This window comes from Tursiops truncatus, chromosome 2 (assembly GCF_011762595.2).
Source record: "Tursiops truncatus isolate mTurTru1 chromosome 2, mTurTru1.mat.Y, whole genome shotgun sequence".
Classification (NCBI taxonomy): Eukaryota; Metazoa; Chordata; class Mammalia; order Artiodactyla; family Delphinidae; genus Tursiops; species Tursiops truncatus.
This window is the reverse complement of record NC_047035.1, coordinates 138,864,740-138,991,388: the sequence shown is the minus strand read 5'-3', so window position 1 is coordinate 138,991,388 and position 126,649 is coordinate 138,864,740. Positions and strand designations below refer to the sequence as shown.

The following is a 126,649-nucleotide window of genomic DNA, read 5'->3' as shown; positions in this document are numbered from 1 at the left end:
GAGGTCACAACTGGGTCTTGAACAATGGGTAGGACTTGGGTAGGGAGAGAGGCAGGTGGAGAGCATTCTGAATGTGGGAACTGCATAAGCAAAGGCCTGGCAGTGGGACTTCCCAGTGTGCTTCAGGAATGGTGTGCAAGGGCAGGGTGATGTGGAGAGCAGGAGCTCACCTTGGCTGGGGCCAGGCTGAGAAGTTGTATTTTACTGCCAAGGCAATGGGAAGCCAAATGGACTTTTCAGCAGAAGTGTGACATTAAAAAAAAAAAAAATCAGGGGCTTTCCTGGTGGTGCAGTGGTTGAGAGTCCACCTGCCGATGCAGGGGACGTGGGTTCGTGCCCCGGTCTGGGAGGATCCCGCGTGCCGTGGAGCGGCTGGGCCCGTGAGCTGTGGCCGCTGAGCCTGTGCGTCCGGAGCCTGTGTTCCGCAACGGGAGAGGCCACAACAGTGAGAGGCCCGCGTACAGCAAAAAAAGAATCCGCCTACCAATGCAGGGGACATAGGTTCGAGCCCTGGTCTGGGAAGATCCCACATGCCACGGAGCAACTAAGCCTGTGCACCACAGCTACTGAGCCCGCGAGCCACAATTACTGAAGCCTGCGCACCTAGAGCCCGTGCTCCGCAACAAGAGAAGCCACTGCAATGAGAAGCCCACGCACCGCAACGAAGAGTAGCCCCTGCTCGCTGCAACTAGAGAAAGCCTGCGCGCAACAACAAAGACCCAACGCAGCCAAAAATAATAAATAGATAAATAAATTTATTTTAAAAAATTAACTTTATTACACAAATTACATAACTAATATGTTCTCTTTATAAGCAATGGAAACCTGACAGATAAAGCTGGAGTCCCTGTAACCCCTCTCCAAAGGTCATGTGTCCTTCCAGACTTGGTCCCTGTGCACTCACATAAACATATGTATCCTTAGAAAACACATAGTATAAATGAGGTAACATTATGGCAATTTGCCTGTAACTTGCTTTTTTTTCATTCAACAGCGTATCTGAGATCATTCCATGTCAGGATGTGTTTAGCTGACTCATAGTTGGTCTTAGTTGATTTAAATGTTCATCCATTTAAATCATAGTGGATAATTTTAACTGGAAAAAAAATTAAATGGCAGGAGGTACAAATAAACCTTCAATAATGAAATTACATCACTTTCTCCTCAGAACTTACTTTTTTAAATATTGGAGAAGATATGCCCAAGTTATTACTCTAACGTTATGATGAAGTAATAATTGACATTGAATAAGGTTGGTCAGGGCAACTGTTTTTAGTTTATTCTAGCTGCTGTGAATGAGGAGGGGACATATTTAATCTGTCCATCACACAAAAAGAAGGTGGAACCAATCAATAATGGCCTTGATTTCAAACAGGAAAGAAGCAATTAGTTATGCAATATTTCATGATCTGAAAGGGTTTAAACCAAAGTTAAAAAAATAATAATCCTTTCTCCTAAGGGGAGGGAGACTTAGAAAACAGTCAATCCCACACTTTTTACGATGAAAATAATGGCAAATCATTATTTGTCCAAGGCTGCACAGTACTATAAAGATCTTGACATATTGTACTGTCAGGAAATTTATATATATTTAATTGACAGTTGTAAACAAGATTCATCAGTTTTCATGTATATTTCTTTTTTAAAAAAATTTATTAATTTATTTGGCTGTGCTGGGTCTTAGTTGCAGCATGTGGGATCTAGTTCCCTGACCAGGGTTGAAACCTGGGCCCCCTGCATTGGGAGCATGGAGTTTTAACCACTAGAGCACCAGGGAAGTCCCTCATGTATACTTCTTCATCTGGATTCTGAAGTGTCAGATTGCTGTGCTGTTGATACTGACTGTTCCAACTCACCCCTTTTCACTGCAGTATAATATTCCACGGAGTGCTCACACCATAGTCCCTTATTGATGTACCTTTAGCATGGTTTTAGTTTTTGCCAAAGAGTGCTGCCTTGTGCACAGGCAGCTAGATATGGAGTGGTGAAATGGCCTTGTGATTCCCAGGAAGGTTCTGAATATCCAGAATCATTCCTCCTCTCCCCCCACCCCCTACTCATTAGAGCAAGCCTGGAGGGATTTCCTGTGAAAGGATTTGGTGAATTATGAGAATTCACTGTCAGCAGAGCTCTGCATACTATCCTTTCTTCTCCAGGATAGCTTGGCCTCCTTCTGTCTTAGTTTGGGCTAGCCCTGGCGCCCAGGCCTCAGGCTGACTGTGGGATGGCAGAGCCTAAGTTCTGGGAGGTGAGGCCCTGGAGCTGGTTTGCTGTGGCCCCTGGCTCTTCACTGGGCCCCTCAGCCAGGCTCCGGGAGCACAGGGGCACACTGTCACCAGCCCCACTCACTTAGCACAGGGAGACAGTATGGCTTAATGGTTAGGAGGCTGGGCTATGGAATCAGACAGATCTGGGTTTAGAGTCCCAGCTTCATCCCTTCCAAGCTCTCAGAACTTGGGCAATTTAACCTCAGTTTTCTCATCTATGAAGTGGGGATCCTGATTTCCAGGGCAATTGTTGGGACAAAGTAAGATAATGCATGTTGTAGAGCTTGGAATAGAGGCTATAAGTCTTGCTTATAGTAAGTTCAGGGGCAGCAGAATGGAGTGGGTAAAGGACTAGATTGGATTGTGGGGAAGAGGGCCGACATCTTTAGCCTTGGCCCTACAAGATGATTCCTTCCTTCCTCACTCTAGCACCGGGCCTCAGGCATCCTGCCCTACCCTCTCCTCCATCTTCAGCCCTTCTTCTCCGGGACCCAGCATGGGGAGTCCTCCTCAGCAGGGCACTCCAGCTCCTGGCCTGTGGCAGGGGTCACCAGAGCTGCAGTGCAGAGGCAATGGAAGAGCTCCAGGTGCCTGGAGCTGGAGCTTGGAGCCGCAGCCGACTGGCCCAACCAAGGCTAGGAAGTGGAGGATCTGAACCAGCTTCTCCTGGTGGGCTGGGTCCTGGCTCAGGTGCTTTTCCAGCTTATCTCTGGCCCTGGGACCCTCAGGCATTCCTCCCTGTGTGCTCAAACCAGCCCCAGGTGCTGCACAAACAAGCTAGGTCTGGGCCCAGGCCGCAGGGGCTTCCACTTGAGCAGTCTCCACTTCTCTTTCATCTGACTCGCCTGGTAGAAGGAGGGGTATTTATGGCTGTGTGCTGTTAGATAAGGTGATTAACTTCTGAGCCTCAGCCTGATAGTGACACCAGGTTTACCCCCTCCTTCCCGTGATAGGAGGAGGTGGAAGCTAGATCAGGGAAACATGGTCAGTAGAATATTCACCAGTGTGGCAGACACCTCTGGTTGCCCACACAGCATCTGTTACAGCCTCTATTCTTCTTTCTCCCTTAATAACAGGGCTCTGTATTATAATGGGTGGTGATATGCCCAGCTGAAAAACTATATTTCCCAGCCTCTCTTGCAGATGGAATGGCCAAGGAGATTTATTAGAATATTGTTTGGGGCTTCTAGGAAAGCTCTTTAAAGCAGAGAGGTACACTCCTGTGGCTCTACTCCCTTATATTGTCATCCTGGAAAATGTGATGGCTGGTGCTTCAGCAACCATTTTGTGACCCTCAGGCAATCTCAAGGACAGAAGTCACACCTAAGGCTGGTGGAGCAGAAGGAAGCCTGAGGCACTGATAACAACATAGAAGTGCCGTACTGGCCCAGAAAAGTCTAACTCTAAATTTCTTTAATGTGAGAGATAATAAATTACCATCTTGTTTAAGTCATTGTCAGTTTGGGTGTGTGCTTTGAGCAGCCAAACATAATTCTTGTTCACATAGTAAAGAAGTTCAGGGCTCCCCTGGTGGCGCAGTGGTTAAGAATCCGTCTGCCAATGCAGGGGACATGGGTTTGAGCCCTGGTCCAGGAAGATCCCAACTGCTGCTGAGTAACTAAGCCCGTGCACCGCAACTACTGAGCCTGCACTCTAGAGCCCGTGAGCCACAACTACTTAGCCTGCGTGCCACAACTACTGAAGCCCATGCGGCTAGAACCCATTAATTAAATAAATAAATTTTTTTTTTAAGTTATTAAAAAAAATTCCTAGATTATCCTTGTTGACAAATGGGGCCATGTGAGCTTAAGTTACGTGAATTCATAACAGATTCAATGTTCCCACAGTTGAATGGGTGGATGTTCACCTAGAAGAAGGTCTCTAGTGATGTGCCACCAACTCTATTCCCAGCCTCGTCATGGGCAGCATTATGATCTTTTTAATTAATTAATTTTAATTTATTTTATTTATTTATTTTTGGCTGTGTTGGGTCTTCATTGCTGTGCGCAGGCTTTTCTGTAGTTGCGGCCAGCGGGGGCTACCTTCATTGAGGTGCACAGGCTTCCCATTGCGGTGGCTTCTCTTGTTGCGGAGCACGGGCTCTAGGTGCGCAGGCTTCAGTAGTTGTGGCTCATGGGCTCTAAAGTGCAGGCTCAGTAGTTGTGGCGCACAGGCTTAGCTGCTCTGCGGCATGTGGGATCTTCCTGGACCAGGGCTCGAACCCATGTCCTCTGCATTGGCAGGCGGATTCTTAACAACTGCGCCACCAGGGAAGCCCCAGCATTATGATCTTGAATGAAGATATGAACTGATCTAATTGGGGATAAGATCCAAACCCAAGAAGTTAACTGGGTAACAGCCAGGATCTAAAGAGATTATGGCAGGCTGGAACAACTGATCGGATCTCATTACTAATAAGGTAGAATCAACAGAGCCCTATGTACCTCCCCTCTAAGTTGAGGGTTAGGAGACATCATGTAACCAGCAGCAGCTGTGGAAAGGGCATGGTAGTCGTTGCCTTCTAGGCACCAAGGGCATGAAAATCAAATGTGATCCCATTCACGTTTGCAAGAAAACGGGATCTTCAATCAAGGAGGCAGTGGTCTCTTATTGCCTATGCGGGGTAAGTGGTCAAATCTGGGGGCCACAGTTTATGAGGGCAGGGGATAAACCCTAGCTCAGGAGAGGGAGGTTAGTGAGGGGCTTGAAGCCAGGTCACCAGAGAAATAGCTGAAGGACTTGGGAATGTTTCATCCAAAAAGGAAAAGACATAGGGGATGTGAGAGTTGTCCCCAGATGCCTGGAGGGGATACTCCAGGGAGAGTCTGAAGGCCTTTCTAAGATCACAGGGGCTGTCCTGTGAGGGGGTGAGTGGCCTGTACATGGATGTGGTCGAGAAGAAGCCAGCTGAGTACGTGCAGGAGCTGGAGGGGATAGCTGCTGTCGCCTCTGCCAACACTGACAAGTACCATAAGACAGGCGTTTGGACCTGATGATCCCTGAGGTACTTTCAGAGCTGAGGCCAAGAATCAGAGAGAGGACAGGAGCTGCCCCCTGGGGAGTCTCAGGGCGAGGGGGCCGCAGGAGACCTTGGCTTCAGGACATCTTGGGCGGGGGGAGGGCAGAATAAGGCCTCACATGTGCTTCAGTGCTCATGACACTCCCACCCCTGTTCTTCTGTGTGCCGGCAGCTCGGGCTCAGCTGGGCCTACTCTCAGGGCCGGAACCACAGGGCCACGTGACCTTTGGCTCAGCTTGCCGGTGTGGCACCAGTCAGCTTGGCACTACGAGGCAGGCAGTGTCCACATCAGTATTCCTATTATACAAGTGAAGAAACGGGGACCTCCATCCCATCAGCCCCTGATCGACTTCCCAGGGCCTTGCCCCAGACCACCAGTCAGATGGGAAGGGCAGAGGCCCAGGCTGGGGTCAGAATGTGCTCCCTGAGCCCCGGCCCTGCGAGGAGCTGCGGAGGGCATGGCCTCTGTTCAGCCTGCTCTGGGTGGCTTAGCGCAGGCCTCACCTGTGTTTGTTTACCCCCAGCCCTGCTCCAGGAAGTTCTCCACCCGCTCTTTCTTCCTGGGCAGGTGGTGCAGGGCCCTTGGGAACAGGCCCAAGGACGTGGAGCCAACTTAAGGGCTGGCCTCTGCCCCGTAGGTTTTCTTTCCCTTCCTTCCCCTTGGGTCCCTGCCAGGCCCTGGGGGTGGTCAGGCTGTGGGAACATGGGAGGAAAGGGGGCTGCATGCAGGGGCCGTGTGGTATTCTCATTACCAGCCAGCAGCGAGGGCCAGCCTAGCCTCCCCCTTGGCCACTGTGGCTGCCTTCACACCTCCCGTCTGCCTGTTGACACAAGGCCGCCTCCCCCAGGGCAGAAGGTGTCGACTTGGGAACGAGGGTGTGCAGGGGCCTCCAAAACAGGCGGCAGCAGGTCCTCTCAGAATCCCTGGAAAGCCCTTCTGGGGTGGGGGTGGGAGGCTGCAGGTCCCCATCCTGGGAGGCCCAAGGAAAAGGCAGAGCCTGTGTCCCTGGAACGGGGAGCGGGGTGCAGGGGGGCCTGCATGGGCCCCTCGCTCCGGGAGCCCTGAGTCAGCCTGCCCGGATACTCCCCTCCCCTGGCCCCAGGGGCTGGTGCGTGACTCTGGGCACAGCCAGGGAAGCCCGATGACCAGGCCCTGCCAGGCAGGCACCATCAGTGTCACCAGAGGCTGACAGCCACCAGGCAAGGTCACAGAGCAGCCCCTGGAGCTGAATTCACCCTGACCGGGCCTCAGTCTACTGGTCTCCGAGCATTTCCACACCACACAGCACCCAGCGCTGTGCCTGCAGCAGCCTGTTCAGTGCTCAAACCCCAGGCCTGACAGCCTGACAGCCGGGCCCAGAGAGGCCACTTCCTTTGCTTTAGGTCCCCCAGAACCAGAATTCAAACCCACAAAGGCCATGCACCCCATGTTCCGAACCAGGGGGCTGAGGCTCCAGGGAGGGAGGAGTCTCTGCTGCCCTCTGGGAGCTGAGAGTTGGAGGAGGAAAAAGACAAATTGGCTCTGAGTCTGTGGGGCCCTGGTGTGCGGGGCGCCCATGGACGACAGAGCGGAGCCACCTGGCCAGGTGATCAGTGCGGGTCCCAGGAGGAAGGGAGGGACTTGAAATTGTGGATTTTCTCCATGTGGAGGTGGGGCATTTCTGGCCGGGGGGAAAGGTGTGAGCCCAGGTCTGGAAGCAGGAAGCCCAGGGCTAATTTGGGTGATGCCAAGTGGTCTGGAGCCCTGGGTTGCAGGTGGGGAGGGTGGGAGGGGTGTGGACAAGCAAGTGGGAGCCGGGTGGGGTTGGAAAGTCCTGCTGAATGAGGAGTTTGGACTCTTAGGGAGGCAATGAGACCCATAGAAATTCTGAGGAGGGAGAGGGGTTGGGAGGTAAAGAGGAGGCAGGAAACCAGCCAGGAGACTGCGGTCACATCATGGCAAGGGCTGACTAGACTGGGGCACGGGCAGGGGCGCTGGGAGTGGGCAGAGGATCCGATAGGAGGGAACGTGGGAAAAAGTGGGAAGGACATGGCCACTAGTGGCTGGGGCCACAGGCATCTGGAGAGCTGCCCAGCAGGCCGGGGGCATGGAGGTGGACTCGACCTTCTTCCTCCAACAAGAAGGCTGAGCCAAGGAGGCTGGTGTGGAAGGGCCTGCAGAGGCCCCAGGGCTGCCTGGCCCTTCTCCTTGGGCGACAAGGTGCAGTAGAGGTGGCTCAGGCCTAGGACCATCCGTGCCTGGGCTCAGTCCCCATCTGAGCCTCAGTCTCCTCATCTATGAAATGGGTGTCCTTGCCAGGAGGATTAGATGCAGCATCAGGTGTTCAGCATGTGGGACTTCCCTGCTGGGGAGGAGTGACCATCTGTGGTCCTGCAGCTCTAGGGAGGGACAAAGGAGGAGAATGAGTGGTGCTCACTCCTGCAGCCTCTGCGAGGGAAGACCCAGCCTCCCCATCCTGATCTCCAAAAGCTATAAGGGGGCTTGGGTCCGCCAGCTCTACTACTGGAATGCAAACAAGGGAGGGAAGGGGGCTGCAAAGTCTTTTCCTTCCTCCCTCCCTTCCTTCCTTTTCTTTCTTTTTTAATTTATAAAAGCAATGCATAATCATTACAAAGAAGTGAGAAAATACAGACAATCAAAAAGAAGGGAATTTTAAAGCCCCCTCTTCCATCCACCCGGAGAGAACCAGGTTAACACGTTGGTCCATATCTCTGCATCCTAACCTTTTCTGAGCATCCCTACAAGTACAGAGTATGGAGACAGAGGCATTGAGGGAGCATGTTGAGTTCTTTTTCCCATTTTCTGAAGCTTCTGGTAATATATATTCTCTTTTTTATAACAGCTTTATTGAGATATACTTCACATACCTAATAATTCACCTGTTTGAAGTGTACAGTTCAATATTTTTTATATGTTACATTTAAAATTCCTTTAAATTGTGGTAAAATATATATAACATAAAATTTGCCATCTAAACCATTGTTAAATGTGCAATTCAGTGGCATTAATTACATTTGCAATGTTGTGCAACCATCACCATTTCTATTTCCAAAACTTTTTCATCATCTCAAGTAGAAACTTCGTACCCATTAAACAAAAACTCCCCTTTAACCCCAGCCCCCAGCCCCTGGTAGCTTCTCATCTGCATCCTGTCTCTATGAATTTGCCTATTTTAGGTACCTCTCATATAAGTCTAATCATACAGTATTTATCCTTTGGTGTCTGGCTTATTTCATGTCATCAAGGTTCATTCACAGTGTAGAATGTGCCCAAACTTCATTCCTTCTTATGGTTGAATAATATTCCATTGTACATTTATACCACATTTTGTTTATCCATTCATCAGTTGATAGACATCTGGGTTGTTTCCACTTTTTAGCTATTATGAATAATGTTGCTATGAATGTTGGCGGACAAATATTTGTTCTAGCCCCTGCTTTCAATTCTTTGGATATATAAAGAGCATGTTGTTTTGTGACCTTTTCTTACTAATGTATGAATAACTTTTCCATATCAGTAGCTGTATTTATTTCTGTAATGAGATTTTTTAAGGCGTGCCTAGTACTCCATGGTGTGGCAGTTACAGTTTAGGTAACAAATTCTCTAGCATATACTGAGATGCCTTAAAGTTTTCCACATAGGTGTATCCTTATACCTATATTTTTAAAGTTATTATTATTTTTTTACATGTATTTATTTTATTTATCTTATTTTTGGCTGCATTGGGTCTTTGCTGCTGCGCTGGGCTTTTCTCCGGTTGGGGTGAGCAGGGGCCACTCCTGTTACGGTGTGCGGGCCTCTCACTGCTATGGCCTCTCCTGCTGCGAAGCACAGGCTCTAGGTGCATGGACTTCAATAGTTGTGGCACGTGGGCTCAGTAGCTGTGGCTCATGAGCTCTAGAGCGCAGGCTCAGTAGCTGTGGCTCATGGGCTTAGTTGCTCCGCGGCATGTGGGATCCTCCCAGACCGGAGCTCGAACCTGTGTCCCCTGCATTCCCAACCACTGCGCCACCAGGGAAGCCCCTTAAAAGTTATTTTTAAACTGCACGTGTCACATATGAATGCAAACTCCTTGTAAAAATTTTAGACATTACAGATATGATTAAAGTCTCCCTTTATCACACCTCAGAACCCAGCCCTTCTTCCACTCCCACACCAAATAAGTCCTGGTACATTATCACAGACTTGGCGAGTATGCATTTACGCACATACATACAGTAGAGCCTCACAAAATGCATGGTATCATTTGATGCCTTTCTGTGTAGAGGTTGGTTTTTAGATTTTTGTTTTCTTTTGCTTTTCCTTATATCAGTCAAGTCATACTGAAGGGATTTTTCTGCAGTTTGCTTCTGTCACTCAACAGTACGTCTTCACTTGCACCTTTAATTTTTTCTTATCAGGATGAATTCCCCATCAGGGAACCCGCTGGGCAAAGGGCATGCTGTGGCTGTTCTGAAGCCTCAGGCCAGCCTTGGGGCGCCTTGGGGGTGGGTTGTTGAGGCCAACCTTGTTGTGAGCAACAGCGGCACATGTCAGCACTCCCAGGGGCCTCAGCCAGCCTGGCCACCTGTGCCGGGCGCTGACTTTGCACTCCCAGGGCCTGGGGCGGTGCGTAATCTCCAAGGGTGAAGGAAACTTCCTCGGCTCAGCCAAGGGCTGGATCTTGGATTTCTCTTGGTGGGGAAACCTCTAGAACCAAGGACTGAGTTCATCCTATCCTTAGTCTTTGGCACATAATCAGTACTGACCATCTAAGACCCTTCTTCTGTTTGATTTATTATCTGGTCAACTTAAGCTCTATCTTTGCCCCTAACATGTTCTCCGCTCTGTCCAGGGATGTCACTGTCCCCCAGCCTCTGGCAAAGGATCCTATGCCCAGAGGCTGTTCACTCTCCCAGGTCCTGCCTAGGCATTCCAGCTCAGTCCTAGACCCACTCTGCTTCTTATTGGGTCTGAAGACAGATACCTCGGGGGAGGGGAGGCAGAGGTGTGCTCTTTCCCCTGACCTTGGGAAGGATGACCTGGAGCCGGCTGAGAGCTTGAGCCACCCAGTGACTTGGCAGGAGCCTCATCATTGTCCTGGCACCTCACCGTTCTGCTGTGCAGTCAGCCAGGGCAGGGGTGGGGTTAGAAGGAGCCTGAAACCTGTGCGTCCTTCCTGGAGGGAGCTCCATCCTGTGCTTTCAGGAGGTGCTGGTGTTGGATGCGCCCCAAGTTGGCAGCTGAGCTGGGCCTGCAAACCCCCACTGGGGAGCTGGTGAGCCTAGAGTTTCGGTCAATTTGTGGTCTGATTGTTTTCAACCTCTGCTTCCAGAGGTGTGTAGGGAAGGTAGGGAGACCTGAGCCCTGTTTGGCCCCTGCCCTCCTGAGCCCATCCCCCTCTCCTCATTCCTCTAGGCTCCATCTTGCTCTGCCTTTCTCCATACAGGTGTATGTTTTTCCCAGTGGACAGATGAGCAAATTGGGGTCCAGAGAGGGCAAGTGGCCTGTCTGGGGTCACACGGCCCATCACACTGGCACTAAGCCGGCTTCACCTATTTCTTAAGCCAGCCCCAGCATCTCTGCCACACCTGCTTAGCTCCCAGAGCCCACCACCCCCAACCCGCACTGGCCCTGGCCCCAGAAAAAAAGGGCCTCTGACCGGTTGGCAGGAGGTCTGCCCAGCTCAGATCCCAAGATCCTAGATGGTTGGGTAGCGCCCTCTGCTGTCTGTAGCTGGGATCGCAAGGACACTGGACACCCAGGGGCAGCCCTCTGGCCTGAGACCGTACCTTGCAATCAAGGCATGCAGTCTCCCAGGACAGCTCAGCAGGCAGTTGGGAGTCCCTGCTCCATTTTACAGCCATAGAAACTGAGGAGCCGTGTGACAAGTTTCCCTACATTCACATGTCTACATCTTTGCTCTGGGCTGGTTCAACTACTTAACCCCTTTATGCCTCAGTTTCCCCATGTTTCACTGTAAGGCTTAGACCCTCCTCCACTTACCCAGATGAAGTGAAGGAGCATAAATGTGACACCCCTAAGGAGAAAGGCACAATCTACTTACCCCGCATTCTCAGCCCAGCTCCCAGAACAGGGGAGATTCTGGCACTTCCTCTGGAGCCTTTCCCGGAATCTGACAAATCTCTCTCCTTTCCTCCCACCCCCTCCCTCCTCGTCACCCCTCTGCCTCCTGTGACTTCCACTGGCTGCGCATCCAGCTGATCCATGACCAAGCTAATCAGATTATCATGGGTCCAGAATAATCTATTCCATATGGCTTGCCAACTCAGTGGCTCCAGGAGCTAAAGGTGTGAGGAGAGGGGCTGATCTCAGTTGGAAGGGGCTTCCTGGGAGCTTCCGGGGCCTTAGCTGGGAGGCTGATGGGGAAGGAGGGAGGTGGAGGAGAAGTTGGGAGCCTTCCTGCCGGGCCCTCTGACTGCTCTGGGCTCCAGGTGGCTGCTGCCCCCTCTCCAGCACAAGCACGGCCTCATCTATCCACGACCCAGTGGGGCTTAGGCTCCATGGTGGGGGCCTGGGCACTCCCCGTGCCTTTTCCACTCTCTGGATTGGGGGGTGCTCCCTATAGGGCATTGCTTCTCAAAAGTGGCCAAGCTTCATAATTCTTGGGAGATTTTACTTTTCATACCCAGAATCTCCTCCAGGGATTCTGGTTCAAGCAGCTCCAGCGTGGGTCCGGAAACGTTTTTCTTTTTACATCTCAACAGGTCCCAGTGACTTGTAGTGAGGTTTCATGGAGGCTTGGGGACTATGGGGCGTCGTCCCCACCTCGGCACCCTCACTCTCCAGGCGGCCCTCCAGGAGGAAAGGAGCCAATCAAGTCCTCCAGAGGAGACAGGGGAGCTGGTGGTAGGACAGAACACTGGCTTTGGTCCCAGACAGAGCCACATGGATCCCAGCTCTGCCCCTACTAGCCATGTGACGTAGGACCGCCGCTCTGCTCCTCTGTGTCTTTAACTACAAAGCAAGGCAATGACACCCACATCACATCAGCACAGTAGGTATTACTCATGGCACAGAAGCAGAGGCTGGGGCCCAGAGATGGAGAGTGAGTTACCCAAGTGACACAAGTGGTACATGGCAGGGCAGGGGTTCTATTCTAAGCCACACTGGCCACACCCCAGAGGGGTGTCCTAGGCTGTCTAAAGGTGGGGACTTCATGAATAACAATCGCTCCCCTGAAAGGGCTTGCCTCTCAGGCTGGTGCCGAGGTGTGGCGGGAAGATCCCTGGCAATAGGAAACACCCAAATTAGGAGCTTCCCAGGAGGTGCGCCTGCTGATGCCAAACAGGCTGGCGGTAGCAGAGAGCTGCTTCCTTCTCCTGGGGCCTCTGGCTCCCAAGGGGATAGGGATTAGGGGCTGCAAGGGCAGTACTGACATTGCACCTTTGATTAGCACTCCTATGTCAGAGGGCCTGGCCGGGAAAATGAGGGCGCTGAGGCTGGGAGGTGGGAGGGGGAGAGCGCCCAGGACCCAGGCTTGGCCTGAGGAAGCCGGCTGGTTCCTAGCGGGAAGGCTGAGATGGGGGCCCCAGCCTGAGAGGGTGCTGCCCTGTCCTGCCTGCCCCCACCCTGGCCAAGGACCCTGACTGAACTCTCACCTCCGCTTGGTGGGGCTGCCCCAAGGCCTCATTTCCCAGCCTTACACGTTGGCAGGCGATGGCAGGCTCGGGCCAGGGGAGCAAGAGCCACTGGCTCCGGCACTTGTCAAAACACAGGCCCCAGAGGTGTGAAGTCCTCACCCCAGCAGGAGGGCGGTGTGGGCCGTGCTGCCCGGAGAACTCATTAACTGGGGCAGCTCCCTAATGAAGCCACCGGAGAGGCTGGCGATAAGGAGATCAAAGGTGAGAGAGGCATGGGGGCGAGGGAAGAGGGAGGCTGGCTGACGGGAGGGGGTAGAGCCCAGGATCTAGGTTGGGGGTCCCCCCTTTGCCCCCACTTGGCTTCATCAGGCCCACTGACCACAGCCCTTGCACACTCTGGGCCCCAAGACTCAGAGGCAACAGGAAAGGGAGGGACTCCCACGTGGCACATCCAATTTGTCAGCCTTAGGGCTGGAGACTGAAGGACTGGGGTTGGGGGTGGAACCCTCCCATCTGCCCTGTCTCTCATGCCATTTTTGTGAGTTCTTTGCCTCCACAGACACACCTGGGTCTTTTTAACCCTCTCTCATGGCGTTTCTCTCCTGTTCCAGATCTCTCAGTGGCTCCCATGTAAGTGAGCGATGAATGTTAACTGTTTGGTCCCAGATCTGAGCATCCTCAGGGGCCAGAGCTGTGTTTTCACGATAAACAGTCTGCCTTCCACACATATGGCCTCTTGTGTAAAGAATGTCTAGTTGATTTTGTACTTAATAAAATAAAACTTCACTTCAGAGCATTGCTGCCCACAAACCAGGAATGGTGGTTTCCTCTGGACCGGGAATTGGAGGCCTCAGACGGAGAATAGGAAAGAGATTTGTTATACCCTCTGTACTTGTTCAACTTTTAATCACGTGCGTGTATTATATTTTCAAATGTATAACAATATAACAAAAGGGTGGCTGATTGTCTAGGAGTTTTTGGTCATTCTGAGTTTTCTCAATTATTAGCTACAAAGTGGAAATCAGAATCATGTGGGAAGTGGAGGAATTTTTTGACATTCAGAGGTTGGCAACAGAATGCCCAGAGCCCTCTGAGATCCCACCCCTCCTGCCTGTCCAGCTTTTAGGCTGCAGCTCCCGCTGCTTGGGTGCACAACCAATTCTCACCATTTGTTAGCTCTGGTCCAGTGGATCGGGACCATCACTGGGCTCTAATGCCAGGTTCTTGGCTTGGATGTGGAACCCCAGGAAGGCATCCATCGGCCAGGGTCCAGAAGGGGCAGACCCTGCTGACCGCTGCAGGCCTAGGCCAGGCTCTCACAGGGTCCCATGGCATGTGCCCATGGAGTGGGCTCCTCCCCTTTTCCCCAATGGTGGGTTGGCATTGCCTGTCCTGGATGTGACCATGGGCATAAGCATCTGGGGCTGCTGGGACAGACTGCAGGGTAGAGGGTATAGAGGGTGTTAGAAAAGGCCAAGGGCAGTAGAAGAAAAAAGAGACAAGGGGAGGGGGGAGGTGGTGAGCAGAGATGCCCAGGAAGAAGGTACCAAGCCACTTGGCTTTCTTTGCTACAAACCAGCTCAGCCATCAATCTCACAGAACTGGAAGCCATGGGGGATGCAAAACAGTAGACCGCCGGCACTGAAAGAGACCCTAGATACCACTTCTTCTTCTTTTTAATTTTTTTTTTTACCACTTCTTTTGAAGACATGATACCAGACACCAGGTACTTCACAGTCTAGCTGGAGAGCAGACATCCATGCATGAAATGGCTATTTTGACAATGTGCAAACTCAAACCTGAGGGGTCAGGCAGGCAATATAGTAGATTCTCTGAGATTTCCCATGTGGACAATCATGTCCATAAATAGAGTTTTATTTCTTCCTTTCCAATCTGTAAGCCTTTTATTTCTCTTTCCTTACTGCACAAGCTAGATGCACCACCCCGCCCCCCGGCAACGTTGAAGAGGCATGGGGTAGGAGCAGACATCCTCACCTTGTTTTCAGTATTAGCGGGAAATCTTTCAGTCTTTCACTATTTAGTATGCTGTTAGCTGTAGCTTCTTTGTAGATGCTTTTCATCAGACTGAGAAAGCTCTCCTTTAGTCTGAGTTTGCTGAGAATTCTTGTCATGAAGGGGTGCTGATTTTTTTTTCTTGGCTTCTCTGTGGTTTGTGGGATCTTAGTTCCCTGACCAGGGATTGAACACAGCAGTGAGAGAGCCCAGTCCTAACCACTGGACCACCAGGGAATTCCCCTGAATTTTGTTAAATGCTTTTTTTCTGTGTCATTTGCACTCACATTTCATTGGTAAGGCCCGTTATACCTGCCCCAAGGTGGCAGAATACCAGCTAGGGGCAAGTGGTGGCAGCTGTGGCAACAGGCCGAGCCCTTAATCCTGCCAGGCTGAAAGTGGCCTGGAGGGCAGCAGGCTTCCTCTCCCTCCACTCAGACGGTCCAGCAACCTGCCCAGATTCAGCCAGCTTGTTGGATTTACCTAGGGTAGCCTTGTCCCTCCCACTCACCACCACCAGGGAAGGGTGCACCCAGGACCAACCTGCCTCAGAGGAGGAACGGATTACTCTGGCCTCTGGCAGGAATCAGGGCCCCACTCCTGGTCACTATACGAGTCCACAGACCTGGCTGCACTATGCCCTGAGGCTCCCATCATTCAAACTGGAAACGAAGATTCAAGAAAACTTAAGAATTTGCATAAGGTCCCCAACAGGTGAAGGCAGACCCAAACCTAAGTACTGAACCTCCAGTTCCCGGACCTCGCTTCCTTTAACCTACTGAGCTGGCCCAACACCCTGGACAGCGCCGGCACTGGCGCAGGCAGGAGGCCCGAGTGTCTGGGTCAGGTGCCCATGCGAGCACCCAGGAGGGGCCAACCTGGCGCAGCCAACGGGCAGGCACCTTCGCCCCCCACCCCGTTGGTTCAAAGGGTCAAGCCCCGCCCCCACCAGGCCCCGAGCCCGCTTTGAAGTGCTGATGCGGCCTGGAAGGGGCCACTTCACACCTCGGGCTCAGGATAAAGCGGTCACTGGCCGCCGGCCCCCAGACGCGCCGGCGCTGCCATGGCCCAGTCCCTGTGCCCGCCGCTCTCTGAGTCCTGGATCCTCTCCGCGGGCTGGGGCCCAGCTCGGCCGCCGCCGGCCTCCAACAGGGACTGTGGCTGCTCGCCCGCCTCGTCCCCGGACTCCTGGGGCAGCGCCCCGGCCAGCAGCCCCGTGTCTAGCCCCGGGAGGCCCGTCACCAGCGCCGCCCTCCGCGCTCCGACTGCGGGGAGGCGCGGCGCCCGCAGCAGCCGCCTAGGCAGCGGGCAGCGGCAGAGCGCCAGCGAGCGCGAGAAGCTGCGCATGCGCACGCTCGCCCGCGCCCTGCACGAGCTGCGCCGCTTTCTGCCGCCGTCCGTGGCGCCCGCCGGCCAGAGCCTGACGAAGATCGAGACGCTGCGCCTGGCCATCCGCTACATCGGCCACCTGTCGGCCGTGCTGGGCCTCAGCGAGGAGAGCCTGCAGCGCCGGCGCCGGCGGCACAGCGACGCGGCGCTCCCTCGAGGCTGCCCGCTGTGCCCCGACGGCGGCCCCGCGCAGACGCAGACGCAGATGCAGAGTCAGGCACAGGCGTGCGGCCCAGACCTGGGCTCAGCCGCCAGCGCCGTGGTGTCCTGGGGGTCCCCGCCCGCCTACCCCGGAGCCCTAGCGGCGCCCGAGCCGCATGATCCGCCGGTGCTTTACAACGAGACGGCGTGCCCGGAAGGGCCGGCGATGGAGCCAGGCCCCTCATCTCCGGTTAGTACTTCCTTCCCGCGCGGAGCTCCCTCCGGGCGCGGCGCAGTAGTGGATGGCGCTACCTACTGTCTCGCGCCCCGCGGCGCGCACTGCGGGGACCAGCCCCCGTGCGGCTTCCCCACTGACGGCCCGGCCTCGCCTGCTCGCCCTCCGGAGCAACAGAGTTGGTGTGCCCGGGGCGCTCGAGCGGCGAGGGGAGGGAGAGTACACGCAGGGGGCGGGGTCCCGCTCCCCGCCAGAGGCGCCCTGAAAGTGGAGCTCGCGAGGCGGACGCCCACGCTCGGTGTCCAACGCTGAGGGTCTCGCTGTTCCCTCTCTCCTCAAGCTCTTTCCCGGCGACGTACTGGCCCTGCTGGAGACCTGGATGCCCCTCTCGCCCCTGGAGTGGCCGCCGGCCTGAGTAGTTGAAGTGACGGCGGACATCTGGCGCCCCGTTCTGTGAGCACCGACGCCTTTTTGGCCTCTGCGCCTTCGAAGAGGTCCCACTCTAGACTCCCTTTCCTGGAAGAGGGCACTGGCGATACTGGCATGGGCATTGCTGAAAGGGAGAGCCTGTCCCCACCCAGGACGGACTTCCCCAACCCCTCCCGTGATGGAGGGACCCAGAGGGTAGACACTTTGAGGCAGGCAGGAGGCTCTGCCTAGTACGTGTTTATTTATTTGTGAATAAATTTTGTGCTGGTGTCACTTGGCAAGTTCTTCTTTCTCTACAGGGGCACAAAGCTCCCTTCTTCTCCTCCAAAGGACGTAGGAGAGTTGGGAGGGTTTCTTGCAGTCTTCAGCCCCCAAAGCCCACAGGCTCAGACCCCTTCCTCCTTTTCCCCAGCCCTGGCTTAGCACCTCCTGTTCCAGATGGGTTAGCCTGAGGGGGGAGGAGATTCTACGGAGAAAGTGGCAGCAAGCGGAGTCTGTCCATCTTTTCTTTGAATCTGGTGGGGAGCTGAATAAAACCAAGTATCTCTGTAGAAAATGCATTTCCATTAGTGCGTACTTACTGTGCACCAGGTCCTTTACACATTTCATACCTAAGTAATCATTTTGCAGAAGGATAAGCCAAGGGTCAGCACTCAAGCCTAGGTATGACTTCAGAATCTGGGCTCTCAGCTCTGGTAGGGTTTTGCCAGCTCCATTCATTCTGGGGTCTGAGGGGACACCAGCTCCAAGTGCTCATTGCATGTGTCCCAAGTCCTTATTCCCCTTGTGCTGGAGCGTTAGGCCTGGACCCTGGGATTTTCCCATTCTCCCAAACCAGAGAAACTCTGGTTTCTCTCCTGTGTGGTTTAGAGACATGAAATAATATCAGTGGTCAGCCCCCAGTTTAAGTAACTGTGACCTCCCAGAGGCCTGGCTAGGGTGAGATGAGAGGTCCATTGGTTGCATCCAAATCCACAGAGCTGACCTGGAACCAGGCTTGGATTCGGGTTAGGGAAGTGCTGTGTGGGGAAGGGGGAGCCTTGAGCCCTGAAGGAGCCTGGCCTCAGTCAGGGGGTCTGGTGAGCAGTCAAGCCTGGGGGGTGGTGAGGGGGGTTAAGGGGGTGTAGCCTCTCTGTCCGAGGGTTCCTCAGCCATCTATGGATACTCAGTTCTTCCCCTCTGCCCTGCTCAAGCATCTTTGAAATACTGGCCTTGGCATTTTTTATAAGAGCTTTATTGAGATATAATTTATGTACCATGAAATTCACTCTTAAAGTACATAATTCAATGGCTTTGGTATATTCATACAGTTCTGTAACCATCACCACTGTCTAATTTTGGGTCATTTTCATCACCCCCCAAAAGAGACCCTGTAACCATTAACAGTGACTCCCCATGATTCCGTTCCCCCACTCCCCACCCCAGCCAGCTCATCTGCTTTCTATCCCTATAGGTTTGCCTGTTCTGGACATTTAGTATGAATGGAGTCATATAACATGAGGCCTTTTGCATCTTGCTTCTTTCACTTAGCATCATATTTTCTCATGTACCGGTACTTTGTTTCTTTTTATTGCTCAATGCTATTCCATTGTATGGATATACCACAGTTTATTTATCCATTGATATTGATAGGTTTGTTTTGAAACCACTTTGGAGATCATTTCCAGTGCTCTGGCCCAGGCCAGGAGGGGCAGTGATTCAGAGTGGGGTGGGGGGCTTACTGTGTATAATTCAGAAGCCCAGGCACACCCTGGCCAGCGTTTGGCTGCAGAGAGTGCGATCCAAAAGCAGAGGCCCTGCAGGGGGGCGGGACCTCACACCTTCGCTGATCCGCCCCCTTTCCCGCACCTCCACCCCCAACGCGCTCTCCCCTCCCACAGCCCTAAGGAGCAGAACGGGAAGTCTTTTCCAGGACCCAGCCCAGTTTAGAAAATCTATTTACATGGCAAAGGCCCCGTGGTTTAGGACGGGGAATTAAAGTTATTAGCAAGTCTTTTCACAGATAAGTGGGGCTCATCGGCCAGCCCCCTCCCCTGCGGAGAGCCTCCCCTCGCTCTCCGAGCCCAGGAGCGGCCCACTGTTTATTAGCACCTGGGTGTGAATTTTCATTAGCACGTCCCTGTTAATAAGAGAGGTCTGGAGATGGGAAAGGGGCGCCTCCCACCACTCCCACGCCCCCACCCCCTTCCTGGGCTGGCCGCACTCACACCCAGCGGGAGGAGGACCAAGCAGCGTCCAGGTAGGTGAGCCCTAGGCGAGTGCTCGCTCTCAGTTCTCTGCTAACCTGTGAGCTAACCCCAGTTAGCAGGGCCATCTTGAGGATGGGCAGTTAGGGAAGGAAGAGGCTGACTAACGCGCCCGTGTGGGTATTCAGGGGCAGCGCTGGGACTGGGACGCGGGTGTGACTCTAGGGCCTGCCTGTGTGCTTCCCCGATGGTGCACTGCCTTTGCGACAGCTGAGCAAGGACAGAGGGTGCTGGGTGGCGCCTCACCTCACCTGGGGCTGGTCCAGAGCGGTCTGGGCACCGTCCTGCTAGAAGTGGGAGGAGGGGGAGGATGGCATCAGAGGCCTGGCCTGCAGATCCGCCGGCACGCTGGTCGCCGCCAGCCAACAGTGCTGCCCTGCTTTTCGCCTTCGAAGCCCAAGGGGTCAGACATATATGGAGCAGCAATTTCAAGTCATTTTAGCCTCAGAGCCACAGGTGAGGCGGGCAGGTGGTGCTTATACCTATTTTACAGATCAGGACGCTGGAGCACAGAAAAAGGTCAAGGAATTTTTCACAAAGCTAGTGCGCGGCTATTGGGGTGGGGACAACGGTGGGTGGTAGTCGACAAATCCGGTCTTTGCCTTAGCCTGGCAGACGAGTGTGTGAGCATGTTGGGGGTGTGAAATAAAGCTCCTAAAGCACATGGGCCTCCAGTGCCGTTGCCAGCAGGGACCTGCCACTCCCTGCTGACCACACGTGTTGCTCCCGCCGAGACAGCTGTACTGTGTAGATGCTGATGCTGGACGGGCCAGTGTTTTAAGGAGGGGCAGCTAAGCTGATTGGTCGACATGCAAAACATTTATTCAAGGACACGCCACTTGGGTCATCATATGAACCCAGGGGCGGAGGGAAGGGCTGGTGGTCATGAGTTGTCTGTATCGGCAGATGGCGGACTGTCCTGGTAGCAGGGCTGGAGAGCTAGGCTCAGCCGTGAGTGGGCAGGTGGTGCACCTGGAGGAGGGCCGTACGTTGACCATGCGTTGCTAAATAAACGGGTCCGTCTGAGGGGCACATGGATGCCCCAGGATTCTGAAACACCCCCTACCTGGAGAACCAGGCTGGCACAGGGCTGGGGAGGGAAGCGAGCCCTAACTGCAAAGCCCCTGTTTATCCCAGGGTGAGGCCAGGGCCACTTTGTCCATTCCCCAGCTCTCCCCCACGGGCAGACCCTGCATTTGCACAACGCTGAGGGTAAGTGCCTCCTCAACTTTGTACCCCAGGCACTCATTTGCCTCACCCTGGTCCCAACACTCCCCTGAGAAGACCCAAGCTTCTTGGTGCTGCTCCTAAGGGGCCCTTTCTCCCAGTGGGCAAGGACCTCTTTGGGGGCCACTGGCACAGCCCCAGTGGTGCACCAGCGCTAGTGCCCTGGATCCCCAGCCTAGTGCCACCTGGGCCTCTTCTGCCCATCTTCTGGCACTTTGCCAGCCCTGGTCCTTCCTCCCTCTGTGGGCCCCAGCACCTAAGGCTCCCTGTGAATGCCCCAGCCCTCCTCGCTTCCCCCACGCACACTAGGAAATGAGGAGGTGGCCTGGTGTTGGCTGCATGTGACTTTGGAAAGGGTGGGCAGGGCACCTCCGTTGTCTCGGCCTGTTCAGCATCCCTCCTGCCTTCGTCCCTTGCGGCCTGTCATTTTCTTTTCTCCAGACAGCTCCCCCTTCCTTAGTTTGGGTGGCCATGACCTCCATGCCCCTCCAGGGATGGGCATGTGCGCAGGCTGGTGAGGTCGTCATGGTGAGTGGTTCAGAGATGTGACCACATGCAGGCAGGTGAGGAACAGGCTCAGGACTTTGCTGGAACCATCGAGAAAGGGACACTCACTGTGGGTGCTGTTGGTGGCCGTGGTGCCGCTCAAGCAGAGGGCCTACCTGGAAAGGGAGTCAAAACTGAGAGGCAGGGCTTCCCTGGTGGGTGGCGCAGTGGTTGAGAGTCCGCCTGCCGATTCAGAGGACACGGGTTCGTGCCCCGGTCCGGGAAGATCACACATGCTGCAGAGTGGCTGGGCCCGTGAGCCATGGCCGCTGAGCCTGCGCGTCCGGAGCCTGTGCTCCGCAACGGGAGAGGCCACAACAGTGAGAGGCCCGCGTACCGCAAAAAAAACCCACAAAAAAACAAAAAAAAATGAGAGGCAGAGAAGGATTCCTGCTCTTATCCAACACCGGGGTCCAGCCACATGGAAAGCATTACGCCTGGACTTTTACACTACATGAGCCAACAAATTCCCCTTGTTGCTTAAGTTAGTTTGAGGTGGGTTTCTGACACTTGCTGTTGAAAAAGTCCATCAGGATTTGATACAGGCTGTTCCAAGCTGTGTAACCTGAGTGTCAATTTCCCTCTCATGTAAAATGGGGGTAATGATATCTATATTTCACAAGGCTTATATGAAAAATACACAGACCACGGTAGATGCCCCGTAAATGTTAGTTCCCCGTCACATTTAGGTGGCCTGTAAGGCCAAGACTATCATCCTAAGTTTTCCTTCCTCATCTCAGAGAGAGCTGCCACCATGGCTACTGTGGAAAAGGATTGTTGTAGAAAGTTGTTTTTGCTGCTGTGTTTTCATTCCCATCCTGGGGAGGGCAAGGGGCAGTGTCTCAGGCGGGGAAGTCTTCATCCAGGGGACATTCAGCTATAGTCGGTATCAGCACCATGAGGGCGGTGTCGTGCCAACAAAGAGTGTGTGTGACCCAGGGGAGAAGGTGGATGGGGACACAAAAGCAGCTGCGGTCACAAAACAATGTAAGCGTTTGGCCTTGGTGGGCCGTCTTGGGAGAGGGCCGGCGGCACTAACCACTTGCAGTTCTCAAAGATACCACACGGTGTCCTCGGAGAGGCAGATGTAGGCCTTGAGCTGCAGGGGACTCCTCCACCCAGTTTTCCTGGGAAGGACAGTTTCTAGAAAAGAAAAAGGCACTTCTCCGCCCTCTTCCTGTGCCCCCAGGGCCCCCAGCCTCCTCTAGGGTTCCCAGACCTGAAGGCAAGAGGCAGTAGTGGCACAGTTCCTGCCTGCCTCCTCACCTGCCCCTACTTTGCCTCTCATACCTGTGTGACCTCAGGCAGTCACTCAACCTCTCTGAGCCTCAGCCTCTCCAAACTGATTCCATAAGGTTATGAGACAGCAAAGAGAGGGAAAAGAAGTAGGTGGAGAGAAAAGGAGGCCACACAGTAGCTGGGGTGGACTGGGCATCTTGCTCATTTGAACAAAGTGTCTCCTGGTCCTATGAGGCAAGTGGTCCTCACAAGGCCTGGGACTCTGGCTGACATCATCGCCTGGGCCCTGCTGGGGGTCTGGACTGGGTGGGAATGAAGGTTACACACCACAGCAGCTTTGGAGTCTGGAGACAATATCGCTGTTTATTTAGGTGACACATCTGCCCGCCTGAGGATTCCGACAAGTGGCTTAGTGGTTGAAGGCCCCCCAGACTGGGCCTCTCCCCTTGCTGGCTCTGCAGAGGTCCCAGACTGCAAGGCTAGGCCCCTTAGGCCTACTGAGCTGCAGCCCTTTGTCACTGTGTCTCTTGACCTCACAGCATTCCAGGGCAAAGCCTGCCTGCTGCCAACCTTTTCAGAGAGCCCAGGGCAGCAGCCCTGTCACTTGTTGAGGTTCTCTCTTTGGAGAAGCGAGGAATACCTCCGAAGCCGGGTCCAGTACTCCTCTTCTTTCACCTTGTTCTTCACCAGCTTCTGAAACCTGTGGGCCACACAGTTGATGAGAGGAACCTGCTTTGTGCTACGTTCCCCCCAACCCCGCCCCGGGGGCTCCTAGGTCCCCAGGGCAGACCCTGACCACCCTGGGCTGATATAAGAAACTCTCCAAATGACACATCTGCTTCCTGTCTGTGTTCTCAGGACTCAGCCTGCTGCACAGAAGGCACTCGAAACAGCTTTACTGAAGGAACAATATAGGTCTAGCATCCTAAACTAGGAAATGTACAGTGATACGAGGCATGGTGAATTTACAAACTAAAAGTCTGTTTGCAGGACCAACGTTAAATACATCCGAATGCCAATAGTTACATTTAACAAACATTCCTTGAGCATCTACTAGCCACCGGCACTGGTGGACGTGTTGGAAAGATCAAAGTGACTAAAACAGCCGCCCCTCCCCCCAGTTTAGTAAGAGGGACGAGAGGAAAAGAACATTTGTAATAGGAGGCATTTAAGAGCTATAGAGGTAAAGTGCAGAGAGCAGCACTCCCTGCTTGGGGAGTGCTCTCAGAAGTTAAGATTTTTGGGTTGAGTTTTTTAAAAAAAAATAATAGGTTTTTAAAAAATAACAAATAAATGCATAGTCAGTGTGGAAGAATCAGAGAAGCCCAGGGTCCCCCTCATTCTGCACGTCGAGCTGGCCACAGCAAGCAGGCAGGAGGAGGCCTTCATTCTGGGGAGAGGATGCAGGCTGCTGCCAGCTTTCTGCCTCTGGTTCCTGAGTGAGCGACGTTTTAAAAAATGTTTAAAAGCTTAGGGCAAACGGGAGAAGGGACCCTTTTGTGGGGAAAGACAGGGACTGCAGTTTTTTGCGGCTCTGCCTATGGGACAGTCACATGGAGATGTCTGGTACACAGTGCATTAAAGCATTTTTTTTCTTTAACTTAAAGAAGTAACCTATGCTTTGCTTTTAAAAAAAAAATCAAGGATACAAGTGAGTATACAATTAAATCTCCTTCTCACCTCAGATCCTTATTTTCTGTTCCCAAAGCAACTATAATTAACAACTCCTTATAAATCCTTGAATACTGTTCATACACACAAGTACAGACATGCACATAATCTTTTTTAAAATTTAAATGGATGTGTGCAACACACTGTTGTGCTGTCTGCCTTTTTCACTGAAAATGTATCCTAGCAGTTGCTTCCAGGAGGCACTCAGATCTGCCTCATTCTCTTTCCCTATTGATGACGCTCGGAGATTCCAGTATGCAGTGTGTGTGTGTATATATGGGTGTTGCGGGGGGAGCGGATGGGCAGGGGGCAGGCAGAGGCTATGCAGGTTAGAAACTCAGGCCTTGGCCCCTCACTGCTTGTGTGCAAACCCAGCTACTTCACTTATAAGGTGCTGACCCTGGACGGGCAATTTGACCTCTGTCTTCCTCGCTGTACTGTGGGGATGATAATAATCATAGTAAGAAACAAGATATGCCACAAAGTACTTAGCATAGTACCTGGCACACAGTAGGTGCTCAGTACAGGTTAATTGTTTTTCATTTTTTTAAATTGAAGGATAGTTGATTTACAATGTTGTGTTAATGACTGCTGTACAGCAAAGTGAATCAGTTATACATATATATATATATATACATTCTTTTTTTAAATATTCTTTTCCATTATGGTTTATCACAGGATATTTTTAAAAAATATTTATTTATTTAGGCTGCCCCGGGTCTTAATTGCATAACGCTGACTTCTTAGTTGCAACATGCATGTGGGATCTAGTTCCTGCAGGAATCGAACCTGGGCCCCGTGCATTGGAAGTGTGGAGTCTTACCCACTGGACCGCCAGGGAAGTCCCTATCATAGGATACTGAATATAGGTCTCTGTGCTATATAGTAGGACCTTGCTGTTTATCCATTCTATATATAAAAGCTTACATCTGCTCACCCCAACCTCCCACTCCATCCCTCCCTCAACCCACTCTCCCTTGGCAACCACCAATCTGTTCTCTATGTCCATGATTCTGTTTCTGTTTCATAGGTAGGTTCATTTGTGTCATATTTTAGGTTCCACATATAAGTGATATCATATGGTATTTGTCTTTCTCTTTCTGACTTACTTCACTTAGTATGATAATCTCTAGTTGCATCCACGTTGCTGCAAATGGCATTATTTTGTTCTTTTTTATGACTGAGTAGTATTTCATTGTATATAGGTACCACATCTTCTTTATCCATTCATCTATCGATGGACATTTAGGTGGTTTCCATGTCTTGGCTATTGTGAATAGTGCTGCTATGAACATGGGGGTGCATGTATCATTTTGAATTATAGTTTTGTCCAGATATATGCCCAGGAGTGGGACTGCTGGATCATATGGTAATTCTATTTTTAGTTTTCTGAGGAACCTCCAGACTGTTGGCTGCACCAATTTACATTCTCACCAACAGTGTAGGAGAGTTCCAGTAAAAGTTAATTATAATAATACTATTGCTGCTGCTAAGTAAGTGGAAGTAAAATTGCTGGGCAGAGGGGTCAGGACAACATGGAATCAGTGAGCGACCAGCCAGGAGGCAGAGCATAGATGGAACTAGGGCAAGTTTTAAAAGGAGGACTGGAAATAAAGTCATTAATCTGTTCAAAGAAGATGTGGGTGACTTTTAAAATATAATGTTGGAGTGTAGAAGGGCTTCCTCTATGATCTAGTAATAAATAATGGCTAACCTTTACTGAATGTGCCAGGCAATGTCCTATGAGGAGATAGGACTGTCACTGTTTTACATATGAGGACACTGAGGTCTGACCTGTCACACAGCTAGAGGCTCTCGTCTACCCCTCATCGCATTGCACCCTGCATTTGAGGCTCTTTACAACCGCCCCTCAGCAAAGCCTAAGGGAGAAGATGGAAAAATACCAAACTTCTGTTTGGCTAAACAAGCAACCAAAATTACTCCTATCCAAAGACAATGCAGGAAAAATTATTCACAACATATTAAGAAAGAACTCTTAAAATCAAAAGAAAATGAACTCACTCCTAAGAAAAAGACCCAGGTGGGGTCACAGAAGGAGAGAGACATACAATAGATGTAGCACATAGATGCTCAACCTTGTTAATTTCCAAATTAAAATAGTAATGAGCTATCAATTTTTATCCCTCATTTCTTGGCCAGTATGGGGAAGGGGTGAGTGTGCAGAGTGAATCCACCGTCTCTGGAGGGCTGGTGGGTACAACTATCCCAGTTCAAACATGCCTACCCCGTAACTCTGAAAGTCCACCTCTAATTTACCCTACAGAAATACTAGGAAAAACTCACAAAAATGACTGGTTGAGGATATTGTCTGGGGAAGTGGGGCCAGAGTAACTCCCATGGTGAGTCTGCAGTGGGCTGGGGTACAGATGGGAAAAGAGGACACAGGAGTGGTGTGAGGACTGATTGCTGGGAGCCGTGCTCTGGGGGGAGGAGAAGTAAGGCGGCTGCAGAACTGGGAAGGCGCTCGCTTGTTTTCTAACATGGGAATGTGGTCGGGACACATGCCTGTGATTAGGACAGTGGAGGGGAAGAGGTCACCAACCAGATGGACAATAAGGTCTGGGTGTCCTAGGGGAGGAGATGGCCTTGGGTATGAGCAGGATGCCTCTTTCTCTGCATCAGGAGGGAGACAGGGGGTGGGGGTGACCCAGGAGACCCGGGTGAGAGGGCAGCCAAGGAACTGGCATGCTGTGGGAAGTGGGAGGTGAGGTTATCCACCAACAGCCAGGGCAGGGGTGGTGGTAGCCGCCTGCCACGTGGTACCAGCACATCTGCAGTGTGCTTCCCCTTGGTAGTCAGTGCTCAGCGGTGAGGAGGGACAGGGGAGGCTGCCTGTTCATGTGAGGCTGGGCGCTGACTGTCAGGTGCCCCCTGGGGAAAGCCCTCTCTGGAGACTGAGACAACCTCCCTCCACCATCAGCAAGGAAAGGGTTTTCCTTCCCATGATGGCACAACAAATGTGACTGCTGTCTATTGTTTTGAAGCAATGTGTGTGCATACATTTCCAAAAAGATGGACTGTCCATCTGCAAAGTGGGAGAGGAGACGGAACATCTGTAAGGCCTCCCACAAAACCTCTGAATTCCAGTAGCCTGATGGCATGTGCACATTTGGGATCTATGAGTCTATAAGTAATTTTCCAGGGATTCGTCCCCTTGTTTCTCAAGAAAGGCAAAGGAAGGTTAGGATAGGCCCACAGTTTCCCTCCCAGGGATAGTAAAAACGGGGGTGGGGTGGGGTGGGAGGGGATTCCTCCTCCACCCTCAAGGGAAATGTCACCTGGTGTCCATACAGGGCCTGCCGACCCCCTCGCCAAGGGGGCGTGTGCCCTGTGGAGCTGGGACTGTTGGGTCAGCCCAGAAGCCCACTTTCTGCTTGGCCACAGGGAACAAAGGGGGCAGGGGGGAGAGAGAGACAGAGAGAGGCATTTTGTTTCTGTCAGCTTCCTGTGTCCTGAAATTTCTGTCTTGTGATCAGAAGTCTGACCCAGCTGAGATGGCAGATACTACAACAGGGAGCGGAGCCAGATGGAAATGGTGCCCTGGAGGCCCAGGCTGGATGGGAGCAGAAGCCAGGCCTGCGGAGGGGGTGGGGTGGGGGGCACATTGGGTGCTATCTGGGCTCCTTTCAAAGTCCTAAAGGCAGGCTTCTTCACACTGGCTATTTATAAAAGTCCCAAGTGCAGGTTTTGCAAAAACAATTTGTACAGACTATCGGGAGTTTGAAACTCTGAATCCATTGCCTTAAAGTTTCACCTAGTTTTAGGGCCAATGGAAACTGTTTCAGACAAAAGGAGTAAATAGAGAGAGAAAAAAAAGATAAGATTAAAATCCTCTGACATATATGGTTATGTGTGAGAAACGATAGTAAAATGTAAATGACAGAATCTAGGTTGTGGGTATGTGGATGTTTACTGACTTTTTTCAAAGCTGCTGTATATTTAACATAATAAAATGTTGGAGGCGGGGTATTCTTTGGAAGAGCCCCAGGTGTCAGACCTCAGAGCGAGCAGAACAGGAAGAGCCTTCTTTAAATCAGTGTTTCCTAATTATCTCTGGGACCCAATTCAGAAAATGGGTTGCCGTGAGGAATATGATTTGAATACTGTGATCAGGCCGAAGTAAATGTCCCCTCAAGCTAGGCCTGCCCCAACCGCACAGTGCAGCCCCTCCCGGCTCCTGCTGTGGGTCCCCGTGGGTCCCCGGAGCCAGGGAGCACTTTCTTGAGCTCTTCCCCTCCCCAAGCTCCCACTGCCCGTTTAGCCCCAGCCTTGTCCCTGGCCCCCAGCGCCCCACCTGGTCAGCCCTGCTGACTCCAGCCCTCCTCCCTGCAGAAGGTTCCCTGGGAGGCAGTCCCCTCCACCCGACCCGGCCTCTGGGGTCCCTCCCGGGGAGGGGTTGGGGTGTGGGACCTAGGAGCTAAGCTGTGTTGACAGGGAAGAGAGACAGTTGGGAAGGGGGAACTGGAGGGGTCCCTCCCAATTCCCACTGGGGGCCAGGATAGGTCTCTGGGGTTCCAGAGACTGGAGGAGGTCAGGGCAGAAGGGACTGTCTTCTCATGAGAGCAGACCCAACCATAGTGGGGTGGGGAAGGGTATTATAGACACCTTTCCCACGGAAATTACATAGACATTAAAAACCACTGTGACAAGGAAGTTTTTCTTAAAATTAAAAAGTCATTAAGTTGTATTCTGGAGTGACATAAAGCCAGATTAAAAAAGTGAACACGATCTCAACTTAGTAAAAATGCTAAGGATAAAACCTTAAGGATATGTACTAACACGTGAATGGCAGTGCTGGGATTTGGGGTGATGGGTTGTGGGTTATTTAAATTTTCTTCTTTGTATTGTCCTGTTTCCCAAATTTTACAAGTGTATATATATATATATATATATATATATATATATATATATATATATATATTTATATCTCAGAAATAATAACATTTTTTACAGTGGGGAATTGCTCTGTTATGGTAGTAGTTCTACATGTGAAGCAACCTTATTGGGCTAATAGCAGAGTTCAGCAGGTGTCTGAGTGGTAACGTCCACCTGGCACCCTGGTTGAGGGCGGGAAATGTCAGTTAGGGGCTGAAGTGTCCTGAGTTGCTTGGGCCCTCGGCTGCCAGCCAGGAGGTAAGCTGCCCAGAGCTGGAGCTGCTGGCCTGTGATCCATTCCCACAAGGAGGGCAGCCAGTTGGCTTTTGGGTGAAGTGGAGAGGCTCACCCTTCCTAGGCCAGTAAAAGGAGGGGGTTCCACAGAAAGGACAGAAATGGTAACACGCTCATTAAATAAGTTCTCTGGTATAAGCCTCATCAAACAAGAGTACCAGAATAAGCCTCAAATAAGCCTCATCAAAGCCTCAAATAAGCCTCATCAAACAAGAGTACCAGAAAACTCCACACCATGACCTCCAACCCAGGAGAATGGCCCCACTACAGCCATGACCAAGCCTCACACTCTTGACTTTTTTTTAAAACCAGTATTTGAAATTTTCCAAAATCATGCACATGTTTGATAGAAAAGCCGCAAAGAGGAAAAATACAAAGAAAAGAATCACACATGCTTCATTACCCAAATATAGCTACTGTTACTAGTGGTGTGTACATTTCTAGTGTTCTTTTACTCAAAATCAGGATTCTACTGTAAATAATATAATCTCTCTCCAGCTTTTATTTAGAAAAATTTCAAACCTATAGAAAAGTTGCAAGTAGCACAACGAGCCTTCACCTAGACTCACCAGTTAGCATTTCCTCTCCCTCTCTTTCTCCCTCTCTATATTTTCCTGAGTTTCAGCAGTTGTTAACATTTTCTCTTTCTTTCTGTCTCTCTCTACAAATGTTTTCTTAGACCACTTGAAAGTAAGTTGTAGACATCATAATACTTGACCCTTAAATTCTTCAGCTGCATCTCTTAAGGACAAGTCAAATCATCAAGGGTCAAAATAAGAAACTTCCAGGTGAGGGATAGCTGAGCATTCTTGGTAAATCTTTAATCAGGGGAAATGTCAACTGACCCCTTCTTCACTGTCCTCCTCCCCCAAGTCCCATGGACCATATTCCCCTCCTGGTGGGTGGGCATGCTTCCCCCCATGAGGTACTGGAAGCCGCCTGAGCAACACGCCACAACCCAGGGAGGAACTGAATGCGGCGGTAAATGTAGTCACGGAGGAGAGCTGTGGTGCCCCCTCGTGGTGATATGTACAATCCTCCCAGGCATGAACTTGAACTCAGAGGGGACCCATCACCATTTTTGTACCTACCATTTACTGAGCGACCACCCTGTGCCTAGCACTTTACGTGCATTTTCTCACTGAATACCTACAAAGCCTGGAGAACAGGTATCATCAAAATGTCCAGAACACAGTCTGGCACGTAGTAGGTGCTCAATAAATATTTTTGAATGACTAAGGAAACTGAGGCCTTGAGAGGCTAAGTAACTCACCCAACGTCTCCCCCAGTTAGTAAGTGATAGAGTCATAACTCAAATCTGGGACTTCCCTGGTGGTGCAGTGGATAAGACTCCGCGCTCCTGATGCAGGGGGCCCAGGTTCAATCCCTGGTCAGGGAACTAGATCCCATGTGCATGCTGCAACTAAGAGTTCACATGCCAGAACTAAGGAGCCAGTGAGCCACAACTAAGGAGCCAGCGAGCTGCAACTAAGGAGCCCACCTGCTGCAACTAAGACCCAGCGCAACCAAAAGAACCCTCAAATCTGAGTATCTTAGCCATTTCACTTCGTTCCTCGACGGACACTGAGACCCTGTCAGGGAAAGCCCACCAAAGCGCCCCAGCTCTGTAGTGGCAGGTGGTGTGAGAGTCCAGGGCTCCACTGACAACCCTCTTCCACCTGACAGGTATGGTCAGATCATGGCAGAAATTGTCAATAAGAATTTGAAAACCCCTAGAAGTTTGTTGTGGATGGATTACAAGAGACCCCTGCTTCCCCAGAATGTACTGAGTACCATTAATGATGCTTTTATAGGAGGAAGGAACACAAGCAGAGTCCCTGTGAGGCTGGGGTTTACAGAAAGGGGAAGAGAAAAGATGTATCACATAATCGTTTACCTGGATGACGGAGAGAGGAAAGGGGTCTTAGACTAGGGGCTGGCAAACATCTTCTATAAAGGGCCAAACAGTAAATGATTTAGGCTTTATGGGTCATAGGGTCTCTGTTGCAGCTGTTCAACTCTGCTGTTGAAGCACTTACATAAGTAGATGAGACATAAAGCAGTGGGCATGATGTGTTCCAGTGAAACTTTATTTACAAAAACAGGCAGTGGGCCAAATTTGGCTGTAGTTTTCCAGCCCCTGTCTTAGACGACTGTGTCTGATAATCCAAATATACTTAAAAAAAAATTGAGAAAGCAAAAAGAAAAGACAGTCTTGACAGAAGAAAACACCAACTTGCAGCCCTTCTTTTCTTACCAGCCTGAATTCATTACTCCTTTTCTACCAGTCTGAATGGGATTTGAATGCCGAAAGGATCTTACCATCAAGCAAACCACTATTCCTTAGTCCAGAGACAACCCCAGGTGCAGGGAGGAGATAGAGACCCAGAACTCTACCTCTTTTGGAAGAAATTCTCGCATCTTTCCTCCAAGGGCAACACCTGGGGGAAAGTTGTGTCATCCAACACATTAGCTTGAGGAATGGTGCAATTTCTTGAGATTTGTTCCAGGAGTGGGTAGGCCTCGAAATTAAAATAGAAAATAGAATTTGGGATGTCTTTGGCTTGGCTGGCAGATCCAATTTCATCTGGATGGTCTCCTGGGACGAAACAGGAACATCGTGTTCTGTTATAGTGATCCCTTTCTCTGTGGCCTTGTAGTCTGGGCGGGCATGAGGGGCCACTCTCTGCTTACAAAGCCGGGGTCACTGGGGTTGAGCTGTGAGGGGCTCACTTGATCTGGAGGAACAGGGGCCCAGAGAGGAGACCTTGTCCGGCATTTTATCTAAGTGCCAAGTGAGGACTCAGCGGTGGTGTCCTGCTGGCCTGTGGTGGATGGGATGAGGCGTGGGGAGGAGACTGGGTGGGGTCACCCTATGCTTTCTAAGAGGACTGAGAAATTCAGGGAAACGGTCAGCAGGCCACAGGTCTGGGCAGCAGCCCTCACGATCCCCCTTCCGTACCTCGGAGCAGGAAACACGCGTGGTATAAAGACACGACAAATACTGGCTTCCAGGGGACCGCCAGGTGGTAGGACCTTGGGGGAGCAAAGGCGCAGACAATCTGCGGCTTGGCCACATCCATGAGGTGCACAGAGCCATTGCTGGAAAAGGTCAGCACCTGGGAAGCAAAGAGATGGTGAATGGGGACTTCTCCACTCTGTCACTCACCTCCGTGTGAAATAAGAACAGCTAGAAATAAAAAACAAACAGGGAATTTTTTCACTCTTGGCACCCAGCCTCTGGCTCCAGCCATACCATTCAGGGGACAGCAGCAATGTGCGTGTTTGCTCCTATGGAGCCTCCAGCAACAGCCGGCTGGCCCCAGGGCTGTGTCTGTTCCTGGCCCGTCCTTCCCCCTCGGCCCTGCTTCTCTTGCTACTTCCCCCTCCATGCGGCCAGGATTCAGTTCTGCATCTGTGCCATACCCTTTCCTCCCACCTCCTCGGGGACCGTTCAAGCCAACGGCCGCTCCTGCCCTGGGTTGGACCTGAGACCTCTCTCCTGCTTGGGCTCTTTCCTCTCTGTAGGTGAACATACTAAACTCACCGCCATCTTTTTAACATCTTTTTTTTTTTGCGGTACGCGGGCCTCTCACTGTTGCGGCCTCTCCCGTTGCGGAGCACAGGCTCCGGATGCGCAGGCTCAGCGGCCATGGCTCACAGGACCAGCCCCTCCGCGGCATGTGGGATCCTCCCGGAACGGGGCACGAACCCGCGTCCCCTGCATCGGCAGGCGGACTCTCAACCACTGCGCCACCAGGGAAGCCCCTCACCACCATCTTTAAAACCCCCCTTGACCCTACATCCTCTCCCCGCTGCCACACACTCAGACGTCTGAGAGAGCCTCTCCTCGCCCTCCCTGCACCCCGACCTCCCCTGCTGTCCCCCTTGCCATGGACACTGGTCTCCACAAAGTACTCGGTTTCTCTTCAGCACAGGACACTGTGCTCTTGCTTTCTTCCAGTCCTTCTCCCTGAGCCGCCAGGAGCCCCCTCCTGGTTTTCCTGGGGCGCCCCTGTCCATCACTTCGTGAGCTCATTTTCCCCGTCCCGGAAGACTTACAGTGTAAGTGATGGTAGTGCCCCTGGGAGCCTCTTCTATACGCACCCACTCGCAATGGCCAGCCGTGCTGCTCCCCACGGCTTTAACTACCGCTAACCGGTTGCTGAGCACAGAATCTACTCTTTCAACCCTGGACTCTCTCAGAGCCTCCTCTGGGGGTCCTGTAGGCCCCTCACTCCCGGCAGGGCCACACAGGGAATCACAGACTTTCCCTCCAGGCCTGTGTTTCCTTCAGTGGCCCTGTAGGGATTAGAGAATCAGCTCCACAAGCCGGGAGCAGCCTCAGTGCCTCCCTGTCCTCTGGCTGCAGCCCAGGCAGCCCTGAGCTGTGGGCCCGTCTCCTCACTAACACCGCTCCACTCGCCGCCCTTCCCTGGACACAGTTGGAGCTCCCTGGCTCCAACTCCCCTCTAAGCTTCAAGCTGCATCCCAGACAAGGGCCCCTGTGCCCCCAGCCCCCAGCCTCTTCCCTCTCCACACCCCACAGGAGTCTGATCCTGCAGCTCCTTGAACTTCCTGCCGGCCTGGGACACAGTGTTCTCTCGCCTCCATGGTGCTGCCCTCTTGGTGCCCGTGGCTCAGCTCACTGTCCATCACTTCCTCCCCACCGGCCTCTGCAGGTTGAGTTAGGAGGCCCCTCTCTCCGTTGCACAGTATCCTTTGCATGATATATCACAGCCTTTTACAGGTTCTAGGGCAGCTGCTTGGGGGCTTGCCTGTCTTCCCAACTCAACTGTGAGCTCCACGAGGGCAGGTGCTTTCTCCTTCATGTCTGTGCCCAAAGCTAGTCTAGTGCCCAGCACACGATAGGACTTCAACAAATATTGGATTGGCCAGAAAGTTCGTTCAGGTTTTCCCTAAGGATGGGGCAAAAACCCGAATGAACTTTTTGGCCAGCCCAGTATTTTTGGAAGGAATAACGAATACATTCACTAAAGAGGAATGAGGGGCCTGAGGAACCTACCATGCCGGGTAAGGCTTGGACTGGGGCCACTGCACAGATGGCTTCATCCAGGTGCTTCACAGGCCTATAGGAAACAAGACACACAGACATCCAGACTTGAAGACTTTTCAAGTTTTGCTATCCTCTCCTAGGCATATATCCTGGAGAAATTCTTGTCTATAAGCATCAGGAGGTATGTCAGAGATGTTCACAGTAGTGAAAACTGGGAACAATCTAAATAAATCACTGGTAGGAGAATGCTTAAGTAATTGTGTTACATTATACAATGGGATACAATATAGCAACGAAAATAAAAGCTGGAGCTACATACAACATGTATGGCTCTCATGAACCATATCACAAAGCAAGTTACAGAATAAATAGCATTGAAAAACAAGTTGGAGAATATACATAATATGATTCCACTTACAGGCCCCCTAAAATATGCACAGCTAAACAATATATTGCTTGGAGATACAGTCATATGGATGTGGTTAGTTCTTAAAGGAAAACAAAGAAATGATGAATTTAGGAAAACATAAATAAATAAGTAAATTTAAAAAAAAAGAAAAAAGGGACTTCCCTGGTGGCCCAGTGGTTAAGAATCCGCCTGCCAGTGCAGGGGACACGGGTTCAATCCCTGGTCCAGGAAGATCCCACATGCTGCGGAGCAACTAAGTCCGTGCACCACAACTACTGAGCCTGCGCTCTAGAGCCCGTGAGCCACAACTACTGAGCCCACGTGCCACAACTCCTGAGCCCACACGCCTAGAGCCTGTGTTCTGCAACAAGGGAAGCCACCGCAATGAGGAATGCGCGCACAGCAACAAAGAGTAGCCCCCGCTCACCGCGACTAGAGAAAGCCTGTGCACAGCAATGAAGACCCAGTATAGCCAAAATAAATAAAGTAAAAAAAAAAAACCAAAAAACAAGCAATGTGGTAGATTGAAAAAAAAAAGTAGACATAATATTTGGCAGTAACTCCCACTAAAATGGTGGAGTCTATTTTTCTGCTGCTTAAATGTGGGTGTGGCCAGGTGACATGCTTTGTCCAGTGTCAGAGGCTTGGAAAGCATCAGTGAACCTCGCTGGCAGGTGGGAGCCCTCAGGCTACCAGGTGACGGAGCCTGAGATGGCCTGCAGGAGAGGCCGAAAGGAAGAGTGCCCCGGCCAACAGCTGCCAACTGCCTGGTACGTGAGTGAGGCCGGCTTAGACTTCCAGCCCCTAACCGAGCTGCCAGCTGCCCGAAGGCACCTGTGAGAGCCAAGGCGAGACCAGCCCATAGTGCTGACCTACTGCATCAGAGACTAAACGCTGACTGTTTTCTTAAGCCATTAAGTTGTGGAGTGGTTTGTTATACGTAGCAATAGATAATTAAAAGGTGGTTAACTTGGAGGAGGAGAGAGAAGGATGTGACCAGGGAGAAGCACACAGAGAGCCTTAACTGAATTGGTGATGATCTATTTCTTAAGCTCGGTGATGGGTACAGTGGAGTTCTCACCCTCCCCCATACGTATGCTAAATACACCCCCTCACACATATTGTACAGATCATTTGCCTGCATAAAACAGTTCACAATTTAAAAGAGAGAGAGAGACCCTTGGAGAAACTGATAAAAAACTTTTGGCAGAAATGACCCTCTTCCTGGTCATGTGGGATATGAAAGATGTCATTTGTGCCATCATACAATTTATATATATATACACCCACATGTAAAAGACATTGGTGAGCTTGAGAAGCTCACTGGGAAAGTGATGACTAGAGAGAAAGTGGACTCTAGGCTGAGAGATTGTCAGTTTTTTACCATTAAATGGCATCATCTGTCTGGCAGATCATGTACCCACCCTGCCCTCAAGCCACTGACCTCTCCACCAGCACACTGAGGGTGGGTCCTTGGGTCCCCGTGGCTGCCACCAGTTGGAGAGAAGCATCTGTACACAATACCACACATTTCATTTGGGATTTCACTGGCCCCTCGGGATACATGTTCTGTCCTTCGTGGACTAAGAAGTATTTCAGGAAGTGAATGCTTTGGCAGAAACATCTTTCAGGAAGAGCGATGACCCCAAGAGAGAGTCCTGGAGAAAGTAACGGCACAAGCAGGTCAGAAAAGGGGGAAGAGGGAGGCAGCCATGGGCGCAGGGTCTGTGACCAGCAAGAGTGTGAGGGACGTGAGGGCAAAACCAAGCAATGAGCATCCCCCGAGGGTGAAGGCAAGAAACCCCAATGTCCAAGGGGAGCCCCCTTCAGGGGGACCCCTTCTAAGTATTTGGGGGAACCAGACCCATGGAGGGGGGCAGGGTCAGCACTGGAGCGGAGGGAAGGAAGCTACAACGCAGCCAGGTACTGACTCTAGCCATCAAATGTGTATCAGAGGGACGGCGGTATTAGGCAGCGGTGGGGCTCACCTTTGGCTAGGTCCCACAGTGTGAGCACACCATCCTCGCAGGCCAGCACCAGGTAGGAGCAGCAGCAGCTGAGCTGAGACACCGCAATGGGTGCAGCACAGGGCCACACGCCCTCGGGATCTAGTGGGGAGGACACCACTCACCAGGCTGCCCCCGGACCCCGCCCCACCCATCACCTCCACCTGGACAACATGAGACCCAGACTAGTCTGCCTGTCTGGACTCACCATCTCTCTCCTCTCTGTGCAATGCTGTCTCCTTCCTCAGGATAATATATATAACAACGAGTTACACCATTATTATACTACAGCTGACATTGAGTACTTACTAGGTGCTAAACAGCGTGGTAGGCACTTTAATGCATCATTTCATTTAATTCTCACAAGGATCCTATGAGGTGGGTCCTGTTAGTACCCCTGTCTTACAGATGAGGAGACTGAAGCAGAGAAGTAAGTGACTTGCCCAAGGTCATATAAGCCTGGTCAGTACAAAAGTTGAGATGAGAAGCCAGGTTGCCTGGGAGAGGGATGGAAGGAAAGAAATTCTTCCCTTGTGAGTTTTTTTTTGTTTTTTGTTTTTTTGTGTGGTACGCGGGCCTCTCACTGTTGTGGCCTCTCCCGTTGTGGAGCACAGGCTCCGGATGTGCAGGCTCAGCGGCCATGGCTCACGGGCCCAGCCGCTCCGCGGCATGTGGGATCTTCCCGGACCGGGGCACGAACCTGTGTCCCCTGCATCGGCAGGCGGACTCTCAACCACTGCACCACCAGGGAAGCCCCCTTGTGAGTTTTTAAACTTTACTTCTGAGATATAACTCTGAAGTACAACATAGTGTTGTAGTTCAAGGAATTCTCACAAAAGTGAACTTGCTCATGTAACTGCTTCCATGAGTTTGTAAAAAACAAACCACCACCACCCATATTTCCTAAGTGCCTTTCGATTTCAAAGAGCTTTCACATACAGAAACTCTGAACTTTGCTATTCACAACAAATGCATGCAGTGGATAACAATGGTGTAATTGAGTAGTTTTCTGTTTTGGATGAGAAAATGGGATTGGGGTGTGAAGTGACTGGCCTGAGACTACACAGTTCGCAGATAGTTGTGCTGGGACGGGCCCTCTGGTGCCAAGCCCACCTTCTTTTTACCTTCGTTGTCTAAGGAGCCCTGTGGACCTGATGGGGCTCTGTCCCTATGGACCTGTCATCTTTAAGAAACATGACAGTTCAGAGACAGAGCCTTGGGGTCACATGACAGCTGCCAAGCCACCCACTCTGCCTGCACAGCTCTGGTCCCCTAAAGCCACGCTGCTGTGTCAGTCACGTGCTCTCAGCTAAGCTGAAGAAGGACATGTTCTCAGAGCCCTGAGCTTAGGCCACTCCCATCTCGGCAGTAAAGTACCAACTTTATCCTTCAGCGTTCGGTTAAGTGAATAGAGGAAGAAGTTGTGACTTCCAGTCCAGTGTACGCCAATGACACAGGCTACCCCTGGGAAAGAAGAGAGGAAATGAGCATTACATAAGGAGTGTGGGTGGCCTTTGGTTTGTGTGAAGGGATTTGCCCAAGAGGAAGTCAGTTTGAAATGGTTCATTCTAATGGGCAGCACCCAACTGAAGGGTGAGCTTCCAGATGAGGGTCTGGGCACCCCCCAGGAGGGCTGTTCCTAGGGCCAAGTCGCCTTCCTGTGCAGGGAGTGCAGGGAGGATGGTCACAACTGTCCCTCAGCTGCTTTCACATCTCCTAGATAATTCATGTCCACTTGGCTGTCAGTGTTTTAAATAACATTTTCTACAAAAGGAATTCATATCCAGAAGCAGCCTGGCAGGACGTGTGTGCACACTGTCCTCTGTGGCAGCTCACTCCCTGAAGACAGTGCCAGCCTCCATATCAGGGAATCTGGGCTCAGGGGTCACAGGTCCAACCAGAAACCATTAAGCTGCAGCTGGCAGCCGACTTTCCACCTCATTCCCTCCCAGCAGGCAGGGTGTGCTGTGCAGAACTTCTCTAGGAGGGCTTGCCAAGCATTCCCCCAAGCTGACAACCTGCTTCACGTTCATTTACCTGGGGGGCTCTTAACTTCCACTGGCATTGCAATTATGCAGCTAGGAAGGAGGAAGTGGAACGTGGCCATACTGGGAAAGAAAGAGACACTGGTCAGAGCCATGGCAGACTCCTTGGCAAGGAGAAATGCTGGCAGAGTCTTGGTAGTAAGACCAGAAATGGGTAGTTCAGATGGACCTTCCCAGGAGTTCAGGGCCATGAGGCAAATCACATTCTATGTGCTGGTCCTGGTGAGGGCAGGGTAGGTAGAGCGGCGGAAGTTATTCCCAGGCCGGGAACAGCACCCAGCGTGGGCAGATCCCTTCCCCAAGGGATCTTGGGGAAGATCCCTTAATGCCAGACTTGGGTGAAGTGCATAAATGCTCCTATCCTGGGAGCAGTACAACCAGTGGTGTGCTGATAAGTTGGCACTCTTAAAAAAAACCAAAAAAACCCTGATTTCCTGATTTATAGGGTTCGTAGCTTTTTGTGGTATAAATATTCCCACTATGGACAGTTACCAGTGGTTTAATGACTGGCTTGCAAAATTCCTAAATACCTTGCTGGGCAGCACAGCACTGAACCTTACTGGGTTCCAGTTCAGGCCTCAGGTAGTTTCTGTTAGGGCCTAGTCCTGGGACTTTGTGTGAAGTGAGAAAATTCAAGGCCCACTTGACGGCAAGATGAGAGGTTTCACTTCCCACGTGAAGCAAGGACATCCCTGAGACCCACAGTAGCTGTGAGGAGAGCTGGTTCCTGAACCTGCTCCACCAGATACTTCAAGGACTTGGGCTCAGTTTTTACAATCACTGAGGCCTACCTGCTGACCGAGATTAGAAAGTAACATTTTAATAACTACACATTAACGTATTACATTTAGAAAGACTGGATGCAAATATTAAAATATTAATAGTGGTGACTTTTATTTCCCTCTTGAGGATCATCTGTGCTGTCTAGATAATCAGGAAAACAATTTTTTTTAAGGAGACGCTATCATACAAAAAATTATAAAATAGGGAGTTCCCTGGTGGTCCAGTGGTTAGGATTCGGTGCCTTCACTGCCGTGGCCCGGGTTCAATACCTGGTCAAGGAACTGACATCCTGCCAGCCACGTGGTGTGGCCAAAAAAAAAAAAATTCTAAAATAAACTCTACTTCTCATCTCCATAGATGTCTATGCCTTCTTTAAAATCTGTTATCAGCCTTTGTTTGAGCTATATTTAAACAATCTCCATACAACTTTTTTCTAAGGAATTTTTTCTTTTTTAAAAAAATTTAATTAACGTATTTATGGCTGCGTTGGGTCTTCGTTGCTGTGCGCGGGCTTTCTCTAGTTGCGGTGAGCGGGGGTTGTTCTTCATTGTGGTGTGCAGGCTTCTCATTGCGGTGGCTTCTCTTGTTGCGGAGCATGGGCTCCACGTGTGTGAGCTCTCTAGTTGTGGCGCACGGGCTTAGTTGCTCCGCAGCATGTGGGGTCCTCCCGGCCGGCCCAGGGCTCGAACCCGTGTCCCCTGCATTGGCAGGCAGATTCTCAACTGCTGCACCACCAGGGAAGTCCCTCCATACAACTTTTCAAAAGACACTCAGAAAAGTCCCCCAAACCATTGAGAGCTTTGGGACCTTGAATTAATTCAGGTCCTTGGGCTGATTCCTGCGTGCGCCCAGGGAGGAGAAGCTCCCAGGGCGGAGGCATTCTAGCTGGGCCCCTCCATGGCTCACCTGAGCAGCTCCTCCTCCCACTCCCCATCCAGGTACTTCCTGAAGGTGTCGTTGAAGATTGCCGCCTGCCGCTCCCACTGACTGTCCTTGATGAAGTGATTCTGCCCAGAGCCCAGCCCACAGCAATCCTCTATCTTTGCAAAGACTTCCAGGGGGCTTTTAAATGTGGTACCTAGGTTGAAAATATTCCAGAATTGGTCAAACCATCTGACTTCCTCCTTCCTGATTTCCCCCTTCTCCTCCATGCTTCCCAATTTCCTGCAGAATCCCTCGTCCTCAGAAATCTGTTCTTGCTTTGCCCAGGTGTTCAGTCCTCTTCCCAGCCTCTCCTACTCCACCAGCTCACGGAGCACAGGCAAAGGGCAGCTGCTCTCCTCCTCCCACTTCTCCATCTCCATCCCGCCGCCATTTCCTGTTTCCAGACTACAGAATCTCCAGAGGCCAAGGACATGTTCACGAGTCACTAGAGGCCTTAGATCACTGTTGCCGTCTCCCAGCTCAGCAAGGCCCCAAATCTGCCGTTACTTGTGCTATTCAGCTGCTGCTGAGGACCTACATTCGACAGTCCCAGCGTCTTCCTGTGCTTACATTTATCCAACTACCTTCCTTTAAAAAAATATCCTTTCTCTGCCAATCACTTTTCTTATCACTCTCCTTCCCAGTGACCTTGCATTTCCTTCTTTTTCATCTGCTCCTAAATTCACAGTAAAAATAAGTGATTTATTTTCTGGGTTCACAGCCCAACTTTCAGAACTTCTGAAAGTGCCCAGGTCCCTCAAGTTGCCCAGGAGGTCTCACTGTGCCCCAGGTCTCCTTCCCCAGAGGCAACCATTGTTATCAGTTTCTTGCATCAATTTCTAGAAAGAGGCCCCTTCGAGATGGCAATGTATTATTATATTATATAATATATACAGTATTATATTATATTTTTAATATGTATTTCATGTACATTTGTATATATTTTATAAACAAATGATAGCATATATCAACTAGCAGTTCTCAGAATGTGGTCCCAGATCAGCAGGAATCTGGCAGGGTTAGAAATGAAGGTTCTCAAGCCCCACCCCAGACCTACTGAAACAGAAACTCGGTGGGTGGGGCCCAGCAATTTGGGTTTTAACAAGTCCTCCAAGTGAGTCTGATCCAGCTAAAGTTTGAGAATTGCTGTCATACACTAGAACCCTTGCATTTTGACTTAACAAAATGTCTTGGGAGATCTCTTCATTTTAGTACTATAGATCTTCTTCGTTGTTCGTTGCTTATTTTCATTTAGTAAACCTTTTTCTCGTTGTGAAATATAACACATTCAGAAAAGAGCATAAAAATATGTCTTAATAAATTATTATAAAGCAAACATCTGTCTCTACTGAGGTCAAGAAACAGATTATCCCCCCTCCCTAAAAGCTTTCCAAGGGCCCTTCTCCAGTCATAACCCCCTGGGAAGAGCGGCAACCATTGTCTTGGCTTTTATGTAATCAGTTCATGACATTTATTTTACTTTTGCTACCTAAATATGCATCTAAACACTACAGCTTTGTTTTGCCTGCTTTTGAGCTGTACACAATGGAATTACACAGTGTTAACTCTATATGTGCCCTCTTTTGCTTAATATTGTTTGTGAGATTTATCCATTTTGCTGTGTATAGCTGTAGTTTGTTCATTTTCATTGCTGTATAATATTCCATTGAGTGAACTAAAGTTTATTTATCTGTTCTTTTATTGATGGCTATTTCGGTTGTTTCATGGTTTGGGGCTATTGGAAATCATGTCATTATTATCATTCTTGTACATGCCTCCTTGTGCACATTTACTTGCAGGCCTATCAGGTATACACCTAGAAGTAGGGTGACCAACTTATTCTGGTTTGTGCAGGAGTTTCCCAGTTTTAGCACCAAAGGCCTCACATCCCGGGAAACCCCTTAGTCCCAGGCAAATTAATATTCTTGGTCGCCCTACCTAGGAGCGTAAATGCTGGGTCATAGGATATAACTTATCTTCAACATTACCAGATAATGCTAAACTGTTTTCCAAGGTGGTTGTACTGACTTTCATTGCTAACTGTAATCTATGGGAGGTCTGATTATTCCACATCCTTACCAACTTGGTATGATCAATCTCTTTTAATTTTAGCCATCCTGGTGGGTGTGGAGTGGTATCTCATTATGGTTTTAATTTGCATTTCCCTGATAACTAATTATGTTGAGCACCTTCGTATATGTTTGTTGGCCATTTGAATAATCTCCTGCCTGTTTTATGCTGAATGATCTGTCTTTTTCCTAACAATTTGTAGGAATTCTTTATATAGTCTGGATGTGGACCATTCATAAGTTTTAAGTGTTTTGCAAATATCTTCTCTCCCAATACATGATTTGTTCTTTCATGCTCTTAATGATGTCTTTGGATGATTATAAGTCCTCAGTTTTAATGTAATCAAACTTATAAACTTTTATTATATATAAGTATTTGAGTTTTGTTTAAAAAGTCTTTCCTTACCCAGAGGTCATAAAGATATTGACTTATTTTCTAAAAGTTTTATTGCTTTGTCTTTCATATTTACTTCTGTGATTCATCTGGAATTTCATTTTGTATATCATGTGAGGCAGGGGTCAATATTCACTTTTGTTTCCATATGGACAACCAGCGTCATTTACTGAAATGACCATTCACTACTCTGTAGCACCACCTCCGTCAGGTATCAAGTGTCCATTTATGCTTAAGTTTGTCCTGGCCTCTCTATCCTGTTTTATTAATCTATTTTTCTATCTACTATTTCTATCTATTTATATTTCTGTATTTTATATATATTTCTATTATTCACTCATCTCTTTTTCTACCTTGTCTTAATTACTGTGGCTTTATAATAAATCTTGATGGAGCAAATCATATCACCATGTTCTTTTATAAGAGTGAATTGGCTACCCTTGGTGTTTTGCATTTCTCTCTTTGTTTTTAATGGTTGTAAAGTGTTCTGAGTGTACCAGATTTATCTAACCAGTCTTTTGCCTCTATAAATAGCACTGCAGTGAACATTCTTGTAGGTATATCTTTGAATATATGTGTGTAGGTATATAGGTATATCTTTGAATATGTGAATATTGAGAGGATAGACTCTATGTCCCGTGTCTACAGTGGACTTCCCCCCTGCTCCTCTTAACCAGCTCCCACTTATTCTTCAAAACCTTCCCAAATGTCCCTTCTTCTGATAAAGCCTCTGCCTATTCCCTGGGCGGAGTTAGTTACTCCTTCCTCTATGTTTTCATGGCCCTGGATGTTCCCCATTGTTGCACTTATCATATCCTACTATGGTGGTTTCCTCCTATTCTCCCTTGGTACACTAGCAGCTTTTAGAGCACCGGAGATGTGTCTTACTCATCTTTGTGCTTGGTGCAGTATCGGCACTGATGAATGAACTAACACAGGAATGTAGGAATGAATGAACTCCACTAGCACTTGGGAAAGATGTCTCTTTCCTGATATCCCAATTCTGTTAGTTAACTGTATCCTTGTAACATTTATATTTTTAATCTTTAGGTCTCAGAGCTTATGAATTAAAAAATTAGATATTGCTGCCAATAAATGGAAAAGATAGGAAATGTGGAGAAAGGCAGAGAATGAAAAAACTAATAAAGCAATGGCAAAAGGAAAGAAAGTATTCATTGAGTTATACCTACCTGCAACTGGTTTGGGTGGTTTGATTTTCATTATGTAAACTGGAACACTCAATTTAGCATCTCCTCTAAAATAAATGTTTATATCCTACAATAAAGAAAAGGCACAGCTAGTAAGCCAACAAAGGAGATAAAACTGTATCATTAAAAACACTCATTTCAAAAGAAGGCAGAAAAAGAGGAATAAGGAAGAAAAACAGGTGGGACAAATAGAAAGTAAATAGCAAAGTGGTAGATTTAAACCTAAACATATCAATAATCACATTAATATAAATGGCCTAAACACCCCAATTAAAAGGTAGAGATTGACAGATTGTATAAAAAGGCAAGACCCAACGATATGCTGTCAAAAAGAAACTCATTTTAAATATAAAGACACGAATAAAAAAAAAGACACCAATATATTAAAAGTATAGAAAAAAGATACATCTTGTAAACTGATCAAAAGAAAGCTGGGGTGGCTGTATTAATATCTGACATAATAGATTTCAGAGCAAAGAATATTACCAGTGATCAAAGAGTCATTGAATAATGATAAAACGGTCAATTCTCAAGGGGACATAAAATTCTAAATGTTTAGGCACCTAATAGCAGAGCTTCAAAATACAGGAAGCAAAAATTCTTAGGTGTGAAAGCAGAAATAAATAAATCTACAATCTCACAGATTTCAACACTCTTCTCTCAATAATTGATAGAATAAGTAGACAGAAAATCAGTAAGAATGCAGAAAGGAAAGCAGTGAGGATATAGAAGACTTGAATAACTTGGACCAACAACAACAAGAATACACATGCTTTTCAAGTGCACATAGAACACTTACCAGGATAAACCATATTCTGGGCATAAAACAAGTCTTAATAAATTTGAAAGGTTTCAAATTATATGAAGTATGTTCTCTGATCACAATGGAATTAAGTTAGAAACCAATAAAAGGAAAAGAAAGATGTCTGGAACATCTCAAGTATTTGGACACTAAATAACATGCTTCTAAATAATCCACTGGTCAAAAAAGATATAAAAAAGCAAATTAGGAAGTATTTTGAAGTATTTTCAAAAATGAGAATATAACATATCAAAATTTAAAGGAAGCAGCTAAAGCAGTACTTAGATATAAGTTTGTAGCACTAAATGCCTGTGTCATTCTTCAAAGTTCATAAGGTCTTGGTGTAGGCAAGGACATAGGAATGATAAAGGTCGTACATATGAATGATAAGGTCAGGAAACAAATGGGAAAAGAAGGATTACTCAAAAATATTTGTGTGGCAATTGCTATTTTAAAAGAATAGATAAAAGTTGATCTCTTCCTTGCTCCATTCACAAAAGAAACTCCCATGTGTATAAAAGAGTGAAATGTCCAAAAAAAAAAAAAAAACTATGAAGAGTATTAGAAGAAAACACAGGAGAATTTATTTATAACCTTGAGATAGAGAAAGCCTTCTTAAGTGCAATGGCTGTAAAGAAAAGATTAAAAATTCTGATTATATCAAAATCTAAAACTTCTTTATAACAAAAAGGCACATAAGCAAAGTAAAAAGGGAATCAACAGAGTGCAAGAAAACATATAATAGGCAAAGAATTCACAGGCAATTCACAGAAGATAAAACCTCAATAGCCAATAAAAATATGAGATTAATGAAAATTAACATGAGATGCCATTTTGTTCCATCAGTTTGCACACACAAAAAATTAATATCAAATTTATCGAGGCTGTGGAGAATTACTGATTAAATGTAAATTGTCATGCCATTTTTGGAGGACAATTTAACAGTATCTACATTAAATTAAAAACGCATATATCCTGCAGAAGCACTCGGGTATACAAAGAAGAATTTACAAAGATTTTCATTGCATTATATAAAAGCCACCCTCAATGGACAAACAGCCAAATAAACTATGGTACATCCTTAATAGGAATAGTACACAGGATGTCAAAAGAACAAGGTAGGTTTATCGGACATTGCAAAAGTTTGCCAATAAGTTGATTAGTATAAAAATGCAAATTTGTAAGAAAATATATATAGTATGATGCCACTTATATAGAAGAAAATTCCCATAAAATGAAACTATATTTTTCTAAATAAACTGATACCAGAATAAAAATATACACTAAAGTCCTAGAAAACACACACCAAGATAATAATGGTGATAACCTCTGGAGAGGGCTGCTCTATCTGAATTACTTGGCTTTTTCCAGAGTGATGTGTTCACATATTATTTGTATAATTTGAAACATAATGTAATTTTAGAAGGGAAAAAGGAAAGGACTCTAGAAAGAGACTTCCATTTGGAAGTTCACCACTGCCCTTCTGATAGGCCAGAATCCCAAGAGCTAAGCCTCTGGAAAGTATGGTATGCTCTCTGCCTCAGAGGGAGAGCCAGGAAGCTCCAGGGAAGCCACTCTGTTCTCTACGGTATCCCAATACAAAGACAACCTCCAACACCAAAAAAAAAATCCCTCAGTTTGGTGGATTGGGCTGTTACTTTGGCAGGGGCAAATTGGATTTCATGAGGCCTGAAGTGTATATGATTTCGGGGTCTTTGTAAGAAAGAGAACACAAAAGTTTGAACACAAAGTGCCCATGACCACCCTAATACCACTCAATCTGGGGGAAATTGTGACAGAGGGGAAGTTTGAGTGAGAAGAGATGGTGGTCTTAAGTGATTACGGTTAAAACATGTTACTTTTTCCAATTTTACAAAAGTATGTGGTCATGTGAACATACTGCTAGGGCCCCTCCTATGGCCTTGGAAGGGGCCATACAAGTGAGGGGCCCTGAAATTTAACCTCCTTTACCTTCAGGGAAACCCATCTCTGAACAAATGACTTGGGTCAATTATCCTCAAGGATAGGGGGCCATCTTCAAGGGAATGAGGCACAAGATTAAGTCACAGAGATTCTGAAAATAGTGCCCTGGTAGAACATTTTATTAGTATATTTGATATTTAAGGTAAATTTCAAATCAAAATAAAAATTCTAACACGTAACTTAAATCTCTTTGGAGATTTTCTTTAAAGTTTCTTACCATTTCTAAATTATCTGCAGTCATGGGATCAAGAGTGTTCTGAGGAGAAAAATGAGAAATTAATTCACAATAGGTTTGCTATATGTTTTCCTTCTTCCTTCAATCCTTTGAGATGCTCTTTCTTCCCCCCAATTATTTTCGTGAGATGTGAACTCATCCTGTAGACATGGAGGACCAATATTTGTGTGGTCTTCTGGCCTGCGGATTTTAACACATGATACTTGTCCTCTAGGATCTTAAAATGTATTTGGGGAAACAAGAAATCATTAGTGACGTTAAGAGGAAATATGAGTAGAGGGGAGGAGATCAATTAGGAGACTTACAAAAATCTAAGTTGAAGCGAATATGTCTGATTGGCAAAATATATCAGTGATGTTGACAATTATATTTAAGTAACTCTAAATACAATTCATAGGACACGAATTACCACTGTAACTGGCATTCGTTGATTGCTTCTCAGTGTACAGAAACAGTGAATTATGGCGAGAAACCACCCCCATTCCAAGGTGCTTCTCCCACTTGGATAATAAATTAATCCCTCAAAAAATGTATCTGTTGGGCACCAATAGGATACCATGGGGTTGGATGATAAAAAGAAGCAGAAGCTATGGTCTTAACAACCTAGAAATTTATCATCTAGTTAGGAGAAAAGGACTTCCATGTACAACCAGATAGTATGTGAGAAGTGTCAAAGAGAGGTATAGAGAATAAATTCTGTAAGAGTTTAGAGGAGGAAGGTCTCTGGGCCAGTAACTCTCCCAGGGATACAAAATCACACCCTGCTATGAAGACATTCACTGGAGAGAAAAGGCATTTATTCACAGCCACTCAATGAGCTCGGCATCACTGAGTCTCAATCTTGGTCTTCTATATTAATAATTTCACTAATTCTTTAGCACCTAATACAGTATGTTTTAAAGGCATGCTCAATGAATATTTGTTGTTGTTGATTAAAAAAATAAGTGCACATCAGATAGATGAGAAAATTTTGTATTAGGGACTTCCCTTGTGGCACAGTGGTTAAGAATCCGCCTGCCAATGCAGGGGACACGGGTTCGAGCCCTGGTCTGGGAAGATCCTACATGCTGCGGAGCAACTAAGCCTGTGCACCACAACTACTGAGCCTGCACTCTAGAGCCCGCAAACCACAACTACTGAGCCCGCGTGCTGCAACTACTGAAGCCCATGCGCCTAGAGCCCATGCTCCACAACAAGAAAAGCCACCGCAATGAGAAACCCGTGCACTGCAACTAAGAGTAGAGCCCACTTGCCACAACTAGAGAAAGCCCATGCGCAGCAATGAAGACCCAATGCAGCCAAAATGGAAAAAAAGAAAATTACATCTTAAAATAATATTTACTGAAAAACTATATTTTAAAGAGATGGCATGAAGCCCAGGGATCACATATAATTAAACTGAAATGGTAGAGTTCCTACCTTCTAAGAATAAATGAAGAATGCATGTATTCCTATATAGTGAGTCTCCTACACACAAACGAGTTACATTCTGAAAGCATGTTCGTAAGTCCAATTTGTTCGTTAAGTCCAACAAAGTTAGCCTAGGTACCCAACTAACACAATTGGCTATATAGTAATGCACTGTATAGGTTTATAACACTTTTCACACAACTAATACATAAAAAAGAAACACAAAAAATAAAGAAAACATTTTTAATCTTACAGTACAGTACCTTGAAAAGTACAGTAGTACTGGCTACATCTCCTCTGCTTTTACTCTTGCTTCTGGACATTCTGGGCTTGAAATAAAGATACTGTACTACTGTATACAGTACTGTACAGTAAAGTACACAAAAGCACAAACACTTGTAGAGGATGCACGCATGTGACAATGTACACCAGACATGTGAAGGCACGTTTGCATCTTTGAAAGTTCAAAACTTGAAGGTTCGTATGTAGGGGACTTACTGTATATTTAGAATAACGCTTTTATACCATAATCTGGGGAATTTAGTGGAATGGGAGACATGAAAGGATTATTTCAACCCAGGAGGGAAAAAAATATATCTATTAGAGTCAAAAAAAAAAGACACACTTCCAGAGAAATGCCTGGGAGTGCTCTTGGTGGAGAGGCAACACCTAGATGAGAGAGATACCGGATTCCAACACCTCTGCTTTTTTTTCCCAAATATATATATATATATATATATATATATATATATGTATATAGAAGTAAAATTGCGTTACAATGTTGTGTTAGTTTCTGCTGTACAATGAAGTGAATCAGCTATATGCATATCTATATCCCCTCCCTCTTGGACCTCCCTCTCTCCCCCCTCCCCACCATCCCACCCATTTAAATCTACAAACAATAAATGCTGGAAAGGGTATGGAGAAAAGGGAACCCTCTTGCACTGTTGGTGGGAATGTAAATTGATGCAGCCACTGTGGAGAACAGTAAGGAGGTTCCTTAAAAAACTAAAAATAGAACTACCATACGACCCAGCATTCCCACTATTGGGCATATACCCTGAGAAAACCATAATTCAAAAGGACACATGCACCCCAATGTTCATTGCAGCACTATTTACAATAGCCAGGACATGGAACCAACCTAAATGTCCAACGATAGATGAATGGATAAAGAAGATGTGGTACATATATACAATGACACCTCTGCTTTTTAACATCTTATTTTAACCACAGCAAATTGATTTGAGAGACATGGGCCAGTGTGCATCTTGTCCTCTCTTATGGCCTCTAGAAGGCCTCCTTCATCTTGAAATTGCAAGGAGGAGTTAGGCTAGATGTGGGTCAAGGGTAGGGAGAAACATATCAGTTGAAAACAGGGATGTTGCCTACCAGTTGCAGCTGTCTGACTTTTTTCTTTGGATTTATGGTGAGTTGGGGGTGCTCCACTTCCTTGAGCCAAGACTCCTTAGGCAATTTATACACATCCAGCCAAATATCCCCAGCTCCTGCATTAGGAAACCAAGGAACCATTGAGCAACTGCAAGCAGGCAACAAGTTTCCCCTGAGAAACGGCCCGTCTTCACAGAACCTCTGTGAAGGTTGGCACAGAGACCAGCAGGCACCCTCAGAACAGCAACTTTGACAAACAGAAGGAGATGTAGTTCTGCAATGGTTATTGCCAGTCCTCACTCACGGAGAGCTGCAGAGCTCCTCTCCTCAGGCCACTGCCTCTAAAGGAAACGGGCCTCTCACTCACAGCACTGAGGTAACAGTTTTTAACCAAACTGTCTGTGCTGCCTGGTCTCTGTGTTTTCTAGCTTCCAATGGTAAATTCCACTGATGTTTTGTCTCACAGCTATTCCCGTCTGGGGAGGAAAATGGCATATATAGAATCAATAACTGAGAGGGGTATGGCTGAGAAAGGGTTAGAATTGTGAGAGATGCCCCAGAGAATTCTTCTGACCAATATTTGAGGAGATGACAACCCATGGGGTGGTTGTGAGACTATCTCATCAAAGAAACATGCTCAGCTTCTATACTGAACTCCTGCCAACCTGGGAAAAGTTACTTTCCTATGATGGGATTCTGGCTAAATGTTTCCTTAAAAAAGTAATCTATATAGACACGTTGATTTCAGACTTCCGGCCTCCAGAGCTGTGAGAGACAAAATACCTGTTATTTTAGGCCACCCAGTTTGTGGTACTTTGTTACGGCAGCCCTAGGAAAATACTACAGATAGTATATAAGTTTCTTGTGATGCATAAAGCATTATAAAATATGTGTCTTTCTCTAGCACCTGACATATGAGAGGCCTGGGGCAAGAATATACATGGAGGCCCATACTGCATGTCTAAATATTTAAAAATTAAAAATCAAGCTAACAATCATTTGAATAAAATATGTTCTATCACCACAGGAATAAATGCAAGAGGCAAGATCCAACACTGAATGCTAAAAATGGTGGGCAAAACTTTAAGGAGACAATAGTCTCCTTAGAGACTAAAGTTTAGAGACTAAACTTTAATGCTGGGCATAGTCTCAAAGTATCTCCCCCCAATTTTTTATCAATCACTGTGGAGATTTCAACATGTCTCAAAATTCTTTGATCCTCCTACAACCAGGAAATGGTGTTTACATCCTCTCCCCTTGAGTGTGGTCTGGACTTAGAGTATGGAAAGGGAAAAACAGTAGCTCAACTGTGGAGGAAACTGGCAGATCACTTTAACTAAATGATCAAGGTTAACATCAGCAGTAGTGCTATCACATACACCCCTGATATAATACAACAAAAAGTTCCTTTGTGGGACTTTACCCCAAATCCTTAACCCTGGTTGAATCATGAGAAAAAATTCAGACAAACTGAAATTCAGGGACATTGCACAAAATATCTGACTGGTACTCTTCAAAAGTGTCAAGGTCATGAAAAACAAGGCAAGGTCAAGACATCACAAATAGGTATAGATAATATGACGATGACTAAATGCAATATGATATCCTGGATTGCACCTTGGAGCAAAAAAATTAGAAGAAAAACTGGCAAAACGTGAAAAAAAAACTGTAGTTAATAGTATTATACCAATGTTATTTGCTTAATTTTGACAACTGTACCATGGTTTTGTTAAATTTTGGCATTAGAGAAACTGGGTGAAGGGTATAAGGGAACTCTGTCCTATCTTTGCAACTCTTCTGTAAATTATTTCTAAATAAAATGTTTGGGACTTCACTGGTGGTGCAGTGGGTAAGACTCCGTGCTCCCAATGCAGGAGGCCCAGGTTCGATGACTGGTCAGGGAATTAGATCCCGCATGCTGCAACTAAGAGTCCACATGCCACAACTAAGAAACCCACATTCCGCAACAAAGATCCCGCATGCTGCAAGTAAGACCCCCACCCCCCGCATAGCCTAAATAAATAAATAAATGAAGTTTAAAAGGTTTTGGAGAAAAGTGATTATCTGGAAGAGATTGCAAATCTGAATCTTCTTAAGAGCCTTTGGTTAATCTTACCTTGTAGGAGGAAGGCTGCAAAGTCCCCTCCTTCAGAAATCTCCATCTTTATACAGGTGGTTTGCTTGCTGGTATCATCCTGAAAGGAAGAGAGATACTGAGAGAGGAAGTTCAGCCTGATGACAGAAGAGAATGTATTTCAGGGCTTTTTGTAGTTCACACCAGGGAAATAAATCCTTTTAAAACTTGAGGCATAAAAAGATGCCTCAAACTGCTTCAAACTTTCCATTTTTGCACAGGAATTAGACAAGATTGTAAGTAAAGAAGTGGAACTCAGCTTTCTGTCTAAAGGGTTTGGGACTTATTTCCTGGTTTCTTAAGTACTCCTGATGATTTGTAGTGATTTCATACTATCTGATCTCCTTGTCAGGTTTGCAAACCCTACAGACCTATGCCACCACTCAGGTATTCAAAATGAGCTGAAACATGTTCTACATGACACTGAAAACTCTGGTAAGTTGCTTGAAAAAAGGCTCTGTCTAGGCTACTGTAGTGTCATAGTCTGATTGGGCTGCTAAAACAAAATACCATAGACTGGGTGGCTCATAAACAATTAACATTTATTTCTCATAGTCCTGGAGGTTGGGAATCCAAGATTTCCAAGGATTTCTGGCAGTTTCAGTGTCTGGTAAGACCTAGCTTCCTGGCTCATAGACCACCTGCCACCTGTGGCTATGTCCTCATGTGGTGGAAGGGTTGAGGGAGCTCTCTTGGTCTTATAAGGGCCCTAATCCCATTTATGAGGACTCTGCCCTCATGACCTAATCACCTCCCACATTGGGGATTAGGATTTCAACATGAATTTTAGGGAGACACAAACATTCAGTCCATATTAAGTAGAGACTGAATGTAACCCTACAATGAAACCTGCTCAAACTTTGGGCCAGGTGAAAAAGACTCAATGTGTACGGTTGTGCTATACCTTTAAGGAGCTCTAAGACTAGCAACATAAGGTGGCTAGACAAATTAGGCTGGTGAGTCCCCTAAATTATTTAAGGAGAATGAGTTTTAAACATTTTTAATTTTGTTTTTCTTTCATTTTATTTTTATTTCATTTATTTATTTGGCTGCACCAGGTCTTAGTTGTGACATGCAGGATCTTTAGTTGTGGCATATGGAATCTTTAGTTGCTGCATGTGAACTCTTAGTTGTGGCATGTGGGATCTAGTTCCCTGACCAGGGATTGAACCCGGGCCCCCTGCATTGGGAGCACGGAGTCTCAGCCACTGGACCACCAGGGAAGTCCCTCACTTTCTTTCTTAAAAAATTGGAGTATATTTGACGTACAATATAGTTATTAACAATTTTAAAAGTTTATGCTCCATCTATAGTTATTATAAAATACTGGCTATATTTCCCATATTTTACAATATATCCTTGTAGCTTATTTTATATGTAATAGCTTGTACCTCTTAATCCCATACCCCTATATTGCTCCTCCCCACTTCCCTCTCCCCACTGGTAAGCGTTAGTTTGTTCTCTATAATTGTGAGTCTGCTTCTTTTTTGTTATATTTACTGGTTTGTTATATTTTTTAGATTCCACATATTAGTGATATCAAACAGTATTTGTATTTCTCTGTCTGACTTTTTTCACTTAGCATAATACCCTCCAAGTCCATCCATGTTGCTGCAAATGGCAAAATATCATTCTTTTTATGGCTTAGTAGTATTCCTGCGTGTATGTGTGTGTGTGTGTGTGTGTGTGTGTGTGTGTCTTCTTTATCCATTCACCTGTTGATGGACTCGTAGGTTGCTTCTATATCTTGGCAATTGTGAATAATGCTGCTAAGAACATTGGGATGCATGTATCTTTCCGAATTAGGGTTTTTGGGGTTTTTTCCATTATATACCCAGGAGTGGAATTGCTGGGTCATACAGTAGTTCTATTTTTAGTTTTATGAGAAACCTCCACACTGTTTTCCACATTCACTCCACTAATTTACATTCCAACCAACAGTGTATGAGGGTTCTCTTTTCTTTACACTCTCACCAACATTTGTTGTTTGTGTTCTTTTTTTGTTTTTAAGGGCTTTTGTTTTTCGGGGTTTTTTTAATATTTATTTATTTTGGATGTGCTGGGTCTTAGTTGCGGCACACAGGATTTTCGTTGTGGCATGTTTAGTTGCAGCATGTGGACTTCTTAGTTGCGGCATGCATGCAGGATCTAGTTCCCCAACAAGGGACTGAACTCAGGCCCCCTGCATTGGGAGCGCAGAGTCTTACTCACTGGACCACCAGGGAAGTCCCTGTGTTCTTTTTGATAATAGTCATTCTGAAAGGTGTGAGGTGATATCTTTGTGTGGTTTTGATTTGCATTTCTCCGATGATTAGTGACGTTAAGCATCTTTTCATGTGCTTGTTGGCCATCTGCATTTCCTCTTTGGAAAAATGTCTATTCAATTGTTCTGCCCATTTTAAAATCAGGTTGTTTGTCTTTTTGATGTTGAGTTGTATGAGCTATTTATATATTTTGGAAATTAATCCCTTGGTTGCATCATTTGCAAATATTTTCTCCCATTCTTTTCATTTTGTTTATGGTTTCCTTTACTGTGCAAAAGCCTTTAAGTTTAATTAGGTCCCATTTGTTTATTTTTGCTTTTATTTCCATTACCTCAGCAGACAGATCCAAAACAAATATTGCTGCGATTTATGTCAAAGAGTGTTCTGCCTATGTTTTCCTCTAGGAGTTTTATAATATCCGGTCTTACATTTAGGTCTTTAATCCATTTTGAGTTTATTTTTTTATATTGAAGAATGTTCTAATTTCATTAGAACATTAAAGAATTTTTTATATTAAAGAATGTTCTAATTTCATTCCTTTATATGTAGCTGTCCAGTTTTCCCAGCACCACTTACTGAAGATACTGTCTTTCCTCCATTATACAATCTTGCCTCCTTTATCATAGATTAATTGAGCATACATGCATGGGTTATTTCTGGGTTTTCTATCCTGTTCCACTAATCTATGTGTCTGTTTTTGTGCCAATACCTACTATTTTGATTACTGTAGCTTTGTAGTATGGTCTAAAGTCAGGAATTGTGATTCCTCCAGCTCTGTTCTTTCTCTAAATTGCTTTGACTATCCAGGGTCTTTTGTATTTCCATACAAATTTTAAAATTATTTGTTCTAGTTCTGTGAAAAATGCCATTGGTATTTTGATAGGGATTGCATTGAATCTGTAGACTGCCTTGGGTAATATGGTCATTTAAAAATATTTTTTTTTTTTTTTTTTTTTTGTGGTACGCGGGCCTCTCACTGTTGTGGCCTCTCCCGTTGCGGAGCACAGGCTCCGGACGTGCAGGCTCAGTGGCCATGGCTCACAGGCCCAGCCTCTCCACGGCATGTGGGATCTTCCCCGACCGGGGCACGAACCCGTGTCCCCTGCATCGGCAGGCGGACTCTCAACAACTGCGCCACCAGGGAAGCCCCTAAAAATATTTTTATTTATGTATTTTAATATCAATTTGTAGGTTACAGAAATTTCAAATGTACATGAAGACAAAAAATAGTATAATGAACCCTATGTATCCATTACTCAACTTCACCAGTTATCAATAAATGACAAATCTTGTTTTATTGTCTCCCAACTTCATTAAATATTTCTATTTAATTAATCCTAGTTCCTTAATACCACCTACTATCCAGTCTGTTTTCAAATTTCCTCAATCTAATAAATACCTCTCCACAACTGGTTTGTTCAAATCAGAATTCATGTGTAGCTGATTCACTTTGCTGTACACCTGAAACTAACACAACATTGTAAATCAACTATACTCCAATAAAAATCTTTTTCAAAAAGTCACTATCAAAACTGAGAAATCAGGATTCAAATGAAGTCCATGTATTGTATTGAGTTGGCCAAAAAGTTCATTCGGGTTTATTGTAACGTCTTATGAAAAACCTAAATGAACTTTTTGGCCAACCCAATATTTCGTTAATTTATCTCTTAAGTCACTTTTTTTTTTTTCTTAAGTCACTTTTAATTTATAACTGTTACCCTATTTGTTTTTCTTTTCACCATTTTTTAATTGAATAAACCAGTTCATTTGTCCTGTGGAATTTTTCACTTTCTGGATTGGACTGATTGCATCCCATGGCATTGTTTACATGTATTTCCTGTAAACCAGCAACCAGTTCTAGAGGTTTGATTAGATTTAGGCTCAATTAAAACAAAAGGCCAGAATACTCCACAGGTGTTTGGTGTCTCCCTCCGGCATCATATGAGGAGGCTCATAATAGCTAGCTGTTCTTTCTTTTGCTTTTTTTTTTTTTTTTTTTTTTTGCTGTACGCGGGCCTCTCACTGTTGTGGCCTCTCCCGTTGCAGAGCAACAGGCTCCGGATGCGAAGGCTCAGCGGCCATGGCTCACGGGCCCAGCCGCTCTGCGGCATGTGGGATCTTCCCGGACCGGGGCACGAACCCGTGTCTCCTGCATCGGCAGGCGGACTCTCAACCACTGCGCCACCAGGGAAGCCCTGTTCTTTCTTTTAATAATGTTCATGGTGATCATTGACAAGAGATGTCATCCTGGCTCATCAATTATAAAGTCCCTCATCAGCACTGATGGTCGTTACCTAGACCATTACTCTGCAAAATGGCTACAAAACTGATATCCCCCAATTCTATCATTCCTTATGCATTTGTTAGAATTCTTCTATAAAGAAAATCTTTCCATTTTTCCATCATCAACTATTTGATTACCCTGAAATACAGCCTATATGGGAAAGTCAATATAAATGCTGATGCTCTCCCTAATCAGTTTTCAGAATACTGAGTTTGTACCCTAGCAACTTCCAGAGGTAATAATGAAGTCCTTAAAAAAATATGTAATGACTTAACTTTTTTTTAACACTTTTGGTGTGTTCTAATCCACCAACACTACTTTTTTTTTAATGTCCCTGTCAAGTTTGGATATCACAGTTTTGCTGGTCTCCTAAAATCAGTTGATGAGTATTCCCTGTATTTTTTTAGAGAGATTTCTTTTTACATAAAATTTAAAAACAGTTGGGGCTTCCCTGGTGGCGCAGTGGTTGAGAGTCCGCCTGCCGATGCAGGGGACACGGGTTCGTGCCCCGGTCCGGGCATGCCGCGGAGCTGCTGGGCCCATGAGGCATGGCCGCTGAGCCTGCGCGTCCGGAGCCTGTGCTCCGCAACAGGAGAGGCCACAACGGTGACAGGCCCGCGTACCGCAAAAAAAAAAAAATAATAATAAATAAAAATAAAATAAAATAAAATAAAAACAGTTAAAGGGACTTCCCTGGTGGCACAGTGGTTAAGAACCCATCTGCCAATGCAGGGGACACGGGTTCGACCCCTGGTCCGGGAAGATCCCACATGTCGTGGAGCAACTAAGCCCATGCGCCACAATTACTGAGCCTGCCCTTTAGAGCCCACGAGCCACAACTACTGAAGCCTGCATGCCACAACTACTGAAACCCACGCGCCTAGAGCCCGTGCTCTGCAACAAGAGAAGCCACCGCAATGAGAAGCCCGCGCATTGCAACAAAGAGTAGCTCCCACTTGCCGCAACTAGAGAAAGCCTGCATGCAGCAACAAAGACCCAACACAGCCAAAAATTAATAAATAAAATAAATAAATTTTAAGAAAAGAATAAAGTACTTTGTTAAATAAAATAAATAAAAACAGTTAAAGGCACAGATATTAAATGTACAACTTGATGGGTTTGGACATATGTATACATCCATGTAACTAACACACAGTCAAGGTATAAGTTCCTTAGTGCCCTGTTTCAGTCAATTACACCTCTATAGGCAACCAACGTTCTGCTCTTCCTCACCAACATAGCTTGGTTTCAACTGTTCCTAAATTTCATGTAACTGGAATCATACAGGGCCTATAACATCGGCAGCCTCTGCACCCTTTCTCCTTCAACAACATCACACTCCACGGTCTATCTCCTACACGGCAAAGGCACTTCCTGGGTTTTTCTTTATGGCAGTCTGTTGTCCAAGTACCTCTTCGTGTCCTTACTGGTGGTGAAACCTTATCTGTTGTTCACAGGAACAATCTGACTGTTCCCCAAACCTTTGTTGCCATAATCTCCTTGTCCCCACCAGCAGGCGCAACTCCTTGCACGGGCGGTGCAGGTGTGGGCAGTGTGGAGGGCTGTGGGCTGCTGGGTCTCCACCTCCTTGCTCAGGCTTGTGGTCATGGTGACTGGGGCCGGCTGTGACAGCTGTGGTTCCTCCTGGGGTGTGAGGGCCACTAGGCAGGGCGGCGGTGGGGTTTCTCGGAGCTCTCTGGGGTCCGCTCTCTGCCGCTGATACTGATAGAACTCTAATAGCATCTTTTTAAAAATTAATTAATTAAATTTTGGCTGTGTTGGGTCTTCCTTGCTGCACGTGGGCTTTCTCTAGTTGCAGTGAGCGGGGGCTACTCTTTGTTGGTGTGCATGGGCTTCTTATTGCAGTGGCTTCTCTTGTTGAGGAGCATGGGCTCTAGGCGCGTGGGCTTCAGTAGTTGTGGCATGCAGGCTCAGTAGTGTGGCACACAGGCTTAGTTGCTCCACGGCATGTGGGATCTTCCTGGACCAGGGCTCAAACCCGTGTACCCTGCGTTGGCAGACGGATTCTTAACCACTGTGCCACCAGGGAAGTCCCTAATAGCATCTTTTGATGAGCATAAGTTTTAAATTTTTTAGCAGCTTTATTAGGGATGTGATAACATAATAAACTGCATGTTTGAAGTATACAGTTTGATTAGTTTAGACATGTATATCCCTTGAAACCAGCACCACAATCAAGAAAGTGGACATATCCACCACTGCCAAAAGTTTCCTCCTGCCCCTTTGTAAGCTTTCCCTCCACCCCTCTCCCAACTCACCCCAGGCAAAAACTGGTGTTTCCTGTCACTAGATTAGTTTGTATTTTCTAGAATTTTACATAAATGCAATTGTACAGTATGTATGTATTCTTTTTTGTTTCTCTTCTTTCACTCAGCCTATTTATTCTGAGATGTAGCCATGTTGTTACTTGCACCCTTTTTACTGCTGAGCAGTATGTACCATGATTTGCTTATCCATTCACCTGTTGATGGGTGTTGAGTGATTTCTGGTTTCTGCCTATTACAAAGAAAGCTGCTGTGAACATTCACGTCTTTGTATGGAGATATGCTTTCATCTCTCCTAGGTAAATGTCTAGGAGTGGAACGGCCACATCATATGCTAGGTGTATGTTTAACTTTTTAAAAAAACTGCCAAAGTGGTTGTGACACTATGCTTTACCACCAGCAGTGAATGAGAGTTCCAGCTCTTCCATAGCTCTGCCAACACTTGGTATGGTCAGTCTTTTCAGTTTTAGGCATTCTAATACACATGCAGTGGTATCTCATGACTTTAATTTGCATTTCCCTAATGACTAATGATGGTGAACATCTTATTTACCCTCTCTCTATATTCTTTAGTAAACTGTCCTTTTTTCCCCAAGACATTTGCTCATTTTAAAAAACTGGGTTGTTTTCTTACTTTTGAGTTTTGAGAGTTCTTCATATGTTCTGGATACAAGTCCTTTATCAGATATGTGACTTGCAATTATTTGCTCCCAGTCTATGACTTGCCTTTTTATTCTTTTAACAATGTCTTTTGCAAAACAGAGGTTTTAGGGGTTTTTTAAAAAAATAAATTTATTATTTATTTTTGGCTGCGTGGGGTCTTTGTTGCTGTGTGGGGGCTTTCTCTAGTTGCGGTGAGTGTGGGCTACTCTTCGTTGAGGTGCGCAGGCTTCTCATTGAGGTGGATTCTCGTTGTGGAGCACAGGCTCTAGGCGTGGGACTTCAGTAGTTGCAGCACACAGGCTCAGTAGATGTGGTGCACCGGCTTAGTTGCTCCACGGCATGTGGGATCTTCCCGGACCAGGGATTGAACCTGTGTCCCCTGCATTGGCAGGTGGGTTCTTAACCACTGTGCCACCAGGGAAGCCCAGAAGGTTTTAGTTTTGATGAAGTCTAATCTATCAATTTTTTTCTTGTATGGAATGTGGTTTTCGTGTTGTAGTTAAAAAATCTTTGCCTAACTCAAGGTCACAAAGACTTCCTCCTATGTTTTCTTCTAGAGGTTTTATAGTTTTAGATTTTTCATATAGATATATGACCATTTTGAGTTAATTTTTGTATATGTCATGAGGAATTAAAAGTATCTAATTTCGATGAAGTCCAATTTCAGTTTTTTCTTTTATGGATAGTGCCTTTTATGTCCTAAGAAATCTTTGCCTGCCCCAAGGTTGCAAAACACATTTCCTGTGTTTTCTTCAAAAAGGATAATGTTTTTAGCCTTTACATTTAGGTCTATAATCCATCTCAAATTAATTTTTATATATGATGTGAGGTAGGGTTGAGGTTCATTTTCCCCCATTTGTTTATCTAGCATTCCAGCATCATTTGTTGAAAATACTTTTTTTTTTTTTGCGGTACGTGGGCCTCTCACTGTTGTGGCCTCTCCCATTGTGGAGCACAGGCTCCCGACGCACAGGCTCAGCGGCCATGGCTCACGGGCCCAGCCGCTCTGCGGCATGTGGGATCCTCCCAGACCGGGGCACGAACCCGCGTCCCCTGCATCGGCCCGCAGACTCTCAACCACTGCGCCACCAGGAAAGCCCTGAAAATACTTTCTTTTTCCCACTGAATTGCTTTGGTGCCCATCAATAGTATTTTTTATAAAACAAACTACAACTAAAAATATACTCTGAGCAATACCGCCTCTTCTTTGGATTCATTAATTAAAAAAAAAAGGACACTTTCTAAGAACCTATAGTATGCAGGCAATGTACTAGGAACAAGAAATATATGGTGAATAAGCCATGTCCTCTGCCCTCAAGGAACTTACATCCAGGAGAAGAAGCAGTCATATAAACAAATAAGTGTGGAGGGTAGAGAAAACACTGTGATAGAAATTCTTTCCTATATGGTGGTGGCACAGAGGAGGGAGGGATCAACTTCTCTTGGGTATATCAGGGAAAGCATCTCAGAGGAGGGGATATTTGAGCTGGTCTTGAAGAATGAGAGAAATTTAAGAGGTACACACAGTAGGTAGGGAGACAAGGAGAGCCTTCTATGCAAAGGGAACAGCATGGACAAGGGAACAGGATGTGAAGCAGCCTGGAAATTTTAGGGAGTTGTAAGCAGTTATTAGACATGTTGGTCTGGTGCTCAATCTGGACCGGAGTTCCTTAGTCATTTTCTTCTCTTGACAACCAGGAAAATGAATCCAAGGCATTCAGTATGTACCCTCTGATGGTGAGGGATCTTTTAATTGGATATTTTGGAGGAGGCTCTCTGGCCAGGGAGGTCTCTATTTCTTTCTACTCTAGGATGGCTGTCATTGCCTCCATGTTAAAAGTAAACTTGATTTGCTACGGCTTTTGGCCCAGCTACAGATGAAAGAACATGAGCTTACCGCTTCATTGATGGCTTTGATGAGGTAAAGACCATCCTTATAAAAATAAAATAGTCTAATGATACCTGAAACAGAAAAATAAGTAAGAGTGAAAGACAGGCAGGTGAACCGAAGAAAAGTTGAAATTTTATATTTGACTTTCTGAGATATCATGATAAACTCATGCATTATTAGGCTTCCTGCCCGGCCCCTCCACTGCCCGTGATCATCTTGGACTCCTTGCCTTCTTCCACCCCTCACTTGAAATGTTCAAGTTATTCTCCCTCTTGGGTCGTCTCGGTCTACACTGGCCCTACCCTCTTCTTCTAGAATCCTCTTGTAAGCACTTCGGCCACACCAATCCACTCGTGATTTCTATTCACCTGTTTTAGCACATCATCCCATAGTATTTCACATTGTTATCCAACTGCTTCCTGTGAGTGTTTTTTATTCCTCGAGTGAGTTCACAGATTCTCTGAGGGAAAGGATCACATCTTACTCTTCTATGTGCCTCATTTCTCACAGCCCAACAAGCTCCTCATGCAGTTAATTTTGTTGATACAATAAGTAATTTTGTCATTCTCATTCTCATTTAACCTAAGGGCTCTAGTTGTGGTCATCATCCACCATGACTTCTTGCCTCTTTCTTTAGGTGCCTCCCAGACACTCATAACCTGCCCCTACAGCCATAATAATGACCTTGCAGAGGTATCTGGATCACTGTGGGTGACAGTCTAACTCAACCCAATAAACATTCATGGGATATCTGCTCCATGACCACAAATGTGCTAGGGACAACCAAGGCAGTCTCTGCCCTCAAATTCATCACATTGAGAATCACACAGACAGGAAACTAACTAGATATAATGCAGTGTGATAAATGCAGTCCTATTTTTACACCAAACTCCTCCTGAGTATCAACATTCCCACTCCGGGTGCCTCAAAGATGTGCATGCTCAAATGGAATTTCTCAACTCACAGACCCCTGAAATCTTATTCTCCTAAAATTGCTTATCAAGTAATGACATCATCATCCACCTCATTACCTAAGGAGGAAAGGAGTAATTTTTCTTCACTTACCCTCACATATCGCCCTACTCCCTGACCCCATACATATATTCCATCACTCACCAAGTTTTTCTACTATATTTTCCTTTTTTTAAGCTTTTTATTTTGAACTAATTTTAGACTTAGAGAAAAACTGCAAAAATAGTACAGAGTTCCCTTATAATCCCTCACCTCATTTCCCCTAATGTTAACATCTTACAGAACTACAGTACAATTTTCTTTTCATTTTAACAGCCCCTGCCTTGGTTCAGGCCTTCATAATTTCTCTCCTAAATGAATGCACTAGCTCTTCCTGGTCTCTCTACCTCTCCATTTGACTTTTGCAAACTCCTATCAGGGTGCTCTTCCTAAAATGCCAGTTGGGTCAGGTCACTCTCCTGCAGACACGTATCTTCCAGGACACTGTCCATAGTTCTCTATACTATGGTCCCCATGTCTGGGTCATCCTCAGGCTGAGGAAGAAAAGCAAGCCTGGCTTAAATGAGCAGCAGGATTGCTGAGTGCTGGAAAGGATGTGGACTCTGGGCCCACACTGCCTGGTTCAAATCCTGCCTGTGCCACTTACTTTCTGCATTACCTCTAGTAGGTTATTTAACCTCCATGCCTCAGTTGCCTCTTCTGAAAAACAAGAATAATAAACTGTATTTACCTACTAAGGCTGTTGTGACGGTGAAATGGGCCAACATGTGTGAAATGTTAGAATAGTGCCTGGCACGCCATACTGTCCTGCAGATGTTAGTTAATACTACATGACCAGGGAGAACTCTCCAGGTCTGGCCCCTCCCATGCCTGGAAAGGAGATTAAGTTGAACAGTCTACAGGTACCTATAAATTAGGCTAAAAAGGAAGATGAAGAACGGGTACCCATTTCATCCACAGAAGCAATAAGTATTTCACTCCCCAAATCTGTGGCCCAGATGTAAGTGACATCAACCTTAAGTTTCTCCCAAACATATATTCGTTTAGCATTGTACAGATTATAGATGGAGAATCCTTTGGTTCCTCCAATAAACACATAGTCTTGGGAAATAGCCATACAATTCGGCATTTTGTTGAGCTGGGAAAAGAAAAACATAGAAAAAAGGAATGATTTTTCAGTTATCACCATCTGCAAGTAATATGAGCTAACTTTTCAAAGAGGGAAGCAGGTCCCTCCTAGTTATAGTATCATGTCCAAACACAGTGCCCATCTAAATATCTTGCCCAAACATCAAGAAAGTCATAGCATTCTACTCTTAGGGGAAAGGAGCCAGAGAAAACAAAGAAGTTGAGAATAAATGCTCATTCACAACACTAAGCGTGACCACAGGCCCTGTGGTGAGTGGACCAGTGGCCCCATTCCCTGTACTTTATTCAACTAGAACACTGGTAAGAACTATAACTGACACACTGGCAGATTTTCAACCGTCAAGCAAGGGAGTGATTAATACACTCTGAAAGATTTTTACATAACAATAGGATGTAAAAGATACATCTGTATAATCTTCAATTAACCAGAATACCCATTTCCCCAGGCAATTACTAGATCTATTTTAATCAACACCAGCATGCCTATAATCTTTCAAAAATGCACTGTCCTATTGAATGAAGGTTCCTGGTAGTAATTCCTTCCCTGGATCAGGTGTTATCATTTATTAACACTCAGTTCAGAAACAAGGCCGCCTTGTCAGCTGCTCCATACCTTGCTTTCTAGAAGTGGAGGGTAGATGGTGGGCTGGATGCGGCTGAGCTCAGCTTTCCTCGATGCATCCCTCTCCTCAATAATTTCCCACGAGTGGTCAAACAGAAAGTTCACTAGCTTGTTGATCATTCGATAAGGCTGAGGTAGGGAATCCTGCTCTTGATCTGGACCCTTGAAGACCCAATCCTCTTCATCATCCTTAGACCAGTCCTTCTCTGTAGGGGACGGCACCTCCAGTGTCCCCTTTCGTGTTAAAGTGGGCAGCTTCAGCTTCTGGGCTCGACTTCCTTTGGGAGATGTCATCACAGAAGGTGGTGCTGGAAACATCTATGAAATTCTGAAAAACTGATCTAGGAAGTAAGCCAAGGTACTCTGCAAAAAAGGGGAAGTTATCATAAGACAGCTCATCATCCTCCTTAGCGTATTAGCCTATGGGAACTATTTATTCTAGAGATTGGCATCTGCGTTATTGCCACATTTCTAAGATATGGTCTTCATATTAATAAGGGTGTTAGCAGAGACAGGTATTGACTATTCACATCTTCCAGACCAGCTCAAGATGATGTGCCCTATGACAAAAGGAAAGGAATTTGGCACCCTGTTGCCTTTCTTCACCTCCTGATAAGAGAGTGGCTGTCTTTCTGTCCCAAATAGAATACACCCTTTCTCCTACAACTTGTGCCTTCTCATGGCTCTTCCATCTCTGCAAATGGTTGTGCTGAAGCTAGCTGGGTAGGGAGCAACAACTTCTCCAGTTCCTTTTCCCTCCCCTCCAATCATATGCAGCTCAAGCACTATCCAATCCTTGCTGTCCAATTTGTTCCTTCCTCTCTACTCCCCCTGCTCCCATCCAGGAGCTCTGTAGGCACAGTGCCCAGAGCCTATGAGATTTTTCAAGGGCCTGCAGAAATGTTTGAGACTTGAAAAAATACTGACTAAAAAAAACCCCCCACAAAATCAAAATAATTAAATATTTACAAAAATATTTATAACTTATCAACTCCACTCTGTGTGTGCATAATGTTTAAGTCTATAAGAAAAGAACAAGCAACCTATACTTTATAAAACTCAAAACTGTACAAATTATAAAAAGATTTTCAAATGTTACAGTTTAAAAGAGGCATTTAATGTGGAATATGGGGTACATTTTAAGATGCTTAGTAGGTAGTGGCATAGGGTCTTACACTGTCAGAGTACCCTGGGGCCATGGAAGTCTTATAAAGGCCCTGCTCCCATCATCTTTTCTCACCTGCTAGAGTACATTTGTGATGTTCCCAGTGCAAAGTGAGGAGAGACTATCTGGGTCTGAGTGTGAAAAGAAAGAATCACCTGAAATCATCAGTGGGAACAGTAAGCTGAGCTCACACAGGGCCAGGAATAATGCCTGTTTCCATCAGTGAGAACGGAAAACCTCATAATTCACAAATATTGGGTTAGAGTACTCCGAAGAGCATAGCCAAGTAGTGGGAAAAATTCACCCTAGAATAAATGCTGCTCTAGTATTGCCCACCAAATCTTAGAAGTCAGAAGATCAAACTTACTACGTAACTTAACTACATACCAGAACAAACTCAAGAATATTTATAGGAATACAAATATGAAACTAAGCCCCCCTAAAACCAAGTTCCCTTACTGAGTTTGTGATTAATCTATGCAAAACTTTATTCCCTTGCTTGTCTCCTCTGACCTCAATCCCTTTCTTGTCCTCTCTGACCTCAATCTTGTGCTAATTGGACACTAATAAACCAGAACAGATGACTAAGATTGCAGTTGTTGACAACATCATAAATATACTAAAATTGCTGTTATAGGTATCATCGTTAACATATAAACTCAGCTTGTTTCTCTAGGGCAAGATGAACTCACAGACCCCCGAGCCATGGACCACCTGGCCAGAGAATCATAAACCAGAGTCATCCTGACTCCCGAAACCCTGATTAAGAAATGTCACAAGATGATGATTAAACCCAGTTTCCTTGTTCTTCCCCTTTAAAATATCCCTATCTCAAAGACCACTCCCTTGCTTGGTGCCCTGCAATAAACCCTTACTTTGCTGCAAACACCCGCTGTCAGAGTTTGACTTTCTGCGCTGCAGGCACATAAGCCCTTGCTCAGTTACAAAAATATGCAGCATCCAATGAAGTAAAATTCACAATGTCTAACATCCAATTAAAAAAATTACCTCAAATGCAGAAAGGCAAGAAGACACAAGCCATAATAAAAACTCAATCAATTGAAGCTGACTCATAATCAACACAGAACATTAGAAATAGCAGATATATAATTCTAGTATATATCTAGATTAGTATATTCCACATGTTCAAAAATCAAGAGGAAATGCTGAACATGTTACGTAGAGATGTGGAAGATGTTTAAAAAAAAAACCCAAACTGAACTTTTAAGGATGAAGACTATTGATATAATGTCTGCAATGAAAATATACACTGGATTAGATTAATAACAAGATTTCAGAGCAAAACAGATTAGATGGGCAAAAATAAAGAACAGTGAATTTGAAAACATAGCAATAGAAACAAAATGAAAGAAAGAGAAAAATTTTTTGAAAAAAAATGAAGACAGTGAGGTGTAGGATAACTTGAAGTAGCCTAGTATAAGTGTGATTGAAATCCCAAAGGAGGGAAGAGACCAAAAAAAGCTGTAGAAATAATGAACAAAAATTTTCAAATTTTGATGAAAACTAAGAAGAAAAACCCTAGCAAATTAAAAATGAAGAAATTTATACCAAGGCACATCATGATCAAACTGCTCAAAACTAGTGATAAAGACAAAATCTGAAATGCAGCCAGAGATAGAAAGGCATGCATAGAGGAACAAAGTAAAGGACAAGAGATTTCCTGAAGGAAACAGCAGAAGTGAGAAGACAGTGAAGCAACATCTTAAATGTACTGACAACAAAAAATTTGTCAATTAAGAATTCCAGACCAAAAAGCATATCTTTCAATAAATGAAGGTGAAGGAATTCCCTGGTGGTTCAGTGGTTAGGACTCTGTTCTTTCACTGCCAAGGGCCTGGGTTCAATCCCTGGTTGGGGAACTAAGATCCTGCAAGCTGCGAGGGCAAACAAACAAACAAACACAAATAAATAAATAAATGAAGGTGAAATAAAGAATATTTAGACATACAAAAACTGAAAGAATTCATCAGCAGCAGACCAGCATTATAAGAAATAATGTTAAAGGAAGGCCTTCAGGCAGAAGAAAAATGGCATCAGAGAGAAATGCGAATCTACACAAAGGAATGAAAAGCACTGGATGATAGCTATGTAGGTAAACATAAAAGACTTTCTCTTACTATTTAAATTCCTTTAAAAGATATCTAAAATGTTTAAACAAAAATAATAATGTGGGCTTCCCTGGTACCCAACAACAGCAGGATACAAATTATTTTTTAAGTACACAACATTTATCAAGAAAAATCATATTCTGGGCCATAAACAAGTCTTAATAAATTTATAAGTCATACAAATTATGTTCTCTGATCATACAGAAATTATTTTAGAAATCAATAACAGATATTTAGAGGTATACAAAACCTCAAAATATTAGGAAATATTTCTTAATAACTTATCAATCACTACTACATACCTATTACAATGGCTCAAATTTTTAAAAAAATATTGACAGTATGAAATACTTGTGAAGATGCAGAGCAATTGGACTCTCATACATGGATGGCTGTTAGGAATGCAAAGTGATACCATCACTCTGGAAAAGGGTTTGGCAGTGTCTTATAAAGTTGAACATATATTAATCATATGACCCAGGAATACCACCCCTGAGTATCTACTCTAAGAGTATGAAAACTTGTGGGCACAAAAAAGCCTGTACACAAAGTGTTTATAGCAGTTCTATTTATAATTACCCCAAATGGGAAACAATCCAAATGTCCTTCACCAGGTGAATAGACAAACCAACTGTGTTATATCCACATAATGGAATACTACTCAGTAATAAAAAGGGGAGAACTACTGATACACACAAAAACATGGATGAATCTCAAAGGCATTTTGCTGAATAAAAGAAACCAGTCTAAAAATTTATGTGCAGTGATTCCATTTATAAGGCATTCTTGAAAATCAAAATGAGTAATGGAGAACACATCAGTGGTTGGCAGGAGTTATAAGTGGAGGGATGATGTTATTTAATGTTATTTAGAAAGGACAGCATGAGGGAATTTTTTTGGGTAGTGTGGGACTGTTTTATCCATACTGGAAAGAACTATGTAAAGCTGTCTTTATTTATAATCGACAATATGATTATCTATAGAGACAACCTGATGTAATCTTTTAAAAAAAATCTACTAGAACTAATAAATGAAGTTAGCAAGGTTGCAGGATAAAAGTTCAATATACAAAAACCTCCTATATTTCTACACACTGACAACAAGCAATAAAAAATTGAAATTAAAAATGCTATTTATTATACTATTTATAATAGTATAAAAATATGAAATACTTAAGGTTAAATCTGACAAAAGATGTACAAGGCCTGTACCCTGAAAGCTGTAAAATACCACTAAGAGAAGACCTAAATAAATGGAGAGAGAGAGAGACCTTACTCATGGGTTGGAAGATTCAACTTTTTTAGGATGTCAATTCTCCCCAAATTGATTTATAAAATCAAAGCAATCCCTATGATAATCCCAGTTGGCATTTTTTTTTAGAAATTAAGAAGCTGATGTTATACTTCATATGAAAATGCAAAGTACCTAGAATAGCCAAGATAACTTAGAAAAAGAAAGAATTAGAGGACCATCACTACCTACTTCAAGACTTATAAAGCCAGAGTAATCAAGACAGTGTGGTATTGGCTTCAAAAAAGACAACAAATAACAAGTGTTGGTGAGGATGTAGAGAAAAGGGAACCCTCATGCACTGTTGGTGGGAATGTAAATTGGTGAAGTCACTACAGAAAATAGTATGGAAGTTCCTCAAAAAATTAAAAATAGAACTACCATATGATCCAGTAATTCCACTTCTGGATATTTTCCCAAAGAAAACAAAACAAAACAAAAACTATTTTGAAAAGATATATGCACCCTATGTTCATTGCAGCATTATTCACAATAGCCAAGATACAGAAGCAACCTAAGTCCCCACCAATAGATGAATGGATAAAGAAGTTGTGATATACACAATGGAATATTAGTCAGCCATAAAAAAGAATAAAACCTTGCCATTTGCAACAACAGGTATGGACCTAGAGGGTACTATACTAAGTGAAGTAAGTCAGACAGAGAAAGACAAATACTGTGTGATTTCACTTATATGTGGAATCTAAAAAACGAGACAAGTGAACAAACAAAACAAAAAAAAAAAAACAAAAAAAGAGTCATAGATACAGAGAACAAACAGGTGGTTGCCAGAAGGGATGGGGGTGGGAGGATAAGTGAAATAGGTGAGGGAAATGAAGAGGTACAAAAAAAAAAAGACAAATAGATCAATGAAACTGAATAGAGAATGCAGAATTAGACCCACACAGATATGGACAGTTTATTTTTGACAAAGGTGCAAAGATAATTCAGTGGAAAAGGGATAATCCTTTCAATAAATAATGCTGCCTCAGTTAGATATCCATATGGGAAAAAAAGAACTCCAATCCATACCTTGCACTATATACAAAAATTAATTCAAAGTAGATCACAGGCCTAAATATAAAACTTAAAACTATAAAACTTCTAGAAGAGAACTCAGGAGAAAACCTTTGCAATCTTCAGTTAGACAAAGATTCCTTAGATATGACATTAAAGCACAATCTATAAGAACAAATTGATAATTTGAACCTTTCAAAAATAAACTTATGCTCTTCAAAAGACACTTAAGAGAATAAAAGGTAGCCCAAAGACTGGGAGAAAATATTTGTAGGTCATATATATGATAAAGTGCTTGAGTTCAGAATATTTTGAAAACTCTTAAAACTCAGTAATAAGAAAATGATGCAATTTTTAAAAATGGAAAAAAGATTTGCATTGACACTTAACCAAAGAAGATACACATAAGGCAAACAGGCATATTAAAAGATGTTCAACATGGTTAATCGTCATAGAAATGCAAATTGTAATTACACATGTATTAGAAAGCCTGAAGTTAGAAAGATAGACCATACCAAGTGTTGTCGAGGATGAGGAGAAGCTGGAACTCTTCCGCCTGCTGCTGGGAAAGTAAAATAGTACAGTGTAGAAAACAGTTAGCAATTTCTTAGAAAGTTAAGTTTACACCTACCACAGTCATTCTACTCCTAGGTGTGATATAAGGGAACTGAAATCATATGTCCATACATAGACTTGTAAATGAACATTCATTACAGCTCTACTTGTAGGAGCTCCAAACTGGAAACAACCCAAATGTTTATCATAGGTGAATAGATAAACTCCTATATATTCACATCCCATATTCAGCGGGAACACGAAATAGTAGAGTCACTTTGGAAGACAGCTTGGCAGTTTCTTACAAAGCTGAATATACACTTAACATGATTCAGCAATCCCATTCCTACATATTTATGCAAGAAAAATTAAAACATGTTTCATATGAAAATCTGTGCTTAAATATTTATAGCAGCTTTATAATTGTCTCAAACTGGAAACAACACAAATGTATTTCAGTGGATAAAGAGATAACAAAGTATGGTACATCCATCCAATGGAATACCACTCAGCAATAAAAATGTACAAACTACTGACATACACAACATAGATGAAACTCAAATGCATTAATGCTAAGTGAAAGAAATCAGAAAATGCTACATACTAAATGATTCAATTTATGATACAGTGGAAAAGGCAGAATTGTAGGTATAGAAAACAAACTATATAAATCTGTGTTTAGGAGCACCCTGTGCTCATCTCTATCATCTAACGCATCACTGTGTTGTACTTTCCCATTTTTCTGTGTCCCTCATTAATCTATTGCCCTAGGCCTAGAGCTTAGCACTGTGGTTGGTACAGTGCTAGCACTGAAATTCTTATTGCTTGCAGTATTGCCCTGCTCTGGGACATGAATTAAGAGAATACTTCTGGTTCTCTTCCAGGCACTCCCCTCTGCAAAGGATGAGTAATTCGTGGGGTAAAGAGGCTATCCCCACCCAAAGCCTAAACTGCCCCTCTTCTGGAGTCTAGACCATGTTCAGGGTACCTGTACTCCTGGAATTTACTGCCCAAACGATGCCAGGTTCTGCATGAGCCTCTTTCCCAGCTTTCTCTGGAGGGCAGAGAAATGGGTGCTAATATGGGCACCCCTAGACCTGAAAGGTGGACAAGGCATGGCGCTTTGCAGGATAATGGGCAGAACTTGCATGTGGCTTGGAGTATCCACACTATGTATGCAAGGCCCCTCTCAGTGATGTAAGTGGGAGCCAGAAGTGGGGTGGAAAGGGCTGGGAAAGGACTGGAGATCAGCTCTCCCCGCAGTACCATATTCTAGCCATGTTTCCAGGTATTCCAAGGAGTCCAAGAATCCTGAATGTTAAACTGGACTTCTTGATCATTATGACGGTACATTTGTCCAGGAAGGAGAAAAGAACGTAGCTTATTCAACAATTTGTTACCTTGATTTAAACATTTAAACATGGTTTGTGGGTCTCTATTTGTACTGTTACCCAGGGCCTGCAAATGTTAGGTGCAGGCCTGACCACGGGAATAAAGATTACAAAAATAGATGACCTTACTTTGTGACTATAGGTTGTACATTTTATAAAATTACTGCTATGGAATGAGTGGGGCTTCATGTCTTCAGCCCTCACAGAAGGAACGTTCAGTGGTGCAATTGCATTTTAATCTCTTTTTGCCCCAACTTTGTTCGCGTTAACCCTTTTAGAATTTCCTCAAGTAGCAATCTTCTTTCAGTGTTAATAATCCTAACAGAAAATTCTCTCACTTTACCCAGCTCTCCTGCTAAAATACACTCCATGAATTGGCTTATTTCTGCTCTAACCATTTCCTTCCCCAGATCTGGAGCTGGTGCTGCTAATGGAAACGGAGGCACAGAGCTGGTAAACGATTAGGCTTCTCAGTTCCCAAGCAAAAGTTCAGAGGAATCTCCATTCGGGATTCCGCTGGGGGTCCCTGGGTACCCGAGATCCGAGGGGAGGCGCGGGGCGTCCCGGGGAAGCCGACGCTGAGGAGACGGGCTCCCTCAGATCGCCCTCTAGGAGATCCTAGAGATAGAGGAGAGTCCTGGGACAAGTGAGGAGCCGCTGCACCCGAGGGCAAAAGCCGAAGTTTCGCTCACCTGGGCCGGCAGCTTGACGTTGCCTTAGTAACCACAACTTCCGGCCCCAAACCGGAAGCCCGAGAAGTTGCTCTTCGGAAAGTGCACCCGCCCCCACGGGGGTGGGGAGACTTGGGTCCTCTGGGTGGCAGAGACTGACAGTTCCGTGGGGACTCGTCAGCAGCCCTTGAGGACTCGCAAAAGAACCCGGTGCCACTCTTGTCCTTGGGCTGGGTGCCATGGACGCCTTCATCCGCTTCACCAACCAGACCCAGGGCCGGGACCGACTCTTCAGGTGAGTCCGGTGCCCGCGGCCTCTAGCCCTTCCCCGTCCCTCAACCCGGTACAAGGTTCCCTGTTCTCCGGCATCCGGAGAAGGAAGTAGCAGCCCAGTGGACGAAAGCAGGAAGGACGCTGCCGGCTCCCGGAGGGAGTGTGGTCCGGAGCCCCTCCTCACCCTAAATTCAGTGGGGCTGGGCCGAACGCACCGCGTCCGGTCCCGAGCCTCGTGCCCCAAAGTCCCGCAGCCGCTTCGGGGGCGCTGGCAGTTAAACCAGCAGTTAAACCAGCCGACGAACCCTCCTCTCCTAACCTGAGAAAGACTGGGTTTTCTCCGCCCAACATTCTTCCGAGGAATTATTTAAGAGAAACTCTGGGTTGACATTTATGACCAGTGAAGCCAACACTTGTATTTATCTTCCGTTCTTGTCCCGTATATCTCATTGAGATAGCGCATGTGAAATAGTTTTGTGAACTGTAAAATAGTGTGGAGAGCCTCAGAAAGAACTACTGCACCTCTAAGGTACACGAAAATATTAAAGAGATTGCGGCTTTAATACTAATTCATGATGTTTCTTTTAGGAATTTGGTTGAGTCTTGCTCAATAATAAGAAATTAGTCACAGTTACAGTTTTATTTAACAGCTTTTCCTTCTTCTGGGTGTACAAGTGCTAATACACACAGATCAGTAGTAGCCCCAATAATTATGAGACTTTTGGAAGCGGACTTAATGCCAGACGTTGTTCTCAGTGTGTTACAACTATTAACCCATTTAACCCTCAACACAACCCTATTAGGTTAAATTCTCTGAATCATCCCCATTTATGTGAAACGGGGAAACTGAAGTAGAAGGTTAATAGGGACTAAGTGACTGAACCGAGCGATTTAGAACTACACAGTTGAGCCTCCCTGGTGGCGCAGTGGTTGAGAGTCCAACTGGCGATGCAGGGGACACGGGTTCGTGCCCCAGTCCGGGAAGATTCCACATGCTGTGGAGCGGCTGGGCCCGTGAGCCATGGCTGCTGAGCCTGTGCGTCTGGAGTCTGTGCTCCGCAGCGGGAGAGGCCACAACAGTGAGAGGCCCGCGTACTGCAAAAGCAAACAAACAAAAAACAGTTGACTCGGGGCCCACTTCTTTAACTACCAAGCCATACTATCTTTCTAATTAATTTGATAGATTTTCAAAATGGTTGCATTATGTACAAACGTCATTAAAATAGAAGCCTACAAATCCAATGTACTTAGAATGTACCCTGCAAATTTTATCAGTGAGGTTGGTTAATAAATAATTGTTTAGGGGAATTCCCTGGCGTTCCAGTAGTTAGGACTCTGCACTTCCACTGCAGAGGGCACGGGTTCGATCCCTGGTCAGGGAACTAGGATCCCACATGCTGTGGCAAAAAAATAATAAAAAATAAATAATTGTTTAAGATATACTTATTTAGCAAGATGTGAGATCTTTAGTATTCATTTCCTAATCCCCTTGGTGATCTATAGCTTCTTTGAACACACTGGCATTCAGAAAATAATGCCTTGTGTTTGGACGCATTCCTATTATTAGACCAGATCTGAAAAAGGGGGATTCATTGACCTGACCAGCTTGAGCCCTCTATCCAGGAAGCATGCTTAAAAGAGAAGGAGAGATTGTTTCTTTTTACTTCATTCACAATAACAAGTTCACCATTTTGGAAAATGTGCTATATTTTTATTGAGAATAATATTTATAGCATAAAGGGATTCAAATGCGGTTACAGGACAGCAGGAGACAGGCATCTACCTACTTTATTTACTAGACTGCCAAATGCATTTAGATGTTTATGTGATATAAAAATTTTTGTTATGTTTCTGTTGGTAAGGCATTGCTATTTGTACTCACGACAATAATCACTTTATTGAATATTTAGTATTATTAAACAGGAGTCTGTATTTTATATAAAATACTAATTAGTTTCGAAAGACAAATCTGTACTTATTTATGTATTGGTGTGTATTTGGTCCTTTTATAAAAAGTTAAGCAATATGCAAATGGTGGACTTTTCATTTGGCTCTGGTTTGAGTGTGTGACCTGTCACATAAGTAGTTGGTAAAAAATATCCTTTTAGAAATCTGAAAATCTTTTAGAAATTTACACTGGAAGAAATAAAGAATATGGATCTTTGCAGACTTAACATTTTTGTGCAGTTTTACTGCTTTGACTATATCCATTTCTCTGTGCCAGCAAGAGGCCTTCTGAGGAGCTGTTCACTGTATTATTGCAGAGTTTTCTTTCATTACCCTTGTGTTGCATTTCCATGACATGTTCTACCCTTTAGCCCTGTGGAGTGACTCTTGCAGAATTTTGCTCTTGTAAGAGCTGCTACATGAGAAATTGTCTTGGAAACTTTGCTTTTAGCAGGACATGTTTCTCCTTCCCCTACTTCATGAGTCAAATTTTATTTGGTTTGTAAATCGTTCTCCTCATTTTGTTTCCATTTCAGAGCCACTCAGTACACATGCATGTTGCTTAGATATTTGTTAGAGCCTAAAGCTGACAAAGAGGAGGTTGTTATGAAGCTCAAGAAACTGGAGTCCAGTGTGAGCACTGGCCGTAAATGTAAGTACCCTGTCCCTTGAGGGACAGTGGCTCCTGGTTTAGAATCCTCAGACCTTGTAATTCACAAAATATTTCCTAGGTCATGATTTTCTAGTCAATCAACTTTATTGATGAAGTTCACCAGTAAGGCTGCCCTCATGGAACGACAGGCCAAAAGGATTGAATGTTTTGCTGCACACCATTCACAAACACCCTCCTATGTTCACATTTGGTGCTACATTATATCTTTCTGCTTAATCATAACCAGTGGGACATGCAATGTGTTAGTTCACCTTTAGTTCTTAGAATCACAAAACGTTCTGGCAATCTTTGACATGAGCTTCTGGCTCCTGGGAACCCTCGAAGAATAGAATAGCTATATCCTTGACCCCCTGCCTTTTTCCCTTCTCTTGAGGGATTGCTAGAGGAAATGGATGGATACATTTTCTTAAGTCATTTGTGGGATTGTTTCATGTTAATGCCAAAAAGTGGTCAGTGCTTTGTACTCATTTAATTCACTTGAGTACCTGCTTCATATAGATATAGTCCTGAGCTTTATGGGAGAACTAAGATCACATGGTATAATGATCTAAGATTTAGTACCAAATATGTTGGTTGGGGTAGAGAAAAAGAAAGATGTTTGGAGGAGATGGAACTTGAGGTGTGGCAAGAGAGAGAAGGATTAGGAGAACATTCTTGAAGGGTGGTTTCCTCTAGTGGAGGCTCAGGACTGTTCTGGGCAAACCATTGTATTGAGGATCAATGAGAAAACTAGTTTGATGGAAACAAGACTTAGATTGTCAAGCAGAGGGATGGGAAGGAGCTTTTCTGGATGGCTTGGAAAGCCAAGATTAGAAGTTCTCAGGCTCTTTGGAATGTTGGAGCTCAAAGGTCCTTTAAAGATCACTAGTCTCTGAAGTCTAGAAAAGACTTACCCAAGGTCACTAAGTTAGTGCAACAGCCAGAACTGGAACCCAGGATTATTCATTACATATTTTGTGTTATTTTTGATAAAATAATACAAAACATTTTTCTGAGATCATAAGTTTCCTGAGGGTAGCTACTTCTGAGCGTTTGCTGAGTCTAAGATATAGTCACTTAGGGAAAATAGTTCTTTTGTATCCTCCATAATGTTTAGGACTATAACTTACTCTGAGAAGGTGCTCAGTAAATATTTATTGATTGATGCATCCCTGATTAATTGAGTTACATGCTCAGATAAAGGACATGCCCTTGCAATGGTTGATTTAATTGAATTAGGAGTCACATATGACAGTATTATTAGTTGTGTTATCCACTAAATCCTACCATCTCTACTTTGTCTTTTTGACAGTAGGGAGCCAAAGGGGCTTTGGACCAGAGAAATGGCAGTATGATAATGGTATTTTTTTTTAAGCAATCTTTTAACTGGAAAGTAAGTACAGTGTAAGGTATCAGACTCTCCAAAAGAATGTTGCATCTGGAGTTCATGTAATTTGCAGTACCTTCCTTCTAAAGAAGTGTAGCTGGTGATATTCATATGTAACAATCCACACTTATGATTGACCTTTGCCTAAAGTGTGTAGTAAGTCATTGTTAATGTAGTCATTGAAATGGAGGCAATAAGTTTAAAGAGTCACTGTCTTTTTTACATTCCAGGATCATTTTAGGTGTCCTTAACATACTGTACAGTCCTCCTTTCCTGAGCAAAGACTGAGCCTCAGAGGGCGGTCAGTTGTTAAAAAAAAACAGTGCTGCTGCTGGTGGGAATGTGAATTGGTACAGCCACTATGGAGAACAGTATGGAGGTTCCTTAAAAAACTACAAATAGAATTACCATATGACCCAGCAATCCCACTACTGGGCATATACCCTGAGAAAACCATAATTCAAAAAGTCATGTACCAAAATGTTCATTGCAGCTCTACTTACAATAGCCCGGAGATGGAAACAACCTAAGTGTCCATCATCGGATGAATGGATAAAGAAGATGTGGCACATATATACAATGGAATATTACTCAGCCATAAAAAGAAACGAAATTGAGCTATTTGTAATGAGGTGGATAGACCTAGAGTCTGTCATACAGAGTGAAGTAAGTCAGAAAGAGAAAGACAAATGCCGTATGCTAACACATATATATGGAATTTAAGAAAAAAAAATGTCATGAAGAACCTAAGAGTAAGACAGGAATAAAGACACAGACCTACTAGAGAATGGACTTGAGGATATGGGAAGGGGGAAGGGTAAGCTGGGACAAAGCGAGAGAGAGGCATGGACATATATACACTACCAGACATAAGGTAGATAGCTAGTGGGAAGCAGCCGCATAGCACAGGGAGATCAGCTCGGTGCTTTGTGACCGCCTGGAGGGGTGGGATAAGGAGGGTGGGAGGGAGGGAGACGCAAGAGGGAAGAGATATCGGAACATATGTATATGTATAACTGATTCACTTTGTTGTAAAGCAGAAACTAACACACCATTGTAAAGCAAGTATACTCCAATAAAGATGTAAAAAAAAGAAAGACAGTGCTGACCCCTCACCCTGATGCAGGGATTCTGCCTGTAAAATCCTATTACATACTGATTAAATAACTGTTAACTCTTGTGGGTTCTTCTTGCAGGGTTCAGACTAGGCAATGTGGTACATGCTGTACAGATGATTCAGCAGAGCAGTCATGCCACTGACCTAGTGCCCCGCATCTGCCTAATATTAGCCAGCCTGAACCGTGTGATTTATTTCATCTGTGACACCATCCTTTTTGTGAGGAGTGTAGGGCTCGCCTCTGGCATTAACAAAGAGAAATGGCGAATGTGGGCTGCACGCCATTACTACTATTCTCTTCTGCTGAGCCTGGTCAGGGATCTGTATGAAATCTCCCTGCAGATGGAACAGGTTGCACACGACAGATCAAAGAAGGAGAAATCACCATCCCAGGATCCTCTTGTGTATAGCGTGGCTGATGAGGAAACAGAATGGCTCCAGTCCTTTCTTCTTCTCTTATTCCAATCTCTGAAGAAGCATCCTCCCTTGCTCCTGGACACAGTGAAGAACTTCTGTGATATCCTGAACCCTTTGGACCAGCTGGGGATCTATAAGTCCAATCCTGGCATCATAGGCCTTGGAGGTCTCGTGTCCTCTATAGCAGGCATCATCACTGTGGCATATCCTCAGATGAAACTGAAGACCCGCTGAGGTGGTTTCAGACTGAAGACTAGTACCTGCTTTGAAGACAACCTGTTAGTGAAATGGACATTTGCATTAGGTACAGCCATGTCACACTGTGCTTACAGACTTAGTCACATGAGCACTGAGTGACCTGTGATGTGAACAGAGGTGGGGCCAAGAATGGTGGAGGGAAGAACATGAAGGTTTATGTGTTTTCTAGAGCGCTGGAGTGACTTCTGAATTTCTGAGTATTTTTCCTTCATCTAATGTTTATCGAGCATCTTTTATGTGCATGTTAGGAACTTAGTGGTTGCTGAATGGATAAAAATTAAGAGAAAAATTGAAAAGGATCCAAACTAACAAGTGGACACTAATATAACTAACTTTTGGGCCATGTGCCTCACTACTTTTGCCCAACTACAGTATGTCTGATACACACCCTCTCTCAGATTTAGTGGAGGCCCCTTATTCTCTGATCAGTTATCCCACTTCCTCCATAGCTGCCAGTGCCAGGATGGAGGAGAGCTGGGTTTATAGCCTCTTAACTTGGCTTTTACATCACTGCGCTCCTGTCTTTCCTCTGTCTAGTAGTAAAATCAGAAGTGCATCAGGCACCTTCATGGTATAAATTGTGTCTTTAAGTAGCGCAGTAAGGAAACAAAAAATCAGAAGCAGATAGAAAGGACTTGAGGTAGAAATAATGTGGAAAGTTACAGTTGGTGCCTGCAGGTTTCCCTGTGACAGATGAGGAGACTTGAGGTTAAAACTGAGGACATAACCTCATTTCTCTGACTCCCAATCCAGTGCTCTTTCCATATTTCACTGCCTTCCTGATTGAGTGGAAGTGCAAGACTCTCCAGAATCCTGTGCGAAAAGCCTTTTTTAGAACCTTTGTTGGTCAGTGGTTTATATTCTGTTCTACAAAAATTAAAACTATATCTAGAAACACCAGCAGGATGGTTTTATTTAAAACCATATAACATTTTGGGCACTTACGCGTTAATTTTCATCAAAATTTGTGCAGTTAAGAAATTTCACGAATACGATGAAATTCTACTATATTCGACAATAAATCAGAGTTCGTATTTGTAGGGTGGTTGGGGGAGGTGGAGAAGAGCAGTAAGGGGCAAGAGAAGAGGACAGTAGAACGATGAGTTGATGCCACTTGCTCGTGTTCCTACTTCTCATCTTGGATGTTGGGTTCTTATTTGTGATTACAGATCCTCTTAATTTGAGGCAAGTGAGGTAGAGAAATAGGGTACCATCAGGTAAGAGGTCAGTGTCAGTCCTGCCAGTAAAGCCATCTGACAGGACTGGATGGAAAGGAGAAAAGAAATGTGCACTAAGTAAATTTCCCATAAATGTGATTGAGATTCTTAAAAAGTAGACTCAGGTCCTTGGCTCTCTATTTTTAAAGTGACCAATCAAGATATGGGATTTGAGAAAGAACATTTCGGGAATTTTAAGAGAAAAGCTGCTAGATCAGGGCAAATAAAAAATTTAACTATTTTTACTTTGTCCAGATCTTCTACTGTAACAAATTATGTCTAATAAACTTATAGACAAAATTTATTCATGTATCTGTGAATGTGTTCTGGGAATGGAGAAGAGTTAAAAATAAGGTGATCCAAAGATAATCAGAGTCTACACAGTTGGTAGAGTGAGTTCTGGTAAAATAAGCTCTTGGCTGGAAGATCCAAGCTCAGGAAGAGGATGAAGGAAGATTTAAATGTAGAACGTCCAGGTTGAAAGAGACCTCTAAGACAATCTCATCCAGACTGCTAGCCAGGAGAGGGTCCTCTATATCATCCCTGTCAGTGGTGCTTTTGATTCTGCCTGGAGAATTTGGCCTTGAATCTGTGATGGCATTTTACAGTGGTGTCCATCTTGGTAGTTTTGTCCTCTGCAAGTTAGGGTGGGTGGTGGAGAGCTTGGGAAATGCCACCTCTTCTAGAATTTGTGAAAACCTTAATGGTGCCCTGCTACCTTCTTCCCTGTGCATCTTTGTCCTTTATAACTAACCATCCCCACCTCCAGGCCTCCACATTCATTCATGAGGGATTCTAAAAACCAAGGACATTTCTCTATTTTTCTTCCAGTTTTACTGAGATACAATTGACACAGTACTGTGTAAGTTCAAGTTGTACAGCAAATGATTTGACTTAACATACATCATGAAATGATTACCACAGTAAGTTTAGTGAACATCGATTATCTCATATAGATACAAAATTAAAGAAAGAGAAAAAAAATTTTTTTTTCCTTGCAATGAGAACGCTTAGGGTTTACTCTCTTAACAACTTTCATAAATAACATAAAGCAGTGTTAATTATATTTATCATATAAATTAATAAAATCATATAAATTAATTATATTTATACATTACATCCCTAGTACTTATTTGTCTTATAACTGGAAGTTTGTACTTTTTGACTGCCTTCATCTAATTTTCCCTCTCCCCACCCCCTACCTCGTAACCACAAATTTGATCTCTTTTTCTATGAGTTCGTTTTTGAAGTAAAGGTGACCTACAGCACAATGTTAGTTCCTGGTGCACGACATAGTAATTCAATATTTCTGTACATTTCAAAATGATCACCATGATAAATCTAGGTACCAGCTGTCAACAGACAAAGATATATTTATTATATTCCCCATGCTGTACATTTCATACCTGTGACACAATTATTTTGTAACTGTAAGAAGTTTGTACCTCTTAATCTCCCTCACCTATTTCTCTCCTCCCTGCACATCCCCACCCCAAATGGTAGGTATTCTTACTAAGTGTATTTTTTGTTTTGTTTTTTTTAAATTGAAGTATAGTTGATTTACAATACTGTGTTAGTTTCAGGTGTACAGCAAAGTGATTCAGTGATATATATGTATTTTTTTAGATTATTTTCCATTTTAGGTTATTACAAACCTAATATTTTTGTGGTTATTACAAAAGATATTGAATATAGTTCCCTGTGCTATACAGTAAATCTTTGTTTATCTATTTTATGTATAGTAATTTGTATCTGTTAATCCCATGCCCCTTCCCCTTTGATAATCATAAGTTTGTTTTCTGTGTTTGTGAGTCTGTTTCTGTTTTGTATATAGATTTGTTAGTATTATTTTTTAGACTCCACATGTAAGTGATATCATATTTGTCCAGAGACATTTCTAATAGATGTATGGGCCAGCACATTGACAACTGAACATTGTTGCCTGAGAATTTGTTTATTCAGCAACGAATGTTTGAGTGCCATTCTTAGATTTGTTTGGGATCCATTTGTGCACAAGATGACCAAGGTCCCTGTGCTCATGTGGTAGTTGGACAGGGTTGGGAGGGCCATGTAGGGATGGGGAAGAAAACAAGGTAACCATGTCCTTCAAGCTGCTGCTGGAAAGTGGACTCTTCCTGAGGGACTCCCTTAGACCCTTTCACTACTTCTCACCTCTCACCCACATTCTGGACGCCCAGCTGAAGCGGCCAAAGAACGACCTTTGTCAACAGAGCTTTCAGGCACAGAGCCCTGTATGTCCTCTGGCCCAAAGCCACGGCTTCAAAATCTTAACATTACCCTTTGGCCCAGGGTACTCTCTCGACACAGCCTCATAGATAATTTGTCCTGAACCTTGAAGTGAGGTGAGGGCTGAGGCCACTTTTTTTAGATACTTCTCTTCCTCTCCATTATTGTCTTATATTTTAAAAGCCCAGGCTGGATCAATAAGTATTAAATGTATCACATATTTATTACTCCTTTTGGAGACTGCTTGACTCTTTCCTCCCTCTCCTGCTTTATCAGTATCCTAGATACAGGATTGATACAAAGGATCTACCACAAATAGATCCTTTGGGGACTTCCCTGGTGGTACAGTGGTTAAGAATCTGCCTGCCTATGCAGGGGACACAGATTTGAGCCCTGGTCCAGGAAGATCCCACATGCCGTGGAGCAACTAAGCCCGTGCGCCACAACTCTGAGCCTGCACTCTAGAGCCCCCGAGCCACAACTACTGAGCCTGCGCGCCACAACTACTGAAGCCCGCCCACCTAGAGCCTGAGCTCCGCAACAAGAGAAGCCATCGCAATGAGAAGAACACGGACTGCAACAAAGAGGAGCCTCCGCTCAACACAACTAGAGAAAGCCCATGCGCAGCAGCAAAGACCCAATGCAGCCAAAAATAAAGACAAAAACAAAAAAAACCCAAATAGATCCTTTGTATCAGTCTCTCCATTCCCTGCCTCTTTCTCCTATTGCCCACAGTATACAACTTAGCAGAGAGTCAACACTAAATATGATTCTACAAAAAATAAGGAAAAAAAGTTTTGTCCTATTACCCATTTTAATTAAAAAGCCCTTATTAGACAATCTGAAAACGATGGCTGAAAACCACAGCCTCCATCATCTTTGAAGCCAAGAATTAGCACCTGGGCTCCTGCCTGATTCATCGCTAAGGAAGGGATGAGAGGTGATCGGTGGTTGTCTGGATGCTGTTGATCAGTAACAGAGCCTTGGTCAACATTGTCACTTTTCCAAACTTGACAAAATCCAGTTGGCTTTCCCACTGCATATTCTGGTGGCATCTTAGACCAGGTAGAGTTCAATAAACTTTCTTGAAATCCAGGATTTTGCAGAGATTGAAATTGTTCCCTCAAAGCCTAGATTGTCAAGGAGTAAACCACAGCTCTGGTTCTCTTCTTCACTGGGAGCAATTCATCTTCATAATCAAAGAGTAATACATTCAGGTAAACTGTGTTCCTGTGTGGATTTAAATCTTACTGTTCAAAATTCACTCTTGATAGTAAAAAAATAAGGATGAGGCAAATGGGTTGAAAAGGGTTCCGTAGGACCCTCTAATGGAAAAGGAGCCAAAGATTATAAAACTTTAGAGCTTATGAGTTTAATGACACATATCCCAAAATCTTCTTTCTGGAAAAGTTTCTTGAGAACTGGGGGCCAGAAATATGTTACAGAACAGCTATCTCATGGAATAATAACTCCTTTGAGTATGGTTTCCTACAGCTGTGCAATCTAACTCCTAGTTGGCTAAACCTCCTTACAGAAGTTAAGATCTGCCCAGGGGACGCTGGGTCAAATAACCATGAACCAGCTTTCTCTTCCTCTCTGCCCTCCTCTATCTGGGAGGTGTTAGTAGCTTTGCTCAAGACTCCCCAGAGCAACTGGAATTGTTTCTGCTGGAGGAGACGCTCTGCAGCCCGGGCTCCGTGGGACTGAGGTGGCATCAGCTGGAGTGAGTGTGGGGATCCTGGGACAACCTTACCTGGTTTGTTTCTGAGAATTAAAGAAGTTGAGGGCAAGGGTCTTCTGGGAATTTTACTGAGGATGAAGAGGCCTGCAGGGAAACCACTAAGGGAGAGATTATTCAGGGTGAATGACCAAGAGTGTAGAGTAGATATTCTGGGGCCACTAGTTTTCCAGAACAGAGCTGAAATTGCTGGTTTTAAGAATGACTACTTTCTCCTCTGGTTGAGCACAGAGGGAGTAACTGGCAGATTTGCTTATTTAAAAAGAGAGGAATTAATGCAGAACTTTTTCATTTAAAAAAAAAAGACTAAATCTGAAACTTTGTTTGTCTCTTTTGGACCCTCATCTAAGAGCTGCTAAACATCTACAACCTCTTATCTCTTAAAGTTACTTTCATTTTTTATTTCTTACCCTGAATCCTTATAAGAAACTACGGTCTTGACAAGTAGGCTGCGGGACAACTCATCCCTATGGGACTCTAAGGACTGGCCACTTGTCTGTGACATTCATCCTCCAAATACCTTCTCTTCAGGGAACTTGAGTTCCCAGACAGCCTGGGCCCCCCTGATGGCCATGAGAGGTAGGGGACTGATCCTGTGGATCTCAGGCTGAGGACTTTCTCATGGACCTGGAACCCTCTGCTTTGCAGCTTGAAGAGCTCCAATGGCAGTTAACAAGGGTCCAACTTTGCTGGATGAAGACCGCCCTGTAAGTAACCTGGGCTTATATGAGACAGTGGACAACTCTGTGGGGAGGAAGGAGACGGGAGGAGAAGTTCAGGGGGCTTAGAGCAAGATATGTCTAGATTATATTCATAACTCATTGACCATTATGTCTTAGTTATTCTTGCCCTCACTACCTTTTGCAGAAGGCTGTTAGAGAATGTGAGGGGGAAGAAAAGATGTCTATTAAAAACTAAGTACCTTGGAGAAAAAGCACAGAAAAGTTGGCTGGGAGGGAAAGGAGAGGAAGGGAACTACTATATTCTAAAGCCTGAAACAGAAGCCCATGCTTTGTCCACCCAGGCGAAATGTATATTTGGGATGGAGCCTCTGCATTTTGTAACTCCAGAGGCTTCTTGTATGGTGCAGTCTATGTAAATGGCACCTCTTAGAGTTACACGATGCACATTATGTATGTGGGAAGGGGTTAGAGGGGCAGTGTGTCCAGTTTGTGTGTCTGACCTGGTTTTCAGTGTGACTCAGAGTGGTTTGACACATTTAGGTGTATTGATGCCTCCTGGCAAGGCCTCTCTAATTTAGGTACAGTTCAAATAGTGAAACTTAAAAATTGTGAACCCATATAATACCCATCTTGTCCCAAGTTAGGCTTTAACTAACCTCTGTACTAGTAATCACCATGTTAAGTTTTTTATTGGATCATAGAACACAGAGAGGCATAAAATGATCAAGTGCATAGTTAAGAGGTATTGATAGTTTATTGCCGTCCCAGGACCTCTCTCCTTTGGCTTTGCCTATAACAACTCCTGAAGGTTCTGTCCAAAATGTTAAAGAAATTTTTTCTTGTTTACAGTCATAATCTTTTTCTAGTTCAAATTTCAAACTCACCTGCAAGACCAAAAGCTGAAATATTGCAGCTTGCTGTCTAGTATACATCAGGTCTCCTTGATGGGTCTTCTAATTCAGCCGCCTACAAACAGAAGAAGCTAGGTCCTCACCTTTAGAGTAGAACTATGCAACAGTGCATATTCAAAGCTACAGAAAGAGCTCGAACATCTGAGTCAGACCTGGGATGTTTATGTGGAGAATTCTTAATATTCCTAAGAACAGACAGAAAAATATAATACCCTTCACTAGCCCCAGCAACCATAATCCATGGACAATTGTGCCTCATCCTCACCCCATTCATTCCCCAGCCTTGTGTTTTTTGTTTTGTTTTGTTTTTGTTTTTTTGCGGTACATGGGCACTGCTGTGGCCTCTCCCGTGGCGGAGCACAGGCTCAGGACGCGCAGGCTCAGCGGCCATGGCTCACGGGCCCAGCCGCTCCGCGGCATGTGGGATCTTCCTGGACTGGGGCACGAACCCGTGTCCCTTGCATCGGCAGGCGGACTCTCAACCACTTCGCCACCAGGGAAGCCCCCTTGTGTTATTTTGAAGCAAATCTCAGACATGCTGTTTCAGGCCTGAGTTGGCCTGGCAGTGCCACTCACTAGCTGTGTGATCTTGGGTAAGTCACTTCACATCTCTGAGTCTTTGTCTCATTGGCAAAGTGCTGATGATAATGCTGTCCTCAGAGTGTCGCTCTTAGAATTAAATGAGGTCATATCATGAAAGCACCCCAATCAGTGCCTGGAGCATAATGGCACTGAGTAAATGTTTCCCTCTGCAGGATTAGAATCCACTTTTTCTTTTTTTTTTTTAACCTCAAAGATCAGTGTTTCTCCACTAAGATTCTTAGGTGATCTAAAGTTTAATTAAGTGCCTGCTGTTGAGATTAGAATGCATTAATAAGAGCACAGCACCCCAATAACGAGAGGTGATGGTTTCACTATACCTCACACACTCAGACCACACCTGGAATGCTGTCTTCAAGTCTGAGTGCTATATTTTTTAGAAAGGCGATGTCAAACTGTAGTGTGTGCAGAGGAGGGAATCAGCAGATCAGGGCGCTGAGCCGTTTGTAAGCTAAGTAAGGAACTAGAGCTATTTAGAATGGAGAAGGGACTGCTAAAGGGAGAAATATTTGTCTTCAAGTGTGTGAAAGGCCAGCCCATGAATGATGAAACAGATTTCCTCAGTATTGTTACACAGGGCAGAGAGTGGAGTGGATTTCAGCTCAGCCACGCTGTCCAACAAGGGGCATAGGCCACTCTATGAGGGGTGAGCTCCATGCAAGGAGACGTCCAAATACAAGCCTCCCAGAGGGACCATGGGAAGCAGTCTTGCTACAGAGGCCCCTGGAGGCCTAAGATTCTGTGATTCTGTATGGTTGGGCAGATCTAAACTTAACACCTTAGGTGCAGCCCTGACTGTGATTCACCTATTCAACTAACATTACTGTGCAGGCTTTAGGTTAGGCCCTGGAGATACAGAGATGACAGTCTCCTGGGAGAGAGCCAAGTACACACATGATCAATACGAGCACCATGTATGATACGGAAACAACCCAGCGAGGGAAGTGGTGGCTTCTGATGTGAAGGAGGAGAGTCAGGAAGCTTCACACAAGAAGCAATGCTCAAGCCGTGTCTTGAAGGAGTGACATTTTGCCAGACGGAAGGGACTGTGGGAGGGAAGGGGAGCATCCTAGGCAGTGGGACAAGCACTGGAGGCAGGGAGGCAGTCTCCCGAAAAGACCAGAATGATGTTCAGATGAAGCTACCAATCCAAGATGGACTAAAACTCCAGGCAGGTGCGCCGACACACTTGCTCCTACCATTAAGTTTAAGTGGGGTGGCTGCGGGTTGGGGGCTAGCCCCTGGAGGCCAGAGTTTGCCCAGTAGCTCTCCAGAGCCAGGATTGTGACCAGGAGAGCATGGCAGCTTGGCTCTTGTTTTCCCTGTGGGGCCTCCAGAGACCTCTCTAGTCTGGGTTTCTCCTAGGTCTCTTGGACCCAGGCCAGCCCTAATGGGCTCCATGGCCCTGGGGCTGCCTCCCCAGAAGGTGGGAGGAGGAGGTGGGATGACTTCAGTACCTGCTTTCCTTCCACTCCAGGAGCAGGAGAACGTGCTGCAGCGGGTTCTGCAGCTGCCGGTGGTGAGCAGCACCTGTGAGTGCTTCCAGAAGACCTACACCAGCACCAAGGAAGCCCACCCCCTGGTGACCTCTGTATGCAGTGCATACGAGAAGGGCGTGCAGAGCGCCACCAGCTTGGCAGCCTGGAGCATGGAGCCGGTGGTCCGAAGGCTGTCCACCCAGTGTGAGTCCTTGCACTCGGAGGCTGTCTGCCTGTTCAGTGATGCTCACTGCCTGCCTGCCAATCTTTTGTCCGTCTATCAGTCTGTTTGATAGCTTGCTTGTCTGTCTGCCTTTTTGTTTGTCTGACTGCCTTCCTGAGTATCTACATCCCATTACATAGTCTTTTCATCTACAGATATAGATGATATAAATATAGATGTAGATATAGATATAGGTCTCTTCTCATGTATAGATGCCTCATCTGTAGCCCAGCTGGCATTTTCCTAGGACGACAATGATGGGCCACATAATTGGCAGGAGAAGGGGTGGGCAGAGCTATGAGGGCAGTGGTGGGAGTGGGGGCCCATGGCAGACCAGACACCCACTTTGGCTCCAAATCCAGCAGCAGCAGCAGGAACTAGCAGAGTCTGGCACAGAGGCAGAGGCAGTGGGCACTAGGGCTAGCCTGGCAGGGATGGGGGGAGAGGAGGGAGAGGGGAAGCCCTCTGGGTCCAGCAGCTGATGGTACTGGCCCCATGACAGGCCGGGGCAGCAGAGAGCTACCAGTCAGGGCCCTGAAGGTGAGGACAACTTACCAGACCTGCCCCTGTTCAAATTGTTCTGCCCCGTCGGAAAATATGGTCTCCACGGCACGGCTCTGGGCTGAGGGAAATTCCAGAAGTCTAGGACCTGCCACAGTCCTGATTACAGAGTTATGGGTATCTGAGGATTTGGCACAGCCAACGGGAGAGGGCAGATATAAAGAAGACCTGGGCCTGGGTCCACCTCCCTGCCTGCAAACTCCTTAAATAATTTCCCTGGGTCTCACTTTGCCCAATCAGAAGTCAGCCAAGTCATCTGGGCTCTCTGCTGCTTGAGAATTTTGTGAAGAAACCTGGGATATCTGGAGAAAGAACATATGAAAGAGAATATATAGATATCCTTTAAAACTGTGATCTCCATGGTCATGTGTGCAGAGCTGATGTCCTCGGCAGCCCCTGGGCAGTATCTCCCGGGAACATTTGCATCCTCTGGCACTCTTCCCTGTGACCTTCTTCCCAGTGTTGACCATCTCATTCCTAGAGGTTAAAAGGAAGGGCCATGGACTATCTGGAACTCTAGAACAGCCTTTCACCTCTAGAATTAAGCAGTGCCAGGCCTGCTCCCACCCTAGGGCCTGGCTGCCCCTCCACCATGACACCTCTGCTCTCCCCCCTCGTGTTCACCCAGCGCTCACCCAAAGAGGGGTTGTAGGAGGAGGAGAGACCAGGATCTGTTGGTGATTCACAAAGGTTCTGTCACTTCCTCCTCACGACAACCCTGCAAGGTTTGTCCGCATTAATCCACATTTTACAAGTGAGGAACTTGAGGCTCAGCCAGGTTGCGACCTGCCTGAAACTACACTGCAGATGCAGGTGCTGGGCTTTGAGTGCAGATCTGCATGACTCCAGAGCTCCAGCTCAGAGGGAAAACATCCTGCTCTCAAGGAGTCACAGTGAATGGTGGCTAAAGGTAGCAGAGGGCCTCAGATTCCCAGATGCTTTGGGGGTAGCAGGGCTGGGGGTTTTGAGGGCTCCAAGGTGCCTTCCTTGGCACAGAGGCCCCTGCTGGGCTCTCACAGTGGGGGCAGAGCTCACCTGACCATGGCCTTTTGCTTCCAGTCATAGCTGCCAACGAGCTGGCCTGCCGAGGCCTGGACCACCTGGAGGAAAAGATCCCGGCCCTCCAGTATCCTCCCGAAAAGGTGAGCCCCTCCCCTCTTCTCTAAGGCTCCCCACATTCTGTTGTCACTGCCTCCCAGTTGAGGAGAGGGCACGAGCCCATGATGCATAAATGTGAGTCTTTTGTTTCTGTGGCAAATGCCTTCCAAGGCTGGTGGCAGCTGCCTGTCCCTAAGACCATACGATGGGCTTCTTCCTCTCCCTGTGGGGCCAGATGAAGGCAGGCTTTCTGAAACCAGCAGGCACAGCCCAGAGGCAAACTCAAACAGGAGCTTGGGGTAGGGCCCACTGCTTCTGATTCCCTGCTCTTTGGACCGTTTGGTGACTACAGCCACCTGAGATCATGGGTCACACTCGTCAGATCCCAGGATTGCAGTCCCATGTCCTCAAGATCCAACACTTTATGGACCATGAGACTGAAAATGTCACTTCACCTGCATGGCTATTCATTGGGCATTTGCCATGGTAAGGGCCATGTCTGGTGCTTTGGGGGAATAAGTTGCACTCTCAGACGCTATCCATCTCACTGACAAACTACCACCCATCTCACAAACATTTACTGAGCCCTACCCTATGACAGGGGTCATGACATATGATTTATAGAGCCCTCTCATTTAATCCTCTTGTCAATCCTCTGGTATAGGGGTGGGTATCCCCATTTTACAGATGAGAAAACTAGTGACTTCCCCCTGACCACACAGCCTTAAGTGGAGGCCACATGAGAGCAGGTCTATTTGGCTCTGAGGCGTGTGCTCTTCACTTATTTTTCCAGATAAACGGCAACGTCTTTGTCACAGAAGAGCTCCTAAGGCAAAGGAGAGAAAGACATTATTTCAATGCAGAACCTGTAGGAAGATCAACCACATCTATAAGTCCACATAAGTGCAGATAGGAATGTGAGCAATGTTATGAGGGCAAGACAGAGCAGACAGCAGAGGAATTTGGAAGAGGAGATGTCTTGTGTGCATGAGGTGTTATCAAGGAGGTGGACTTTGGGGGGCATTCTTGAAGGATGGTTAGGATCTTGACAGGTAGAAATGGGGTGCAAAGAAGCCAGGAGATCTAAGTGGTTGGCACAAGAAGGACTGGAGCCCTTTTCCTTTTAAGTTCAGCTTAATCAAGCTGCCCAAATATTGGTGCCAGTCCCCTTTAAATGAGGCTTTCCTGAAGCTGGGCTCAGGGTCTGTCAGATCCAATGCCTGACTCCCCTCCCCACTTCCTCCAGATTGCTTCTGAGCTGAAGGACACCATCTCTACCCGCCTTCGCAGTGCCAGGAACAGCATCAGTGTGCCCATCGCCAGCACTTCAGACAAAGTCCTAGAGGCCGCTCTGGCTGGCTGTGAGCTCGCCTGGGGGATGGTCAAAGACACTGCCGAATTTGCTGCCAACACCCGAGCTGGCCAGCTCGCCTCTGGAGGGGCCGACTTGGCCTTGGGTGGTGTTGAGAAGGTGGTAGAGTTCCTCCTCCCTCCAACCAAGGAAGAGTCAGGTATCTGCCATTAGGGGGCCTGGGGAGTGAGTTGGCCCCCATGCTGCTTGGGAATTAGGAAGAGGCAGCCAGGGCCCATCTAGCCCCTGCTCTGGAACAGGGATGGCCCAGCAAGATTTTCAGATGGATCCATCCTCACCTAGCCCTCTCTCCCCATTTTTAAGTGGAGAAAGTGAGTTGCCCAAATCACCAGCAAGCTTGTGGTGGAGCTAGGATGACCACTTTCTAACCCTAGACACAACCCAGCTTTGCCCAGTGCCTTTCTGATCAGCTTTCCTTTCCTTCCCCTCACAAACTCCTACCTAGCCCCTGCTCCAGGACACCAGCATGCCCAGAAACCTCCCCAGGCCAAGCCGGGCCTCGTGAGCAGGGTTGGGGCCCTGGCCAACACTCTCTCTCAACACACCTTCCAGACCACAGCCCGGGTGCTGAAACAGGGCCAGGCCCTGGCCATGTGGATCCCAGGTGTGGCGCCCCTGGTGAGTGTCTGCCCTGAGCTCTGACTGACCCACGGCCTGGGAACCCTGTCTGTGGGCCTCCTGGTCCCTCCCATCCCCTACCCAATTCTGCCTCCTGTCCTAGGAACTTCCTCTCTTCCGGCCTGGGCGGGGACTTTAGGTCTAAGGACAAGAGGACTTAGGTGGGGTGGTGGGCTAGTCCTCTAGGATGCAAGGGGAGAGGGCAGGCCTGCTTGTTAGGGTGGTCCTGCCCCCCACCCTCTTCTGTCTCTCCCATTCTCCCTCTGAGTCACCCCTACCCTCCCAAGCCTTCCTCCTCCCAAGTGGGCCCTCCCACTTGTGAGGAAGCAGAGACACCCCCCCCCCCCCGCCCCATCTGCCCTCTAGGCACTAGGGAGTGTCATCTGTAAATAAGCAAGGCACAAAACCCATTCTGTTGGGCAGAGAGCCCCAGCTGGGCTGTGTCTCTGACTGTGCCCAGGGTTCTGGTTTCCCTTTTAGAGGCTTCTAATTTGCATCCCACTGCACCCAAGGTAAAGCTGCCTTTTCTAGGCCCAGATAGGGCTTACTCCCCACCACACCCCACCTCCACCTCTCTGTGTATTTTAGCAGAGATAGCCTGGATTATTTTCATAGGAACTTTAGTAAGAAACTAAGCAGCCCCCCACCTCAAAAAAAAGGAAATAAAAGCATTAACGCATAAATGTCAGCAAACAAGATAACCACTTCTCAGCCATCAAGAGGGTGGTACTTTTAAAAGCATCCTCAGGCCTGGCTCATTCATTCAAGCAAATGTTTGCTGAGAACCTACTATGTGCCAGTTCCTGTAGCTCCAGTAGGGATACAGGAGTAGTAGTTCTCCTCTGTCACCTGCACTGGGGGGCCACTTCCCCATGGGGGCTAGACTAACTCCTGCGCCCTGGCCTAGCCCCTAGTGGGCGGGGGCCACTGAACGGCACAGCCTCAGCCACCACCGTTCATATAGAAAATAATGGTGTCCCAGGGACTTCCCTGGCGGTCCAGTGGTTAGGACCTTGCCTTCCAATGCAGTGGGTGTGGGTTCGATCCCTGGTCAGGCAGCTAAGATCCCACATGCCTCGCAGCCAAAAGACCAAACATAAAACAAGCAATACTGCAACAAATTCAATAAAGACTTTAAAAATGGTCCACATCAAAAAAGAAAAAAATCTTAAAAAGAAAATAATGGTGTCCCCTAAGGATGTATAACAAGGAGACCCTGTTTGTGGGGTTCCCTAGGGGTTTGAAATGAGCCAAGCTGTGCCCCAGGGGACACCAGCCCACCTACCCATGTCAGTTTCCTCCCATGGGATCCTCTGGCCCACTTGATTTTTTTCACTCTTTAAAAGATCTGCAGGGAGTATGTACTAAAGCTAAACATACATATCCCCTATGACTCAGCAATTCCACCCGACAGAAATAAGAGCTTATGTCCCCCAAAGACACACCGGAAATGTTCCTATCAGCTTTATCCTTAGCCAAGAACTGGAAATAACACAAATGTCCATCAACAGTAGAATGGGTATATTGTGGTATATTTATTCAGTGGAATATGACACAAATGAAAAAGGAGGAACTACTCTGACCCTCAGTAATGTGGATGAATCTCACAACACAACGTTGAACAAAAGCTATTCATGAAAGAAAACACGTTGTGTGAGTCCATTTACAAATGAGAAAAATCAATGCATGGTGATAGAGGCCAGAATGTGGCCACCCTTATGTGGTACTGACTGGGTGAGGGGCACAGGGAGTCTTCTGGGGTGTCGAAAATGTCTGTATCTTGATCTGTAATGGTCACACAGGTGTGTGTTTCTAAAAATTCCCAGAGGTGTATACTAAAGCTTGTGCACCTTAGTGGGTGTAAGTTACCACTCCATAAAAAGTTTGAAGAACAGTCTGCTGGGGCCAGGCCCTGCTTGCCTCCCCCAACCCTGACCCTGGGGGTGAGGGGCTTTGCCTGCTGGGGCTGCCCAGCCTGTGGCAGGGGCTGTGAAACCAGCAGCCCGCCACCTTCCCGCCCTCAGAGCAGCCTGGCCCAGTGGGGCGCATCGGCGGCCATACAGGTGGTGTCCCGGCGGTCGAGTGAGGTGCGGGTGCCCTGGCTGCACAACCTCACTGCCACCCGGGAGGAGGACCACAATGACCAGATGGACACAGAGGGGGAGGAGACAGAGGTGGAGGAGGAGGAATCAGAGACGGAGGAGAACAAGCTCAGTGAGGTAAGGGAGAGAGCAGAAGCCGAGCGGGATGCGGGAACCTGGAGGTCCCACAGCCCACCGAGGGGGTGAGAAGCAGAGGCCCCGGGTGAAACAGGGGCCCCAGGAATGTAGTACATGGGTGCAGTGCTCTTCACCTCACCCCCAAACGCCCAGATAACAAAGTTCTCTCAGAGGATCCTCACAACAACCCCATAAAATAGGCAGGACAGAGATTGTCATCCCCATTTTGCAGATGAAGAAACTGAGGTTCAGAGAGCAGAAGTGACCTGCCCAAGAGCCAGGCTAATAGTTTTTTCAGTTTGGTATCCACGTTCTTTCCCCTCTAGCTCTGGGGATGGTGAGGAGAGGGGAAGGGTCAGGGGAGTTGCTGAGGAGGCACTGACCTTGCTCTGGCCCCCAGGGAGCAGCCCTGCCTGGCCCACAAGACCTCCTGGGTGGTGTGGTGCACACCCTGCAGAAGGCCCTCCAGAGCACCATCTCGGTCGTGACGTGGGTGCCTGCGGCTGTGCTGGGCACGGCAGGGAGGTTGCTGCATCTCATGCCAGCCCGTGCTGTCTCCTCCGCCAAGGGCAGGGCCATGTCCCTGTCTGATGCCCTGAAGGGCGTTACTGACAACGTCGTGGACACCGTGGTGCACTATGTGCCGGTGAGTCCCCCTACCCTTCTGGCTAACCCTCCCCCTCCCCCCCACCCCTGAAAGGACAGATAAAGCAGATTTGACTGAAGGGGCTGCAGCTGCCCTCCCTTCCCCAGTCTCTGATCCTCAGTGCCCCAGAAACATTTTGACATACTATGGCCTTGACTGGGGGCCTTGGCAGCCCCCAAAGTACAGAGACCTGTGGCCTTGGCCTGAGACCTTTCCCCACATCTGTCCTTCCCACCTGCTGCTGGGGAGGTCACCCACCATTAATCTGGGGGTCCCAGTGGCCAAGTCCTCACCCCTCAGCTCCGAACTGAAGGACCTGGCAGGTTTGCATGCTGCTCCCTGGGAAAGCGTTGCAGGGAGGCTTCCAGGGCACCCTGCGGGGTCGGCTAGGTTCCAGGGGACAGCAGCTGCCGCCATGCCAATTCCAACACCTGTCACCAACAGGAAAACCCCAAGGAGTGCCAGTACTATCACTTTGGGGGTCCCTGGGTCCCTTTCCAGAGCAAGTTACAGGTCGAGCAGTCAGTAGGAGGGCTGGTCAGGGCAGGAGGCCCCTTAGAGCTGAGGGTTGAGGGAGGCTGTGAGGGTAGTGGGGGAATGGGTTACTCAGCCACTCACTCTCACCAAGAGGCATGGCAGGGGGTCTTGGCAGCCAGCTTGTTCACCTTGGGCCCCAAACAGAGCCAGGCGTGGGTACCCTGACCCAGGCAGGGGCAAGGAAGGGTCCAAGGAAGGGTCAGGAACGCCACTGACCTCCCACTGAGGAACCTCCGAGGGAGACCCGAGGGGTCCAGAAACTTTAGAGGGTGGCTGTCTGCCTTGCCTTGGGGGTCTGGACTGTGCACACTGTCAGGGAGGGCAGGACCTAAGCGGTCTCCCCCACACCCTCCATCCCTGTCCCACACCCCGGCCTCTGCCCTCCGGACGGTCGCTCCCTGGAGGCGTGACCGCGAGGGCCGCAGAGGAGGCGGTGGTGGGAGGCGCAGGGACTAGGGCCAAGGCGGGGGCCTAACGTGGTTTGCCGGCCCCCAGCTCCCCAGGCTGTCGCTGATGGAGCCCGAGAGCGAATTCCGGGAGATCGAAAACCCGCCTGCCGAGGCCGAGAGCCCGGAGGCGGAGCGCAGGGGGTCCGGGGCGCTGCCCGCCGGCTCGGATACCGCGTCGCGCCCCGCGCAGTCCCGCGGCAGCCTGCGCAGCGCTCGGGGCCCGGGCGCGGAGGACCGGGTGGACACGGCCGCCGCGCCGCGCACCGCCTTGCCGGCCATGCCCCGCGAGAAGCCCGCGCGCAGGGTCAGCGACAGCTTCTTCCGGCCCAGCGTCATGGAGCCCATCCTGGGCCGCACGCAGTACAGCCAGCTGCGCAAGAAGAGCTGAGCCCGCTGCCCCCATCGCCCTCCCGGCCCGGCCCGCCGCCCCGCCCCGGCCGAGCGCTGGGGCTGTTGTCTCCTGAAAACAAACAGAACCTACATGTCCAAATGAGCATTGACTTCTTCCAAGTAGTCCCCTTGGGTCCCGAGCCTCATTCCAAGGATGCTGCCAAGGCACACATCATCTTCTGAGCATCCTTTTTGGGCTTAGCTGTCAGAGCCCATTTTTGAGAAGCATCAGACTAGCAGTCTGCTTTAATTCTATGCCTTGTTATTTTTACCAAAAGATTAATTGCCTAACTTGATCTCTCACTTCTTTCACTAAATTTGTGGCCAAGTGACATTTAACTGTTTCCAGTATTTACATCCATCCTCTGTAGACAAATATTTGTCACCAGTGAACGTGTCACTACCCTAAAGGTTCAAGCAGTAGATCCTGCCACATTTTTAAGCCCTGAATGCAGAGATTCCTCTGAGTATACAGGCTCTCAGAAGACTACTTTGAGGGGAACAGCAATCAGGTGCAAAAGCTCTTGAGTGTTTATATACCTACGAGCATCACTTTCTGAGTGCCCCCACACTCTTCACAGGCTGAGTCCTGGCCTGTGCTCTGTAGCGCCACCGTCCTGTTCACAGCTACATTTCCATTTGCACCCTTACTGCTTTCCACCTGCATGTTCACCCTTCCGTCCACTTCTCGAATGCTGGCGCCCCTAGTGCTGGGAGACAGTGGTGATCGTTTGTTATACAGTATAGACCATATATTTGGACTCTATAGCCACTGTTCATTCCAAGCCCTATTTTTGAAAATGTTAATATTTCTTACATTTGGAAATGCATACATATAAGTTAAAAATTCAAACACTGCCAAAGGATGTGTGCCTTCCTCCCTGAGTTCCCTGGTTTCTCTTCCCCAAAGCAACCATGGTGCCAGTCTCTTCTGTATCTTTCTGATTACGGACTGTGCATGCACAGGCACATGTGTATATACTCCCCACTGTTTACACAAGCTGTGGGAGGTTATACTCAGTGCTGTTTTCACTCAGCAATACATCTTAGAAATCTTTTTTGTATCAGTATCATAAATCCTCCTTGCTCTTTTTAACAGCCACACAGTAAGTGCTTCATAATATAGATGTGCTATGTTTGATTAAACTAGTGCCCTAATCATGGACTTTTAGGTTGTTTCCAATTGTTTGCTCCTTCGAACAGTGCTACAGTAAATGTCTTTATACAAACGTTTCATGTAGACGTGTGCATATAGCTATAGGGTAAATTTATAACTTGGAATGATGACATGTCGAGTGAAAGGGAACGTTCATTTTAAACCTTGATAGATAATGCCAAGTAGCCTTCCAAACCAAACTCAGTTTTTCTTGTCATCTGCAGCTGCACAGATAATTCTGACACTTCTGTCAGTCCTTTTAGACATCTCTATATATATACACTCAGCCCCTATAGGTCCCCCTCAGATCCATGAGCACCCTCTTGGCCGCCACTCTGTGGCACACCTAAGAGTCCAGCTCCGTGTAACTGACTCTGGGCCCTGGCAGATCTTTGGTGTAATGAGTCCTTGGCCTTTATCTGTGGTTTTGAAATCTGAGGATGCCCAGAATGAGGAGAGGGGAGTGTTGATGGACATACACATATGGACATGGTCATGACCTTGAACTAGCTTTGGGCCCTCCACCCAACCTCACAATCCACACCACACTCAGCAGTTTCCTGGGGAGGGGGTATGGATCTGGCAAGAGGGGCCCTCAGAAGGTGATATGACATGGCTAAGAAGGCAGTACCAGCCTACCCCTGGCAGGGTTCCTGTGGGCAGCTGCTGGAGAACTGGCCTCAGGTCTGGTTGTGTAGAGAGAAACACACAGCTATCCTGGGCCTCACCTGCCCATGCTGCTTTCTTCCTGGAGCTCCAGAAACCACACTCCTGACTGTCTACTCCTCCACGGTCCTGTGGCTCCTCCTGCCAGGAGCAACCCAGGAGAACTGTAGAAGTCAGAACACCCATTGGCCAGACACAGACCCCTCACCCTGTCCTGGACCTCAGCCAGGGTGCCGGGAACCAGTACAGGACAGCCCAGGAAGCAAACAGCTTGCCATATAAGTCTCTTTTTATTATTAAATAGATGGTAAAGTGCTCTGAGCCTGGCCCTCAGTATTTCTGAATACTTTTTGGTGAGAAATGAGAGCAAAGCCTCTTCTCTAAATGGCAGAAATTTGCCTCATTGGCTCCAGGTTGGATGTGGGACTTTTCTCTGTTCTGACAACAGAACATGTTCTTGCTCATGTGGATGTGAGGGCTCATCCACACTCATCTTTGGTAGCTCTGGACCTCAGGAAGACTCCCCCTTCACACTGGGATGCCAACGTTCCTCTCCAGAGAAATACTCTATCCCTTCTCTTCTATTCCAGCTCATAAAATGCACCTCCAACTCAATCACAGCTTTTAGAGATGGAAAAACAACCATTACAGACATACATTTATCCATGCAATTAGTTACCACTTTTTTCTTCCATACTTATCTGGGATCTTAATATCCAAAGGACTTCTGAGCCTGGAGAGAGATATCTCTGCAACTTGGGTTTTAATGCTCATTGTATTAGCCATAGTTTTCCTAAACATTTAAGCACTTTTTACTTAATCAAACTTATTAAATGCATTAATCAAATTATTTTAAATATTTAAATGTTGATACAAACTAAAAAGTCATCAGCTCCATTTTCCAGCCACAGAAAAGAGCAAGGGGGTAGAAGAAATTAAACTTCTGCTTATAACTCACTAGAAAAAACTTAGAGTCACATGGCCACATCTGGCTGAAAGGGAGGATGGGAAATATAGTCTTTATTTGGGGTGGCTAGGCATCTAGTTAAAAATCTGAGGTCTTAAAAGGAGGGGAAGTGGATTCTGGGGGTGGGGGGCAACTTGCAATCTCTGCCACACCACTCTCCTGTCAACAGACATTTGGGTTGCTCCTCTATTTCTACTATTACATACTTTTGGCAGTAAACATTGTTATGAGTTGCTTAGGGAATATGATGAAGAGTGGGATTGCTAAGTCATAAAGTATGTGTATTGTTAACTAGATATTGCCAAATTGTCCTCCAACTTGGTTGTTCTGATTTACATTCTCACCAGAAGTATATGAGTCCTCTTATTCAACGTTCTTACCAACACTCGGTATTGTCTGGTTTTATCATTTTTGCAAATCTGAAGTGTGTATAATGGCATTTCTTTGTGGACTTAATTCCGTGAATCACAGTGATATTGAACATTGTTTATTATGTTTATCGAATGTTTGTATTTCCCCTCTGTGAAGTGTCTGTCAAAACTTTTGCGCGGTTTTCTATTGGTTGTTTTTCTTTTTCTCATTGATTTTTAGAAGACTTTAATATTTTTTGGATACCAATCCTTTATCAACTCTACGCATCACAAATATCCTCTTCCAGTGTGTGGTTTTTCATTCTCTTTATGGTTTCTTTCAATGAACAAAAGTTCTTAATTTTTACTTAGTCAAAATTATAATTCTTTTCCTTTATGTTTTGCAATTTTGAGTAGTTTTTAAAGCTCTCCCTACCATGAAGTCATGAAGATATTCCCCTGTATTTTCTTCAAATATTTTCATAGTTTTGCCTTTTACATTTAATTAATTTTTATATATGGTTTAAGTAGGAATCTGATTTTTCTTCCATATGGATAACTGATTATCCTATACTTTTCCTAATTTCTTGAATTTTTAGTTTCTCCTTAATTGAATTGTACACTGTGGGAAGGCTAAGAGTTTCTTATAGAAGTCAGCTGGAAGCTTCTGACCTGTTGATGTCTGATGCCTGAATGATGCTTTCTTGCATCTAGGTGGAACAGAGGGACCAGGTTCTGCCTCATGTATGGAATAGTCTGGCTTCCCCCGACTCTCAGTTCCGTCGTAGATCAAGTTTCCAAATGTGTTCTATTTATCTATTCCTGTGGCATTAGCACATTGTCTGACTTACAACGGTTTAAAATCTGTTTTCATATCTGGTTGGGCAAGCCCCCCACATTGCCCTTCTGTAGGAGGGCTTTACAACTTCTGGCTCTTTGCTTTTCCATACAAATAATAAAGTCAGCTTGTCAAATTCTACAAAAGGAAAATTTACAGACTCAGCTTGTTTCAATTAACTGTAATTATTATTTGCTCTTTTGATGCTCAAATTGTCACAATTTGGCCCCTTTAAGTAGGGGCCTTTGTCCTTTAGGCTGACAACGAACATTCTAAAAGCATGTTTTTTCTGACCACAAAAAAATGATTCCTGTTCTTGACCTAATCCATGGGATCAGCTACTTTTAAAGAGGAATAGTGGTAGCACAATTTGGACCCTGGATATGCATATCTGATTGTTCCATGTGCATATTGGTGATAGACAGAAAAACACTGCACACCCACTAGTGACAGCTAGAAAAAAGGCATTTCTTTCCAAGGTCATCAATTCACATTGATAGTTCCCGTGAACTCTAACATCACAAAAATCTTTAAAATTACTGTAACAAAAGTTTCAGTTTTCTTTTCTCTAAACTTAAGTACCTTAAAATTGTAATTATAATTATACCAAGGTTTCACTGATCATGATCACCTTTTGTTACATTTACATACATAAAGATCTAAGTTTAGTTTTAGGCTTCTTCACATTGAGTCTAAATGAATCTTTTTTGACTGTGTGGTAACAGGCTGCTCCGAATCATTCCAGCTGAGGACCCCAACTTCTTTAGAATATTTCAGACCAACAGAGTAGTTCTATAGCATATCAGAGAACAATGGGGTTTCATCTACTTTTCCCACATGCTTGAATTTTTGGTTTCTCCTAAACTGAATTATATATTGTAGGAAGGGTCATAGCTTCTGGCAGCTTCTAACAGATGAATGTTTGGTACAAGAATGATGGTCCTTCATGATACATGAATCAGTTGACCAGCCTCTCTTAGCTTTGAAAATTCTAGGAGGTGGTTGTGGATATCATGGATGACTTCCTGTATTAGGGTTCTACAGACAAACAGAACCAAGAGGAAGTATATAAATTTATACCAGTAGGAAATATATATACAATTGACCCTTGGACACTGCATAGGTTAGGGGTGCCGACCCTCTGCATAGCTGAAAATCCGAGGGAGATTCCCTGGTGGTCTAGTTGTTAGTGTTGTGGTCTGCGATTCGGCGCTTTAACTGCCATGGCCTGGGTTCAATCCCTGGTTGGCCACGGGGCCAAAAAAAAAAAAAAGAAAAGAAAATCCGAGCATAACTTTACAGTCAGCCCTCTGTACCTGCAGTTCTGCATCTGCGGATTCAACCAACAGGGATTGTGTAGTAATATAGTATGTATTTATTGAAAAATATATGAGTATAAGCTGACCTGCACAATTCAAACCTGTGTTGTTCAAAGGTCAACTGTATATATAACTATGTATACATATATATTTTTTATATTTATATATATATAAAGAGATTCATTATAAGGAATTAGCTCACAAGATTATGGAGGCTGGCAAGTCCCGAGAACTACAGGCTGAATCAGCAAGCATGGAGACACAGGAGAGCCAGTGGTTTAGTTCCAGTCCAAAGACTGGCAGGCTCAAGACCCAGGAAGAGCCGATATTTCAGTTTGAGTCTGAAGGCAGGAAAAAAGCCAAAGTCTCAGTTAAAAGACAGGCAGGAAAACTCTCCCTTATTTGGAGCAGGGTCAGCCTTTTTGTTCTATTCAGGCCTTCAACTGATTGGATGAGGGCCACCCACGTTGGAGAGCACAATCGGCTCTCCTCAAACATATGTTAATCTCATCCAAAAACACCCTCACAGAAACATTCAGAATAATGTTTGACCAAATATTTGGGCACCCCACAGCCCAGTCAAGTTGACACATAAAATTAACCATCACACTTCCCAACATCCATGCATATTCATCTCATGTGCATATTCCAAGCCAACCATAGTTATTCTGTCTCCTTGTCAGTGATGATTTCAGGGGTGGACAGGCCTCAGCCATGATGTGAGGGAAAGCTGATGGTAGGGCTCCTAGGAAAAGTTCCTTTGATCCAAAGACAGTGCTGCGTGACACAATGCTCTCTTCCCCCTCTGGATGTTTTATGGTTGATGGTGATGGCAGAGGGGAGAAATGGAAAAGCCAGGTCCCTTGTCACTGACTCAACCTGCCCCAGAGCCCTCCTCCCTCTGGTCTCTCTGTTCACCAAGATAACAAATGGCCTATTGTTCAAGCCACTTCAAAGTGTGGTTTCTGTTCCTTGAGGCTGAGGATTTCCTAATATAGATCCATCCTAAGAGACTTGGCAGTTTCTACAGCCTTTAATTATAATGCCTGTTTGTGACAGGCAATCTTCTGTATATATAATAAATTGTTTCGTTACTACCTCAAAGTTTGATTTTTCTAATGACATTTTAAGTCGCAAAGATGTTTCTAGATTTTCATTAAAATTCAACCATGCGTGATGCTCCCAGTGCAACCAGTCCATCAGAGGTCACAGAGGTGAAGAGACCATCTCTTTCAGGCAGCACGTGGACATTCCTATATCATCTCTCCTGGTGCCCAGTTTCCCTTGGCAATGACTACAAGATGCAACTCAATTTCAGAAATGTTAAAATGAGCGTCTTAAAACTGAGGAAGCATTTTTGTATGTAGGGAGATGCAAGTTTCTGCTGGTTTTGGGCGGAGGGGTGGTTTAGGGCTGAGAGTGAAAACAGGGATGAGTGGAGAAAGGACTCTGAACCGAGGACAGGATCATCTGGTATCCAGTTTGGAGGCTTGACGTAAGGAGATGTCATCATGAGGATACTTCCTCATTCTCCAAAGATGTTCTACATACCACTCTGTCGTTTGTGCCTGCAAAATGAAAATATGAGCCATATTGATCCACACCCATATTTCTGTTAATGCAAAGACAGTTTTTCCTTTCTTTCTAAAATAACTTGACCAAAAACCTTCATGGAGTGACTATGCCAGGTCTTGGGCCAAGGGAGAGAGACTTGGAGATAAAGCACACTCCATTCAAGGACCTCACAGTTTAGTAAGACAAGTTATAATATGTATAACATATTTGTATATATTATATATGTATGAACATGCTTGTATATCGTAGTGCTATAGTCTGAATGTTTGTGTCTCCCAAATTCATATGTTGAAATCCTAACCCCCAGTGTGATAGTATTTGAAGGCTCGCCTTTGGGAGGTGATTAGGTCATGAGGGCGGAGCTCTCATGATTGAGATCAGTGCCCTTATAAAAGAGACACCAGAGAGCTAGCTTGTCCCATCTGCCATGTGGGACACTGTAAAAAGATGGCCATCTAGGAAGTGGGGCCTCACCTGACACTGAATCTGCCATCACCAGGATCTTGGACTTCCCAGCCCTCAGAACTGTGAGAAATAAATATTTGTTTTTTATGAGCCACCCAGTCTGTGGCATTTTGTTATAGCAGCCTGAGTGGACTAAGCAACATGGAGGGTAATAGTTGGAAGGGTACCCTCCAAAACATGACTATGCTTACCTGTCTCCTTCTGTACTTTTGTGCTTTTTAAAAACTGGCATGCATTACTAGGGCAGAAGGGGGACCAGTGATAAGGCTTTGCAGTGGCCCAGGCAAGAGACAGTGGTGGCTTGGGCAGCAAGGTTGTGGAGGATGAAGAGACTTGCCTGGACTGGAAGCTACTGAGGAGGGGGAATCAGGGCTTGGTGGTAGATAGAACAGAGGAGTCAAAGATGGCTTGAGCGATAGGGTGGATGGTGGGGGGCATGCTGGAAGAGATGTTTGGGGGCAGTTTCCTGGTCAGCACCTGCCCAGGTAGATGCAGGATGAATACCTCTGCAGGATTTCCACTGGCTGTTCACCCACAAAATTGCCTCCCCAACCGGAGAGGTTGGCTAAGAACTCTACAGCAGCTCCCAACTCCCAGTGGCCTCTTCTAGGGGCAGTTGTCCATCCAGGAACCCAAGGCTGGGTGGCAGTGTAATCCACCAGTGGGCCAGTGGATCCCATGCCCATTCCCACCTGGGGGCTTACAAGCCAGAACTGTGAGGCCAGACTTTGTCAGGGCCTGCCCTGGGGTGAGGCTGCCCCCAGCAGGGGGCAGCAGCCATCCTGCTCTCTGCCTAGAATGCTAGAAGGCCTGAATAGGAGCTCCCTCGTGGTTTCATCCATCCACCCACCGCTTGGTGTTAGTGCCCAGGGTGCAGCCAGGGCCTCGGCCACACCGCCGGGAGTGGGCCCCCATCCCAACCCCGAATATCTCAGGGGGGATGAATCCTTCTCAGCTGTAGAAGGGGTAGTGAAATCAGATAAAAAAAGGGGTGGAGGCTTTGCTGACCTTTGACGGGGCGTGGGGAGTTCTGCGATAGAAGGGTAGCAATGGCGGAAAGGAGGGAAGGTCTGCACTTGAATGAACAAACGAACTAACGAACCAAGAGTAGTTGATTTTTAGGCCACTTTAACCGGAGTCTCAGGGTTAGAAAATCCACCCTCCCCTCCCGGAACGAAAATGTCTCCTAGTTAGTTTTCATTCTCTCACTTGTTACAACTTGCATTATAAAACTTAGGCTCCCCGCTCCAGGAGCTGGTGGGCTTCTCCAGCTCGGAGAATCCGGGCGGCCTTGTTGGTCGCTGTGTCCCCAGAATTCGGCGAATAGTGCTCGCGACTCCGGCCGCTGCTGGGTGCCCCCACACGGTGCTGGGGGCCCAGGGATAAGGGGCCCCCGCACTTCAGCCCAGGCCACGCCCAATCCCCCGCCCCTCCTGTCCCCGCCCCGCCCCGTCTGCCGACAGACTCCGCGGCGCCGCGCAGCCCGCGCCGCCGCCCCCGAGCGCCCAGGTGGGCGGAGTTGCGGATGAGGGGCGGGATGTTTTGGTGGGCGGGGGTCCCGGTGACGGCATCCGCGCGCGCCGCGCTGGGGCTCGAGCCTGACCGTCCCGCGGCGGGACTACGCTCACACCGGAGCGGGTGGGTGTGGGCCGGGGAGGGGTGGCGGTCGAGGACCGGGGTAGGAGGGAGGAGGCGCGCGCCTGGACCGGGTGGCACGGTGTCGGCACGCCTGGGGAGCCCTGACCGAGCATGGGGACCTCCCCCATCCTTGCTTACCAGTCTCCTGGAAGTCCGTGTCTGGGCGGGTGGGAGTCTCCCCTTTCCTAAGTCGGGGGCCTGAGGACGGCCTTATTGGGCCTGGCCAGGAGGAGCTAGCGCCCACGCTGCGAGAGTTGGTTTCGCATTTGAAATCACTTCTCCGAACTTTCCGCGAGCTCCTATCCCTTGCCTGGCGCTTCTGACTCCGGTTCCCCTACCCCGGGCGCCCGACCGCCCCGGTGTTGTCCGGGCGCCTTCGGTGCGCGGAGCACTGTGCCCCGAGCCGGGGTGCGGAGAAGCCGGGACTGCACGGGTCTGGAAAAGCTTTGGGTGAGGGGTGCGCGAAGGCGCCCACAGTATCGCGTGGCAGTTACCGCTGTGGCCCCAGGGCCGGGCACCCAGCAGGCGCTGATGATTGAATTAACGAAAGAACCGTTACAGCTGCTGAGAGACGTTAAGTAGTGAAAAATAAAGTGCTGTGACCTGGGGGTGGGGGTAGGGAGTGGTGAGGACTGCGATAAGAGAAAGGAGGAAGGAGATGGGGAAGTTTCCTTGGATGAAGATTATTCATCACTATTGGGCAGCTACTAAGCGTCGGACCTTGTGCTGGGTGCTGAAGATGCAGCACGAAGGGGACAGGAGGGTCCCTGCCTCCCAGCTCCCAGATTGGGGCGTGGGGGGGGGGGGGGACGACGGGTAATCTGTCTTTTGCAAGGGAAGGGAGTGGTCAGTGGCTGATGGGAGAACCACAGGGCATTGTGTGTGTGTGTGTGCGCGTGTGCGTGTGTGTGTATGTGTATGTGTATGTGTAGTGGTGGGGGCACAGAGCAGGGGCCCCTCCCTGGCTCCCTGAAGGTGGGACCAGCCTAAGCCTGGAGGGATGAAGAGTCTTGGGCAACACTGAGTGTGCTGCAGGAGGAGAAAGGTGAGGAAAGGTGGGGTATAGGGGGTAGGCAGGGCCCATTAAAAGTTTTTTTTTTCCTGTTAAGGTTTTGAATCTCAAGAGCATTAGGGAGTCTCTTCTGGGGGGAGTTTAAATAGGAGAGTGATGTGAGCGCATTTGCATTTCTGAAAAATGCCCGTGTTGCTGCATAGGAAGGTGCAGGGAGGCTGAGGCCAGTGAGGAGGCTGGTAAATGTCATTCCGTCGAGATGTCGGTGGGCAGGATCAGAGCTTTGGTAATAGGATGGAAAGAAGCAGGTGTACTTGATATTTAGAAGATGGGATTGGCAGTATTTGATGGTGGGGGCTTGGTCTCAAGCGGTACGTGGGCCTCTCACTGTTGTGGCCTCTCCCGTTGAGGAGCACAGGCTCCGGACGCGCAGGCCCAGCGGCCATGGCTCATGGGCCCAGCCACTCCGTGGCATGCGGGATCTTCCCGGACCAGGGCATGAACGCATGTCCCCTGCATCGGCAGGCGGACTCTCAACCACTGCGCCACCAGGGAAGCCCTGCTTTTTTTTTTTTTTTTAGCATCTTTATTGGAGTATAATTGCTTTACAATGGTGTGTTAGTTTCTGCTGTATAACAAAGTGAATCATTGTATGTGTACATATATCCCCATATCTCCTCCCACCCTCCCTATCCCACCCCTCTAGGTGGCCACAAAGCACTGAGCTGATCTCCCTGTGTTATGCGGCTGCTTCCCACTAGCTATTTTAGATTTGGTAATGTATATATGTCCATGCCACGCTCTCACTTCATCCCAGCTTCTCCTTCCGCCTCCCTGTGTCCTCAAGTCCATTCTCTACATCTGTATCTTTATTCCTGTCCTGTGCTGACTCTTTTTAAGAAGGTGGAGCAGGGGATGTGAGATGACAAAAGCAGAGACTATGGAAAACCCAATAGGTGTTAGGGAAGAGATCCCTGATGTGGTGCTGCTTGTGTGTGTGTCTGTGTGTCTTCCTTCTAGGAGATAGGGTCCCAGGGGAAGGATGCAGCTGGAACACAGAAACCCTTGGATGTCAGGTGGAGGAGTTAGGGCCTTATTTTGCCAGTGATGGGAGCCATGAAATGTTACTGTGTAGGATTTTTATTGTGGCCCTTGCAGCATCTGGGCATTAGGTTGGGGCACGGAGGATGTTCTGAGTTTTGACCACCCTCCCTTTTAATCCTTGCAAGGTCAGGAGCTGCAGGATCTGGCTCCAGGTCACCTGCAAAGTGAGTCCAGGTGCTGATGGCAGGGGCCTCTTCCTCTCTTCGCAGGAACAGCCTTCCCTCAACATGGGGCTGGAGGCCCAGAGGCTGCCAGGGGCTGAGGAGGCCCCAGTGAGGGTGGCCCTTCGAGTCCGCCCATTGCTGCCCAAGGAGCTGCTGCACGGGCACCAGAGCTGCCTGAGGGTGGAGCCGGGGCACGGCCGGGTCACTTTGGGCCGGGACCGCCACTTTGGCTTCCACGTAGTGCTGGACGAGGACGCCGGGCAGGAGGCTGTGTACCAGGCCTGCGTGCAACCCCTCCTCGAGGCTTTTTTTGAGGGCTTCAATGCCACCGTCTTTGCCTACGGTCAGACAGGCTCCGGGAAGACGTACACCATGGGGGAGGCCAGTGTGGGTGAGTGACCCTGCTTGAGGCCCCCTGCCCTTGTTGAGGGTCCTCAATGTCTCCTGAATTTCTGCCCCTGCCCTCTTGCTGCCATTCTCTGTTGAAGATGAGGATGCTGGGGGAGGGGGGAGGGGCAGGTTTCCTAAACAGATCTGCAGCCCGGAGTGGGATCAGCTGTGTCAGTGGGCGGGTCGGGCAGGCAGGAAGAGTCCTCGGAGGTGAGTGACCTTCTCAACTCCATAGAGATGGGACCATGCTGTCTGGCTGTGGGGACCTCACGGGGAGGAAGGGCACGGGAAGTTGGCTTGTCTCTGGAGGTTGTTAGGATGGCTGCTGGGGGTCAGGAATCCATGTTCTGGTCAGAGTGGTTGGAAGGGGAACTGTCCTGGAAGAGATATGCTTTGGCTGCTGCATAGCAGGGAAGTAGGCTGGTTCCATGAGGCTCTGGAGCAGAGTTTTGGGAGAGATGCTTTAGGCCAACTGAAGGAACTGCCCCCTTTTAAAGAGCATGAACTGCTTTATCCTAGGTTTTAAAAGTGTACATGTTTGTTGTGGAAAATTAGGAAAATACAGAAAACACATACACAAAATAAAACTTACTTGATAATTGCCTTTCAGAAATCACTCACCCCGTTAGCATTTCAGTCTTTCTGGGTGAAAATTAGTATACGTTAAAAAATGGTATAATAGTGTACCCACTCTTTTGTATCCTGTTTTATTTTTTTAACAGTATATCATGAACATTTCTCTGTATCATTAAATATTCTTCAATCAAAAATTTTAATGGCTGCCTGGCATGCCATTGTGAGTATAAGGTAACTTATTTAACCAGGTCCCCTGTTTGGATGTTAGGATGGACACTTAGGATGTTTACATTTTTATTGAGTTATGAGGAAGAATATGTTCGGAATATCCTCTTATTACTTCCTTGGGATAAATTTAGGAGGTCCTTTAGGTAACTGAGCATAGACTATGGTAATGAGTCTCCAGGAGTAATCAAGCAAAGGGTATCTGACCGCCTGGCAGAGATGTAGTGGAGGGGATGCTTACATCATGAAAGGGATTGGTTGAACCTTGAGAGGTTACTTCCAACTCTGAAATTCTGCCTGACCACCCTGGGGCATGGCCTGGCTCAGGCTGCCCAGCCCATCCTGGCCTCTGCTGCTGCCTTCTCCACACTGGAGCCCCATCCTCCAGCTGCTGCTAGGGGCTTCTGGGCCTTGTGGGTGCCACATCCAGCTGAAAGCATGGTGGCAGGAGGCCCTGCGGTGTCTCCTCAGCCTCTCTTCACGAGGACGAGCAGGGCATCATCCCACGGGCCATGGCTGAGGCCTTTAAGCTGATTGATGAGAATGACCTGCTTGACTGTCTGGTGCACGTGTCCTACCTGGAAGTGTACAAGGAGGAGTTCCGAGACCTGCTGGAGGTGGGCACCGCCAGCCGTGACATCCAGCTTCGGGAAGATGATCGTGGGAATGTTGGTGAGGAACTCCTGGGTCTACCACTGGCTGGGAGCGGGATACCTGGCTTGGGGAGGCTTTACCTGCTTAGGGTGGCTTACCTGTCTGGTGGGGGTACCTCCTAACTGGGAAACCAAGCTCTGGAAAGTTTTGCTTTCGCTTCCCGTCTCTACTGAGTTCAGTATACATTGGTGTGCCCAGAGTGATAGGCATTGAGGTAAGCGTGGGGAAGCTGGAGCCCCCTCAAGCCCCAGCCAGTATGGGCAGGACCCCCTGGGCATGGGGAAGGGAGCCCTGAGTCAGGAAGAGCTTTAGGGGACCAGCCGTGCTCTGCCTGCTCTCCTGGCTGTCAGTCTCAGGCTGCCCCTGCCCTGGGCTCATGGCCTTCTGTGCCCGCAGTGCTGTGTGGAGTGAAGGAGGTCGACGTGGAGGGCCTGGATGAGGTGCTGAGCCTCTTGGAGATGGGCAATGCAGCACGGCACACGGGGGCCACACACCTCAACCGCCTCTCCAGCCGCTCACACACTGTGTTCACCGTGACCCTGGAGCAGCGGGGGCGCGCCCCCAGCCGCCTCCCCCGACCTGTTGCGGGCCAGCTGCTCATCTCCAAGTTCCACTTCGTGGACTTGGCGGGCTCAGAGAGGGTGCTCAAGACGGGCAGCACAGGCGAGCGGCTCAAGGAGAGCATCCAGATCAACAGCAGCCTCTTGGCGCTGGGCAACGTCATCAGCGCCCTGGGTGACCCCCAGCGCCGTGGCAGCCACATCCCCTACCGGGACTCCAAGATCACCCGGTGAGCCGCCGATGGCCGCAGGCCCACAGAGAAGGGGCCCCAAGAGCCACGCTAGTCTGTTCTAGCTGCTGTCTGGCCTCTGGGGTTGGGGGGAGGTGACTAGGAGATGGGTCCCCATCAGGTGGTTCGAGGTATCCGGCCCATGGGGAAGCACGCCGAGGATCGGACCCTGTTTGGGGTCTGTACCTGGGACGTTGGGGCCCCTAACGCGTCTTGCCTGGCGCCCTCAGGATCCTCAAAGACTCCCTGGGCGGGAATGCCAAGACAGTGATGATCGCTTGCGTCAGCCCTTCCTCCTCGGACTTCGACGAGACTCTCAACACCCTGAACTACGCCAGCCGCGCCCAGAACATCCGCAACCGCGCCACTGTCAACTGGCGGCCTGAGGCCGAGCGGGCGCCTGAGGAGGCAGCTGCTGGCCCGCGGGGGCCGCCTAGACACCGCTCGGAGACGCGCATCATCCACCGGGGCCGGCGCGCCCTGGGCCCCACCGCCGCCTCCGCCGCGGCCGCCGCCCGCCTTGGCGCCGAGTGCGCTCGCTACCGGGCCCGCACTGACGCCGCTTACAGCCTCCTGCGCGAGCTACAGGCCGAGCCCGGGCTGCCTGGCGCCGCCGCCCGCAAGGTGCGCGACTGGCTGTGCGCCGTCGAGGGTGAGCGCAGCGCCCTAAGCTCTGCCTCCGGTCCCGACAGCGGCATCGAGAGTGCCTCCGCCGAGGAGCAGGCCATGCAGGGACCCGGCGGACGAAAGGTGGCCAGGGGTCAGGTGTGGCCTAGGGGTGGGGAGGGGATGGGGAAGGAAGAAAGTCTTCACACAGCTAGCTGTGTCCCTGTCCCTTGCTCATTAGCAGAGCACATTCGGGATTCAGAGGCACTTCTGCTGGTGACCTTGATGACTTTCCAGTCCTCAGCGTCTCTATCTGTAAAATAGGGATAGCATTAGTATCTACCTCCTGGTGATGTAAGGACTGAAGGTGTCACAAGTGCAGGTGAAGGCTAGTTGTTCCTAATAATAGTGATGTTATTGTTAATGAAAATATGATTAATAATTACAAGAGCTGGCCCAATGGCTTGTGGAGGGGACTGCAGGCCAGGTGGGGTCTCGAGCCCCTGTTGCAGGTGGGGCTTGGAGCAGAGTAGCAAGCCCGGCTAGGGGAACCTCTGGCAGGGCAGGGAGAGGGCTGAGGTGTCTCAGGGACAGGCAGGCTTGTCTTGACAGCTCCTGGCCCTGAAACTTCTCTCCCGGCCCCATAGGAAGATGAGGGGGCACTGCAGCTGCTGGCCCTGCAGAGCCAGGTGGCCCGGCTGGAGGAGGAGAACCGAGACTTTCTGGCTGCGCTGGAGGACGCCATGGAGCAGTACAAGCTGCAGGTGGGGCACCCCCTTCCACAGTGGTGGGGGGGGCACTTCTGCTGGGAGGTGAAACTGAGCTGAGCCTGTCAGGATGAGAGGAAGTTAGCTGTGTGGGTGGGGGGGCGGGTTCTGGCAGGATGGGTAGAGATACGGGGTGTGCAGTATGAGCAAAAGTGTGGAGGTGAGGAACACATTGGTGCGGGTGGGTGTGCAGGATGGTCATGAGGATGGATAGGAAGTGGGACTGGAGGGGTAGCAGAATGAGACTCCAGAGCTGGGCTTTTCCTTTTGTCCCAGGGTAACTGGGTCAGCATTGCTCCTGGCGCCCTCTGGTGGCAGTGAATGGCATGGATATGGAGGGAGTGATAGGATGTGGCAGGGTGGGTGAGTTTGAACCGGAACTGATGCAGTGTGTGTGCGCGTGGGAGGGACACCAAGAGGTGGTCAGAGGTATTTGGCCCTCCTCCATTTTAGCACAGAGAGGGCAGGGTGGCCTCAGACGTGCTCTTCAGTTTCCTGCACTTCTGCCTCTCAGCATCCCTGCACCCTACCTTTCGCACTTCCGCGTTGCCCCATCCGCACTTGGACCGTGTCTTGCAGAGCGACCGTCTTCGTGAGCAGCAGGAGGAGATGGCAGAGCTGCGGCTGCGGCTGGAGCTGGTGCGGCCTGGCTGGGGGGCCCCAGGGCTCTTGCAGGGCTTGCCTCCTGAGTCCTTTATGCCCCGGCCTCACACGGCCCCCCTGGGGGGTGCCCACACCCATGTGCTGGGCATGGTGCCCCCTGCCTGCCTTCCTGGAGATGAAGTTGGCCCTGAGAATTGGGGAGAGGTGAGGAGGTGGCGTGTCTGCTGGGCCTGTTGACCTGGGCAGGCTCTGGCAGGGGAAGGTGATGCTGGGGAATGTGTCCCTCACCCCATGCTTTCATGGGACCAGCTATGAGATGCCCCTTTCTGGTGGTTCCTAGAGGAATGGCCAAAATTTGCGTAGGGCTTCTCAGAGGGATCTGGTGCCGTTGAGCATCCCTGGAGTACCTGGGATCGCTCAGAGTGAGGAGGTTATAGAGGGGCTTCTGGCTTCCAGTATGGAGTGGAAAGCTCACATACTTCCAGGGGTGGGGAGCTCATCACCTCCGAGGCCACACCCTCTCCATCTTTGGACGCGTTTCTTTGCAAGTTCACTCTTTCCTGAGCTCTAATCTGCTCCTCAAGCCTGGTCTCTTGTTTCTAGTTCGGTCACTTGGGGCCTTTTGGACAAAGGCTGCTCCTGCATCTGCCTGAGAGCTCTGGGTCATCTCAGCTCTAAAGGCCTGAGGGACTGAGGAGAGGGAGGACGTGGGTTTGGCAGAAGCCTGTTATGCAGCCCCCCTACTCTAGCAGGGCGTTGTTGGTGAGATAAAACTTGGTGCAGATGACCTGTATACGAGACAGAAAGGACCAGTTGTCCCCCGAGGAGTGCCAGGTTTGCTATGGGAGCCGGAGCAGGGGTGAAGAGGGGGAGAAGAGGGAGGAGCGAGGGAAGAGGGAGGAAGCTCCTGCTCCGACTTGAGAGTGGAAAGGCTTCCCAGAGGTGTCATTTGAGCTAGATCCTGAAGGTAAAGTAGGGCTGGAAGAGGTAGAGATGTGAGGAGCATGCAAGGTGGGTGTAGGTGGGAGCAAAGACTTGGTGGTGGGAGATGGCTGATGAAGAATGCCCTAGAAGCTTCCTATCCTGAAACCTGGCATTCCCCTAGCAAGTGACAAATGGCAGGGAGGCTGGAGCCAAGTTGCTGGCAGAGGGAGAGAGGCTGGGAAGTGGCTCTTCAGCTGCATCAGAGGAAGAGGAGGCGGGGGGGGAGGAGGAGCCACCCCGACGGATCCTGCACCCACGCAGGTGAGTGGGACCCACGGCCCACCTGACAAGGACTGGCTCAGGGCCCCGGCTGGGCAGGAGGAGGATCCCACTGGGGTCTCAGGGTTCCCTCGCCTGCGTCGCCCTGGCCGGCCCTTGGGGGAGAGCAGGCAGGGACTATGGGCTCTGAATCAAGAGTTCTCGCTGGGGTGAGTGTGCTGAGGGGATGGGCCCAGACTTCCTGGTTCTCAACCTCCAAGGTGGCCCTCGGTTCCCCCAGCTGCCCTGCACCCTCTAAGCTCAGCTGCTGGCCTCAGAATTCTGCCAGACTGACATCCTGGGGTAACAGTGACCCTGGTGGCCTCTCTTCCCCTTCTGGGCCCAGGAGGTAGCTGGGCTGGGGAGGGATACAGGCTCCCACTTCTGCCCTCCAGGAATAGGATCAGTAAGGGGAGCCAGAGGATGGGGGCCCGCCCAGGGAGTCCACTCAACAGGAAGGGCCCAGAGCTTCGCCTGGAGGAGCTGGGTGCAACCATCCCGGGGCCCAGAGGTGAGCTGGGTAGGGCACAGAGAGGGTCCTGACCCCTTTTCCCCTTCATGGTCCTGGACTGGCCATCCTGGACAGTCCACACACAACCCCTGGCTGTTGCTGGCCAGGGCATGCCCTCCCCCTCCCCTCCCCTCCCCTCCCCTCCCCTCCCCCTCCCCTCCCCTCCCCTCCCCCTCCCCTCCCCTCCCCTCCCCCTCCCCTCCCCCTCCCCCCCACTGTTAGCTGGGACAGCGGCCCTGACAGTCAGCCTATTACAGTGGTTGGTGGGAGCCAGGCCCTGGTTCGGCCCCACCAGGCCCCCACTGCCATGGCCTCTGAGTGGCGGCTGGCCCAAGCCCAGCAGAAGATCCGTGAGCTGGCCATCAACATCCGCATGAAGGAGGAGCTCATAGGCGAGCTGGTCCGCACAGGTGAGGGGGAGGGTTTTTGGGCTGGCCTCCCACCTGAGGGTGGTTAGGAGCGGGGTCCAGGTGGCATAGGTTTGGTAAACCAGCTCAGTTTCTTCCAGATATGTGACCTTGAGCAGGTAGGATAATGCCTCTGTGCTTCAGTTTTCCCCTCTCTGAAATGGAGATAGTAACTGAACCTGCTTTATAGGTTGTTGAAATGAGCTAATTCAAGTGAAGTGCTTAGGCTGGCTTTCAGGAAGCATTAGTTCTTATTATTGGGTTGGCTGAAAAGTTCGTTCGGGTTTTCAAACGAACTTTTTGGCCAACCCAATATTATTATCAATTGCTGTGTGTCAGGCACCACACTGGGCACAGAATCTCCTGGTCCTTGGGAGCAAACAGCGTCCCCAGATCATCTACGTCTACTACTGGTGATACTGGTGAACGAGCAGGGGATGATTTTTGGTGGTGACTAGTTGAGCTTTTTAATTTTAATAGTTATAATTTTATTTATTCCAAAATGCACTGGGAACAATTTCAAATAGACATATGAGAGTCCCTATCACCAGATTTAGCATTTCCAAGCTTTGCTCGCATTTGTTTTATCTCTCCCTTTTTTCTTTGCTGAAATATTTTGAAGCAAATCCAGGACAGCATGTCATTTCATCCCTACACCTTTCAGTATGCCTCTTTTTCAACATTTTAACCAAAATGCCATTAGCACATCTAACAGAACTCATGCCCTTTCAATGCCCAGAGCAGAAGCAGCTCTACAGCAGTGTCTGTGTGCAGCTCCGGGCTTGTCCACACATTATATTTGCACGTTAGTTCTCTGAAATCTCCCTTCTCTCACCTTTACACAGTCATCCTATAGAATGTTACAAACTCCAAATGTTCTGGGTTTTGTCTATTAGCTTCCTGTGGTGTCATTTAGCTTGTCCCTCTGTCCTCCATATTTCCTACAAATGGAAGTTAGTTCTAGAGGCTTAGTTGTATGCAGGCTCAAGTTACATATTTACTTTAGCATGTGTTAGTTAAAAGTAAAACAAGTAAACCCGTATTTTCCCTGGGTCACTGCTATGGATAAGGCTAATTTAAAAAATGTGTCAATTTAAAGAAAAATATTAAGTAAATCACAGTTCTAGGGGTACAGAGTTGTGGCAAAATCCATGTAGGTGTCCAGGGCTGACAGAGGTCTGGAAAAGCTCCCGGGGGAATGAACTACAATGCTCTTCAGGCAGAGGGGCTGTGCTGACACGACCCTCGCCTTTTCTTCCAGGGAAGGCGGCCCAGGCCCTGAACCGCCAGCACAGCCAGCGCATCCGGGAGCTGGAGCAGGAGGCAGAGCGGGTGCGGACTGAGCTGAGTGAAGGCCAGAGGCAGCTGCAGGAGCTTGAGGGCAAGGAGCCCCAGGACGCCAGCGAGTGTTCGCAGCTCCAAGAGTTCCGCAAGAGGGTTGCTGCCGCTCAGAGCCAAGTGCAGGTACTGACCTGTCCGGACCCTGGGGGTGGTGGTTGCTGCCTCCCAGGCTGGGGTTCTGGGATCAAGACATGTGAGCCCTGGAGCCCACGCTCACTGTGGAACCTGTGGGTGCTCAGGCCCTCGTGCCCCAGCCCCGGCTGGTGGCACTAACGCCCTCCTGGTCTCTCAGGGTGAGGCTGGCATTAGGTAGAAGCTGGCGGTGCTGGGAGTCGGCTCAGGTTTAAACACAGCAGAGGCAGGGAGGTGGGGCCTGCCCGAAGACCATCTAGGAGACCAGTGAGGGTGAGGGGTGGGCATCGGGAGAAACCAGCCTTCTCTCCTGCAGCTCCTCCCGCCTCCCTCCACCTGTCTACCCTTCCAGTTCTCCATTTACCCGCCTCTCCAAACCATCATCCCTCTGTCCCTCCACCCATCAGTCCATGTGTCTATCTAATCCATCCATCCGATTGTCCTTTTATCAGTTGGTATGACTAACTGTCCATTTATGTGTCTATTCATTTGTCTTTCTATTCCCCTTGATGGACCCTTGCATTATCTGTCCATCCTGTTTTTTACCTTTATATGATCCCATCATCTGTCTGTCCACCCACCCTGCCATCCATTCTTTGCAGCTGTCCATCCATTATTCATTCCTTCTTTTCTCAGTTCAGGTGTCCAAGAGACCATACAGTAGAGTGATTAAGAGCACAGGTTCTGGAGCCTGTGCTCTTTGTTTGGGTTTGAATCCCAGCTCTGCCATTTACTAGCTATGTGTCTTTGGTCAAGTTTCCTAGCCTCTCTGTGCCTCAGTTTCCTAATCTGTTAAGTAGGAAACCTTTAAAACCTTTTCATCAGATTGTTAGGATCATTTAGTATACTGAGAGCACTTGATGTAGCGCTTAGTACGTAATAAGCATCGTAGTAGCTTGACATTCTTATAATTTTGATATTTTAATTAGTCCGTCATCCATCTGCCTGTTTTCCCTTCTGTCTGTCCCTCTATGTGCCGTTCTTCTGTCCTGCCTGCCCTTGTTGAGTGCCCGGCACCATGCCAGGCTCTCGGCAGCCCCCACGCGTGGCCCAGCAGAGGCTGTGTTGGTCCCAGGTGCTGAAGGAGAAGAAACAGGCGACAGAGCGGCTGGTGTCGCTGTCGGCCCAGAGCGAGAAGCGGCTGCAGGAGCTGGAGAGGAATGTGCAGCTCATGCGGCAGCAGCAGGGGCAGCTGCAAAGGCGGCTTCGTGAGGAGACAGAGCAGAAGCGGCGCCTGGAGACAGAGATGAACAAGCGGCAGCACCGTGTCAAGGTCAGGCGCTTGGGCGGTGGGGTGCCTGTGTCCCAGCCAGGAGGCCAGGCGGGGCACACAGCCAGGGGAGCACTTACAGCCACGTGACCTTATAAAGCGGCTCACTTGGCTTCCCTGAGTTTGATTTTTTACTTGAAAATGAGGAGAGTTATGGGAAACTCAGGGCTAGGGTGAGAATTCAGTAGGATGAATTATATAAGGGGACTGGCATCTTGCAAATGTTTGCTTCTGTTTGCGGGTCCCCAGCGAGACTTGGGGGTGGCGAGGCTGGGGGTTGCTGCACAGGGCTGTCTTGGGAGCAGGGTAGGCACTCCTTTGGGCTTGGGGGATCACCGGCTCTGGGAGGATGCGGGTACCACTCACGGCCCTGCCCACTGAGCTTCTCACCCTGCACATCCCCAGGAGCTGGAGCTGAAGCACGAGCAGCAGCAAAAGATCCTGAAGATCAAGACAGAAGAGATTGCGGCATTTCAGAGGAAGCGGCGCAGCGGCAGCAACGGCTCTGTTGTCAGCCTGGAGCAGCAGCAGGTGGGGCCTGGGCTGAGCCTGCACCCCCAGGGGCACCCACAGCCTGGCTGGGCAGCCTGGCCAGTTGCTAGAGTCCCCGGGGGGTCAGATGGTGGGTACACCATTCTCCCCACCTGACCTGGCTGGCCGCCTGCACCACCCACGCAGCCAGAGGTGAAAGCTGAGTTCCCTCCCCGCCTCCACTGTCCCTCAGAAGATTGAAGAGCAGAAGAAGTGGCTGGACCAGGAGATGGAGAAGGTCCTACAGCAGCGGCGGGCGCTGGAGGAGCTAGGGGAGGAGCTCCACAAGCGGGAGGCCATCCTGGCCAAGAAGGAGGCCCTGATGCAGGAGAAGACGGGGCTGGAGAGCAAGCGCCTGCGGTCCAGCCAGGTGAGGTCCTGCCAGGTGAGGCCCTACCCGATGAGGCCCTGCCATGGGAGGCCCTGCCAGGTGAAGTCCAGCAAGACGAGAGCCTGCCAGTTGAGTTTCTGCCGGGTGAGGTCCTGCCAGGTGAGATTCCATCAGGTGAGGTCCTTCCAAGTGAGATCTCTCCATTTGATAACACTGCCAGGTGAGTTCTAGACAGGTGCGGTTCTTCTAGGTGATGTCCCTGCCAGGTAAGTTCCAGCCAGGTCAGGCTATATCCTATGGATCTCTCAAGAATTCTAGGGCTTTAGGGTGTCTGTGATGCAGGTGCTGCTGTGTGGATAGAAGAACCTCTCCAAGTATCTATCCCACAATTCATTTTACCTCATTAACCACCTGCTCTGGACTGTGCAGGCGGAACAGGGAACCACAGGTATGGAGAGGTGGTATGGCCAGAGTGGAAGAGCCTTCACTGGCACTGGAGGCAGATGAACCTGGCCCCACCCAGCTCTGCTAGGCTTCATTGCCTCCTCTTGAGCAGGAAGCTTCTGAGCCATACCTTCCTCCTCTGTCAGATGGAATCACAGTGTGGTCATGAGGATCAGAGAAGGCGTATGTCACACACAAAGCCCAGAGCCTGTTCCAGGAGCGGGTGCTCAGGCTAGATGCCCACAGGGTTCCAGACTCACTTCTGCCCTCATGGAGTCCAAGAGGATTCAGCTGGATTATCTGGAACTTCCCTCGGCCACTAGAGCCCTTACTTCCTCCCACATCAGGTTCCCAGAAGGGCCTTTGGGATTTGGCCACTGATTTCCCATAATTCCCATCGCAAGCTGGAGTCACGTCATCGCCGTAACAGGCCACCACCATCCCGCTCTGTTTCTGCCCGGGTTGTTCCTTCCTTGTCAGGACTGCCCTTTCCTCAGCTTGTCTGTATCCTCCTTCCAGGCCGTCTCTGGGGGCCCCTCTTCAGAGGCTCGGGTCCCATAGGTGCCCACTCCCCGGCTTATGCAGAGCTGAGAGTCAGGCCTCCCGCGGAGCAGCACTCCTCAGCATCCTGTGGTGGGGCTGGGCCATCCCTGTCGCCCTGGGGAGGATGGGGCCTGCTTCTTCCCTAATCACTAGCTGTGCCGCCCACAGGCCCTCAACGAGGACATTGTGCGTGTGTCCAGCCGGCTGGAGCACCTGGAGAAGGAGCTCTCCGAGAAGAGCGGGCAGCTGCGGCAGGGCAGCGCCCAGAGCCAGCAGCAGATCCGTGGGGAGATCGACGCCCTGCGCCAGGAGAAGGACGCGCTGCTGAAGCAGCGGCTGGAGATTGATGGCAAGCTGAGGCAGGGCAGCCTGCTGTCGCCTGAGGTGCGCCCTGCGGGCTGGCCCTGGCTGCCTGCTCCACGCTGGGTTGCGGGCCTTGCTGCTTTTGGACACGCACGCGTTCCTCCCGGGTGTTAGCCCACCAAGAACGCACAGAACTGGCCCGCCCCCCCACCGCTCCAGCCCCCATGTCTGGGACACACGGCTGGGGCCTGGCTGCCCTCGGTCCCGCCCAGCTGGACTCTGGACTCGTTCCGCGTCCTGCGGCACGTTGACCTCGTGTATGTATCACGAGCTCACACCTCTCAACTCCCTAACGTGGGATGAGAGTTGGGACCATGTCAGCACACCTCAGCCACACAGGTTTGCCCTCCTGACAGCAGAGAAAGCCCATGTTAAGAGCAGCGGACTTCAGCAGATCCTGGGTGCCTCTGTGGTCCCAGCACGCCTTCCCTTCAGTGCAGGGTCTCCCGAGTGCAGGTCACGCCAGAGGCCATGTGCTCCAGAGGGCAGCCTCTTGGCGAGCCCCAGCCTCCTGTACCCCCCCCGGGCTGAGGCTGAGATGGAAGTGTCCCTGTTCCTGCCGTAGTGGCCAGGGGCCCCTCTCTCCATGTGCTGACTCTGCGCTAGGACGAGGGGACATGTACGGGCTGAGTCATGGCTGCGTGTGACTGTTGCAAGCCTGCCCGGGACCTGTTCAGGGAGCGGGCGTTCCGTGGAGCAGGAAGCCAGCACTCCACCTCCACACGTCCCATGTCCCCGCAGGAGGAGCGGACGCTGTTCCAGCTGGACGAGGCCATCGAGGCCCTGGACGCTGCCATCGAGTACAAGAACGAGGCCATCACGTGCCGCCAGCGGGTGCTGCGGGCCTCGGCCTCCTTGCTGTCCCAGTGCGAGATGAACCTCATGGCCAAGCTCAGCTACCTCTCATCCTCGGAGACCAGAGCCCTACTCTGCAAGTACTTTGACAAGGTGGGTCACTGGCCCACGAGCCCCTGACTCCTCCTCCTGGAACTCAGTGGGAGAAGGTTGATGATGTTGGTGGCTAGTTGGCCAAATACCTGCTGCCCCTGGTTGAGGATCCCCTGGGTGAAGGGAGCCGGCACTGGGGCTGAGCCTGGCTGGGCCTTGGGACAGGTGGTGACGCTCCGAGAGGAGCAGCACCAGCAGCAGATTGCCTTCTCGGAGCTGGAGATGCAGCTGGAGGAGCAGCAGAGGCTGGTCTATTGGCTGGAGGTGGCTCTAGAGCGGCAGCGCCTGGAGATGGACCGCCAGCTGACCCTGCAGCAGAAGGAGCATGAGCAGAACATCCAGCTCCTCCTCCAGCAGAGTCGAGGTGAGGCCCAGGCCTGCCCCAAAGGCCGTGGTGACTGCCGCCTGCCCATAGCCCCTTGCCACCTGTTTCTGCCTTTTCCCTCCAGAGCACCTTGGTGAAGGGTTAGCAGACAGCAAGAGGCAGTATGAGACCAGAATTCAGGCTCTGGAGAAGGAGCTGGGCCGCCACATGTGGATCAACCAGGAACTGAAACAGAAGCTCAGTAGTCTGAATGCTGCGGGCCAGAGCAGGGGTAATTGTTATGTGCTGTCACCAAGCTGGCCAATGCCTTGCCCTGACGTCAGGTTTTCTTTGTTTTGGAGAAAGCTTAGAAACCACTCTAACTTCAGCTCTTGGGTCATTTCACATGTTGCTTATTGCACTGGGGCATTGGAAAGCTAGGACTTCAGGAAGGTGCTGCTACTCCATTTCTGACAAGGATGTTGTTATTCCCAGTGACAGGTGGGGAGAAGAGGACCCTGTGCCCGGAGAACAGACAAGCCCCTGGAAGTGAAGATGAGCCCCACCCGGCACCTGAGCCTCTGTGGCAGCCCCCCGTCACTGAGGGTGTGCCCCGCCCCCGTGAGGAGATGCGGGACTTGGTACATGCCCCGTTACCATTGACATGGAAACGCTCGAGCCTGTGCAGCGAGGAGCAGGGTTCCCCTGAGGAGCTACGGCAGCGGGAGGCCGCTGAACCCTTGGTGGGGCGGATGCTACCTGTGGGTGAGATGGGTTTGCCCCGGAACCTCGGGCCCTTGCCCAAGCCCCGGCGGGAACTGCGAAGGACCAGCCCAGGGATGATTGATGTCAGAAAAAACCCCCTGTAGGCTCTTGGGGCAGAGCTGGGCTTGGAGGGAGATTTGGAGCCTGCTGAAAGTTGTGATGTCAATGCTCCCTTCTGTGAAGGAGTCTTTACCTCAAACTCTAAATCAGGTCCTGATTTTTCTAATTGGAGTCAACAAATTTGGGCCACAGCCCAGAACTGTTTAAAAAAGATGCAGATTCCTACCATTCATTTCCTTTAAGCTGCAATACCCAATTGCTACCTTCTGGCTTTTAAAAAAATTTTTATTTCATATTAGAGTATAGGTGATTTACAGTGTTGTGTTAATTTCAGGTGTCCAGCAAAGTGATTCAGTTATACATATACATATATCCATTCTTCTTCAGATTCTTTTCCCATATAGGTTATTACCGATTATTGAGTAGAGTTTCCTGTGCTATATAGTAGGTCCTTGTTGATTATCTGTGTTATATATAGTAGTGTGTATATGTTAATCCCAAACTCCTAATTTATCCCTCCCCTTACCTTTTCCCTTTGGTAACTGTAAATTTGTTTTCAAAGTCTGTGAGTCTGTTTCTGTTTTGTAAATAAGTTCATTTGTATCATTTTTTTAGATTCCACATATAAGTGATATCATATGATATTTGTCTTTGTCTGACTTACTTCACTTAGTATGATAATCTCTAGGCCCATCCATGTTGCTGCAAGTGGCATTATTTCATTTTTTTATGGCTGAGTAATATTCCATCATATATATGTACCATGTCTTTATCCATTCCTCTATCGATGGACATTTAGGTTGCTTCCATGTCTTGGCTATTGTAAACAGTGCTGCAGTGAACATTGTGGTGCATGTATCTTTTCAAATTATGGTTTTCTCCGGATATATGCCTAGGAGTGGGATTGCTGGATCATATGGTAGCTCTATTTTTAGTTGTTTAAGGAACCTCCATAATGGTTGTGTCAATTTATATTCCCACCAACACTGTAGGAGGGTTCCCTTTTCTCCACACCCTCTCCAGCATTTATTGTTTGTAGACTTTTTGATGATGGCCATTCTGACTGGTGTGAGGTGATACCTCATTGTAGTTTTGATTTTTATTTCTCTGAACATCTTTTCATGTGCGTTTTGGCCATCTGTATGTCTTCTTTGAAGAAATGTCTATTTAGCTGTTCTGCCCATTCTTTGATTGGATTTTTTTTTTTTTTTTTATATAGAGCTGCATGAGCTGTTAGTATATTTTAGAGATTAATCCGTTGGTGGTCACTTTGTTTGCAAATATTTTCTCCCATTCTGTGGGCTGTCTTTTCATTTTGTTTATGGTTTCCTTTGCTGTGCAAAAGCTTTTAAGTTTAATTAGGTCCCATTTGTTTATTTTTATTTTCATTACTCTGGGAGGTGGATCCAAAAAGATATTGCTGTGACTTATGTCAAAGAGTGTTCTGCCTATGTTTTCCTCTAAGAGTTTTATAGTATCCAATCTTACATTTAGGTCTTTAATCCATTTTGAGTTTATTTTTGTGTATGCTGTTAGAGAATGTTCTAGTTTCATTCTTTTATTAATGTGTGTATCTGTCCAGTTTTCCCAGCACCACTTATTGAAGAGACTGTCTTTTCTACATTGTATGTCCTTTCCTCATTTGTTGTAGATTAATTGACCATAGGTGCATGGGTTTATTTTGGGGTTTTCTATCCTGTTCCATTGATGTGTGTGTCTGTTTTTGTGCTAGGACCATACTGTTTTGATTACTGTAGCTTTGTAGTATAGTCTGAAGTCAAAGTGCCTGATTCCTCCATCTCTGTTTTTCAGGATTGCTATGGCTATTTGGGGTCTTTTGTGTTTCCATACAAATTAAAAAAAATTTTGTTCTAGTTCTTTGAAAAATGCCATAGGTAATTTGATAGGGATTGCACTGAATCTGTAGATTGCCTTGGGTAGTATAGTCATTTTGACAGTGTTGATTCTTCCAATCCAAGAACATGGTATATCTTTCCAACTGTTTGTGTCATCTTCAATTTCTTTCATTAGCATCTTATAGTTTTCAGAGTACAGGTCTTTTGCCTCCTTAGGTAGGTTTATTCCTGGGTATTTTATTCTTTTTGTTGCAATGGTGAATGGAATTGTTTCCTTAATTTCTCTTTCTGATCGTTCATTGTTAATATATAGGAATGCAAGAGATTTCTGTGCATTAATTTTGTATCCTGCAACCTTACTGAATTCATTGATGAGCTCTAGTAGTTTTCTGGCAGTATCTTTAGGATTTTCTATGTATAGTATCATGTCATCTGCAAACAGTGACAGTTTTAGTTCTTTTCCAATTTGGGTTCCTTTTATTTCTTTTATTTCTCTGATTGCTGAGGCTAGGACTTCCAAAGCTATGTTGAATAAAAGTGGCAAGAGTGGACATCCTTGTCTTGTTCCTGATCTTAGTGGAAATGCTTTCAGCTTTTCACCATTGAGAATGATGTTAGCTGTGTGTCTGTCATATGTCATATTTTAATTCTTTATTATGTTGGGATAAGTTCCCTCTAGGCCCACTTTCTGGAGAGTTTTTTTTATCATAAATGGGTGTTGAATTTTGTCAAAAGCTTTTTCTACATCTACTGAGATGATCATATGGGTTTTATTCTTCAGTTTGTTCATGTGGTGTATCACACTGAGTGATTTGCAGATATGGAAAAGTCCTTGCATCCCTGGGATATATCTTACTTGATAATGGTGTATCATCCTTTTAATGTATTGTTGGATTCTGTTTGCTAGTATTTTGTTGAGGATTTTTTTTTTATCATCAGTGATATTGGCCTGTAATTTTCTTTTTTTGTGGTATCTTTGTCTGGTTTTGGTATCAGGGTGATGGTGGCCATATAGAATGAGTTTGGGAGTGTTCCTTCCTCTGCGGTTTTTTGGAATAGTTTCAGAAGGATAGGTGTTAACTCTTCTTTAAATGTTTGATAGAATTCACCTGTGAAACCATCTGGTCCTGGACTTTTGTTTGTTGGAAGTTTTTAAATCACAGTTTCAATTTCAGTACTTGTGACTGGTCTGTTTATATTTTCTATTTATTCCTGGTTCAGTCTTAGAAGGTTGTACCTTTCTAAGAAGTTGTCCATTTCTTCTAGAGTGTCCATTTAATTGGCATATAGTTGCTTGTAGTAGTCTCTTATGGTCCTTTGTATTTCAGCGGTGTCAGTTGTAACTTCTTTTTCGTTTCTAATTTTATTGATTTGAACCCTCTCCCTTTTTTTTCTGATGAGTCTGGCTAAAGTTTTATCAATTTTGCCTGTCTTTTCAAAGAATGAACTTTTAGTTTTATTGATCTTTTCTATTGTTTTCTTTGTTTCTATTTCATTTATTTCTGCTCTGATTGTTATGATTTCTTTCCTTTTACTAACTTTGGGTTTTACTTGTTCTTCTTTCTCTAGTTGCTTTAGGTATAAGGTTGGGTTGTTTGAGAATTTTTTGTTTCCTGAGGTAAGATAGCATTGCTATAAACTTCTCTCTTAGAACTGTTTTTGCTGTGTCCCATAGGTTTTTGATCATCGTGTTTTTGTTGTCATTTGTCTCTAAGTATTTTTTGATTTCCTCTTTGATTTCTTCAGTGATCCATTGGTCGTTTAGTAACATATCGTTTAGCTCCATATGTTTGCACTTTTTTACAGGTTTTTTTTTTCCTGTAATTGATTTCTAATCTCAGTGTTGTGGTTGGAGAAGATGCTTGATATGATTTCAATTTTCTTAAATTTATGGAGGCTTGCTTTGTGGCCCAGCATATGATCTATCCTGGAGAATGTTCCATGCATACTTGAGAAGAATGTGTATTCTGCTGCTTCCAGATGGAATGTTCTGTAAATATCAATTAAGCCCATCAGGTCTAACGTGTCCTTTAAGGCCTGTTTCCTTACTAATTTTCTGTTTGGGTGATAATGTCCATTGATGTAAATGGTGTGTTAAAGTCCCCCACTACTGTTGAGTTAATGTCAATTCCTCCTTTTATGGCTGTTAGCATTTGCCTTATATGTTGAGGTGCTTCTATTTTGTAGGCATATATATTTATAATTGTTATATCTTCTTGGATTGATCCCTTGATCATTATGTAGTGTCCTTCTTTGTCTCTTGTAACAGTATTTATTTTAAAGTCTATTTTGTCTGAGTATTGCTACTCCAGCTTTCTTTTGATTTCCATTTGTATGGAATACCTTTTTCCATCCCCTCACTTTCAGTCTTTATCTGTCCCTAGATCTGAAGTGGGTCTCTTGTAGACAGCATATATATGGGTCTTGTTTTTGTATCCATTCAGCCAGTCTATGCCTTTTGGTTGGCTCATTTAATCCATTTACATTTAAGGAAATTATCAATATGTATGTTCTTATTGCCATCATGTTTTGGATTTGTTTTTGTAGGTCTTTTTTCTTCCCTTCCTCTTTTGTTCTCTTGTGATTTGATGACTATCTTTAGTGTTGTGTTTGGATTGCTTTTTCTTTTTGTCTGTGTATCTATTGTAGATTTTTGGTTTGCGGTTACTGTGAGGTTTTGATATAGCGGTCTATATATATACAAGATTGTTTTTAGTTGCTGGTCTCTTAATTTCAAATGCTTTTCCAATATCCTGCATTTATATTCTCCTCACAATGATGGTTTTGATATCATATTTGTGTGTGGATGATTTTCTACCTTCTCAGTATATTTGTCTTTACTGGTGAGCTTTCCCATTTGTAATTTTCTTGTTTCTAGTTGTGGCCTTCTTTTCTGCCTCAGTAAGTTCCTTTAGCATTTGTTGTAAAGCTGGTTTGGTGGTGCTGAATTCTGTTAGCTTTTGCTTGTCTGTAAAGCTTTTCATTTCTCCGTCAAATCTGAACGAGAGCCTTGCTGGGTAGAGTTAGAGTATTCTTGGTTGTAGGTTTTTCCCTTTCATCACTTTAAATAAATTATGCCACTTCCTTGTGGCCTGCAGAGTTTCTGCTGAAAAATCAGCTGAAACTCCCTTGCATGTTATTTGTTGCTTTTCTCTTGTTGCTTTTAATATTTTCTGTTTTTCATTTATGTCAGTTTGATTAATATGTGTCTCAGCATGTTCCTGCTTGGGTTTATCCTGTATGGGACTGTCTGTGCTTCCTGGACTTGAGTGTTTCCTTTCCCAAGTTAGGGAAGTTTTCGGCTATTATCTCTGCAAATATTTTCTCAGACCCCTTTTCTCTTCTTCTGGGACCACTATAATGCAAATGTTGGTGCATTTAATGTTGTCCCAGGCTCTGAGACTGTCCTCATTTCTTTTCATTCTTCTTTCTTTATTCTCTTTCACAGCAGTAATTTCCACTAATCTGTCTTCCAGCTCACTTATTCGTTCTTCTGTCTCATTCTGTTATTGATTCCTTCTAGTGTATTTTTCGTTTCAGTTATTGTTCATCTCTGTTTTTTAAAGTTTCTAGCTCTTTATTAAACATTTCTTGTATCCTTTCACTATTGTGCCTCCATTCTTTTCCTGAGATCTTGTTACCTTTACTATCATTACTTGGAATTCTTTTTCAGGGTGATTGCCTATCTCCACTTCACTTAGTTGTTCTTCTGTGGTTTCATCTTGTTCCTTTGTCTGGAACATATTTCTGTGCCCTCTCATTTTGTCTAACTTTTGTCTGTGGTCTCCGTTTCTCAGGCTGCAGAATTTTAATACTTGGTACTGGTACCTACCTGCTGGTGGGTGAGGTTGGTCTAAGAGTCTTGTGCAGGCTTCCTGGTGGGAGGGACTGGTGCCTGCCCACTGGTGAGTGGAGCTGGGTCTTGTCCCTCAGGTGGGCAGAGCCATGTCAAAGGGTGTTTATAGGCTATTGGCTCTGGATGACTTTAGGCAGCCTGTTTGCTGATGAGTGGGGCTGTGTTCCCACCCTATTGGTTGTTTGGCCTGAGGCATCCCAGCACTGGAGCCTGCAAGCTGTTGGGCAGGGCAGGGCCAGGTCTTGATGGCCAAATGGCAACCTCTGGGAGAGCTCACACCAATGAGTGTTGCCTGGGGCATCCACCACTAGTGTCGTTGTCCCCACAATGGGCCACAGCTGACCCCCACCTCCCCAGGAGATCCCCTAAGATCCACAGGTAGGTCTGGTCCAAGCTGTAATGGAGTTACTGCTTTGTCCTGGGCCCCAGTGCTTGTGAACATTTTGTGTGCTAAGAGTGGAGTCCCTGTTTCCCCCAGTCCTGTGGA

General features: G+C 47.2%; 5 protein-coding genes across 18 annotated transcripts; 4 read left to right on the top strand and 1 right to left on the bottom strand.

Moving 5' to 3' along the window:
* The first annotated feature begins 15,879 nt into the window (after nt 1-15,879).
* On the top strand, nt 15,880-17,350 carry MESP1 (mesoderm posterior bHLH transcription factor 1). The gene is made up of 2 exons (XM_019945651.3): nt 15,880-16,663; nt 16,989-17,350. The coding sequence occupies exons 1-2, from the start codon at nt 15,947-15,949 to the stop codon at nt 17,061-17,063; spliced, it is 792 nt and encodes a 263-aa protein (XP_019801210.1). The 5' UTR covers nt 15,880-15,946; the 3' UTR covers nt 17,064-17,350.
* A 5,334-nt stretch (nt 17,351-22,684) lies between these two features.
* WDR93 (WD repeat domain 93) lies at nt 22,685-73,013 on the bottom strand. Of its 3 annotated transcripts, none has more exons than XM_073801400.1 (18): nt 72,948-73,013; nt 70,254-70,297; nt 64,129-64,500; nt 63,312-63,504; nt 61,401-61,465; nt 51,990-52,068; nt 49,874-49,989; nt 47,054-47,092; nt 44,034-44,118; nt 40,363-40,534; nt 38,666-38,736; nt 38,006-38,092; nt 36,611-36,730; nt 36,067-36,280; nt 34,223-34,286; nt 32,159-32,315; nt 31,594-31,795; nt 22,685-23,035 (listed from the first exon to the last, which is right to left on the bottom strand). In XM_073801400.1, exons 3-18 carry the CDS (start codon nt 64,453-64,455, stop codon nt 22,936-22,938), a joined length of 2,091 nt encoding a protein of 696 aa, XP_073657501.1. In that variant the 5' UTR covers nt 64,456-64,500; nt 70,254-70,297; nt 72,948-73,013; the 3' UTR covers nt 22,685-22,935. The 3 variants fall into 3 exon arrangements, with proteins under 3 accessions (XP_073657501.1, XP_004312975.3, XP_073657500.1); XM_004312927.4 differs by lacking the exon at nt 72,948-73,013 and adding an exon at nt 72,377-72,517; XM_073801399.1 differs by lacking the exon at nt 72,948-73,013 and adding an exon at nt 72,377-72,513 and having other exon boundaries at nt 70,254-70,300.
* PEX11A (peroxisomal biogenesis factor 11 alpha) lies at nt 72,511-81,427 on the top strand. Of its 3 annotated transcripts, none has more exons than XM_033852132.2 (3): nt 72,511-72,650; nt 75,112-75,227; nt 77,811-81,427. In XM_033852132.2, exons 1-3 carry the CDS (start codon nt 72,595-72,597, stop codon nt 78,380-78,382), a joined length of 744 nt encoding a protein of 247 aa, XP_033708023.1. In that variant the 5' UTR covers nt 72,511-72,594; the 3' UTR covers nt 78,383-81,427. The 3 variants fall into 3 exon arrangements, with proteins under 3 accessions (XP_033708023.1, XP_073657507.1, XP_073657506.1); XM_073801405.1 differs by lacking the exon at nt 72,511-72,650 and adding an exon at nt 73,074-73,157; XM_073801406.1 differs by lacking the exon at nt 75,112-75,227 and having other exon boundaries at nt 72,518-72,650.
* A 2,007-nt stretch (nt 81,428-83,434) lies between these two features.
* PLIN1 (perilipin 1) lies at nt 83,435-98,681 on the top strand. Of its 5 annotated transcripts, none has more exons than XM_073801401.1 (9): nt 83,435-83,593; nt 84,035-84,315; nt 87,280-87,484; nt 89,124-89,206; nt 90,409-90,673; nt 90,980-91,152; nt 93,177-93,371; nt 93,772-94,017; nt 95,050-98,681. In XM_073801401.1, the coding sequence occupies exons 2-9, from the start codon at nt 84,271-84,273 to the stop codon at nt 95,389-95,391; spliced, it is 1,554 nt and encodes a 517-aa protein (XP_073657502.1). In that variant the 5' UTR covers nt 83,435-83,593; nt 84,035-84,270; the 3' UTR covers nt 95,392-98,681. The 5 variants fall into 5 exon arrangements, with proteins under 5 accessions (XP_073657502.1, XP_033708025.1, XP_073657503.1 ...); XM_033852134.2 differs by having other exon boundaries at nt 83,437-83,593; nt 84,257-84,315; XM_073801402.1 differs by lacking the exon at nt 83,435-83,593 and having other exon boundaries at nt 83,600-84,315.
* Nucleotides 98,682-104,290: 5,609 nt separating this feature from the next.
* Nucleotides 104,291-121,092, top strand: KIF7 (kinesin family member 7). 6 transcript variants are annotated; one of them, XM_033852126.2, is made up of 19 exons: nt 104,291-104,367; nt 106,693-107,038; nt 108,310-108,510; nt 108,889-109,282; nt 109,513-110,032; nt 110,536-110,652; nt 111,235-111,462; nt 112,364-112,503; nt 112,896-113,011; nt 113,269-113,421; nt 114,680-114,882; nt 115,967-116,164; nt 116,567-116,692; nt 116,886-117,062; nt 118,179-118,394; nt 119,115-119,321; nt 119,487-119,685; nt 119,771-119,917; nt 120,121-121,092. In XM_033852126.2, exons 2-19 carry the CDS (start codon nt 106,711-106,713, stop codon nt 120,492-120,494), a joined length of 4,044 nt encoding a protein of 1,347 aa, XP_033708017.1. In that variant the 5' UTR covers nt 104,291-104,367; nt 106,693-106,710; the 3' UTR covers nt 120,495-121,092. The 6 variants fall into 6 exon arrangements, 5 of the variants coding, with proteins under 5 accessions (XP_033708017.1, XP_033708022.1, XP_033708019.1 ...); XM_033852127.2 differs by lacking the exon at nt 104,291-104,367 and adding an exon at nt 104,403-105,412; XM_033852128.2 differs by lacking the exon at nt 104,291-104,367 and having other exon boundaries at nt 104,402-107,038; nt 116,889-117,062.
* Nucleotides 121,093-126,649: the final 5,557 nt, after the last annotated feature.

Bases quoted from the DNA above. Each gene is read 5' to 3' on its own strand.
- PLIN1 (XM_073801401.1), top strand. From the start codon at position 84,271: ATGGCAGTTAACAAGGGTCCAACTTTGCTGGATGAAGACCGCCCT. The intron at 87,485-89,123 runs GTGAGTCCTTGC...TTTTGCTTCCAG, and splicing joins CCGAAGGCTGTCCACCCAGT to TCATAGCTGCCAACGAGCTG. The intron at 94,018-95,049 runs GTGAGTCCCCCT...GCCGGCCCCCAG, and splicing joins CCGTGGTGCACTATGTGCCG to CTCCCCAGGCTGTCGCTGAT.
- KIF7 (XM_033852126.2), top strand. From the start codon at position 106,711: ATGGGGCTGGAGGCCCAGAGGCTGCCAGGGGCTGAGGAGGCCCCAGTG. The intron at 111,463-112,363 runs GTGAGGAGGTGG...GCATTCCCCTAG, and splicing joins GCCCTGAGAATTGGGGAGAG to CAAGTGACAAATGGCAGGGA. The intron at 116,693-116,885 runs GTGGGGCCTGGG...ACTGTCCCTCAG, and splicing joins TCAGCCTGGAGCAGCAGCAG to AAGATTGAAGAGCAGAAGAA.
- MESP1 (XM_019945651.3), top strand. From the start codon at position 15,947: ATGGCCCAGTCCCTGTGCCCGCCGCTCTCTGAGTCCTGGATCCTCTCC. The intron at 16,664-16,988 runs GTTAGTACTTCC...TCTCTCCTCAAG, and splicing joins AGCCAGGCCCCTCATCTCCG to CTCTTTCCCGGCGACGTACT.
- WDR93 (XM_073801400.1), bottom strand. From the start codon at position 64,455: ATGTTTCCAGCACCACCTTCTGTGATGACATCTCCCAAAGGAAGTCGA. The intron at 61,466-63,311 runs GTACCCGTTCTT...TTTCTGTTTCAG, and splicing joins TGCTTCTGTGGATGAAATGG to GTATCATTAGACTATTTTAT. The intron at 47,093-49,873 runs GTAGGCAACATC...TTTTCTCCTCAG, and splicing joins AAGTCAGACAGCTGCAACTG to AACACTCTTGATCCCATGAC.
- PEX11A (XM_033852132.2), top strand. From the start codon at position 72,595: ATGGACGCCTTCATCCGCTTCACCAACCAGACCCAGGGCCGGGACCGA. The intron at 72,651-75,111 runs GTGAGTCCGGTG...TTTCCATTTCAG, and splicing joins GGCCGGGACCGACTCTTCAG to AGCCACTCAGTACACATGCA. The intron at 75,228-77,810 runs GTAAGTACCCTG...TTCTTCTTGCAG, and splicing joins TGTGAGCACTGGCCGTAAAT to GGTTCAGACTAGGCAATGTG.